At 36.3% G+C, this 144,179-nt stretch overlaps 7 protein-coding genes and 3 non-coding genes across 10 annotated transcripts; 5 read left to right on the forward strand and 5 right to left on the reverse strand.

The window, feature by feature from the left end:
- Positions 1-9,354: 9,354 nt before the first annotated feature.
- On the reverse strand, positions 9,355-9,461 carry LOC141710072 (small nucleolar RNA R71). Its single transcript, XR_012570612.1, has one exon. It is a non-coding gene; the product is annotated as a small nucleolar RNA R71 (small nucleolar RNA).
- A 38,125-nt stretch (positions 9,462-47,586) lies between these two features.
- On the reverse strand, positions 47,587-47,690 carry LOC141709830 (small nucleolar RNA R71). The gene has a single exon (XR_012570387.1). It is a non-coding gene; the product is annotated as a small nucleolar RNA R71 (small nucleolar RNA).
- Positions 47,691-54,593: 6,903 nt separating this feature from the next.
- LOC141707036 (GCN5-related N-acetyltransferase 9) lies at positions 54,594-58,738 on the forward strand. Its single transcript, XM_074510003.1, has 5 exons — positions 54,594-55,003; positions 56,048-56,135; positions 57,509-57,641; positions 57,729-57,767; positions 58,414-58,738. Exons 1-5 carry the CDS (start codon positions 54,754-54,756, stop codon positions 58,492-58,494), a joined length of 591 nt encoding a protein of 196 aa, XP_074366104.1. The 5' UTR covers positions 54,594-54,753; the 3' UTR covers positions 58,495-58,738.
- Positions 58,739-65,769: 7,031 nt separating this feature from the next.
- LOC141707037 (cytochrome b561 and DOMON domain-containing protein At5g47530-like) lies at positions 65,770-67,866 on the forward strand. The gene is made up of 3 exons (XM_074510004.1): positions 65,770-66,624; positions 66,945-67,199; positions 67,290-67,866. Exons 1-3 carry the CDS (start codon positions 66,001-66,003, stop codon positions 67,629-67,631), a joined length of 1,221 nt encoding a protein of 406 aa, XP_074366105.1. The 5' UTR covers positions 65,770-66,000; the 3' UTR covers positions 67,632-67,866.
- Positions 67,867-68,446: 580 nt separating this feature from the next.
- LOC141685866 (exopolygalacturonase clone GBGA483-like) lies at positions 68,447-70,332 on the forward strand. The gene is made up of 4 exons (XM_074490946.1): positions 68,447-68,584; positions 68,698-69,006; positions 69,252-69,767; positions 69,872-70,332. Exons 1-4 carry the CDS (start codon positions 68,447-68,449, stop codon positions 70,106-70,108), a joined length of 1,200 nt encoding a protein of 399 aa, XP_074347047.1. The 3' UTR covers positions 70,109-70,332.
- Positions 70,333-70,461: 129 nt separating this feature from the next.
- Positions 70,462-72,294, reverse strand: LOC141685874 (secreted RxLR effector protein 161-like). The gene is made up of 3 exons (XM_074490953.1): positions 71,795-72,294; positions 70,783-70,945; positions 70,462-70,476 (listed from the first exon to the last, which is right to left on the reverse strand). Exons 1-3 carry the CDS (start codon positions 72,292-72,294, stop codon positions 70,462-70,464), a joined length of 678 nt encoding a protein of 225 aa, XP_074347054.1.
- Positions 72,295-86,767: 14,473 nt separating this feature from the next.
- Positions 86,768-87,994, reverse strand: LOC141685882 (uncharacterized). The gene is made up of 3 exons (XM_074490961.1): positions 87,903-87,994; positions 87,301-87,796; positions 86,768-87,178 (listed from the first exon to the last, which is right to left on the reverse strand). The coding sequence occupies exons 1-3, from the start codon at positions 87,992-87,994 to the stop codon at positions 86,768-86,770; spliced, it is 999 nt and encodes a 332-aa protein (XP_074347062.1).
- Positions 87,995-90,557: 2,563 nt separating this feature from the next.
- Positions 90,558-90,631, forward strand: TRNAI-AAU (transfer RNA isoleucine (anticodon AAU)). Its single transcript has one exon. It is a non-coding gene; the product is annotated as a tRNA-Ile (tRNA).
- A 1,339-nt stretch (positions 90,632-91,970) lies between these two features.
- On the forward strand, positions 91,971-93,472 carry LOC141707038 (fasciclin-like arabinogalactan protein 2). Its single transcript, XM_074510005.1, has one exon. The coding sequence runs from the start codon at positions 92,056-92,058 to the stop codon at positions 93,241-93,243; it is 1,188 nt and encodes a 395-aa protein (XP_074366106.1). The 5' UTR covers positions 91,971-92,055; the 3' UTR covers positions 93,244-93,472.
- Positions 93,473-94,318: 846 nt separating this feature from the next.
- On the reverse strand, positions 94,319-96,535 carry LOC141707039 (thiohydroximate-O-sulfate sulfur/sulfate-lyase (nitrile-forming) NSP5). The gene is made up of 2 exons (XM_074510006.1): positions 96,388-96,535; positions 94,319-95,517 (listed from the first exon to the last, which is right to left on the reverse strand). The coding sequence occupies exons 1-2, from the start codon at positions 96,415-96,417 to the stop codon at positions 94,579-94,581; spliced, it is 969 nt and encodes a 322-aa protein (XP_074366107.1). The 5' UTR covers positions 96,418-96,535; the 3' UTR covers positions 94,319-94,578.
- Between the last annotated feature and the right edge of the window lie 47,644 nt (positions 96,536-144,179).

Consider the following 144,179-nt stretch of genomic DNA (forward strand, 5'->3'; position numbering starts at 1 on the left):
CATTGTTTCCTCCAGGTGGTGGTTGGGGATAATAGTCTAAGTTCTTTTTAGACAGGTCCATGAATTGCCACATAGGAGTACCGTCTCGGGTCTCCTTTCCTTACTCGACCTTCTGTTTCCTTAGTATGAAATGTTTCATCCTTCTCCCATACTTGGAGTTATCTTATACGTTAAAATCCTTGTTTTCCACTTCATTATGTTCTGGGTTCCTTATATCTTAATTGCGACCTTCCTGATTATCACATTCAAGGTTTGCCCCTAATCTTATTCCTCGTGGGGGCATAATGCTTGGAAAAAAAATTTGAGAATCTCTGGATATTTGTCTTACTTACTTTGCTTAAGTCTTTCCCTCGTTCAGTCCTTGCATGATTGCAAATTATGAATTCTCAAGTTCTATAAACTTCATGACATTCTCTTAAGTGTTAATAGTGCAATTAATAATATGAACTTATCACAAACAAACTGATCTGAACTGAAATTAACGAATATATACATAACCATTTGTTCGAGGGTACAACAACTGAACACATTAAAGAGAATTGCATCATTTGATCCGATCACTCCTATCCCAAAAGTACTACCATAGTTAATCATCTAGTCATTAAAACTAATCACTCATAACTTAGGCTAATCCTCCAAAAGCGGTGCTACATGAAACCCTTGTCTGATCGCTCTGGCTCTGCATACTACCATGGATCAAGAAATGCGGGCACGCACGACATCCCTAACCTGCTCCATCAAAGAGGTGATGAGGTCTAAGATAGTTGCAAGTAGAGCTGGATCAACCTGACCCTCAAGATGGCCTCTAGCTGTAATTCGGGGGGTAGCCTCAATCCTTTCCATGCTATAAGCTAGTCCTGCCGGAAGTACCCCGCCCTCAATCCTCGGTGCAGTAAGTCGATCCAACAGATCACTCCTAACATTACGGGCCTCAGACAGGCCACCCAAAGTCATATAATAATCGGCGATAAGAGCCTGAGTGGTAGCATCTAGCAGTCCATGGGGTGTAGGTGGTGCAGGCCCAGGGGATCCAAATGGATAACCAAGCACGGTATCAGGTGACAATGGTGCAGGAGATAAAGGTGGCATTTTCTCAGTAGGTGCTGGGCTCTGTACAGGGGAGGGAACAAGAATTGGTGGAACCTCATGGATGTCTTCAGGAACCTCTGGAAGAGGGTCTGATACTGGTATAATTGGTGTCGTGGAAGGCCCCACCCCTTCTGCCCTCATTAACCTTTGTGCCCTTGGTAACTCTTCATCCTCTAGTGCCACCCTCGCGGCCATTCTTGCTCTGGTAGTCGCCCTGACTGCGGTCATCATTTCCTCAGCGGTCCTCTCTTCATTCTCGTCAGGATCCTCCACGAGATCCTCCCCAGCAACCATCCCTTTTGGGATAACATCCTCGACCGCAACATTCTCAATATGAATCTCATCCGGTCCCTCGTTAGGGTGCTCTATCGGATTCACAATTTGATCTCCAACATGTAATAAAACATCCTCATGTTGATGCTCCTGAACCTCAGGGTTCAGTGCCCCGCTTCCCTATACGATAACGAACTATGCCACTACCACGATATTTATAAGAGTTCCCATAAGGGTTTTAACTGTCAGGTACTACGTTAGGTAGCCCGACTATAAACTTGGAAAGAGTTCATTTTATCTTAGTGAACTTATTATTTTAACATCACATCATCTCTGAGGTTTATAACGCTTAGCTCTGATACCATTTTTGTAACACCCCCAAATCCGGGGTCGGGGATCCGGGTTGTCACGAGTTCCATTTCCCTTAATAACACCCAATCTTAATAAACAATCAACTACTCCGTACTGTGACCCCACAATAAACATACACACCACAAGTTATAGTCTCAGAGATGAATATCCAAAAATAACACGAGTCATTTTATTCCACAATTATAAACCATTTCACCATAAAAAGGGTTTCCGAATAAATTTACATTTCCTTGCCACTATTACAATTCATAGATATACATAAGTCTGGTACAACAAAAGTTGAAAGCCTAGCCTATTGGTAGCTCCTACCTCAGCTACAACGACATCAACGCCTACAGGAAACTGCGGAACATTTCCTAACTACTCGCGAATTGGGAGCTTGATCCTGTTCATCTTGTCTATCTGTTATTGTGTGATGAAAGAAAAAAGCAAGGGTGAGCAACAAGCCCACCGAAATAATATGTATAATAATTAACAATATATGAGCATTCTCATAGTACTCATGAAAGTCTTGGTCAAAAGAAATGAACCAAGTTTGAGATCTTAACGCGACCAATTCGCAAAATATTCAGTATATATGTATATATATATATACTTTTTAAAATCTTGGAAGTCCTCTTCCATGCATAATAAACACAGAGTTCCAGTTTATAATTGTATAAAAATATCGTTGCAAGGTGATCTCATATATCTAACCTTGTCTCAACGTTTTTCTGAAAATCTTTGACATGCATAAGATAATCATTTACTAGATATAAGTTTAAAAGATGAAGTTAAAAGATACTCCAATATACTTATATCTTTTCTGAATACTACTTGAACTACCACCGTTCAAGTTATAATTAGTTTCAAAAGTTCATCACATAGATGAGACTACAAGACAAGATTTGAATAGATTCAATCTTTATAATATCATTCAAAAGAAATGAAGTTACGAGATACTTCATTAAGTCACGATATATATATCCATATATATCTCTCATACATTTCCTGAAAACCTCTGTCATGTAAAGTATGAACAGAGTTTGTAACATCCAATGAATTTTTGGAAAGGAAAAGAATTGTGGCATAAACCCGATATCTTGCTGATCAGGCAAAGATACCAATAAGTAACCTTTTCTACTGTAGATGGATGAATTCCTCGCCGGTCATCACCCTGGCCGCATTCGGACCTCGCGCTAGACCGTTACCCGGCCACTCACGCGTGGATGGACTGTCACCCAGCCTCTTACACCTTCATAGACCATACCCCGGCCTGTCGCTTATGCCGACTCAATCAGATGGACTTACTTCCCGAACATTGGGCAAGTAATCAAATTGTTGTCTCAAAACAGCAACCACATTGCGAATATAAAATACACCACGATGCCGGATCCCTCGGGTTTTGAGCGAGTATTTAAATCCCCTTGAAAGGAAGATCTTAAATATAAAAATGAGTTTTGGGATCCGCTCTAACTTTTAAAAATAATTTTGAAGACTCGAAAACATTTTTAAGAATGTTTGGAGTAATGTCGATTTAATAAAATAAATCAGTCCCAATATATTAGAAAATATCTGAATATTATTATTTAAATAATATTCCCATAAGGATAATCCTTATAAAAATAATTGAAGAAAAAGTTTTAAAACTCATACTTGAAATGGATATTAAATAACCAAAGATATACTTATACGAAAGTATGATCTTTATTTAAATAATCGAAAATAAGTTTGATTATTAAACATTATTCTTTAATAAAATAAAGAATATTATTTAATAAATAAGCGGAGTCATAAGTCCTCAAATGAATATTCAAAATAATATTCATTAAATAAAATAAAGCGAGTCATAAGTCCTCGAATGAATATTCAAATTAATATTCATTAAATAAAATAAACTGAGTCATAAGTCCTCGAATGAATATTCAAAGTAATATTCATTAAATAAAATAAAGTTATCGAATAAACCTTATTCGACTAATAGTTTTGAAAACTATATCAACATATATATATATATTATACTCGGGAACATCGACTCCCGGTTTAGAAAAATGTTCACCTTTGGGTCTCCTATACTAAGGGTATACGCAACTACTGCTTATCTCTAGCATAGGTATTATGCAACTTATAAGCAATTGAATCAACAATTAGATATCAAGATTACGAAACAGACATGCATATATACCATATCACATGCTCCAATATATCGCAAGATTTGCTAATAACAATTATGCACTTATCACAAGATAATGCATATACATATATTTACATCACCACAACAGTATAACGGGTAGAAAACTTGCCTGAGTGCTCCCGGATAGACTTAAGCTTAGAGTGGGTCCGATAACCTATGAACAACAACATAAGTCGGAATTAAACCCCGGTCGCTTAAGAAACTAGACTTTAACCAATTGAACCCTAACGTTCGCTTTAGCGCTTAATGATTCACTTAAGTCGCTCGTGTACCCTCGGCTCCACCATTTTTAATAAATTAACCATTAAGAGTTTTAAGGCGATTCTTTCGCGAGCACCTTACCAACTGCCTAATATACTTTACATAAATGTTTCATACTCCAATTAGTCATTTAAGGGCCTTAACCAAGGTTTCAAACTAAGGAGGGGGGTAATGGTTCGGTCGCGAAACGCCGTTACTTAAAACGGTCGTTTCTCCTAAACCGTACATCGGATTCAAATGAACCACATATCAAAACGAAGCTTGAAACATAACCTATCTAAGCATGGAAGTGCTTAGTTTATAGAAGTGGGTGTTCGGGTCCAACAGTTAATCACAAAATAGTTTATAGAAAATCAGGCATTACGACGGCTATAACCTAACGATTTCCAAAGTTTAAACTATACCAAATCATCACCAATTCAACAAAAATCCAACATCCATCAACATCAAACTAAACCCATTCATCTAAGCACCATTATCATCCAAACAAAAAAAATTAAAACTAAGGGTTCAAGAATTTATACCTTCCTTGGAGAGTGGGTAGTCACTAACAAGCCTCTAGGAACCTTGATCTATGCTTAATCAACCTTAAGCTTTCATGAAAATCAAGAAAATCAAAGTAAGTTACTATTCACTACTATTCATCATCATCTTTGATGAGTGGATTAGCTAAGAAAACCATGGAATCTTGATCTTAAACTCATGGTATAACTAAGTTATGAAATATAGGATCCAAGGAAACAAACCTTGTAATTTTCCATTGCCTAGAACTTGAGTTTTGAAAATCTATTTCTTCATTTCTTGAAAAGGCGGAATGGAAGAAGAAAGAAATGGGGGAGAACTTTTTCTTGCTTGTTTTTCCTTGGGAAATGAGAAAGAAATGCTTGGTGGAGGAGATTTTTGAACAAATATCTTGATAAAGTGATGACATCACTCACAAATGTCATTGCATGCATCATTCCTTTGCCACATGTCCTTCCCTTGTGGTTTGATGATGTCATCCTCCTCTAATCTCTTTGATTAGTGCTTAATTATTTGGTTAATCCTTTGGTTACTTATATAAGCTTGATCATTGGTCGCTTATTTGGTTTACGGTTCGCTTCACTCTCGTTCTCGGTGATCGTTCGAGGGATCATATCCGGGATCTTATTACTTGGGTTCCCTTAATCTTTCTCAATACATTATATTCCTTTTATGATCCACTCTTATAATCCTTGAATTTAAATCCTTTTAATCATGTTACCTTATACTCAATTCTTTCGGTATCTGGTGGATTTTCGGGAAAAATCAAAGTGTTCGGATTTGGATTCTGACGATCTTTACATACACTTATATACCACATAGAGTACTAATAATATCTCAGAAGATCAATAAAAGAACCCCTACATAGTGTGGTATGAAAAGTTTTCTTATTCAGCATAATCAGCAAAAGCACTATTCATAAGGGTTTCAAAAATTCCAAAAATTGGGGTTATTACACTGAACCCCTAGCTCTCGCGCTGGACTGGGGATCCTCGCTACCAACTGGTTCCTTTTTAACTGGAAAAGAACATAAACAACATCGCACAAATGAGCTAACTAGCTCAGCAAGTCACAATGACAAAACTGAGAATAATGATCATCAGATAAATATGGTTATGATATCAAGTGAACAATGGATTATGATTTAGAATTGGATATTATATTCTTATTTTAAAAACCAAGGTTAGGTTGTTGATCAGTCATGCACTAACCCCGAGCAAAGCACATAGCATTGCTCTAACTACTGGATCCAAGGCACACATTGGCCTAACTTGACCATTATATGGTCTGACCACGAATCTGATCCACAATTTTATAAAAAAAACAATACAATTCTAACATAATAACAGAATAAGTAGTAATAAATAATAAACAGAATCATTAACAACATTGGATGTTCAATAATGGAAATGGTTTCAATTTGCATAAAGATCAATATGGCATTTCCAAAGCTTGGCTGTTAGGTAATGAAAGAATTGGATAACAAAGGAATCAGTGTTTCAGGGTTTCAAGGATTTGGCCTTTCAAAGCATAAGATACAATGGTTTGAGTGTGTAAGCAATCTGGTTCAGTGTTTGATAATTAGTTTGTATGTATTTGTGGAGGAGTATCGTATACTTGAGGTTCGTATTTGGGTATCCAATAATCAATGGCTTAGAAAGAATAAGGTTTACGGCTCAAGATCAATAACTGGAATCAGGGTCTATGGTTCAGTGCTTCAAAGCACTTGCAATATCAAACAGGACTATCAATCACTACAACATCTCAAGAAAGTTCAGAACACTTGCCTGGTACTAGCTTACTATACTGCACTTGCTTTCAATCACCACTGTCTTACTCATTGACTACCTGTTTCCCTTTCCTACGCCTTGCCTCTTCTGCTCACTTATTATAAGCATCTATCAATATTTAACTCATACGATTCTATTCAACACATACTTCTATCTACCCTTCGTTTCACCCAAATCCGATTAACGGATTGAAAGTTACGCAATAAACAAGTAAATATCGAATACACAGACCGATAGTCAATCAACAAGTCACATATAACACATAGCACATCACATAATCAATAATATATCATTTATAACTAAGTCTCGGGTCATAAACAAGTTTTCTGGTGTTTAAAATGATTTTTAAAATATTTTTCGGAATTAAAACGGGTCGTTGGATTAAATTTCGGAATAATAAACAGGGTTCGGTTGGCCAATTCTGGCTTCAAAACAATTTCATAATAATTATCGAGCCTTGAAAACAATTTAAAATAATATTTCAAAGCTCGAAACTATTTTTTGGAATTTTTAAATCATTTTTAAATAATTAAATCTAATTAAATAATTAATTAAAATCAATTAATAATTAATTAAATCAATCAATCAATTAATTTTCGAATCAATTGACCAATTAATCAATTAAAAATTAACTGAAATTAATTAACTAATTAATTCAGATTTATTTTTGAATTAAAAATAATTTTTGGAATTAAAATAATAATTTTTGGAATTTTCAGAAATTAAAATCGAATTTTTATAATAAAAATAAATAGGAAATATGATTTTTGAATATTTTTAAAACAGGAATCCAAAATTTGCAAGTTCTGAAAACCTCAGGGACCTAACTGTTTCTTCCCCAAAAGATAAGGTACTAAACTATAATTTTACAGGGGGTCGCCGGAAAACGTTCTGTCTCGCCGGAGAAGACGATCCCGGTGTCCTCACCCCACCAACACCTCCAGATCAAAACTACACAATACCAGGAACTTGTTCATGCAATCAAAACACATCAATCATCCCTGTTCTGGCCGGAAAATGACCAAGAACATCGCCGGTTTCCGGCAAACTTCGGAAATCTTCAAAACACAACTCCCTTCGATTCACTAATCCTCTGTTAACGAGCTATATACCAATCGATTGCAAATTTCATAAGGAACACAACCCACTATAACTCAACTGCTAATAACCCCTAAATCAAAACCCCCCAAATTTCAATTGAAAATATTCATACGGGTTATAAACCCTAATTTCAAAATTCGAAAATTAAACCCACTTTTGAGCATGTTATTGAACTCCAAATCAGACGTATGACATATGAAAATCATCAGGAAAACAAGCTCTACAACATGCAAGCATCAAATCATACAAACAATCATCCGAACAAAAATTCATATTTTTTATAAAAATAATTCGAAAATAAATAAATTTTCAGAAAATAAACCTTGATTTCTGCAGTGATTTGGAACACAGAATCTGATAGAACACCTCAAGACCTTTGGATTGAGTACTCGAGCTTTTCAAACGGACTCCGGTAACACCTCCGATTGTTGGTTTGATTCTCAGAAAGGTTTATGAATATATGAATTTTCTCTGAAAATTTATATAACTACTGACTGCAAATGATTTTTGATACGAAATAAAATACGGTAAAGGCTATTTATAATTATGGAAAATTAGTATCCCGTTGGATCATTCCGGATATAAAACGGTACGTTTATTTATAAAAACTGATCCAAACGGTATCGGTTTTCGGGATAATTATCCAAACCAGTACAATTTGTACTGCGGTCTTGGTCTCATCGCCTGGTTACACGTACTACGAGGTGATAATTGGGATAGTTTAATAAAAAGCTCTCGTTTATCAAAAATACGAGTTTTATTGATTTACCGAAATGAATATTGTATCGAAAATGTTGCGCCGGGACCCTTGCAGGACAAACCGTACACCGAATCGAAAAAGTCGAAACATGGAAAATGCTCGGAATATTGCAATTAGGTTAGGAAGGAGTTCTCGGAAGAGTTTCGGGTTCCAAAAACGTAACAATGGATGACGTCGGTTGGTCCCCGTTTTTATAAAATAGATTTTAAACACCCGAAAAAAGATTTTATAAATTTCATATGATTCTTATAAATTCATAAATCAACATAAAAATAATTAGGAAGATATGACAATTATCTATATTTTATTTTGGATATATAAAAGTTAAAATACTCGATTAATATTATTTTTAAATATCCAACACAGATAACACTTAACAATTAATTCACAGAATAGATACTGAACACAGATAATAATTATTTATTAGCGAAAATAATTACACGATATATCCCGGATATTACATGTAGCGCGTGTTTTCGCCCTAACAAGTTTTTGGCGCCGCTGCCGGGGACTCGGTGTTAATTTTTAGTTTATGTGCTTGTCAACAGTGGTCGTTAAATTTCACTGACTCGGATTCTTTTATTTTCACGGTTTATTTGTTTGTGTTTCAGGTACTTATTACAATGGGGGATCCAGCAGCACAAACGAGAGCCTTAATGGATTTTTCTCAACCCAAGATCAATGACATTCAATCTAGCATTGTCCGGCCAGCTATCACAGCTAATACCTTTGAGATCAAACTTGGCATAATTCAATGGGTGCAGAACTCAATCCAGTTTGGGGGTTCTCCAACGGAAGATCCCAATATGCACATTAGGGATTTCATTGAGATCTGTGACACCTTCAAGTTCCACGGTGTTTCGGAAGATGCTGTGAAGCTGAGACTATTCCCATTCTCTCTGCGGGACAAGGCTAAGAGCTGGTTATACTCTCTACCAGCTGGTTCGATTACTACTTGGGAAGATCTTGCTCATAAATTTCTTACTAAATTCTTCCCTATGGGGAAGACAGCTGCACTCAGGAATGCTATTACTCAATTAGCGCGGTAAATGGGAGAATCTTTATATGAAGCTTGGGAGCGCTACAAGGAGATGCTTAGGAAGTGTCCTCATCATGGCATGCCTAATTGGATGATCATCAATTGTTTTTACAATGGGTTGGGAGCACAGTCCAGACCCATGCTCGATGCAGCATCAGGTGGAGCCTTATGGACTAAGAGCTATGAGGAAGCTTATGATCTAATTGAACTGATGGCTGATAATGAATATCAGTATCCAACCCAGAGATTTCCACAGGGCAAGGTAACAGGAGTTCTTGAAGTGGATACAGCTACGGCTATCACTGCTCAACAGAAGGTGTTGTCTATAAAGATCGATTCTCTGGCTAACTTGGGTGTTAAGTAGATAATTAGTGTTTGTGAGCTGTGTGCAGGTCCACATGCGACAGAGCAATGCACTATATCTAGTGACTCAGCTCAGTTTGTGAGCAACTTTTAGAGATCGCAGCAGCCGGTTACTGCCACTTATTATCCTGACAACTAGAATCATCCTAACTTCAGTTGGAGCAACAATCAGAATGCGACGCAAGAGCCGTTTCAGCAGTTTGGAAATAAGTTATTCAATCCTCCTGGTTTTCAGCAATAATTTGCACCAAGACAAGAACTCCAACTTCAACAACAAACTCATGGTGCATGTCTATCTTTGAATGAAAAATCTGAATTAGAGAAGTTGCGGCTAATATGCCAAAGCTAGACTATTTTTGTCAAGACTCTGGAGAACCAAATAGGGCAAGTTGCTAATGCCTTATTGAGTCGACCACCAGGAACGCTTCCTAGTTATACAGAAATAAATCCAGGTAAGAGGGAAGTTGAAGAACAGGTGAACGCCATCACCTTGAGGTCTGGAAAGCTCGCAAGCCCCCAAATTCAGCAAGACGAAGAGCCTGAAAAATCTCAAGTTTCAGAAAATGCAGATGTGGCTGAAGGAGGTGTGCAGAAGAAAGCAAAGGTGGAACCAAGGAAGACTACTGTGGAACACACTCCTCCTGAGGGTAATAAAGGGGAGAAACATATCTATCCTCCACCTCCTTTTCCTAAGAGGCTGCAGAAGAAAAAGCCGGATAAGCAGTTTGAGAAGTTTTTGGAAGTGTTCAAGAAACTTCATATCAGCATACCTTTCGCTGAAGCTCTTGAACAGATGCCTAGCTATGCGAGGTTTATGAAAGGTATTCTCTCTCGAAAAGTGAAGCTCGATGACTTAGAGACTGTTGCTCTAACGGAGGAATGCAGTGTTGTGCTGCAGTAGAAGTTACCTCCGAAGCTTAAAGATCCTGGAAGCTTCACTATTCCTTGTACCATCGGAAACTTGTCGTTCGACAAGTGTTTATGTGATTTAGGAGCTAGCATCAATCTGATGCCCTTGTCTATCTTCAAGAAGCTTGGTCTACCTGATCCGAAACCAACATACATGTCATTGCAACTAGCTGACCGTTCCATCGCTTATCCATGAGGTATAGTGGAGGATGTCTTGGTCAAGGTGGATAAACTCTTCTTCCCTGCTGACTTTGTAATTCTTGATTTTGAGGAAGATAAGAATATTCCCATCATCTTTGGAAGTCCATTCTTGGCTACAGGGCGAACTATGATCGATGTGCAAAAAGGAGAGCCTTCGATGAAGGTTTACGATCAAAAGGTCACTTTTAATGTGTTCAAGGAAATAAAGTTACCCACAGCTAAAGAGGAGTGCTTTAAAGTAGAGCAACTGCAGGTTTTGAATGCACCTCCGTGGAAGAGGAAGTTGGATATGCCATTCGATTCTCTTGGGTTAACAGAGCTGAAAATTTCTCAGGAGCGTTATGAACCATTTATTCAAGAAGCTCCCATACTTGAGCTCAACCAAAAGCCAGATCACTTGAGTTATTCATTCTTAGGTGCACCCCATGATAAGGGGTTGGGATATATTTTTGATGATGTAGAGAGTGGTTGGACGGATCTTCTAGTGCCTACAGAGGGTTCTTCTCATGTACAGCAGGCAGTTGATAGGACTGGTGTTGGTGATGCGTAGTACAGGCGATTGACTAGGCATATGGAGGCCATGCACGACATTCACTATCATTTTGCTGAAGATTTGACACACGCTTTCGGTACTATTATCCGAGACACCGGTGGCGAGGTTGATTGGCCACCTGATCCTCCACCCAACGAGGGTGATTCTTCCACTAACTAGGTATGTCTGAAATCCTTATTATTGCCTTCAATGAGGACATTGAATATTTTAAGTTTGGGGTGATAATGTAAGGATTAGTTTGTGTGTGTCCATATAGATTCATATAGATTCATATTACATGTTTAGTTGTAGTTTATTCATATTTTTGCATGATTTGTTCATTTAGGACATATTTGTTATTTTTATGTGATTTCTTATAGTTGCATTTGCATGCATATTTAGCATGATCCCTTAAGATGAACTATGATATTTGATAAGTTGATGTTGATTTGAGTGTGGTGATGATGAATAGAGGGATGTTTAAGTCCTAATGAATTGATTTGCATGCTAGAAACTAATATTTTCACAAAGTCTTATAGGGTTGCTTTTGATCTAGATCAGGATTATACTTGTTTGTTATTGAGATTTAATCACTTGGTTATATTTAGAATTTGTGATATTCTCGTAATGACGTAAAAACACTGATTTTTAAACTGGAGAAAAACTTAGATTTCATTGCTAGTTGTTGTAAGGCTAGGCGTCAAATGGCTAGTAGCCGGCTCATATTTTTATGAGTAGTCTAGGGTTGAATGAGATGGAGCGAAAAGCACTCATTCAGAAATTAAAAAAAAAAAAGGAAAAAAAAGAAAAAAAAGTATGTGTTTATGCATAATTGATCAAGAGTGAGCTCTTTAATACTCGAGTTATTAAGTTCTAGGGGACTTTGTGCCTAGTGACTTAAGGCTTTTATAGTCTGGGATCCGCTAACCTAACGCTCGCTACATGGGTATTATTGCATAAGTCTTTTGGGACCTCATTCATTGCACGGCCAAATAAGCATCTTTGTTATGTGTTCAATAATAGTGTGAATCCTTGTATAACTCTAGTAGAAAGGAGGTGTTGTGAGTCATAATGCGTTTATTGTCTATTCTGTTTATAAACTTTTGATTGTTTCGATGATATATAAGTTATGGTTATTGATCTAGTATCGAGAGATATCTGTTAAGCATTCCACACACGCACGATTCTGGTTTGTGAGTTGGTTTGTGGGATTTATTCGAGCTCTGTTTTAAGTCATTGCATTCTTAGAGGTGTTGGCTTATTCATTTGGTTATAGTTATTCTGAGGGGATCAATTGCATTATCATTTAGTTGCATTCACGTAGTTGCATTCATGCATTAGGTTTGTTTTGTAGTTTTGAGTATGTTTATGCTTGAGGACAAGCATCGATTCAAGTTTGGGGGTGTGATAAGTGGACTTTATATCCACTTGGGACGCTTCATTACAAGCTTAAATTGGTGTTTTGGACTCAAGTTGTTGGTATTTTGATGTGTTTTTGTGTTATTACATTTCAGGTATCAATTATATGAAGAAATGAGCTTTTAAAGGAAATATGATAAACAATAATCATATTTGGAAGCCAAGGCCATTTTCAAGTTGTAGAGAATCTCGTTAGCTTCGCGTGGGCAGTTGAATCGCCTAATTCTGACGAGTAGAACTCAAGTTATGGCCAAAACAAGATTCATTAGTTTTTTTTCCAGAAACCTCCTGAGCGCCCGCCCAGAGAGCTGAGCGCCTGCCCAGGAGAGCTGAGCGCCCGCCTAGAGAGCTGAGCCGCCGCCCAAGGCGCGGTTGATCACTGATTTCGCTGAAAAAGCCTTTTTTGAGTGGAATTTGACGATTTTAAGGGTCCAGGTCCACTAGGGGCGTATATATACTTAAAAAAAGGGTTTTCATCATCCGGGAAGATTGGGATAACAAGGAGAAGACCTAGAAGCACAAAACAACTCTGAAAAAGAAGATCTTGTTTTCAACTTACGATTTTTTGAATTAGTCGTAACTTTGGATGCTCATTTTTGTTCTTGTTGAACCTAGATCTCGTTTATTCGTACTTTAATTATTATTCAGTTTATTAAGACCTTGTTTTATACCATGCTTTCATTGGAACCCATGGTGTCGATGAGTTCAATTATGGGCTAACCGTTGTCATGGGGTTCTAGCGGATTTACATATGGGTTTCAATAGTTAATTGTTTTGATATCTTGGTATGTGGTGATTGTATGATATCCTAGTATTGGTTGTGCTTATTCGTCTTATGTGCGTAGCTAACATATAAGATAGCGTGTTAATCTCTTTTGAAGCGACAGTGAATATTGAGATTTAGAACTTGCCATGCTAGCATAGGTTCATGTATGTGTATGCATGATTTGTAGGTAACTCTAACCGTTTTACTTGCCCTATGTAATCATTATGGATAACTTGTGCTTAAACCGTTATGTTGTCAAATTCTATGCATATAGGGTCTCAATATAATTGGTGCCTATTCAGCTTCTATCTCTTTTGTGGATGTCTGGTAGAATGGTACTCGTGCAACGAAAGTTGGCGTTTATCAGTTTCGTGTTATCTGATTAGTGTCATCACCATCACATGCTAAAATTAAGAACAATAAGGCTATTGAATGAAGTAGTAATGAAGTTAGAATCCCATGTTTGTCATATATAGTAATTCAACCTCAATTCTCTTAGTTAATGTTATTTAGTATGATTTCTTAGTTATAATCAAAACCCAAATTGTTATTTGTCTTAGCATTGAGCGATAACCATACATTGTTGCATAGGTGCATAAATTGAACTTAACCTAAACCAGTCTCTGTGGGAACGAATCTGATTTATATCTTATACTACTTGCGAACGCGTATACTTGTGTGTATTTTAGCACGTGTTTTCGCCCTAACAGTGGCTCTAATAAATGTGGAGTCACAACCAAAATCTTTAATAATAGAAGCACCTGAAACACCAAATTCTCCCACACACTCTTGGGATGTTGACATAATAAACACATCACTTCCAAATTCTCCATCTTTAACTCTCTTGGAGAAACCAAAATCTAATGCAAGTGAGCATCATCTTTTAGATGATTTGTTGGCTCACTTGTCATTCCTTTCTGAAACTATTGAGACATCTGTGCCAAAATTCTCATCAATCTGCACAGAGTCCACAATAGTTTCCACTCCAAACTCATTCATTTCTACTCACTTGATGGATATTGTTCATCCGTCGAGTAGTAATTGTATCCCGACGGATAAGCTTAACAGCAGTTATTCGTCGGATAGTCAAACTGCTAACCCGACATATATCCCTTATTTGTCAAGTGTCTCTGCATGGCTTCAAATTTCATCAATTATTACAAGTACAGAAGACTTAGTGGTAGTGCAATCACTCCTAGGATTGAGGGAAGGGAGTGAAATGAGTGAGAGTCTGGGTTGCTCCCAGGAAAAAGGAGAGGAAAAGAGTGAACAAATGCAATCCATTTCTTCAGGATTGGCAAAAGTGAGTGTGAGGAGTCCCACCTTAGATGGTGAAGGTGAGGGTGTGAGGGTGGGGAGCCAAGGTGAGACCTTGATGCAACAAAAGAGAGATCAAGAGAGAAATGCAGGTACAGGTGTGATTAGGATGGAAACCATTACAAGTGAGTCAATGAATATCAATGATGCAGAAAGGGAAAGGCTATTTCAGCAAGAATATCAAGCTATTATAGATTCCATTTCCCTGGATGCTGAGACATTTACTCACCCCGTGACAGCTTACCAAACTCTAGCTGTATAGGGCAATGAGGAGGCTGAACGATTGCTGAACTTGGTGCATACTACACAATCTTTACAAAGAGCAAAGGATGCAATCACTGCTACGCCTTCCAACATTGGCAGTGATTTTGAACTGGATGAAGCTTCTTTTGGGGATGCTGATAGGGATGATGAGGAAGACAGCATGGACATAGGGGGGATGCAGCTGTTCCTGCCTGGATGCTTACAAAAGAATGTTCCTACTCACATCTCCAATCAACTCTATTTAAGCTAATTCATGACACACAAGCAGCCATTCAGGCATCTTCCAATGCTAGCACAAAGAAGCTACTCACAGCACATCTTGAAGCACTCCAGCTGCATAAAATTCAATCCCTCCAACACAGTCAGAGTGTGGATGCAATCAAGCAGGAAATTTCTGAAGTCAAGCAAGATGTTATAGAAAGGATGGATGCTAGACTCCCTGCAACCACCATGACTGAAATTGCTCAAAAGCTAAGGAAGGAGGCTGATCTCAATAGGAAAGTTGAGGCCATGGACTCAAGACTGACTGTTGTAGAGAAGTCAATGTTCAAGATACTCACCAATCAAAAAGCTCAGACTGCACTTCTTCAACAGTTGGTGGCTTCTCAACTCCCTCCCACACAACTTGATGATAACAAAAAGGGGGAGAAAGGCTCAAGTGAGGGGTAGAAACAGCATAACATTCAAGTTAGCAAAGTAATTATGCCCACAATTTTTCACTAGGCCACCAACTAAGGAAAGCATTGATCTGATTAATGAAGCAGTAACCACATTGAGAGCAGCTGAAAAGAAGCAGTTGAGCCCAATCAACTGGGAGAAAATTGATGAGGATATTCAAAAGAGATTTGGGTTAGTAAAGAAGCCAGAAAAATTAGCTATTCATCACTATCAAGTCAGGAAAATCTCTGTGAATGAAATAAGCATGAATAATCTGGAAAAAGGACAACCATCCTGCATCAAATTTCCAAAGGCTACGCTAATTTTGAAGCCAATGGTAAACTATCCAAAATCTTCACTAAAGAACCCCTTTGGACACAGTGAATGAGACACCAAAGCCTGATGAAAAGAAGATGTTGGCCAGGTCTATAGCATTCTACAAGGATCTAGCTGATTCAGCATTGAAAAGAAGAATTGCTAAAGTTTTCAGGAATGGTAAGGAAATTTGTGTGGTGGCTGGACACCCTCAATTTCCTGAAGTAAAGAGAGAAGAAAAGGCAAGATTGAAGTAAGAAAAGAAGCAAGCTGCTCTAGATTCTAAAAAGGTCAAACAAAAGATGGAGTAAGCTGTTATCTTGGACAAGTTGCAAGCTGTGAAACCCACACAACAAATTTCTGAACAACCATCTGAAGTTGTTGAATCTCAAGATCAAGTAATGCAGAATGAAACCTCTACAGACAAAGAAGCCAAGGTATAAGCAAAGAATCAAGAGAAAATTGGATTTCAGTGATGAGGAGATGGAAGGGTACTTTCCTAAAAAGTCTATTTCTACAACAACTCAAACATCCATGCCCTCTGTGGCACATGAAGAATTCAAGATATATCCATTCAAGAATTTTCATGATGAACCTATCATTCCAAAGGATGAGCCAATAGACTGGAATAGTCTACCAATACCTGAACTCAATCTACCTCACTTTATGAAGCCAAAGAAGACAAAGACAAGAGCAGTCAAGAAAATGAAGCCATCAACTCTCAGATCCAAGTCCCTAACCAAAACTCAAACCAAAATCAACAAGGGGGACATCATGTACATCTGTAACATCAAGGAATTCTCAGATTTAAACCTCTATCTAGATGAACTGGAAGAAGTTAGAGGGATTGATGCTTACAGGAATCTACCTGAAAGGTTAGTATTCAAGTACAAGGGAGGAAAAGAGATACAGTGGCCACTTCACAGGATCCTTCAAGAAAGTCAATCTGTGCTGATAAAGGTTTATTCATCCTTCAAGAAGAACTTTCGATTCATTGTGACAGCTAGAAGACTTGTTCTAAAGAAGATTGAAGAACTGAGGAGTATTAGAGCCAAAGAAGCACTCCCAAAGACTCTAATTATTCCTTACACAGGAAGTAGAGTGCATCTGAGGCCCTACTGGATGATGGAATTCATGGATGATAAAGGAGTTAGAAGATTCTTCAGATTAGAAGACCAATTAAGCATATCTAGCAATGAGACTCTTTTGGAAATCCAAGAAATGTTAAATCTCTTAGAATCTGATGAACTGGAATTCCACAGACAGCTCCAAAATCAGATTGAAGAAAACAACAGGAAGCTTGGAAAGAGATCCATATCTTCAAGGAAATAGATTAATCTGCTCAGGCTAGAGGAGCACCTTGCAAATGACTGTAAGCAAATCTTTGTATATTTTGTTAAATGAAGCACTTACAGTTTTATCTACTTCCATTTAAATTTGTATTTTTAGGGTGTTTTGTTATCATCAAGTCTCTCTTAATTTATGGCTACAATTCTGGTAGACATAAATTGGGGGAGATTGTTGGGAATATGTTATGAACTTGATGATTTCATTAACAAAACACCTTAGTAGATTCAACTTAGTGTATTTTGTAGCACTCGACGGATAAGTAAATATAGTCCAGATGGATGACTCAATACAGTCCCGACGGATGTTGATTTGACATCCATCGAGTGAGTAGCTTATGTAATAATAAGTCATGTAGCACAATTCTGCAAACACCTTTGTATAGATTCTGTAGTAGCATATAAGTCATGTTGACTTTAATTAGATATGCAGAATAGGCTGATTAATTATACATAGATGATGTCTTGTAATTCTGCATAAATGAAATGAAGTTAAGTGCCAAATAGCTACCCGACGGATGATCAACAAAGCTACCTGACGGATGATCAACAAGGCTACCCAACGGATGATCAACAAGGTAACCCGACGGATGATCATGTACCCGACGGATAATCAATTCAAACATCTGTTGACAGTGACAACACAGTCACATGCGTCAAGTGTATGCAAAAGGAATGTGGAAGCCTATTCAACTGTGTTTTTGAGAACAAAGAAACATTGCCATTTCCATGCTATTATGAAGATATTCAATGATGCTGGAATAGAGTAATGAAGTAGCATAGTATTAGACTTGATAGGTTTTGTTTTTATTATCTTGTCTTATTACTGTGAAATATTGGTGATATATAAACCAAGAGTAGCAATTAGAACAACAACAAGACTAAGCAATACATTTTCTAAGAGAAACAATTGTAAGCTGTATCCTTAGTATTTCTCTGTAAGTTTAGTTGTTCTTATTGTTGTAAGCAGCTGTGAGCTATTCAAACTTCACAGAGTTCTCTTGATATATATATATATATATATATATATATATATATATATCTGGTGGATACATTCTAATCCACCAGAAAATTTTAAAGACTTGTATTTTTATTACTTTGTGTTTTGATTCATATTTAACTTGTTATTCCGCACTTTGCAAATCAAAACACTGTCATATATATCTTAAGTTAGAACATTTTATAATTCAGAAAAAGTTTCAAGAATTCCATTCAACCCCCCTTCTGTAATTCTTGTTGCATTATTGGGGACTAACAATTGGTATCAACATACCTTTCGCTGAGGCCCTTGAGCAGATGCGTAGTTATGCAAAGTTTATGAAAGGTATTCTATCTCGGAAGGTGAAGCTAGATGATTTAGAGACTGTCGCTCTCACGGAGGAATGCAGTGTTGTACTGCAACAGAAGTTGCCTCCAAAACTTAAAGATCCAGGAAGTTTCACTTTCCATGTACTATTGGAAAAGTGTCTTTTGATAAATGCTTATATGACTTGGGAGCTAGCATCAATCTGATACCTCTGTCGATCTTCAAAAAGTTGAATTTACCTGATCCAAAGCCTACATACATGACCTTGCGGTTGGCCGATCGTTCTATTACATACTCGCGAGGTATTGTGGAGGATGTCTTGGTCAAAGTGGATAAACTCTTCTATCCTGCTGACTTCGTCATTCTTGATTTGGAGGAGGATAAGAAGATTCCCATAATCTTGGGGAGACCTTTCATGGCAACTGGTCAAACTTTGATTGATGTGCAGAAAGGTGAACTTAAAATGCGAGTGATGGATCAGGATGTTACTTTCAATATGTTCAATGCTATGAAATTTCCTACTGGTAATGAGGAGTGCTTCAAAACAGAGTTGGTCGATTCGGTGGTCACATCGGAACTTGATCAATTGCTAAGGTTCGATGTCTTAGAAAAAGCCTTATTGGGGAATTCAGATAGTGAAGATGACGAAGATGAAGAGCAATTACAGTATTTAAATGCTTCTCCCTGGAAAAGGAAGATTGATATGCCTTTTGAATCTCTTGGCAATGAGGAATTGGATAAAGCTCCAAAATGCCTCAAGCCATCTATTCAGGAAGCTCCTACTCTTAAGCTTAAGCATTTACCTGAGCATTTGAGGTATGTGTTTTTAGGTGATGCATCTACTCTGCCCGTTATTATTGCATCTGACCTTTCAGGTAGTGAAGAGGACAAGCTTTTGAGGATTTTGAGAGATTTCAAATCGGCAATTGGATGGACTATAGCAGATATTAACAGAATCAGTCCTTCTTACTGTATACATAAAATTCTGCTAGAGGAAGGTAGCAAGCCTATAGTCGAGCAGCAAAGAAGACTTAATCCTATCATGAAGGAGGTAGTGAAGAAGGAAATTATAAAATGGCTAGATGCAGGGGTCATCTACCCTATTATGAATTAACACGCTATATTATAAGTTCGTGACGCTTATAAGATGAATAAGCACAACCAATACTAGGATATCAAACAATCACCACATACTAAGGCATACAAATACATTAACTAAAGAAATCCATAAGTAAACCCGCTAGAACCCCACGATAACAATTAGCCCATGATCGGACTCATCATCAACGTGGGTTCCAATGAAAACATGATATAGCAAATGTAGTCTTTATATGAATAATTAAAACCAAGTACAAAAAAGAGTATAGGTTCAGCAAAACAAGAAACAAGCATCCAAATTACAACTTAAACAAAGATTCACAAGAATAAACTAGATCGTCTTCGCCTTTGTTGAATTGTGCCAAAAGGTCTCTTGCCTTCTTCTCCTTGCACTCAGGTCCGTCTCTGACTTCTTGTTATTAAAAATGACCTAATACAAGCTTATATAGCAGTCCATGCATCCCAGGAGTCCAGCAAATCGAGTTAGAATAGAATCAGGATTTTAATATCCCGACACGGCGCGGCCGCGCGCTTCAACAGCGCGGCCGCGCGCTTCAACAGCGCGGGCGCGCGCTTCAACAGCGCGGGCGCGCGCTTCAACAGCGCGGGCGCGCCGGCTCCCTGCTTCGTGGCGCGGTCGTGCGCTATCACAGCGTAGCCGCGCCGGCCTTCTGCCAGAAATTCTTATTTTCTTCTCCTTATTCCTTGTATCTTTGAGTCAATTCTTCAAGCCTTTACTTGCACACATCCTAGACACCATATTAGCATTAAAACCATGCTAATTCACCCGATTCACGAAGTAAAGCCTGAAATGCAAAAACACTTGAAACACATTAAAACACAAACAACTTGAGAATAATTACACCAATTCAAAGCTTATTTGGAAATTCTGAAATGGCTAGATGCAGGGATCATCTACCCTATTTCTGATAGTTCTTGGGTAAGCCCGGTTCAATGTGTGCCAAAGAAAGGTGGATTTACTGTGGTGGCAAATAAGAAGAATGAGCTTATCCCTACCAGAACAGTCATGGGGTGGAGAGTTTGCATGGATTTTCGAAAGCTGAACAAAGCCAAGAGGAAGGACCATTTCCCATTGCCTTTTATTGATTAGATGCTCGACAGGTTAGCTGGTCAGGAGTATTACTGTCTTCTGGATGGCTATTCGGGTTACAATCAGATTTGTATCGCTCCAGATCAGGAGAAGACTACTTTCACTTGTCCATTTGGTACTTTCGCCTTCAGACGAGTTTCTTTTGCTCTGTGTGGTGCGCCAGCCACATTTCAGAGATGTATGATGGCCATCTTTTCTGATATGATTGGCCAGAATATGGAGGTGTTCATGGACGACTTCTCAGTCTTCGGCGATTCTTTTGATGAATGCTTGTAAAATTTGGGACACATTCTCAAGAGGTTTGTTGAGACAATTCTGGTTCTCAATTGGGAGAAATGTCATTTTATGGTGCGTCAAGGCATTATTCTCGGGCATAAGATTTCTCATAAAGGTCTAGAGGTGGATAAGGCTAAGGTGGGGGTCATTGAGAATCTTCCTCCACCTATTTCTGTTAAGGGGATCCGCAGTTTTCTTGGTCATGCTGGTTTCTACATGTGTTTCGTTAAGGACTTCTCGAAAATTTCAAAACCTTTGTGCAGTCTGTTAGAGAAAGATGTCCATTTTAAATTCAGCTAATTACGGCACCTGCAATAACTGCACCTGATTGGAATGAGCCTTTTGAGATGATGTGTGATGCAAGTGATTATGCAGTTGGAGCAGTTCTTGGGCAGATAAAGAACAATATATTTCATGTAGTCTACTATGCTAGTAAGACTCTAAATGATGCTCAACTTAATTACACTACTACGGAGAAAAAACTTTTGGCTATCGTCTACAGTTTTGAGAAATTTCGATCTTATCTACTTGGGACTAAGGTGATAGTTTTCACTGATCACGCTTCCATTCGATATCTAGTCTCAAAGAAGGACTCGAATCCTAGATTGATTTGATGGGTTCTTTTGCTCCAAGAATTTGAAATAGAGATCAAGGACAGAAAAGGAACTAAAAATCAAGTTGCTGATCATCTCTCGCGTTTAGAGAATCCTAATACCACTTCGTTGGACAAGACATTAATAAATGAGTCTTTTCCCGATGAGCAGCTGTTTGGAGTGCAAAAAGAAGAACCATGGTTTGCAGACATTGTAAACTATCTGGTGAGTAATATCATGCCTCCCGACTTATCTCCTGCTCAAAGGAAGAAGTTTGTTCATGATGTGAAGTGGTACATGTGGGATGAGCCGTTTCTTTTTCGCCAAGGAGCTGACCAAATCATCAGGAGATGTATTCCTTACAGCGAAACGGGGGGGATCTTGCGAGATTTCCACTCAACGGCTTATGGAGGACATTATGGTGGAGAAAAGACAGCAGCTCGTATTCTTCAAGCAGGTTTCTTTTGACCAACAGTGTTTAAATATGCTCATCAATTCGTTTTAAAATGTGATCGATGTCAACAAGTGAGTAACATGTCTAAAAAGGATGAGATGCCTCTTAATGTGCTTCTCAAAGTTGAGGTCTTCGATGTTTGGGGAATTGACTTCATGGGGCCATTTGTCTCGTCTTGTAATAATCAGTAGATCTTGCTGGCAGTTGATTATGTGTCGAAGTGGGTTAAAGTTAAGGCGTTGCCAACAAACGATGCGTAAGTAGTGCTGAATTTTCTTCACAAGCAAATATTCACAAGGTTTGAAACTCCAAGAGTCATAATCAGTGATGAGGGTCGCATTTTTGCAATCGCAAGTTCACTGCTATGATGAAAAGGTATAATGTGAATCATCGCATTGCTACTACTTATCATCCACAAACGAATGGTCAAGCTGAGGTATCTAACAGGGAGATCAACCGAATTCTGGAGAAAGTGGTATGTCCATCAAGGAAGGATTGGTCTTTAAAGCTGGATGAAGCTGTTTGGGCGTATAGAATAGCATATAAGACTCCATTGGGAATGTCGCCGTATCAGCTGGTGTATGGTAAGGGGTGTCATTTGCCTTTGGAGCTCGAGCATAAGGCATATTGGGCTTTGAAGAAATTGAATCTGGACTTGGATGCAGCTGGAAAGAAGAGAATGCTTCAGTTGAATGAACTTGATGAATTTCGGGTTCAAGCGTATGAGAACAACAAGATGTATAAGGAGAAAGTCAAGAGGTGGCACGATCGGGTCTAGTGCTCAAACAATTTGTGCCAGGGCAACAAGTTCTTTTGTTCAACTCTCATCTCCGTCTTTTTTTCTGGAAAGTTGAAGTCAAGATGGTCAGGGCCCTTCATAAATCATAATCAAAACTGTGTTTCCACATGGAGCGGTGGAAATTTTTGAGAATGATTCGGGCAAAACATTCCAGGTGAATGGTCAATGTTTGAAGCATTACTATGGTGACACGGAAAACCGTGAGGTGGTTAGTGCCGTTTTATTGTCCATTTGATCTCGAGATTCTACATCGAACTAACGACGTAAAAGAAGCACTTCTTGGGAGGCAACCCAAGTTTGTTGTATATTAGTAAGTAAAGAAAGCAAGAAGAAAAAAGAAAATCACAAAAAAAATCAAGAAAATGGAAAAAATCAGGTCTAACTTCAGAAGCCTGGCGCCCCCATGCTGACCTTGTTGGGAACCACGGACTTAGGGTGTTACTACGTTTTACGATAAAGATTACGAAAAGAGGATTACCTTGTTAATGGTTGATTCCACGCTCTTCTATTGTATTCCCAAATTCCCTTGAGCGAAGTGTGGCCTCCGTCTTCTCAAGTTATCCTCTCTTCTTGCTCCTTGGTGGCTACAATATGTTTTCACACAATTGCCAAGCAAGAAGAGAATAAGAATATATATAGGCTACAATAGGGACCATGGATAATTAGGTTGAGCCTTCTAATTACATCTTGAGCCCAGCCCAATGTAATTAAATATTAATTCAATCCACTAAAGAATTAATATTTGCACTACCTTTCCTAATACCGTAATTTAATTAATTCGGTTCCAATATTATTTGCTTATTAAATTCCTCATGTTTAAAATATCATATGTCCATTAATTAAATAAATTACTGATAATTTATTTAATTAATATCTTTTATCCTTAATCATCCACTCAACCTTTATTTAATTATGCCAGAATAAATTCCACCTGCAGGGTTTCACATAATTAAATCTTTTTGAGCTTTCAAGGGGACATCATTAACCCGAATATTATCAGGACATGGATTTTTTCAATAAATAATATCCACCATGTATATAATTCCATCACCCAAAATATAATGATATAATTCAAAAGAATTATTTCATATATAAATCAAAGCATGTAAATAATATACACGTGTCAATTACTATTTCCGGATTAAGAACCTAAGCATTAATAATAACATAGAATCTTAGTTCTCCTTCTTAATCAGTATTAAGGGAACAATTCTAAATTTGATCATGTTCAATATACATAAAGTATACTAGCATTATTTATTAGTCAATATAAACTAATCTAAATAATACTACAGCCATACCAGTGGATTGTCCAACACCACCTGTGTTATGAACCTTATTATATTATATAACCGTATTTAACAATCTAATATTATGTATCCCATTTGATACTAGATTGTTCACAATATATAATATTAGACAACATGTAAACATTCAAATGATTCTCAAATAAACTGGCCAGAAATAAATGTACATACTTCAAATAAATATTTTCAGTATACACTAACAATCTCCCACTTATACTCAAAATATTCTATGTGTACATCAGTGTTTATTTAATCCACTATTACATAAAAATCTATGTGTCCATCCATCTGACTCCTATCGCTTCCACATGCTTGTCAAAAACCTTGGTTGGCAAGCTCTTTGTGAAAGGATCTGCTCGGTTGTCTTCTGATGATATGTGAGCCACAACTATATCCCCTCACTTTACGATTCCTCGTATGAGATGATATTTACGTTCAATATGTTTAGCTGCTTTATGGTCTCGTGGTTCCTTTGAATTTGCCACAGCACCAGTGTTATCACAATACACCGTCAAGCTCCTAGGCAAATTAGGTACCACATCTAAGTCCAAAAGGAAGTTCCTGAACCATACAGCCTCCTTGGCAGCCTCAGAGGCCGCCACGTACTCGGCCTCCATGGTGGAGTCTGCAATGCATTTCTGCTTTACACTCCTCCATAAAACGGCTCCACCTCCCAAAGTAAAAACATATCCCGAGGTTGATTTCCTCTTATCCCTATCTGATTGGAAATCTGAATCAGTATATCCCAAAGGAAATAGATCTGAGGCCTTGTAAATTAACAAATACTCCTTAGTCCTTCTCAGGTACTTGAGTATAGTTTTTACTGCAATCCAATGTTTCTGACCTGGGTTCGACTGATATCTACTAACCATGCCTACAGCAAAGCAGATGTCAGGCCTCGTACATAACATAGCATACATTAAGCTTCCACATGCTGAAGCATAAGGAACTGCTTTCATGCTCTCTATATCCTTAGGTGTCGAAGGACACTGCTTCTTAGATAGAGCAACTCCATGCTTAAAAGGTAAAAAACCTTTCTTGGAGTTCTGCATGTTAAAACGAGCTAATACTTCATCAATGTAGTGGTTTTGAGATAAAGCCAACATCCTTTTCTTGCGATCCCTTATAACTTTGATCCCAAGGATGTATGCCGCTTCACCTAAGTCCTTCATGTCAAATTGTTTGAACAACCATGTATTTACTGATGACAAGATCTCAACATTGTTTCCAATGAGTAAAATATCATCTACATATAGTACTAGAAAAACCACTGCATTACCTTCACTTCTCTTATACACGCACGATTCACTTGGACTTTGATCAAATCCATATGACTGGACTGCCTGATCAAAACGAATATTCCAGTCTCTAGAAGCTTGTTTAAGTCCATAAATAGACCTCTTAAGCTTACATACCAGATGCTCTTGGCCTTCCTTAATGAATCCTTTTGGTTGCTGCATATAGATGGTTTCTTCAAAACTTCCATTAAGAAAAGCTGTCTTGACATCCATTTGCCAAATCTCATAATCCAGATGAGCTGCTATAGATAAAAGAATACGGATTGACTTAAGCATGACTACCGGTAAAAAGGTTTCCTCATAATCGATACCTTCTTTCTGAGTATACCCTTTCGCAACAAGTCTTGCTTTCCAGGCTTTCACCTTTTTATCTAATCCCCTCTTTTTCTTGTAGATCCACTTACATCCAATAGGTTTTATACCTTTGGGTAGTTCCACGAGCTCCCAGACCTGATTAGAATACATTGATTCTATCTCAGATTCCATCACCTTTTGCCAAAGATCTGCATCTTTGTCTTGTACTGCCTCTTCGTATGTACGGGGATCATCATCATGTTCACCAGGGACCAAGTCTGAAGACTCTCCCAAAAACATGAATCTATCAGGCTGTTGAACAACCCTCCCACTACGACGAGGCACTGGTGCGGTATTAGTGACAGGTTGTACATTATATTGTGGTTGTTCTACTTGTACTACAGCTTCATGGGTATTATTTGTCCCTCCCACTAGTTCCTCTAAAACGACACTACTCATGGGTTTGTGATTCATTATATAGTCCTCCTCCAAGAATCTTGCATTGGTGCTAATAATGACATCCCGATTCTTCGGACTATAAAATAAATATCCTTTCGTTCCCATGGGGTAGCCTACAAACAACCTTACTTCTGTACGAGATTCTAACTTAGTCGCGTTCTTGTTCAGCACATGTGCTGGACAACCCCATATTCGAATATGTCTTACACTCGGTTTATCCCCGGTCCACAATTCTAAGGGGGTTTTAGGAACCGACTTAGAAGGTACTAAGTTCAGAAGATAAGCTGCTGTCTCTAAGGCATGTCCCCAAAACGACTTGGGTAAATCCGAATAACTCATCATCGATCTGATCGTAGTGACTTGATACTTTTATTAAGTCGCTTCTCCGTTTTAGCTTTGTACTCTTTGAACTTATCAAAGCACTCAGACTTACGGCGCAACAAATAAACGTACCCATATCTAGAATAATCATCAATGAAAGTGATGAAATATTCATAACCACCTCTTGCTTGGATATTCATGGGTCCACATAAATCAGAGTGAACCAATTCTAACAGTTGTTTGGCTCTATTCCCTTTTGCCTTGAAAGGCCTATTAGTCATTTTACCTTCCAAGCAGGATTCACAAACTGGAAATGGCTCCACTACCAATGAGCTTAAAGGCCCGTCTACTACCAGTCTTTGAATCCTCCTCAAGTTAATATGACCTAATCTCAAGTGCCAAAGATATGTTTGGTTCAAACTAGATGGTTCCTTTCTTTTAGTAGAGTTAGAAGATGTGTTGTTCAATTCCCTAAATTGCAGTTGCAGTGCAGGTTGACTAGGATTAATTATATACAAATTGTCTTGCAATGTACCAGAACATATAATTTGTTTATTCATCATAATAGAAACATTATGATCCAAACAAACATTATAACCATCCAAAGCAAGTTTGTAAACCGAAATTAAATTCCTTCTAAAAGAAGGTACATAAAGACAATTGTTCAAAACCAAAATCCTATCAGAACCAAAAGATAAATGAATAACTCCTACTGCAACTACTGCTACTTTCGTAGCATCTCCCATGAACACGTATATCTCACCATCTCTAAGCATTCTGGATAGTTGGAACCCCTGCATAGAATTACAAATATGATCAGTGGCTCCTGTATCTACACACCAAGTGCTCGTAGATATAGCCGCTATAAATGTTTCTGTAACTAGAGAAAGAGACATACCAGTATTGTTTGTCTTCTTAGGAAGAGGACAATCATGTTTCCAGTGACCTGACTGTTTGCATCTGAAGCACTTTCCCTTAGGCTTTTTCACACCACCCTGAACTCCCACTGCCTTCACAGCTTTCTGTGTCTGAGCCTTTTTCTTCTTCTTAATACCTTTCGGCTTAGAGGAAGAACCTTTCTCAGCCACATTCACTTGAACACTCTGCCGAAATAATCCTTCAGCTGCCTGAAGTTCTGTTAGCAGTTCCGCGAGACTATACTGCCTCTTGTTCATGTTGTAATTCAAGCGGAACTGCTCAAAACTCTTGGACAAGCTCATAAGGATAATGTCAATCTGGGTTTCCCCGTCAAGTTCAGCACCAAGGATCTCTATCTCATTCAGATGTGACATCATCTTGAGAACATGATCCCTTACAGGTGAGCCTTCAGCCATCTGAGTGTTCATTAAAGCCTTCATGGCTACTTGCCTAGCAGCCCTATTCTGATCTCTAAAAAGTTCCTTGAGATTAAAGAGCATATCCGAAGCAGTGGCCATAGAGTGATGCTGATGCTGCAAAACACCCGACATTGCTGCCAGAATATAACATCGCGACATCTCATCAGCCTTAATCCACCGTTTATAATACTCTTTCTCATCTTCAGGAGCATCAGCATCAGGCTGTTCAGGCTTGGGTTCATAAGTGCAAAACTTGTACTCCTCAGCAGTCAACACAATGTCCAAATTTCGTTTCCATTCAATATAGTTAGGTCCGGTAAGTTTGTTATCCTTAAGTATGGTGAATAGTGGATTAAAGCCCATTTTATCCTGAGAATCATGCATAAAAACATCACATAAATAAGGGTGCATTAATTATTAATATCTAAATTATTAAAATTTAATGCACTAACATCTAAACACCATAAGCTTCTGGTACGCCACGATGTGTGACATGTATACCAATTAATTTTGTTTAAATGTTACTTCGGTCCTATTAGTAAACAATATGCCACGTTGGGGTGGACTATATTATTTTTCATAGCTAAGTGTATACCATCATCAAATCTTAAATTATTCGAAATCTATGGAACTTGGTACGCCACGATGGGTGGCGTGTATACCTTCCAATATTCGTAATTTTGCCTTGAATAGAATACTTCGATTCAATATTCATCAATGGTTTGATTTCCAGGTAGTGGAGGAGTCACATCGGTCTCGCTTAAAACCCACAGCCTTACAAGTTCGATGAACCCGTTTTTGACAAAATCGCCCAAAATCAGAAATAAAGAAAATCCGTATTTATTCCTTTCAAAATTTATTAACTTAAGAAGTTTGTTCTAGTAATTTCTATAACATTCTAGACACCATAAATTACATGCCATGATGGGTGACGTATATATAATTTATATTCGTCTTTATGTTAAATTACCTACAACCAATAATGGAGACCATGGGATTTAATTTCATATTAATTCCCTCTCCCACTTAGAATTTTTTTATTAAAATTGAGGAATTTTAAAATTAAATGGGGCCCTATGTTGTTATAATTATGTCTAATCATGCATTCAAAATACACACATAATTTTAGCAACATATAACATTTAATTAAAGCAATAAATAAGATTTATGTCCATGTCGTCCTAATTAAGTTAAACATGCAATTTTAAAAGAATTACACACATAATTAATGACACACATAATCAATAAATTAAAGCAATAATTAAAATTTAATGGAAAAAATTAAAATAAATTTTCCACTATTATGGCCCTTGAAAAAAAATCCAGCTCTCAAAAAAAAAATCTGCCCCAAGCGCGCCCCGACGCCCCCAGCAGCCCCAGCTGCCGCTGCGGCCGCAGCGCGCGCGCCTCTTGCTTTTCTGTGAGTTTTGTTTTGATTTTGTTCGATCCAAACATCAACAGCAGCCCCTTGTAATCGCACAGCGGAACAAAAAACTTCCGGAATTGATTTCTGATCGCACATAACTATTACAAAATACCCGGAACAATTACAAAAAAAATAGGTCTAATACAAAACTAATTTTGTAAAATCTATTCTAACACGATCAACCCTCGTGTAAATTACAACCACGATTAAACCACGTGGAAACCAAAACAAAAATTAACCACGATTAAACCACGTGGGATCCAAACACATAATTAAAATATACATGGTCATAATAGTGGATTAACAACCTGCATCAAAACCAATACAAGCAAAACACTATATACACGCATATATAATTACGACATGGACATTATATCATAAAACATAGAACCCATTACCAGGCTCTGATACCAATTGTTGGGAACCACGGACTTAGGGTGTTACTACGTTTTACGATAAAGATTAGGAAAAGAGGACTACCTTGTTAATGGTTGATTCCACGCTCTTCTATTGTATTCCCAAATTCTCTTGAGCGAAGTGTGGCCTCCGTCTTCTCAAGTTATCCTCTCTTCTTGCTCCTTGGTGGCTACAATATATTTTCACACAATTGCCAAGCAAGAAGAGAATAAGAATATATATAGGCTACAATAGGGACCATGGATAATTAGGTTGGGCCTTCTAATTACATCTTGAGCCTAGCCCAATGTAATTAAATATTAATTCAATCCACTAAAGAATTAATATTTGCACTACCTTTCCTAATATCGTAATTTAATTAATTCGGTTCCAATATTATTTGCTTATTAAATTCCCCATATTTAAAATATCATATGTCCATTAATTAAATAAATTACTGATAATTTATTTAATTAATATCTTTTATCCTTGATCATCCACTCAACCTTTATTTAATTATGCCAGAATAAATTCCACCTGCAGGGTTTCACATAATTAAATCTTTTTGAGCTTTCAAGGGGACATCATTAACCCGAATATTATCAGGACATGGATTCCTTCAATAAATAATATCCACCATGTATATAATTCCATCACCCAAAATATAATGATATAATTCAAAAGAATTATTTCATATATAAATCAAAGCATGTAAATAATATACACGTGTCAATTACTATTTCCGGATTAAGAACCTAAGCATTAATAATAACATAGAATCTTAGTTCTCCTTCTTAATCAGTATTAAGGGAACAATTCTAAATTTGATCATGTTCAATATACACAAAGTATACTAGCATTATTTATTAGTCAATATAAACTAATCTAAATAATACTACGGCCATACCAGTGGATTGTCCAACACCACCTGTGTTGTGAACCTTATTATATTATATAACCGTATTTAACAATCTAATATTCTGTATCCCATTTGATACTAAATTGTTCACAATATATAATATTAGACAACATGTAAACATTCAAATGATTCTCAAATAAACTGGCCAGAAATAAATGTACATACTTCAAATAAATATTTTCAGTATACACTAACAGACCTAGCGCGCGCCCGCGCCGTTTTTACAGAGACCCAGTGCGCCCGCGCTGTTCCTGCGCGCTCCCTCGCCGGTTTGGCAGAAGTACAGCGCGCCCGCGCCATCCCAGCGGGCGACCGCGCCGTACACCAACCTGGAAAAAATATATAAGGCAGTTTTGGGGGGGAAACGGGATATTAAAATCTTGATTCTATTTTAACTCGATTTGCTGGACTCCTGGGATGCATGGACTGCTATATAAGCTTGTATTAGGCCGTTTTTAATAACAAGAAGTCAGAGACGGACCTGAGTACAAGGAGAAGAAGGCAAGAGACCTTTTGGCGCAATTCAACAAAGGCGAAGATGGTCTAGTTTATTCTTGTGAATCTTTGTTTAAGTTGTAATTTGGATGCTTGTTTCTTGTTTTTCTAAACCTATACTCTTGTTTGTACTTGGTTTTAATTATTCGTATAAAGACTACATTTGCGATATCATGTTTTCATCGGAACCCATGTTGATGATGAGTCCGATCATGGGCTAATCGTTATCGTGGGGTTCTAGCGGATTTACTTATGAATTTCTTTAGTTAATTTATTTGTATGCCTTAGTATGTGGTGATTGTTTGATATCCTAGTATTGGTTGTTGATAGGGATAAATAAATCCTGATTGTGTAAATTAAATATTATATTTGGGCTGCTAGGCCCAATAAGAAGATGTATGACATTCATACCAAAAAAGGTAATACATTGATCAGGCCTGATGGACCAGATCAGGCATGATGGAACAAAGAAGGCCCAAAAACCCTGAATATTAATTAATTTCATAATTAATTAATAATGGAAAAATCAGCTATTGAGAAGAGTCCCGATAAGGACATAAATCCGTGCAGATTAGCCTCTAAGGGACCTAGAAGGATAAGGAATCAGTTTCCTACTATTCAGGACTCCAAAGTCCATTCTAATTCTGACACTTGGCTACCAAGTCCAATTCAAGGACCACCAACATCTCTATAAGGGGCCTCACCCCACAAATCAGAACTACATTTTTTGGCTTGATTCTCTAATTCACAGAGATACGTAGGCATCTCGTAAAGGCAGAGTTAAGCTACGAAATACGAGAGTAGCCATTAAAGGCCTTGAGCTCCCGAACCTTAGTAATAAATACAGAAAATAATAACCTTAGTTTTTTATCCATAACATTTGGTGTCGTCTGTGGGAAAGCACAACAACAACCATAGCGAAAACACGGAGAACAGTTAGAGCCCTTGAAGGAGGAACACCAACGGGGACAACCCAAGTGATTTCGTTAACTGTGGAGGTAACTCCTCATTCAACCTATCCAACCACGCAAGGAGAAGCCCAGATAGGGGCAACTGAACCTCAGCCACAAGGGACGATTCCCTCGGCTACTCAAGGTACGAATTCCCAAGTTCAACAACTACATGCACCTGTGAATTCTCGACCCATCAGGTACGAATATTCAACTGTTGTGACTACTAACCCCCCTTATGGGATGCCCCTTTATCCCGAGGTTGAAGGAAGTGGACATGCTGGACAAAGTAAAGCACGGGGGCGATCTCCCCCCTACATACGAGGTTTGGCTCCTATCCCTGAGGATGGGGAATTTTCTGGTCCTTACACTGAGAGAGACTCCGAATCTTCGGATGATGAAGTAGCCCCAAGAAGGAGACGTGCTGGCAAAGAGCCGATGGCTGATGGTAGCCAATGTCCTAAGAGCACCCAAGGGACGAATCCCCAAGAAGTGCAGGAAAGGATCAGGGCTCACGAGGCTGAGATTCAAAGGCTGAGGCGCGACTTGGAGGCGCACCAGTCCACCAGACCCCCATTACCTCCTGGGGGAGAAATCCTCCTCCTGTCATAGACCTGGATGGTCCGGTACAGAGAAGGGTTGTTGTCCCAAGGGCTGATCCAAGCAATCTTCTTCCCCTTGGAGATCCTGATGATCCTACTCCGCCCTTCACTGAAGAAATAATGAATGCCCATATCTCAAGGAAGTTCAAGATGCCAACTATAAAGCTTATGATGGCACGGGAGATCCCGCTAATCATGTTAGGACATTCTCTAATGCACTGCTGTTACAGCCCGTGAATGATGCTATTAAGTGTCGGGCCTTTCCTCATACCCTGTCGGGTATGGCTCAAAGGTGGTATAGTCGTTTGCCCCCAAACTCTATTGGGTCATTCAGAGAATTAAGTCAGGCTTTCATTAAACAGTTTATCAGTGGGAGAGTGCATGAGAAAATTTCAGCATCCCTCATGAGCATTGTACAGGGAGCAAAGGAATCCTTGAGAGAATACCTGAATCATTTCACAAAGGAGGCTTTGAAAGTCCTGGACCTTGATGACAAGGTAGCCATGATAGCACTGCAACAGGGAACTAAGGATGAATTCTTCAAGATGTCTTTGGCGAAACGCCCCCTGAAAGCATGTTGCAGCTCCAAGATAGAGCCGAGAAGTACATCAAGGTGGAAGAGAGCATGAGGAAGACCGTAGTGAGTAATAAGCCCAGTGGAGGCAAGACGCGGAAAACTGACCTGGAATATATCGCTAAGGACAAGTATCCTAGAACCGAGCCAAACCCTTATTCAACCCCTAAGAAGGGAGGACCTGGGCAAAAGTTCACTGAATACGCTAAGCTGAATGCTCCTAGAAGCCAGATCTTGATGGAAATCGAGAAAGATCGAGATATTCATTGGCCTAAGCCCTTGAAGGCTGATCCCACCAAGCTAGATAAGAGCAAGTATTGCAGATTTCACAAAGATGTCGGTCATGACACCGATGAGTGTAGACAACTGAAAGATGAAATTGAGTTCCTCATTCGAAAAGGAAGATTGAACAAATACACTGGAGATGGAGGGGATAGGAATAACATTGGAAGAAAGAACTTTGAAGATCGTAGGAGGGACCAAGACGATCAGGGGTGGAATCCCCAGCCTAGGGGACCGGTGATAAATACAATCTTCGGAGGACCACGACCCTGAGGGCCTGTGATAAACACAATCTTTGGAGGACCAACTGATGCTGGATTATCCAAGAACTCCAGGAAAGCGTATGCCCGAGAAGTTATGCATATTGTTGGGGAAGCCCTGAAGAGGGCCAGGACAGGAGTAACAATGTCTTTTGATGATTCTGATCTGGAGGGTGTGAAATTTCCCCATGACGACCCGTTGGTTATAACCCCGATAATAGGGAACAACCCAGTGAGAAGGGTCCTTGTGGATAATGGTGCTTCAGTGGATATCTTGCTCCATGACACCTTTTTGAGGATGGGATATAATGATTCCCAATTGACCCCAACCGACATGTCAATATATGGGTTTGCGGGAGTGGAGTGCCCCGTAGAAGGGATAATCAAGTTGCCAACAACCATAGGACAGGAACTAAGGCAAGCAACTCAGATGTTGGACTTCGTGGTGGTGAAGGCTAGTTTGACTTACAACGCTATCATGGGAAGAACAGGGATACACGCCTTTAAGGCAGTCCCTTCTTCCTACCATTCAGTTATGAAGTTTCCTACCCGGGATGGGATCGGAGAAGAGAGAGGAGACCAAAAATTGGCTAGAAGCTGTTATGTGGCCTCTTTGAGGGAAGATGGAGTTGGGGGGTAGGTTCTTCCTATTGAAGATCTGGATATCCGAGAGAATGATGAAAAAAGAGGAAAGCCAGCAGAAGACTTGGTTTCAATTCCTTTAGCCCTCAAAGATCCTGAGAATGTGACTTTTATTGGAGCAACGCTCGAGGAGCCCCTTAAAGGGAAGTTGGTGAAATTTTTGCAAGAAAATAGTGACGTATTTGCATGGTCAGCAGCTGATATGCCAGGCATAGACCCGGAAATGATTACTCACAAGCTGAATGTGGACCCAAATCGGAAGACAGTGAAACAAAAGAAAAGAAGTTTTGCTCCAGAAAGGCAAGAAGCTATAAAACAGGAAGTGGAGAAGCTCTTAGAGGCTGGTTTCATTGAGGAGATTTAATTTCCAGAATGGTTAGCAAACCCTGTAATGGTGAAGAAGGCCAATGGAAAATGGAGAATGTGTGTGGACTTCACTGATCTAAATGATGCCTGTCCCAAGGACTGTTTCCCGTTACCATGGATCGATACTTTGATAGACGCCACTGCTGGGCATGAAATGCTGAGCTTCATGGATGGATTTAGTGGATACAAGCAGATTAAGATGCACAAGGATGACATTCCAAAGGTATCATTCATCACTGACTTTGGTGTTTATTGTTATCTTGTTATGGCATTTGGTCTTAAGAATGCAGGAGCCACCTATCAAAGGTTGGTAAATAAAATTTTTAAGGATCTTATTGGCAAGACTATGGAAGTCTATGTTGATGACATGTTAGTCAAGAGTTTAGTAAAGACTGATCATATAACCCATTTGAGGGAAGCTTTGAGGTCCTGAGGTACCACAAGATGATGTTAAATCCTACAAAGTGTGCTTTCGGAGTAGGATCTGGAAAATTTTTTGGGATTGATGGTCTCCAGGAGAGGGATCGAGGCTAACCCCGATAAAATAAAGACAATCCTGGACATGGAACCACCAAAAACTGTCAAGGATGTTCAGAAGCTCACAGGAAGGGTTGCTGCGCTGGGACGATTCATCTCCAAGTCAGGAGACAAGTGCTTGTCATTCTTCAAGTCACTAAAAAACATTAAGGACTTTGTATGGAGTGAGGAAAACCAGAAGGCTTTCGAGGAGTTAAAGAAATATATGACCCAGGCCCCGTTGTTGGCCAAACCAGCTTTGAATGAAGTTTTATACTTGTACTTGGTCGTTTCAGAGAGTGCTTTGAGCGCTGTGTTGGTTAAGGAGGAACTGAAAATCCAGAAACCCGTATACTATGTCAGCAAAATTCTGCATGGAACTGAGTTGAATTACTCAACTATTGAGAAATTTGCTCTAGCCTTGGTAATGGCTTTAAGAAAGTTACGTCCTTACTTTCAGGCTCATCACATTGAGGTGCTAACAAATCAGCCCCTGAGAAATATCATTCATAGTCCCAAGGCTAGTGGGAGGTTGATCAAGTGGGCAATAGAGCTGGGAGAATTCGACATCAAGTATAAGCCACGAACGGCAATAAAGGCCCAGGCATTAGCTGACTTCATGGTGGAATGTACCATACCCAACAAAGAAGTCGGGGGGCAGGAAGATAGCATACCTCAAGACAAGGAAGTTGATAAGGGGGACAAAGAAAAGAATGATAAGGAGAAAGAATATTGGGTTCTCTATTTTGATGGAGCATCAAAAACAAATTCAAGTGGAGCAGGTTTGGTTTTACAAAGCCCTGATGGGTTCTTAATTGAGTATGCCATGAAGTTAGACTTCCCAACCACAAACAATGAGATAGAATATGAAGCTCTGATAGCTGGCCTCGGCCTACCAGGAACACTTAGAGTCAAGAACTTAAAAGTCCATGGAGACTCGAAGTTGATCATATCCCAGGTAAAGGGAGAGTTTGAGGCAAGGGATGATATGATGGCTAAGTATGTCCGTCTGGTAAGGTCTGTGATGACCCAATTCGATGAATGCCATGTTGACACATTCCAAGGGAGGAAAATGCTAAGGTAGATGCATTATCAAAGTTTGCTTCATCTGAGATAGAAGAAAGTTCAGAAAGTGTATACTTCCGCGTTTTGAAGACACGGAGCATCGATATTAAGCTTGTAGCTCCTATAGGCCTGGGGACGTCATGGATGAATCCCATTAAGGCCCACATTCAAACTGGTTGGTTGCCAAACGATCCTACTAAAGCACGGAAGCTAGCTGTTCGAGCACTAAGGTACTCTTTGATAGATGGGATTCTGTATAAAAGATCTTTCGTGGTTCCTTACTTAAGGTGTCTCAGGCTCGATGAGGCACGCTTGGCTCTTGAAGAAGTACATGAAGGTATTTGTGGGCAACACTTGGGGGGCAGGGCCTTAGCTCATAAGATAACCCGTTTAGGCTTCTATTGGCCAGAAATGATGGCTGATGCCAAAGAATATGTGAAAATGTGTGACCGCTGCCAGAAGCATGCACCGGTCGTTAGATAACCCCCCGAGATGCTGACCTCCATCAACTCGCCCATCCCCTTTGCTATGTGGGGAATGGATATACTGGGACCTTTCTCCATGGCCACAGCACAAAGGAAGTTCCTGATTCTAGCCATTGATTATTTTACTAAGTGGATTGAAGCCAAGCCTTTGGCCAAAATCAGAACTAAAGAAGTTGCACAATTCCTGTGGGAAAATATAATGTGCTGATATGGAATTCCCCGCATCCTAGTCACTGACAATGAAACACAATTCAACAATGAAGAATTCAAAAAGTATTGTGAGGAGAATGAAATTGAGTTACGGTTCACCTATGTGGCTCACCCGCAAGCCAATGGGCAAGCGGAAGTGGCGAATCGAATAATCTTGGATGGACTAAAGAAGAGGATCGAGAAGTCAAGAAATAATTGGGTGGATGAAATACTCCCAATACTATGGTCCTATAGGACTACCTGTAGAGTCACGATTGGAGCAACTCCCTTCATGTTAGCATATGGTGCAGAAGCAGTTGTTCCTGTAGAGATATCACATTCCTCCCCCAGGATTCAAGCTTTCAATGCTGAGGAAAATGAAGAAGGGCAAAGGTTAGCCCTGGATCTAATTGATGAAGTACGAGATGAGGCACATGCGAAGATAGTGGAATATCAGAAAAAAGCTTCATTCTACTACAACCTAAGGGTTAACTTGAGGAAAGTGGAAGCTTCTGGCATAGGGAAGAAAGGGAAACTTGCCCCAAATTGGGAAGGGCCATACAAAGTCAAGAGCGTTCAGGGTAGAGGAACCTACAAGCTGGAGACTATGGATGGTTTTGAAGTCCCAAGAACTTGGCATGCCCAAAACCTGAAGGTTTATTATGTGTAGAACAGTTAAAGTACGATTCTCACTTGTCAGAGTGACAAGTAGGTTTAAAAGCACCTTGAAGCTTTGCTTGCTTAGGATTTTTTATATAGAAGATATGTTTTAGATTTTATCAGGGTTGAACCCATTTTATGAAAGGTATCAAGAATACCAAGTTATAATAAAAAGTGTTCGACTTAATCTTAGCCTATTAGATTGATGCATTGTGAAGGATAAAACCAAGTTATAAACTTGAGTTTGAAAAATCGGAAAAATACGATGATGTTTGGGCAAATACAACTGAAAATAATAAAAGTCAATTACAAAGTTCAAATATTGTCTAAAAAAGAAGAAATACATAAAACTTAGGCCTTGGAAGGCTCAGATTCTTCGGAACCACTATCCGAAGTCTCATCGGATGTCTCTCCAGTCGATCCCTCGAATGTCTCTTCGGAAGTCTCCGCAGAGGTTCCCTCGGAACTATCCTCGGATGCCTTGGAGGCCGCAGAAGACGCTGGTTTAGGAGACGCTGGCTTTGGAGGCTCTTCTACCCTGGCCTTCTTTATAACGGACTCAGGCTCCTCCTCGGAAGAAGATTCCTCCTCTTCAGAGCTGGATTCAAGCTCCTTCCTGTTTTGGCCTTGGCCTTGACTCCCCGATGGGTCGTCCTTAATCAAATCGGCGAGCTTATCTGCAACGCCCCCAAGTGCTGGGACTTTCACAGGGCAGGGGAAAGAGATTGTTCAAGAACCTCAGGAAATTCTTCCTAGATAGTCTCCACAGCAGCGTCCCAGCCTTCCTTATAGCTGACTGGATGTAGGAGGGCGTCATGCTCCACCATTAAATCCTTAAATTCTTGAGTATCCATCCAGCCGTCAAAAGCTTTGTCTTTTTGAGCTTTGAGGATAACATTCTCAGCCCGGGCCGTTTCAAGGTCAGAAGTTGATGAGGCGAGTTGGGCTTCAAGAGCCTCTATCCTCTGGTTGACCTCCTCGAGCTTCTTGTTTGCATCCTCTAGGCCAACTTTCCAAGCCTTGGCTTGGTGATTAGCCCCTTGAAAATGGACGTTCGCCTACAAGATACAAAGCAAAAGTGAGAAATGAGAAAAATTACAGCAAAGAACTATGAATGTCAAAGGAAAAAGACGTACCGTCGCCAAAGCCTGAGCTTCGAAAAGCTCGTTAGCCTCCAAGTCCTGTTGAAGGACAAAGTCTTGATAGTCAACCAGGGAAATGGAATGCATAGACCATTCCTTGGCAAGCGTTGTGTTGCCAACAATCGAATCCTTGCCCCGGATTCCCCAAGCGGGTTGGAAGAAAGCCCCTGGTTTTTGTTTAGTACGGAAAATTTGGTTGGGGCCTTCCTCGCCTCGTTCCTTCGCTGAAGTAGGAACTCCGAGAAATGATCCCCGAGGCGCGGGTCTTTGAAGACCTTTCCAGCACGCTTCATCCTGGTCGTTTCCAGGTCTTTAGGCTTTGTAGCCTCCGCAATCTTCTCAGCCACTGCAATAAATAAGATAAGTGAGTTGAGAAATTAGCAAAGTAAAAGGTGGAAGAAACGAAGACAACTAGAGAAGAAAGGAAACATACTCTTTTTAGGAACGGGAGAAAGGCCACGTTCTACAGGAACGGTCTCCCTGATAAGATCCCAAGAGTGGGAAGTCCCATTATCTTGAGTAAGGAGGTTGAAAGCTCTGGTCTCCTCCTCAGACAAAACTATATCATTAGGGCTCCCATCTACGGCTAGCCCAAAAGACGAACGAAATAGGGTGCCCCAATCGCCACCCTCCCAAAGGACGTACAGAAAATCTTTCTTCCACCCCAAATTGTTGTCAGGGATAGACTTCCCGTTCACTATGTGGGGAACGGTTGGGCGCTGGTTCAAAGAAACCCACCCCGGATTCTTGTCAGGACTGTTCTTGAACTGAAAAATCTTTCTAAAAACAGCAATCGAGGTAGGGACATTGTGCTTGGCACATTGCGACAGGTAGCACATAATCAACCTCCAAGAGTTAGGAGGGAGTTGGCAAGGGCTGATACCCATATCAGCTAGCAAAACAGGGATAAAGGGGTAAAAAGGGAGTCTGATACCTGCCCTTAGAGTGTCCCTGTAGACGCATAGTGCATCCTTCCTCCACTGACAGGCCCTGTCGGCCGAACCCGCAAGAACTAGCTTGAAAGGTTCCTTGATTTTGAAACAACCACTCAACTTGTCCAGCTCTTTTGGATCCCGCAAGGCACTGATATGGTCGTACGCGTCTAAATGCGCATCAGACGGGTACTCGTCCACTCGGGTGTTGATCATATCAATCAAGGAAGTGTACCTTGATCGAATGGGGAATTTATTGGACTTTCTGGCCACGTTCATCTAGGCCAAACGAGTCATTTTCTTATCAGCCATCTGAAAAAAGGGCACATAAGAAGATAATTTTAAACACAAACTATGCAAAAGTGAGCACAATAAGAAAAAGTGAAAAGTGTTTACCTGAAGTAATGATGCTAAAAGAGGCTGGCTTGCTAAATGGAGGCTTCGGGGCTCAAAATACTCCGACCTACAGTTATTTCTTTGAGATACTTAACAGAAGAAAAAAGAAGGAGAATTTAGAAATGAGAAAGTGAGGAGCAATAGACTCTACTCACTCCTTTATATAGGAGAAAAAGTGAAGTCGAATGGACAAAAAAAGCCCAGTAAGATTAAAGGCCCAAAGAAGAAAGCCCAGAAATGGAACGTTCCAGAATATTCCAAGGAATTCCAAAGAAAATAAATGAAAATTCTCAAGAATTCTAGAGAATTCTAAAGAAGGTGTTTTAATATATTAAAGTTTAGATTAATATGGAAGAGGCCCAATAGGAGGCCCAAATCCAATTAGGATTTGGAAAAATAGAAGGCCCAAATCCAATTAGGATTTGGAAAAATAGAAGGCCCAAATCAAAGCCCTAAAAAGAGAAGGCCCAAACAAGGCCCAATCCAAATTGAATTAGGAGGAAGCCCAATACAGACCAGGATTGAGGTCGAATTCCAGGTCGTTAGTTCTATTCGAATTCTTTCGAACAGGTTCCCAAAAATCATGAGAAAAAAAGACCAAGATTGAGGTCAAATTCCAGGTCGTGAGTTCTACTCGAATTCTTTCGAACAGGTGCCCAAAAATCATGAGAAAAAAAGACCGGGATTAAGGTCGAATTTCAGGTCGTTAATTCTATTCGAATTCTTTCGAACAGACACCCGAAAATTATGGGTAAAAAAGAACAGGATTGAGGTCGAAAATCCAGGTAAATAAGGCCAGGATTGGGTCGAATTTCTGAATCAAGCACAGAAACCTCGACTAATATCCAGGTCGAATATTCGACTAGGATCCTGGTCGAAATCCAGGTCGTGAATCCTAGTCGAAACCTTTCGACCAGGAAATAAATAAGCATAGAAATCTCGACTAAGATCCAGGTCAAAGGTTCGACCAGGATCCTAGTCGAGATCCAGGTCGAAACCTTACAACCAGGAAGCAAAGAAAGACACTAGTTTCGACCAAAATCCAGGTCGAAGATTCGACTAGGATCCTGGTCGAAATCCAGGTCGTTGATCCTAGTCTCAATCCTTCGACCAGGATTGAAAGGCTGGCCCAAAATTTGACTAGGATCCAGGTTGAAATTTCGACTAGGATCCTGGTCGAAAAAGGGCTGAAAATTGAAAAATGTTTGTGAAAAATTGCAGAAAATTTGGAAAAATCTCGGAAATAAAGGGAAAATTCCTGAAAAATACCAGAAAATTCCTAAAATTAGGGAAAGGTAAGAATATAAAAAGGAAGTTTTTAAACGATCCTAAAGCCACGTACAAGGCGAATCGTTGTAAACGTGTAGGTCGCTCCACACTTTACGCAATACGATACCCTGTAAGGGAATGAATGAACTTAACTTTTGCGAAATCCTATACGGTTTCCCAAAAGTTGGGGGACAAATGATAGGGATGTTGGGTCACACATACTGTAGAGGAGTGAATACAGTGTAAAATACAATCAAATCGAACTTTTAATATTTCAAGTAACAGAAAACAAATTTTATTGAAACAATAAACTCTGTTATAGTATGGAACTGTTATCTCTCAGTGATGAACAAATATCACGAGAGCTGTTAGGGTTACAATGAATAATCTTCTCGAATATGATAACACTTCTAGTGTAAACCCTATGTCTGTGTTTATATACTACACAGTTATAAAATAATCGCTAATTGATATGGAATATAATTCTGCTTCCTAAAATATATCAATCAGATATCTTTTCTTCCAAGTATTCCATTCTTCACGGAACTCCTTCTTCATGCATATCTCTTCTTATGTTTATCTCGATCTTCTTTCCTTTAATCAACTACTATCCTTATCTGAACATACTTCAGTACTTAAGTTCTGATATCCATCTTCTGATGATTATCTCCTGATAATATAAGTACTGATATCCTTAAGTCCTGACTTCCAGTAAGTACTGATTTATCCTATTTAAGTAAGATCTGAAAACTAAACATAAATTATATTAGCCATGACATTATCAAATATATTTAACAAGGGATAAATAAATCCTGATTGTGTAAATTAAATATTATATTTGGGCTGCTAGGCCTAATAAGAAGATGTATGATATTCAGACCAAAAAAGGTAACACATTGATCAGGCCTGATGGACCAGATCAGGCCTGATGGAACAAAGAAGGCCCAAAAACCCTGAATATTAATTAATTTCATAATTAATTAATAAGGGAAAAATCAGCTATTGAGAAGAGTCCCAATAAGGACATAAATCCTTGCAGATTAGCCTCTAAGGGACCTAGAAGGATAAGGAATCAGTTTTCTACTATTTAGGACTCCAAAGTCCATTCTAATTCTGAGACTTGGCTACCAAGTCTCCTATACCAAGTCCAATTCAAGGACCACCAACATCTATATAAGGGGCCTCACCCCATAAATCAGAACTACATTTTTTGGCTTGATTCTCTAATTCACAGAGATACGTAGGCATCTCGTAAAGGTAGAGTTAAGCTATGAAACACGAGAGCAGCCATTAAAGGCCTTGAGCTCCCGAACCTTAGTAATAAATACAACAAATAATAACCTTAGTTTTTTATCCATAATAGTTGTGCTTATTCGTCTTATGAGCGTCGCGAACTTATAAGATAGCGTGTTAATTCTTAATGAAGCGAAAGTTAATTTAAGGGTTTAGAACTTGCCATGCTAGCATAGGTTCATGTAGGTAATTTTAACCATCTTACTTGCCCTGTGTAATCAAGATAGATAACTTGTGCTTAAACCGTTATGTTGTCAAATTCTATAGACATGTAGGGTCTCAATAGAATTGGTGCCTATTCAGCTTCTATCTCTTTTGTGGATGTCTGGTAGAATGGTACTCGTGCAACGAAAGTTGGCGTTTATCAGTTTCATGTTATCTGATTAGTGTCATCACCATTGCATGCTAAGGTTAAGAATAATAATGCTATTGAATGAAGTATTTAATAAAGTTAGAATCCCATATTTGTCATATATATCAATTAAGTCAATCTTAATCTCGTAGTTATAATTGTTAGTATAATTCTTAGTTATAATTAAACTCAATTTGTTATCGTCTTAGCATTGGATAATAACTATACATTGTTGCTTATGTGCCTAAATTAAATAGTTAACCATATACAGTCTTTGTGGAAATGAACTAGAAAAGATTTTATACTATTTGTGACACTCAAAAAATTATGTTTGAGTCCATCCATTAGAGCAACTTCTTCAATGATGACATTGTCTTTAGAAATCAAGCCATATCCTACAGTATACCTTTTGCTGTCATCTCCAAAAGTAATTCTTGGGCCAACTCTTTCCTTAAACTCAGTGAGCAGGGTAGAATCTCCAGTCATGTGCCTTGAGCAATCACTATCCAGATACCAAAGGTTTCTACTGTTTCCCTTCACACATCAAAATCAAATCAAGTTGATTTTGGTACCCAAGTTTCCTTGGGTTCTACCTTGTTAGCCTTTTTTTGGTTTCTTAGGCTTGTCCTCATTTGAATTAGGTGATTGAGATTCAACCTTGGTCATTAGAGTAGGGCTTTGTAAACCATTCATAATTGCAAAATTATCATGCACGGGTTGTTTAACATGAGATGGCATATTATGTGCAAATATGTTATTCCATTATGGCATGCTAAATGGCATTTGAGGCATACTGAATGCAGCATAGTGAGGATTTTGTACAAATGGCATACTAGCAAATTGTGCATTCAAATTTTGTGCAAGCATAACATTCATAGGCATTATGGGCATGTTGGGAAATGAGGGAGGTGAAGACATGAGTGCATGCATAACAGATATGCAATTAATAGACAAATGATTAACACTAACACACTTAACACAAATTTTTCTAGGTGCATATTTATCAGGTGTGTAGTTGTTATTTTGTTAATTTCTACTTTCCCATTCCTTTTATTTTTCTTTTTGAACTCTGCCTTAACCTCAATTTTCTCCAATCTGTCATTCAGTTGCTTCACTGACAGATGCCCACATTAACTCTTTTGTTCTCCTTGACTTGACTTGTTTCTTCTGTAATAAAGTTCTTGGAAACGGATCCATATTTATCATTGAGTTTAGCTAGCTTGAATTTGCTAATTGGTTTCCTTTCAATTAACGGATGTGGTTCCTTGTCTTTCGACAGATAATCTGTTTTATCTTTCAACGGATAATTTTCATTATTTGTTGAATCCAAATCCGTTGAAAATCCTTCTACCATAGCAGGATCCAGTTTCTCCTTGCTCTTTCTCCAGGCTTCTTCACAGAATGATTCTATACCTTGAACTTTGGCAATTTGGTTGTGTACATCTCTTGATGACTTTCAAGCTTTCATTACCTCTTGCTCTCGTTCAAAATGCTTTCTCAAAATCTCCTTTTTCTTCAAAGATTCAGTCAGTTCCTCTTTAGAAATTCTACACTTTATCTTCAGTTTCTCAAACTCAACAAATTGAGTTTCTAGCACAGTATTTCTCTCACTTAAAAATAGATTTTTTTTAAAATTTTGTGTTTTCTTTAGTGAGAGATTTAAGTGTAACATGCAAGTGATAACATTCTGTTGATAGCATCATTACACTCATCTTTAGAAAGGTGTGCTATATTAGTAGTGATTACATGATTGCTTGAAGAACTAACCTCTGTTTCATCTGAGTTGGCCATTAGAGCTAGATTGACATAGCCTGTTTCTTCATCTTCATCTACCCCATCAGCTGCCCAGTCATTTTTTTGAGTTAGGAAATCCCTTTCCATTTGTTTAAGCAGTTCAAAGTACTTATTTTTGTAATCCACATACTCAAACTTCTTTTTCTCAGAATCAGGCTTTCTCCATTCATTGGAAAAATGACCACTCAAGCCACATTTGAAACATTTGAAATTGGAATTATCCACCATATTTCTATTTGGCTTGGCTGCTCCAAAATTCTTTTTGAATTTGAGCTTGGCAAACCTTCTTGATAGGAAAGATAGATGTTCATCTATATCCTCCATTTCATCCTTCTGCATTCACTTGCAAAATAATCACTCAAGCCACATTTGGAACATTTGAATTTGGACCTATCCAACATGTTTCTATTTGGCTTGGCAGCTGATAAGTGGCATTTTATACCACTTAGAACGTCTTATAATAGCTTAAATGGGTGTCTTGAAATCAAGTATTTTGTGTATTTGATGCATTTTTCTAGTGTTTGTGCATTTCATGGTATTAGTTGCATTTCGGGAGAGAATTCATCAATAATAAGCCTTGGCATGTGTTCAGCATTGCAAGTGGGAAGATAGGAGCAGATTGCAGTGAAGAAACGGAGCAAAACAGATCATGAGCGGCCGCGCAGGGTCGTAATTTCAGAATAAATATTTTAGACTCCTATTTCTGTTTGGCTTCCAACTTCTAAGTTATTTGGGTTTTATGGGACTCCTATATAAGTAGATTTCAGAGATGTTTCACAAAGGTTGGATCGTAGTATTAATCAAGGAGCGAAGGAGATAAGGAACAAGACCGTTTTAGCACACCGCGACGAAGAGGAAGCATATTTTCTTGTGATCCTTTATTTCGTTGTAACGTTGGATGCTAGTTTTCTTACTTTGAACCTATTTACTCTTGTGACGTACTCTGGTTTAATATAAGTAGTTTTAGTTATTATTCTCTTGTGTTTATTTATCATGTTTTCATATGAACCCATGATGACGATGAGTGCTATCATGGGCTAATCGTGATCATGGGGTCGTAACGGATTTACTATGGAATTCTTTAGTTAGTTGTTTAATACCTTAGTGTGTGATGATTGTATGATATCTAGTATTGGTTGTGCGTATTCGTCTTATGTGTGTCGCGAACATATAAGATAGGGTGTTAATCTCTTGTGAAGCGACGGTGGATCTTGAGATTTAGAACTTGCCATGCTAGCGTAGGTTCATGTACGAGTATGCATGATTAGTGGGTAACTCTAACCGTTTTATTCACCCTGTGTAATCAAAAGGAATAACTTGTGCTTAAATCGTTATGTTGTCAATTTCTGTAGACATATAGGGACTCAACATAATTGATGCCTATTCAACTTCTATCTTAATTGTGGATGTTTGGTAGAATGGTATTGGTACAATGAAAGTTGGCTTTTATCAGTTTCATGTTATTCGATTAATATCATCATCGTTGCATGCTAAGGGTAATAACCATGACTATTGAAGGAAGTAGTAATGAAGTTGTGATCTCATGAGTGTTTTAATATTGTTAATTTAAGTGTTAATTAAGTGGGTAATTATAGTAGTTAATTGTAGTTAATAATTAGTTAATCAATTCTAAGTGTTATTGTCTTAACATTGAGAAGTAATCATACATTGGTGAGTGAGTTTAATTGAACATAATTAGTCTGAGTCTCCGTGGGAACAAACTAGAAAGTATTCTATATTACTTGCAAACGAGTATACTTGTGTGTGTTATTAGCGCGTGTTTTCGCCCTAACAAGTTTTTGGCGCCGCTGCCGGGGACTCGGTGTATTTGTTTAGTTTATGTACTTACCATCATTGGTCATTAGGACTCAGTGATTAAGACGTGTGTACTTATTGTTTCCGGTTGTGTTTCAGGTAATTTAGCGAGCGTTTATGCAAACTCGTTCTCGTACTCGCAAGAGGACTTTAGATACAGCTGAGGAGATAGACGAAGTTCTTGATATTCCGGAGAAGATAGATTTTGAAGATTCGGATTCAGGAAGTGACCAGAAAGAACCTTTAATCATGGGTGATCGTATTGTTCCGGCAGATCCAGCTCTTATGGACTTTTCTCGGCCTAAAATTGATGACATTCAGTCAAGCATTCTTCATCCGGCTATTCAGGCTAACACCTTTGAAATCAAGCCGGGAACTATCCAGATGGTGCAGAATTCTGTTTCTTTCGGAGGTGCTGCGACTGAAGACCCCAACATGCACATAAGGAATTTTGTCAGATCTATAGTACTTTCAAATATAATGGTGTGACTGATGAGGCTATCAAGCTAAGGCTTTTCCCATTCTCTCTGAGGGATAAAGCTAAGGACTGGTTACATTCTGAACCAGATGGGTCCATCACTATTTGGCAAGATCTTGCGCAAAAGTTTCTGGTGAAGTTTTATCCAATGGCGAAGACTGCGGCTATGCGGAGTGCTCTTACTCAATTTGTGCAGCAACCTACAGAATCTATGTGCGAAGCTTGGGAGCGCTACAAGGAAATGTTGAGAAAGTGTCCACATCATGGAATGCCTGATTGGATGGTGATCACTGGTTTCTATAATGGTTTGGGGGCCCAATCTCGTCTCATGCTCGATGCAGCAGCTGGAGGTGCCTTGTGGGCCAAAAGCTATACTGAGGCTTATAATCTTATTGAGACTATGGCTGCAAATGAGCATCAAAACCTAACTCAAAGGATGATGCCTGGGAAGGTAGCAGGTATTCTAGAAGTCGATGCAGCCACAGCTATTGCAGCGCAGCTCCAAGCACTGTCTATGAAGGTCGATTCTCTAGCCACCTATGGGGTCAATCAGATAGCTATGGTCTGTGAGCTTTGTGCAGGTTCTCATGCTACGGATCAGTGTTATCTTGTTAACGAATCTGTTCAGTACGTGAACAATGATGGATTTTAAACGCAGCGGGGGCATGGCAAAACACTTTTACACATACAAAATCCAAATAAAAGCATATAAATCGTGAATAAAAATTCGAGGGATCGAATCTAACCTTTTAAAATTAATTCGGAGACAACGATCAGAGATCCTTAGCAGTTGCTCCTCAAGTGTGAAGCACTCCACCGGTATCCACCAAGAAAACGACTTTTAGGAGGAGGAGGAGGTGGAGAGAATTTGGTTTTCTAAAACTTTTGGGTTTCTGGGGTTAGAATAAAATAGGGTCTATAATAGTGTATTTATAGGCAAAATTTTCAGCTGAAATTTTCCCATAAATATTATTATTATTATCCCATTTATTATTCTCATTAATAATTAAAACACCTTTTAATTATTAATCCTTTTTCTAAACACTTTAGAAATAATTCTCTCTCTTGATTTAATTTCCAAAAATTAAATTCTTAATTAATAATATTAAGAACTTTTCTTAATTAATTTATAATCAATTAAATCTCATTTAATCAATTATTAAATTTGCCAATTAATTATTTATTTCACAAATAAATAATTATTAGCCATCATTAATTAATTCCTCCACCATAAAATCATTCTCTTTTTATGGTGTGACCCTGTAGGTTCAATATTAAGCCGGTAGTAGAAATAAATAATAATAAAACTATTTTATCATTATTTATATAAATTCTGTAATTTATTAAATATGATTAATTAATTAATCACATTTATTCTACATCGTGAGGGATACTTCTCAGCATATCGCGACTATCCGGATAATATGAATTCACTGCTTAGAATACCAAGAACCTGTCAGTGAATAGTTACCGTACAATAAACTCCTTCTACCCTACAATGTCCCGATTAAATACAAGGCACGGATCTCGTGTCAAGCCTATCTAATTCAATCACTTGCTTACCATTTACTATGCGTAGTTCTATGCAAATTAGAAACTCCTTTCTAATTTTATTTACTCTGGCCAGAGATTCCTGAACTAGCATAAGTGGATCAGCCTTGAACATTCGCTTCCTTCACTGGAAGGGGTAGATCCTTTATTGATCATACACTATCTTCGTGTACAAATTCCTATACCCAGAAGAGCCCTAATAATTGTTCCTGGAGACTAAGAACTAAACCAAAGCATAGTTCAGTGTACACAAGATGACTATGATGACCTCAAGTCTAAGGATACTTGTACAACTATCACTAAGTGAACAACTGCTGACACGTGAGTGAACTCCATCAGTTGTTCAGCTGTGCGAGTCATGTTCAGTGAACTTATTCTATAATAAGCACCTACATACTAGCTATAGTGTCACCACACAAATGTCTATGAGAACAGACATCCTTCATAATGAAGCAAGCATAGTATGTACCGATCTTTGCAGATTATTAATTACCAGTTAGTAATCCTATGACCAGGAACTATTTAAGTTTAGAGTTATCATCTTTTAGGTCTCACTATTATGATCTCATCATAATCCATAAAAAGCTTTACTCTAAACTATGGTATATCTTATTTAAACACTTAAATAGATAAAGCCCGTAATAAAAACAAAACAAGTCTTTTATTAATATCAATGAAATCAAAATAGATTACATAAAACTTATTCCTAAATCCTAATACATGATTGGACTTAGGACATATTCCTTTCAATCTCCCACTTGTACTAAAGCCAATCACTCTGGTATCTAATACCCATCTCATCTTTATGACGATCAAAGTGACTTTCAAAAAGTATCTTTGTGAGTGGGTCTGCTATGTTGTTGTGTGTGTCAACTCTAATTCAATACAATACAAGAAATGTTACCGCGCTCCCACTAACCCTTTTGTAGACGCATGGTTCATCTGCGTTTTTGATAAAATCAAACTCTTTGATTGTCTCATCAAAACGAATGTTCCATCTTTCGAGAAGCTTGCTTTAAACCACATATGGTTCACAGCAGCTTACACACTAAGTTTTCATTTCCCTTGGAAAGAAAACCATCTGGCTATATGCCAGATCACATAGTCGTAGTAAGCAGCAATCGCAAGCAAAATTCGAACTGATTTTAATAGGGCTACAGGTAAAAGGTTTCATCAAAGTCAATCCATTGCCTTTGTTTGAATCCTTTTTCCAAAAGCCTGGCCTTAAAGGTCTCCACCTGGCCATCTGCTCTAATCATTCTTACGTATACTGTATACATAGATTCCATTCCGGATTTCATGGCACTATGCCATTTCTCTGAGTCAACACTACTCATAGCCTCATTATAGGTCACAGGGTCGTCATCATCAATGATCGACAACTCATTGTCATTCTCAATGACAAGGCCATATTACCTCTCAGGTTGGCGAGACACTCTCCCTGACCTACGAATGGGTTGTTCCACAAAAGTTTGTTCAGTCAGAACAGGTGTTTCCACTTGATCCGTAGTAGTTTGTGCTTCTTGAACTTCATCAAGTTCAATTTTGCTCCCACTGTTTCCTTCAAGGATAAACTCCTTTTCCAAGAAGGTAGCATGTCTGGAGTCAAACACCCGATGATCGGTGCAAAAGTAATACCCTAAAGTCTCTTTAGGATATCCCACAAAATTACATTTTACGGATCGATATTCCAGCTTATCTGGGTCAACTTTCTTGACATAAGCTGGACATCCCCAAATCTTAACGTGTTTAAGACTTGGTTTCCTTTCTTTCCATATCTCATACGAAGTTTGAGGAACAGATTTTGGAAGGCACCTTATTCAGTAAATATGCCGAGGTTTCCAATGCATAACCCCATAGGAATACTGGAAGATTTGCATAGCTCATCATGGACCGAACTATGTCTAACAAAGTTCGATTTCTCCTTTCAGACACCAATCTGGAGGAGTCCACTGGGAGACTATACCATTTACTTTGAGATGATCTAGAAACACTCCATTAAAGTATTCACCACCTCGATCTAATCGAAGAATTATAATACTATGTTTGGTTTGTTTCTCCACTTCATACTTATACTCTTTGAACTTTTCAAATGCCTCAGACTTGTGTTTCATCAAACACATATCCGAATCTAGATCTATCATCTATGAAAGTAATGAAGTATGAAAATCCACCCATGGCTTGCTTAAACATTGGTTCACATACATCTGTGTGTACCATTCCTAGCAAATTTGCAGTCCTCTCTCCATGTCTACTAAATGGAGACTGCAGTGCCACTATAAAGTGAGATTTTCATCATCCCTTTTCTTTTATTAGTTTGTTCAATCTGAAGTAAATTATGTCACACTTATACAAACCATTATTTAAAGTACCCCGTCCATAAAGAATATTATCTCTAAGAATAGAACATTCATTATTCTCAATAATAAATGAAAATCCAGCCAAGTCTAACTTGGGAATAATATTCCTCACAATCGAGGGAACAAAATAACAATTATTTTAAAACAATAGTCTTGCCCGTAGGCTTATGTAAACGAAATGATTCTACATCTTCAGCAACAACTCTTGCTCCATTTCCATCAGTAGAATCACCTCCTCTTCCTCAAGAGTCCTACTTCTCCTTGGTCCCTGCAACAAATTGCAGATTTGAGAACCACAGGCGGTATCTAATACCCAAGTAGAAATTTGATTTAATGACGTATTCACTTCTATCATGAACATACCTGAATCAGAAGCGGTAGTCTCACTACCCTTCTTCTTCAATTCTGCAAGGTAAACCTTGCAGTTCCTCTTCCAGTGCCCCACCTTGTTACAGTGAAAGCAAACAACTTTGCTCTTGGGGTCTTCAGCTTTTGGTGGAACCGGTATTTTCTCACCTACTTTCTTCTTCTTGGAAGAGTTCCTCTTCATTTTCTTAGGATTGGAACCTTCACCAATTAGAAGAACAGAACTCTTCTTAGGGGGGAAATTCGATTCCGCAGTCTTCAACATGTTGTGGAGTTCAGGCAGGCTGACATCCAACTTATTCATGTGAAAGTTCACAACAAACTGCGAGAACGAACTCGGAAGCGATTGCAAGACCATGTCTTGACTCAGCTCCCCATCCATGGCAAAACCAAGTTGTCCAAGACGTTCAATCAAATTGATCATCTTAAGTACATGGTCATTCACAGATGATCCCTCAGACATCCTACAACCGAACAGCTCCTTCGATATCTCATATCGAGCTGTCCTCCCCGCCACATCATACAACTCTTGTAGATGCATGAGGATAGTGTGAGCATCCATATGCTCATGTTGCTTCTGTAGCTCAATGTTCATGGAAGCTAGCATGATGCATTGAGCAACATTTGCATCATCTATCCACTTACGATACACAGCATGTTCATCATTATGTGCATCACTAGCAGGTTCAGTAGGCTTAGGTGAGTCAATCACGTATTCCAGCTTCTCAATCCTGAGAACAATTCTCAAGTTTCGAAGCCAGTCAGCATAATTAGGACCAGTCAATTTGTGAGCATCCAGTATGCTCCTGAGTGATAGTGCAGAAGACATAATGTATATTGTAAATCCGTAAATGACAAACACATAACAACACCTAGCAAATATTCGATTTCATTTTAAAATACTATATGAATCGGGTCTTTATTCATAAGTGGCTCTCACTAGTTTTCCTAATTTATTCAACCCCCTACGTGAAAAATTAAGCATTCATAATGCTAGTGGGAATAGGGATCCTACATTCCATTACACAACCCCGGCTGTGGCACGAAACGTCATGTAATGTTCAATAGGAAGACAACTCTTGTCAATTACATCTAATGTTATTCCCTAATCAAACTTTAGTCTCTTGAATAATTGAGTCACGGCTGTGGCACGACAAACTCAATATCAAATGAGTGCTTGTAGCTGATGTTGACGCTTCTTAATTTTGCTTCTGGGTTTCAATTATTATTCCTGTGGGGTTGTGTTTTGTAAGTGTGCTATGCGCATTAACGTATATAGTGATATGCATGTACTGGGTTGATCTCGTAAATAGACCAGTAATTGATGAAGTTCGTGGCATACGTTATATGTAAGGAGATATCCAAGGAGGAAGAAATTAGTTGCAGAATAAATTCATTAAAATGTTTTGAATGAATATGTTGTTTTTGGCCGATCTCGAAATATTTTTAACTATTAAATTTTGTACATATATAATACTTTTTTGTTATCGTCGTGAAATTGTTTTACTTGAAATATTGTATATTCGCTCAATATTGTGTAATTGTTTAAGCTTCACTTCATTTCATGTGTTTTTACAGGGCTTTGAATATTATTTAATGACAATCATTTTTAAAATTTAAATTATTAAGAGTGACTTGATTACCAATTGCTTTACGGATTATGTAACACATTTGAGTGATTACTTGGCTGGGATGTCCTGATTTGTTATCTTTTTAACAATAAAATACAACTTAAAAATACGTTTTTATTCTTTTTTAATTAATATTTTTTATTTTTATACATTTTAATTGGATTTTTAAATTAGATTTTAAAATTTTAAGCATGGGCCCTAATTTAACAATTTTTAACATTTTAGAATTTATCAATCCGTTTTTAGGTTTAAAAATATTAAAAAAATAAATTAATAAAAGTTATATCGATTTAGGGTTTAGGATTTAGGATAGGGAGGAGATAATCTTTGAGCTAAGTCTTTCACTTGAGTAACTTCTTTTATTGTTCAATGTCTTGGATGGTAACATTAATATCTTTGATCTCATCCAAGATTAGCATGTAGGATGTAAAACATATATATAATCAAGGCTGACTTTATAGATTTGGGTGTCACTATGCGAGATTTGAAAATGATTCCCCATGTTTTTTAAACCTAATTTTTTTATACATATATAATTAAAATTGTTATATAAATTCTATGTGAAACAACATATTAGAACTGCCCGATGTTTTATTTATCAAGTTCTAATTTTATGAACATTGTAACTTTGATTAAATACATTGCATAGAACGATTCATTATACAATCATCCATCATTTACAATTTAAACCCATTCTTTGTCATATGTAACAGGGAATCAATATAAGAAATTAGTAACGCACTTAAACACTCACTTGTACTTAAGTATTTCCTTTCATGTCTTAGTCGATACATTCATATAAGTCAATACATTCATACAATACAAGTCTTACTCACTTTTAAATATATACATATATTATAAATAGAATAAATCACTTCTGTAACTTCGAATTTAATCGATTATGGGTGATATCATAATGCTAATAGTAATAAATACTTCGAATATTGGTCAAAACTATAATTATAAAAGGTTTCCCTCACTTTAATTTCAGACACGACCTTACGAAAATGAACTAAAAATATGTTTACGCCATTCCCATTAGAAAAATATGTTATGCCGATGATAGGTCTAGTACTATAATTACAAAAAAACAACTTATAAAATTAGAAATTTACACCAATATAAATATATATTTTTAGAAAATGTTGATGCCCCTCTATCCTAGACGGTCTTTTAATCGTCTTAACCAAGAATCGGGCCTATATAATCCCATAATAATATTCCCCATGGGGGTTGTTATTATGGTCAATATTGCCCGGGCCAGGAGCAGTGAAGTCCGATAACCCGCAAGTTAGACTGTTAGACTGTGCTACAACTAATTTTGGGTTAACGGGCTGCTTAAATAATCCCTAGTGTAGTGGACCCACGAAAACAAGACAATCAAAACACAAGAAGAAAACACACAAAAACACACAAAGGGAGACAATGGATGTGAGTTTAGAAGCAGAAGAGAAAGTAATACTGGTACCATACATGAAACAACATGTCCCGAAGTACCACAAATGGATGCAAGACCCGACCCTTTTATCTGCTACTGGGTCGGAGCCTCTCACTCTTGTCCAAGAATATGAGATGCACCAGTCTTGGACTCATGACCCTTCTAAGCATACTTTCATTATTTTAGATAAAGATTTGATCTTGACACCATTTACTCATGGACAGCCTTATATTGAAGGTTCATTTCATTATTTCATAAGCTCTTTTAGTTAAAGTCTGTATTTTTATGCTTTTGTGTTGTTTAAATGCTAGGTTTTCTTGTTATGATGTTGTGGGCTAGTTTGTTTATATGATTGTTGTGTTTGTTTGCTTCTGTGTTTATGATTTTGTGTATAAAGATTTGATCTTGACTCAATTTAGTCATGGACAGCCCCATCTTGAAGGTTCATTTACCTATTTTAAGCTTTCTTTACCCTAAAGTTTGTATTTTTTATGCTATTGTGTTGATAAAGTAAAATACTGGGTTTTCTTGTTATGAAGTTGTGGTTTAGTTTGTTTATATGATTTATATGTTTGTTTGCCTCTGTGTATGGTTAGGGTATGTGTACAAGTATGATTTTGTGTATAAAGATTGGTTTTTTAGTAATGGGCAATTACGTCTATGTATCCAAGACTCGACCTTTTGTTACCAACAGAATTAGGTATCCACTATGCTAAATTAGGTTACTTGTAAATTTGTTAGTATTTTTGAATGATGAGAAATTGAGGGGTGTTTGTTATTATAACAATAGTAGGGCTGAAATGAATTGTAATTTGCGGAGAATTAGGTTATTGGGGAAATATAGGTTGTTCTCCAAGCTTGATATCTTGCTATTGGTATTAACTATTAAGTAACTATTGGACCCAATGTTGTGAAGTTTAGAGGAAGAAGGGGTTTAATAGTCGGGAATGAGAAAAGGGGGTGAAATGAATAATTTTCTTGACTTTTTAAAGATGGTTTGTGGGATAAAAATGAGTTTGAAGGAGTGGAAACCTTGACCTTTGAAGTTATAAATAATGGAAACATTGGTTAAATAAACCAACAATAGTTCAGAAAGGTACCTGTGCAATATGTTTTACAAACAGGACATTTAATTTGAACGGAATCCATTCCTTGTAGTAGCTGTGTACTCGCCTCTTTTTTAACTATTTTAACTAGAACAATATCCTCATGTTTGTATTCATGATTTATATATTGTTCTACCGCTTATTTTCTGAATTTCAATGCAACGTTTAATTACAGCTATGGTTGGTGATGTTAATATCTACATGAATGACTTGGAGGATTCTCATATAGCAGAGATAGAAATAATGATTGCTGAACCCAAAAGGTATTTGTTCACTGTCGTTGCAAACCTTCCCTGGTTGCTCTTATCTTCATTTGGTGTCCAATCTATAAATTTGATGCTATAGTATTTGCTTCTTCTGAGTATTTTTTTCCAACTGTTATTTTGCATTATTTGTTTGCCAAGGACAACAGTGATCATGTTGAAGATGTAGATATTTGTTCACGTAGATGTTGTATATATGATTATGTTACAACTGTTTTTCGCTTAACTGGTAGAGTTAGTTGAAATTAGTTTATTTCTACGGGTACTCTAAGACAGGGGCGGACCCAGGATGTTTCATTGCCTTTCACTTAACTGGTAGAGTTAGTCGAAATTAGTTTATTTCTACAGGTACTCTAAGTCTAAGATGCAAGAAAAAACTGCTGTGAATACAAGAGAAACAAGATTCCAGACTGTAGGATAAATCACATGCAGGACCTTTAGTCCTCTATTCCTTGAGTTAAGTTCACATATGAGGAAGGAGATTGATAAGCTTTTGGCATATTTCTTACCACAAGTCCTGTGTGTCAAGTATATGTTCTGTCAATTTCATGTCCAAAATATGCAGCTCCAAGGGCCACTTACACCTTCGGGTAGTCTTTTGGATGCAGTTAAAACCCTTGATAGTATTGATATTACATGTCACATCAAGTCTTTTTAAGTCTTAGGAAGGTGGATAAAGAATATTGCAATGCTTTTCTTTTTTAGATACAAATTTTATGCAGTTAAAAAAATTCAAGGGATTAATTGCATGTCCTGGACTTATTTCAAATGGCTAATGGCTTTCAATCTGATTTTTATGTACCTCATAAACCTCAGGCGCACCTTTGTAATTTTACAGCAAATTTGCTTAACATAGCAAGGGAACTGGAACTTGTATTATTTTGGTGAAGGTGAACTTATTATTAGTTGGCTCATACTCTTAAAAATGCAGGCAATAATTAATATCAATATGTAATACTGTATATATATGTATATATTATTCACAATTATTAGTATTATATTTAAAATGCGTGGAGCTGTGGACTCGTCAGATTCGGCGCAAAATCCACTTTCCCTACCTGCATTATAAGTTTTATGTTTATTTTAGGTCTATATTAACTGAATTACTATAGAAGCTCTGAATTGTGGATAAACTTTTCTAGAGTCTAGACTTTTTAAATTGATTTATAAGCCTGCCTTTCTTCTTCTGATTTAGTCTTCAATAATATGTAGAACATTCTTTACTTGGCTGCACTTTGTGCAACTGTGACATTGCAACTCTCTACATTATTTCTGGCAACTTCTGATGTGCTTCTTGTCTTTTGGAAATTGTATACTTGTTTGATGTGCACTGCTTCTTAAATGTCTTATCATAGTTATTCTTAATAACATAGTCGTGGCAAAGGACTTGGGAAGAAATCGGTTATGATGATGATGGTGTTTGCGGTGGAGAAATTTTGCATTCAAAGTTTTCGTGTTAAAATTGGAGAATCAAATGAAGCTTCCCTCAGCCTATTTCGAAAATTGGTAATCTCTCTCGACAAGTATCGAACTCATACAAAAGCAGAACTTTACTCACATTTCTGACCAAATGTTTTAATTGTATGTGTGTAGGGATTTGTGTATGCTTCTTATAGCAAAATTTTTCAAGAGGTACGCGAAACATATATCACATATTAGGTGTCTGATTGAGTTGCAGCATCTTATGATGTGTAGTAGTTCTTGTCAAAGAGTTATCTGCTCTAACATGTTCCCTTACCCACATGCATATTATTATTATATAGACATATGTATTTGAGAAATAACCTTGAGGTCAGGGACGGAGGCAAGGGGTGGCCGGCGGGTGCGGCCGCCATCCCAAACTCTGTTATAATCATAAAATTAGTATTAAAATTTATGATATATATATATATATATATTTGTATATTTAGTAATAATTTTTTTTATTTTCAATTTTCACCCCCTCAAAAATATATAAATTTATGAATTTAGTATTAATATTAATGATGTTTACAATAGTTATGAATTTAGATACACGAATTCAAGATATTTTGTACATTGAAATTGTTAAAAATAATATTTATAAATTTATTTAATATATAATAAATTAAAAATATATATTAGTTACTCCAAGAAAAAATTCGCCACCCCAAACTCCAGTTTCTGGCCCTGGCTCTGTCCCTGCTTGAGGTCACTGATTTTATTCGTTGTCTGGGCGTCAAAACTCACATATTGAAAAGTAAAAGGAACGAGTATTAATTGCCAGTAATTTTTTTTCCTTAAATATTTTTTTGTACAGGTTACATTAGAGTTACAGATAACAAAGCTAAAGATGGAGGAGCTGCAGCAGCTAGCTGGTAAATTTATTGAACATTCTTAATCAATTAAATATGTTTATCCCGTAGATCTCAATTACAAGAACCAAAGCCTTCTTGAATTAACTTTTGTAACATGAAGATGTGTGCTTTATTGCACCTCTTAAGAAATGTTTGCTTGGGTAAATTTTTCAGTTTAGATAAGAACATCTCGCAAGATAATACCTGGCATTCTGGTATTGTTATATAATGTAACTTGTACATTATAATGTCATTTAAAACCTCTATCTATCTGAGCGAGGAACATATAGAAAATATGGTGTGGATGATCATCAGTTGCATAGCTGATATTGTTTATGTTATGGGCGAACATCAAATTTTTTCTGTTCCTGAAGAGCCAAAAGGATACGTCCAGAAGACAACATAATATGCTGCATCAACCTTCAAAAAGGACTTCTACTTTTATATCCAATTGCTACCATGTCTAAAATTCAAGATCCCAAATATGTCTAAGATCTGATGCCTGATGGGGATATTGCAAATATGTGAGGAACACATTGTAGAATTTCAGTGGCAAGATCCCCAAAAGACATCGTCAGAATCCATTTTTTACGTGAGTTATGTTAACAAGTCGGCCGAGAACAAGAAAATTATCATTTAATTTTTAATACATTCTGCTGAGATGCTTGAAACCTGAAATTGAAGGGTTGTAGTCTTTGTAGTATTAGTGCAGGGTATGCATTCATACTTCCTTTACTAGTTTACTATGATGACAAGCCAAGAGTGTTTGTGCTCCATCCATACCTGTTTAAGCGGGTTAATGGCCAATGCAAACCCCTTAAGCTTGTGTTGTTCCGTATGCCACTGCAACTTCTTTTGTTCCTCTTGCTATGTTGTGTGCCTCTTAAAAGTCCAGGTTAGCAACGCTGAGAATAGATATTTCAGCCAAGCTTCCTTTGTTTTGTCGGTGTTTTAGCTGCATTTTTCATGAGAGAAACGTTAACTTGCTACTTTGAATTTACTAAAGAAAAAGAAAAACTTGCTACTTGAATTTCAGTTCAGTGGTGCTTCCTGAGCTGTGTACTCAAATATTCAACCATGGCCAGTGGTGACTTGAGACCAAGTCTTGCATTACTGTTTTGTGGGTCAAATTGTTAACTTGTTGCAACCGGGAAGACTCGATTTTTATTTATAATCTTTTTACTATTTTATAGTAACAAAAGAAATTCAGCATTTACTTAGTCAACTAGTTTTGTCGTTCTTTGAACCTTAGTTTAGATGTTTCTCAAGTTTATTTTTAGAAAATATTAGACCAGAAATTTCTTTATTCTTTAATTTTATATTGAGTCTTGCGTGTTTTTTGGATTAAATGACCCCGCCTGCACGTTTTTTGGAAGCACAGAACTTGTAAAAGGTACTCAAAGACTCGAGGGTCTTTGGTGTTCACATACTTGTAACGTTCGGATGACGTGGCGAAATGAATCTGACTCGAATTTTTATAGTAATTTTTCGAAAATCATTCAAAATTAGGGTCATGTTTAATTTTATCGTAGAGCATTATTTGCTTCGATTTTAAATTATATTCTGGGTCGATTTTCATCGTTTTCGGTTGATCTATACTAATTGGTCCTTTATTCTGATGAAGACCGTCAAGAAATGGATTGGAAATTTAAAATAAAACAAGATTGATTAATATTAAAAGTTGGGATAATATAAATAATTTTGTTCTGAGAAAATCCGAGGCTCTGGAATTAAAAGTTCACAAAAATTGAAGTCAATGAATTTGTACTGGAAATCCTAATCAGACACGGAACTGCAGTGATGTAAGGGATGTTACAGTAGTTGCGACTGGGTAAGTTTTGGGGTTGGTAAATAAACTTTGTCATTTTTCTTTAACTAATCACACGCGAACATGTAATGAGTCGAACTCTTAAACCCCTTCTTTTGCTGAACATGTCAATTGTCAATTGTGAAGTACTCCCTCCGTCCCAAAATGTTATTTCTCTTTTAACTTTTTGTACTGTTCATGGTAAACGATTAGGTAAACGATTGACTACTAATTTACGTTTAATCTGTAATATCATTGTCTTTATTGAATTCGTATTTATAATGAAATTTTTATATTTAATAGTAATATAAAATTAAAAATATTAAAAATTAAAAGTGTACATTAATAAACGTGTACAACATAAATATGAAATATTTTTAGGAACGGAGGGATTATATCCGCAGGCTGCAGCACTAGTTCTTTGTAGTTGACCAAACCCAACCCCACCAGGGGTCTAGAAGCTGACCGGGACCTATCCCCCTCCGGCTACACGTTATTTTACAGTAAGAAGTACTCAATTATTGTGTAATGACTCTTGTATTAGCAGCTATCACATAAGTACTTAACTAACCCCCCATTTTCCTCCATTCTTATTTGCCCAGCTGCTTCTACACGTTTTTTCTTTCTATTGTTTATCACAAATATCGGCTACACCGTGGCAATATATATCGGCTAACAATTATTGGAATCTCGAGTTTATGTATAAGTGCTTGTATTAATAAATTTATTACTTATCACCAAAAATAAGGAATTTTTTCAAAAATAACCATATTACAAAAAGTATTTTCAAAAATACAATCAGTAACGTTTGCAACCTCGTATACAAGTTCGAACAACTTTCTCTATAACATTTACAATCTCGTATGCAACTTTTTCTACACCCTTATATGCAACATTGATCATATTTTAATAAATAAATTAAAAAATATGAATATTAATAAATTCTTTAAAATAATGTTTAGTAATAAATATATTTTATCAAATACTGTTAACTGAAATCATTAACCCATAACACCTAGAACTAAATATATAAACAATTTATTTGTATTATTTGATGAAAAATAAGAAACGGCTTGACAGCTTGTCGTATTGCGTGAGTGAGTCGAGATATTATGGGTGGTGATCCATGGAGGGTTCTATTAAATAGAGGTCCGTAAAGAACCACTATTTTAAAAAAATATAAATAAATAATTTATTTCATTTTTTATCATATATACTTACAAATTTTAATACCAAATTTAAAAAGAAGTTGCACAATTTTTTTATTTAAAAAATCATTGAAATTTGATGAAATAGTTTAAAGTAGTTTTGTAGTAGAATCACAGTAAATTAACAATTATCCAAAATTATTTCACAATATAATCAAATTTAAAATCATTTTTTTTTAAATTTCAGTTGTTAAACATTTTATTATATTTAAATATAATTATTATTATACATTAGCAACGAATTTGATAAAATTTTATAATAAAATTAAGGGTTTTCTATAGTTCTATATATAAGAGGTATCTATCTTGAAAAAAAGACCTATATAAATATATGAATACAAACAATTATTTTTCAAGTAATATAGCTGATGTAACAATATATAATATCTTTAATATTTTGATCGGAGTTGTTGTCGTGAATATGTATTCTATTTTTACGGTACTGCAACAAATCAGATTTTATCGCAATTTTTGTACACTTTGGCGAAGAGTTTGTGAACCTACATTTGTACTACTAAATTTTTGACAAACCATTTGTACTACATTTGTACTAGTATCTATTCGCTGGCATCGTGCTGTTAAATTTTTAGATAATAAAAAGATTAGAATTGACGAGCATATTTGGGAGCCCATGCAAATAATATGATTCCACCTGCTACGTAGTGAGACATTATAATTAACTATAAGCCCTAACGAAAATATATTTTATATTCGGGGGCCATGATTTGGACAAGTTTTAGGAACATTGTTAGAACCAACAAATCCTATTTTTTTAATTAAGAAATTCAGATTATAGACGTAGAGAATATTTACATGTGAAAAGTATAAGATAGTTCGGTTCAAATGAGAAAAAGCAATTTCTCCTCGTGATGTTAGGATTGTGTAATACACACGTACAAATATTTGTTTGACTGTCTCTTTTTCTTTAACTTGGATGACCAATTCTTCTCTCTCCTTTTTATTCTGCAAATTCAACGGCTTGCAGAAATAGCATCTTTCGTTTATATCCCCAGAATGACGTTTCTGAGATACATTTATCTTAGATATTTCGGTAATTGTGTGTATATATTTAGTTAAATAATTATTCACTTTTCATTATTATTATGCATTAAAATATTCTCTTTATTTAGCATATATCTATAAGAAGTGTCATCCTATTATTGATTTTTTAGTAAATTTTGTGAGTTAATTTTATAATTTTTATACTCTTATCTGGAACTTATGAATTGAACACACTCAGTGATGGTAATTTTTACCGCAACAATAGATATTCAATCAGTAACGACTCGATTGGATTTTACAGAACACGAATATTTCGAATTTGCATTCGGGTTTGATTTAATATTTAAATTGAACTATTTTCAGGTCGAATTTAAGTTTAAGGCATACATTTGCGGATAGAACTTGAAAAATCCGAAATCCATTATGTTCCAACCCGAACCAAATAAAATAATCTGTGTTAATATATAAACAATATTTTATCTGAGTAATATTACCAAAATTGTTCTCAAAATAACTGCCAAAATAATATATGAATATTTATGATATATGGACGCATATTAATACATGATGGACCCATCATTTTATAAAAATTATTACCAATAAAATTTTGCCACTTGTCATTTGATATCTATTATGGGATTGATTTCGGGAACCTGTATTATTTCTTATTTTATATATACGTATCAATATAATATATAACATACTTTGTTACAAATATTAGTATTAAAAAGAATTATACTTTGCACAAATTATTACACTAGAGACTGCTTGAATCAAATTCTAATAATTCTTCCCTATATTTTGTGAGAATAAAGATGCAATTTAGTAGAAATATTTTAACCCCAACTCGACTTGAACAAAATCTGACGGATTCGGATTTGATGATTTGATTTTTATAAGTTCAGGTTTGAATTCAATTTTGACAATAAAAAATTAGGTACCAGTATAGTTTTGCTAAATCCGTTTCGATTAATCCCGGTGCCACCCCTAACATACCAAGCAATCATTTCTCAAAGAGCGGTACAATAATTTGAAAGCAAGGAATCGTTCGACTATATATAGAGGTATACATAAACATGAATAAGGCTGTAACTAACATGAAAGAAAAAAATTGCAAACAAAAAGAATTTTTAAAAAATAATTATTTTTCAATTTTTACGATATACAAAAAATTCACTTATGATATTGTCGGACAGTAAAATTTCGGGACGTTAAACTTGACTCAATTTTGGAAAAATTAGCAAACTCAGAATACTATTAAAGGTACCAAAATGGTGGACAAAATTGATCACTAAGAGTCGGTTCACTGCAATGCTAAAAGTGTTGTATCTTTATAATTTGAAATCAAATATTAAAAACTTCAGCTATAAATGAGTTTTATTCTTTAATGTAAGTATGCATAAATATATCATTAATTTTAAGTTTAACTCAAGGATGTATTTATGTATTAAGATCATATCATCAAGTAATCACAAATAAAATGCATAGTGGTGAATTTTATATAAAATTTAGGAGAAAGAGATAAAAAATTAATTAAATTAGAAATTATTTGAATACAAGATGCAACTAGTATTGAAATTGAAATTTTATTTTAATAACAAAAAACTTTTTTGATACCAAATTATAACAATAATTATAGTTATTTTGTATCTTATATTGAACTTGTTCCAATATCATGTATCATGCACTGATTAGTTATAAATTAAAATAATAATAATAATGAACCCTTTGTATTTATATAAATTTTATCAATAATATTATTTAAAATTGTTAAATCAGTAATGAAACGTCGTTTTGATCAAGTTTTATTACCTGCAGCTCAATCCCGAATAACCGATTTAAATTTGTTAAGTTTATAAGCATAGTTCTGTTCATTGTACAGGAGGAAAAATAACACACTCGCATATCAGCAAATAAAATTTCTGCTCAAATTAAAATCCTAAAAATGACTCAGAAGCTACAAGCTAGTGTATTCTTAGGCCTTAGCAATGTTAGTAAAAAATTCGGTTGGGTATTAAATCGGTAGTCGGAGATTAATTAAAATTATTAATTCAATCATTAATTGGTAATATTTAAATATTATTTCATATATTACTTAATTGTAATATTAAAAATATATATTTTATATAAGTACAGTATAAATACCCTTGTTTTAGTAGTATATCAAATATAATAGGTAAATGTTCCGATTCATATATTAGCTTTATTTTTTAATTAAAAAATTGTAACATATAATTTTATCTTATATTGACCATTTTTAGTTTTGATCAATTAATCCCGATTAATTTCACTTACTTACTGGTCCATTGATACTCCATTGATACTGATTTTGATCACTTAGACCATTTTTCTGTCTATTTTGACCGGTTTTTAAGAAAAATCATCTAATTTAGTTCAAATATATTTTGCTACATTTAACACCTAGGGACAGTCTAGGCGGCTGGCTAAATCGATTTCTAGAACATTAACTGTCTAGGAGTTTAAATGAAGAACTTTTGATTCATTAAAAAGTTTCTAAATTTTTTATTGGATGAAAGTTAAAATTTGGGATCCGAGACTAAAATATCAGAGAACCGAGTATGTGTCCTATTTTTTTTTTCAAAAAAATAATAAACAAGTTTATTGCCGTGATCAATATATTCTCTATAAAACACATGATCTTCAAGTGAATAAATATTATCTTGACGCGTGTTTAGCATTAACTTTCCATTATGCCCTTAAATTAAAGTAAAAATTCCTATCTTACTTGATGGGTTGATGGTTGAAGCTGAGCTGATTCCTGAAGATAGATATGTTACTAGAGAAGAGTTGTTGTGAAATGGAAGACTAATCAGAAAACAGGGACATTTTCATACGTAATTTGTACACATTATATATGTTCATACTTTTTCTTTACATATTAAACAAATTTCATGGACTTTCCAGGCTGCTTCTATAACCATACTACTACCAAACTATTCCTTTGTTTTTACTCTTTAAACTATTCATCCACGGGCACAATGTTCGGATCCGTAACAAATAATTGTTATAATATAATTTTATCGACCTATAAATGTAATAAAATAAAAGTTTTTAACTTCGCATTATACATGGCAAGAATGAATAGACACTTTATTTTTCACTTTAAAAAAATTAGGAAAAATAATAAAATATTAATAATATAATATGTTGCTAGACGAGGATCAGAGGTACCATGTACATGCAGCAAGTTTCTACGGAAGAATAGGTCAGTCAACAACCCTCCAACTCTATACCAATAATCAAATCTCAGAAAATTACTCAACTTGTCTTCCTTTCCACCTTCCTTGTATAACCTGTCTCTATAAAAGTCTACTAACCCTTCTCTCTCATTGATAATTTCAACCTCTCCATTTCTTACAAAACCAAAGACTTGCCTTGCAAAATCAACTTGGGTAGTTGTGTATCAATATTGACAGGCCAAATACTCAGAATCTGCAAGTCTACAAATCTTGGTTGGTCTATTTAAATTTAGTAGCTTGATCTTTCTTTAGCTAAATCTCAAGTTGAGATCAATGGACAGGTTACAAAAAACATTGCTGTTTTCTTGTGTCCTGTTTTATGCATTTGCATCAACTTTAGCTCAAGATTGTAAAAACTATGCATTCTCAAGTAACACAAAATTCAGCACTTGTAGTAGCCTGCCTGTACAAAATTCATTCTTGCATTGGACTTATGATCCCACAAACCACACTGCTGATATAGCGTTTCGACACGGTGGTGTCTCAACCTCACGTTGGGTGGCTTGGGCACTAAATATTGATAAATCAGGGATGACTGGTGCTCAAAGCTTGGTGGCTTTCCAGAACTCAAGTGGCCAAATGAGCGCTTACACTTCACCTGTAGCGTCCACTGGTATTAGTACTTTGACTGCAGGGAAACTGAGCTTTGAGGTTCCAATGATCAGAGCAGAGTTTTTGAGTAGTAACAGTGAGATCATTATATATGCTACCTTGAAACTTCCAACAGGGCGCACAAGTTTTAATCAAGTGTGGCAAGAAGGGCCTGTTTCTAGTGATAATCCAGGTGCACATGCACTAGCTTCAGCTAATACCAATTCTGTTGGAACTGTGGACTTCAGTTCAGGTCAAACTAGTGCTGGTGGTGGTGTTGGGAACTCCAAGAGACGAAAAAGAAATGTAAGTCAATCAATCTTTTGATTTTATTCCTATTTTCAAATTTTCTGCCTAGACTAATTAATTTTGCGGTATGAGTATCATATATGATTTTATTCACCTATTAGTAAATTTTGGTTTCTTCAACCGGTTTAAGTGGTTATTAGTTTGTTTGAGGATCCGATTAGTTGGTTTGGTTCATGATCCTAGGTCTTTGTTGATGAAGAGTCTAATGTTGGGGACAATTTTCATATGTGATGTACCGATGTTCTTTGAGAAAATTAGCAATCTATTTAAAGATAAGGCATGATCGGTACTGGATTCTGATTCTGATGATTTTACAGGTTCATGGTGTGCTGAACACAGTGGCCTGGGGAATTTTATTGCCTTTGGGGGCATTGACAGCTAGGTACTTGAAGGTATTTAAATCAGCTGATCCAGCCTGGTTTTACCTTCACGCCTTTTGCCAATCCTCAGCCTACATCGTCGGTGTTGCTGGATGGGGTACTGGCCTCAAACTCGGCAGTGATTCCCCTGGAATTACATATGACAAGCACAGAAATATTGGTATAACTTTGTTCTGCCTCGGAACTCTTCAGGTACTTGATTATTGGTATTTATGCAATGCATATTTTAATATCTGCACTAAAGTAGAGGCTAAAATTTATGTTACTGTGTCCTAATTTCAGGTATTTGCCCTGCTCTTGAGGCCAAAGAAGGATCACAAATACAGATTGTACTGGAACATATACCACCACGCCATCGGATATGCAGTCATAGCTCTGAGCATAGCCAACATTTTTGAAGGATTCGACATCTTGGACCCGGCTAAGAAATGGAAAAGAGCATACATTGGTGTTATTATCTTTCTGGCTGCTGTTGCAGCAATTTTAGAGGCCTTGACATGGTTTATTGTTCTAAAGAGGAAAGATGATGAATCAGACAAATACCCACAGGGTGTTAATGGAAATGGAAATGGAAATGGAGTTAATGGATATGGACATGGTGGTTATAGGCCACAAGCAGCTTAGATTGTGTGCTAAAACAGATTGTACTTTGTTACATATTTATTTATCTTTAGGTTGATATGTTCTCTTTATGAGAACTTTTTGGGCCCTCTATATATTTGTGGGAGAGTAGTATTTACCATTTCATGTTTGTAGCATATTTTTTTTCAGTCGTGGCCTCTTTCTTTCTGTGGGTTGCTCTACGAGCATTGTATGATAGTATTCTTTTTCTTGATATATACAGTATTGTTTTACATGAGTTTCCTCTGCTTTATCATGGTACCAGCCATTCAGGCTATGTAACCAATGCCAGAAGAAACTAAACATGAATTGATGCTGAAAACTAAAAAGTATGCTCAACTGGACTCAACTCAAACTCGATTTTAAGATAGCTAAATTAGTATGATATTGTCCGATCTGAGTCGAGCCCTCATACTAATAGAGATAACTGGCTGCTTATATGCTAGCAAACTGCCCATCCCACAAACGATGTGAAACAACTCCTAACACCTATCTGAACTCCCAAAGCTGCACGGTGAATACTTTCTTCACATTCAAACCTTTTAATCATCACTCTCCCTCTTACACAACCGGGCCAGGATCAAAACCACAGTGCTAGTTGCTAGATGTTTAACGCAGAAATTGAAATTGATGTAATGTTGCACAGGATACAATACAACAATGTGCAAAATTAGATATGACTAGGAAGATAACTAAAATTCTTAGATTCTTTATTACAGCCATTCATATTTTGTGGCTTTCAGCATTTTCTTAAAAAGACTACATGTTTTGTCTCTCACCAAATTTAATCCCAACATCTTCATATAGAATTCAAGGTCATGACTATAGGATCAACTCAATCTGGAATTTTGTGGTTTTTACTTGTATTGATATCATTAATCAACAAAAGCCATGGCACCTATGTCGACATTAAGGATCTTGGCGCCAAGGCAGATGGTTGTTTTGACAATAGCAAGGTAATCAAGAAACTGTAAAAAAAATGAAAGTATCTCCTGACATTATCGAGTAGCAAACATGCAAATTATTTATGAAGTTAATGGTGCATTTTTCGATCATATATCTGATGAAGGTTCTTATGGATGCATGGAAAAAAGCATGCAGTTCTGCAGAACCAAGCACGGTTGTAATCAGGAGAGGAACATATATGGTTGGACCAGTTATGTTTCAGGGTCCCTGTAAAGCTCCCATTTCAGTTCGGTCTCAAGGAACATTTATAGCTCCCGTTGACATTAACAAGCTTAAGTCCCAGGATGGTTGGATAATTTTCCAATCCATTGATGACTTTACGCTCTCTGGAGGTACATTCGACGGCCAAGGATCAGAGGCCTGGTCCAAAAATGATTGCGCAAAAACTGGAAAATGCAGTTCCCTTCCCATCGTAATTAACTCATGCTATAATATGTTTGCATTTGATAATACCTTATGCAAAAAAAATTCACTTGATGCTAAATCCATGTTGAATATTGAAACAAAAAATTCTCAAGGACAACCTCAACATTACCTGTAACTTACGATCCCCGATGTTCATAAATTCAGTTACAAAAATCACTAATGATTATTCCAGTTATATATATTAAGGTTCAGAAAATTTCACATTGGTCTTTTGTTGTGAAAATTGAGCAGAACATTAGATTCAACAGCCTAAGGAATTCCATCATTCAACACGTGACCTCCCGCGATAGCAAGTTGTTTCATATGAATGTACTAAGTTGTCAGAACTTGACTCTTCGTCGTTTAACCATCGTTGCACCTGAGAACAGTTTGAACACTGATGGAATTCACATTGGGCGGTCGAATGGAGTGACAATCAGGGACTCTAACATCAAGACTGGTGATGATTGTGTATCGTTAGGAGATGGCAGTCAACAGGTGTTAGTGGAGAAGGTGACATGTGGACCAGGGCACGGAATGAGTGTAGGGAGCTTAGGGAAGTATCATGATGAACAACCTGTAACTGGAGTAACGATCAGAGACTGCAATTTCGTCAACACTATGTTTGGGGTGAGGATTAAGACATGGCCAGCTTCGCCAAATGGCCTTGCTAGAGACCTGCATTTTGAGAATTTAGAAATGAAAAATGTCGGTACTCCAATTATGGTGAATCAAGAATATTGTCCCTATAATAATTGCGAGAACCAGGTATATGCCCGAGTCTTTTACTACAGCAGCTGAGTTACTTGCATCACCCTGGGGAACTACTGAAGTTCGTATATTTACTCTCTTTTTTTCATAATTTTGTTTAGGCACCCTCGCGAGTAAAGATCAGTGATGTTCGCTTTAAAGGGATACGAGGAACATCGTCAACAAAACTAGCAGTGCAGATAGTATGCAGCAGAGGGATACCGTGCCAGAATGTGGAGATGACAAACATAAATTTGGTGTACACAGGAAAGGATGGACCTGCTTTTTCTCAGTGTGCTAACGTTTCGCCTAGACTTTCTGGGCATCTCTTGCCTCCTGCTTGTACTGCAAAATCATAGGATTATCTCTTGTTCCTTGTTCTTTGTTTAAAATTACTCATTATAGTTAGATGTGTATATATAGTGCTAATGCTTCCATACATGTAAATTGGAAGTCCAATTATTTATATAGAGCAACAGATCAAGACACAGAGGCCATGTTTGTTTCATGGATTATAATCTTGGGATAATAATCCGGGGATAACTAATCCCATCAAAATTAGTCCAATGGTCATATCATAAGTTTGTTTGGAAGGATTAACTGTAGTATTGAAATATAATCCTTTTAAATTATATTATATGTTTGTTTTGACGGATATTACTTGGTATTGGAATATAGGATAATTTAAACAATTATAATCCTTGAATAACCATTAAACAAACATGACCTAATTTTTTACAAAACAAATATGGGATTGAAAAAATTTAAAAGATTATAAATCTATCCCCGCTTAATACCATTAAACAAACATGGTATTAGTGAGTTTGCCAATAGACTAGAAGGCTCATAAAACAATTAATTTCGTCTGAAGGAACAAGCAGATAACATCCAGTAGCCTCCCACAACATACATATTTAGAAGCTGAGTTGCACCTTGGACATATGTCATCTTCAAATTCAATCATGTGTCTACGCTTTAGAATCCCCCTTACAGGAAGAGTCCCAGAGCATGCTCTCCATAAAAGATAGCGTACCTTCGGAGATACATCCAAGCCCCAGATATCAACCCAAACTTGATGAAGCTGATCAAAGTTACAAGATTTCCCCAACATATAAGCACTCTTTACACTATATTGTCCATCTTTTGCGAAAGCCCAGATTAAAGCATCTTTTGGTTTCCTCTCGCTAATGGGCATACTGAAATGCATTTATCACGGTCATTGAAACTCGCATCCACGATTTCTTGATTCCAGATTTTGTCCCTGATTAAAAATAAAAATAAGTATATGTTATAAACTTGAATTCAAAATATTAGTTATGTTTAATGTAGAGGAAGTATAGGAGAATAGAAGATGGAGAGAAAAATTATGTTTTATTTCATTAGCTAAATGAGCTATTTATAGTAGTTGGTTTACAAGCCTTACTAAGTAAGCTATTCAAATCTTCTTTATTAAGTATTACAAAACTTCCTCAATAAGTTTTACAAGACTTCCTTGATAAACTTTACAAGTCTTCCTCGATAAGATTTGAGAGACTTTCTCGATACACTTTAACAATCACTTTATATTTATTCAAATATTTTAACACTCCCCCTTGATTGTCAAATGCGAGTTATTGCAAAGATTGACTGCCTCGTTAAAACCTTGCAAGGAAAAATCCAGTGGGATAAAAACCTTGACGAAGGAAAAAGAGTACAGCCTCCCCCTGAATAAAATGTCTCACATTCTGACATTTTGATGTAGCAAACTTTTTAACCTCCGCATACCCATATTATTTCTCAGCTTCTCAAATGTTGATGTAGGTAGTGACTTTGTAAGTATATCCGCCAGATTATCGCATGAGCGAACTTGTTGAACATCAATATCACCATTTTCTTGAAGTTCATGAGTGTAGAAGAATTTTGGCAATATGTGTTTTGTTCGGTCCCCTTTAATATATCCTTCCTTAAGTTGTTTGATGCAGGCCGAGTTATCCTCGAATAGAACAGTAGGACAGTCTGAAATACTTGATAATCCACCTGATTCTCGAATATGTTGAATGACCGACCTTAGCCAAATACATTCTCTGCTTGCTTCATGAATTGCTAGTAATTCTGCGTGGTTTGATGAAGTTGCAGCCATAGTCTGTTTTGTAGACTTCCAAGAGATAGAAGTATCACAATATGTAAATAGGTAACCTGTTTGTGATCGCCCAAAATGAGGATCTGACATGTATCCAGCATCTGCGTATCCAACTAGCCGTGATCTTGAATTGTTTGGGAAGAATAGTCCAAGATCGATTGTCCCTCGAAGATATCTGAATATATGTTTTATTCCATCCCAATGCCTTTTAGTAGGGTCAGAACTAAATCTTGCCAACAGGTTCACTGCAAATGCAATATCAGGCCGTGTGTTGTTTGCAAGATACATGAGAGCGCCAATTGCACTGAGATATGGAACTCCAGGTCCAAGAGTCTCATCATCTTGTTTTCTAGGACGGAAAGGATCCTTTTCAACCTCGAGTGATCGAACAACCATTGGTGTGGTTAGTGGATGAGCTTTGTCCATGTAGAACCGATCAAGAATCTTTTCAGTGTAGTTTGATTGATGAACAAATATTCCTGAAGATAAGTGATCCACCTGTATACCTAAACAAAATCTTGTCCATCCAAGATCTTTCATTTCAAACTCATTTTTCAAATAGTTAGCAGCATTAGTAATATCTTCAGTAGTACCGATAATATTCAAATCATCCACATATACAACAATAATAACAAAACCAGTTGATGATCGTTTAATAAAAATGCAAGGACACACTTGATTATTAACATATCCATTATTCAATAAGTATTCACTAAGCCTGTTGTACCACATACGACCATATTATTTCAAACCATACAATGATCGTTGTAATTTAACAGAATACAAATGTCGAGGCTTAGTGTCCTCAATATTTAACCCTTCAGGAATTTTCATATAAATATCACTATCAAGTGATCCATATAGGTATGCTGTCACAACGTCCATCAAACGTGTTTCCAGTTTTTACATACAAGCCATGCCCATTAGAAAACGAAAAGTAACTTCATCCATCACAGGAGAGTATATTTCCTGGTAATCAAAACCAGGTCTTTGAGAGAATCCCTGGGCTACTAGCCGGGCCTTATATCTCACAATTTTATTTCTCTCATTTCATTTTCGTACAAACACCCATCTATTCCCGACAGGGACTACACCAGCTGGTGTTTGGACTGCAGGTCCAAATACATTTCTCTTGCACAAGGATTGCAATTCTTCTTGAATCGCAATTTTCCAATTTGGCCAATCATCTCGGTGTCGACACTCTTCCACACTTTGTGGTTCAGGATCGGAGTTCATAATAATATCAGATGCCACGGAAAAAACATATACATCATCAACCTCAATACTTCCACGATACAGTAATTTCGCGTTATGGACATAATTCATTGAGATCTCATAATTTTCAGGTACCTTTTGTGACGCCCTCCAAACCCGGGGTCTAGATTTGGGGGTCACTCGCCAATAAACTAAAATAAAATAATCACAGCGGAATAATATAATAAATACGACCCCTTTACCTGCACTGGACCGATCACAGGTTATAGTATGGAACAGGCACTACTACAAATCAAGTGTTATTACAAACCATAAGTCTAACTAGTTTTACAGATTATTCAAATTTTATTACAAACCTCTAGACTATCCAAGCGTCCCAAAACAGTCTACCTGGAATACCCACCACTATTTACAAACACTCGACTTCTGACCAAACCTGGATCTCAAGCTGGCTCTGGCTTAGCTGAAAGATTAGATTGATAAACAAGTATGAGCGAAAGAAATGCTCAGCAAGCAGTATAAAGTTTGTAAATGAACAACAATAACAATATCTGAGTAAAATCAGAAGCTGATATAAACTTTAAAGTTTAAGCGACAGTTTAATAAAACACAATTATGCACTATGCTGTTCCTGATGATCAGTCATGAAACAACACCGGTATCCCGCAGCCATACCGTAAATATAGGTATCGATATCCCGCAGCCATACCGTACCTATTGGATATCCATGAAGAAGGCATATATTCGCCTAGCAAGATATTACACTTTCGTATAATAACTCACGCTGGACCGGTGCCTCGGTCTCTTGTGCTAACCAAGAATCAATTCACAAAACAATTTTGATTAAAGGAGTCGGATCAATGACATCCTTATCTATTCAACTCCCCATGTCATATGGTCCGGAGTTATCTCAATAACTGATGGCGAAATAACTAGAATAATTAGTTATTTGCTAATCTCAATTCAATGTTCCACTGTATAGAGTGATTTATAGCGAAATACATAAAACGTTTAACTATTCTGAACTTAGAATAGTATGGGAATCGAAAGAATAAAGTTCGGAGTCAATATCAATTGAATGATAAATGAAAATAAAGGTACTTGCATAATATAATTCAAAATAAACGTCACCTGAACAATAAGTGAAGTTAGGGGTACTTGCCTGGTATGCTCAATAATCTCTTACTTTAACTCTGCTTCTAACTGCTGGCTACTATCTCCGTCTAACACTTGACGGCGCTCCTTGCTACTCGATTCTATAAACAAAAGGACTATCTTAATTGACAGAACTAAACTCAATCGACGTAACTATACGTCTTGACATCTACCCGATCGTTTATAACTAGCATGGCATTTTAAAATTATAACAGATAGCATGTATATCACGTAACACGTAATCATGGCATTTATATAACACGTACTCACATATTTTATGTAACACATAAGTCAAATCATTAAGGGGTACGTCTCAGTGCGTTCAGAATGAAAATCAGTTCAATATTAGCATTTACCAATCAAATATCGACTCAAACTGATGCATAAATCAAATGACATTGCAATATAAAAGAAATTAGGTCTCAAAAGTATTTTTATTGGAAACACAATATTTTTCTGAGTCTGTACGCGTTCGTTTCGTATTAAACGGACGAACGGTTTAATTGTTATGAATAAAATAAGAAATAAATAGATTTAAATCAATTAATAATAATATTAATTGATTTTTAAATACCAAAATATAATTTTTAAAACCTAAAAATAATTTTTTTAGGAATTATTTGAATTAATTATAAATAATTTACATTTATTTAACTATTTATAAATAAAATTAATTGATTAATTGATTTTTAATCAATTAATTAAATTCATAAATAATTAACTAAAATAAATTATAAATAATTAAATCAAATTGTATTTTTGAAAATAATAAAATGAATTTTGAAATAAAAAAAAATTAAATCAGAAACAGGTTTTCAGTCTGGGTTTCTGGAAATAACAGATCAAATGCGGGTCGGATCCAAAAGCTAAACGGGTCACCAAGAACGACCCGCCGGAGTTCTTATGAACCCAGAATCCGGCGGTTGATTCCGGCAACCCGGAAAATTCCGGCGGTTTAAACAACACTCATTTTCCCTTCGATTCAGTCCGGTTTTCAGCGTAACGAGTTTTAATTTCATTCCTAATTACGATTCAAGCATCAATCAACACCAACAACAAGCAACTCGTCGATTCCGACGAGTTTCATCACCGGAAACCGGCGAAAATCCGGTGAACATCAATTATGCTCAAAACTCAACAAAACTTATGAATTCGGTATCAAACCAAAGCTAAATTCACACCCAGACTATCAATAATCTTATAAACATCAAAGGATCAATAACAAATATAAAACTTTGATTTCAAAAACAGGGCATAATTCGAGTTTCATCAATTCCTAACCAAAACTATACAATCCTTATACCAAAATCATCCTTATAATCTCTACTACAACATACAATCATTAAAACAATCGAAAATTCATGAAATAAAGAAGTCCGATTCTCGTCGATTCCGACGAACACGGAACGAGAAAGATACGGGACCTTGGTTCGTGTTCTTGGTATCAAATCGATCGGGGAATCACAATCTATATTTCGAAATCAAAATCACTAGAAACGGGTGGCTGAATCGTCTGCTTGGATTGATTCTTTGAAACCAAAGCTTCGAGATTTTTACAGTATAAGAAGAAACTGATAAGCTTTATCTGTTAATTTTTTTATTTTTATAAAACTGTACAGATAAACATGTAAGCTTTTTATATACGTAACAATATTCCCGATAAATCATAACTCGGTACCTTTTTATTTCGTAATCTGAAATTATACGCCCAAAATAATACTTTACAGGGAAATGTTTTTTAAAATATAACATATATATAATTACAATTTTTTTTTTTATCAAAATTTCCCAAAAATTGCGAATAGTTCAAAAATGCAAAAATACCGGGTATTTGAAATACGAATAATTCTATAAAAATACAACACACATATTTTGCGGGGTTTGATGTCCCGGTGGGGTCCCGGTCCACTGATTTTTGAAATACAGAAACGATCCCTAAATTACTAGAAAACCCCGAAAACACGTAAAATGCATTCAAACGCGCATAAAATCAAATAAAACAGGTATCTTAATAAAGACGCTAATAAATACGCGTCTCGATTGCAGATAAGTTCATATAATTGCAATTTAAACATATTTTAATCAACCGAAAAATTTTCTGGCCCGCACAGAAACACACATAACAGCTATAACATCTAATATCATGGCAATAATCACTTTAAATTTATAAAACACATAATATTTATTTATTTAACATATAATATTTACATAATTTTCCCGGTTATTACATCCTTCCCCCCTTAACAGGATTCTGTCCTCAGAATCAACCTAGGAAAATAAATGAGGATACTTGGTTTGCATTTCGCTTTCTAACTCCCAAGTCGACTCTTCAACCTTGGGATTCCTCCACAAGACTCGCACTAAAGATACAGACTTATTCCTAAGCACTCTTTCTTTCTTATCTAAAATTTGCACTGGTTGCTCTACAAAAGACAAATCTGGCTGGATCTCTATTGGCTCGTATTCTATCACATGATTCGAATCAGGCAAATAACGCTTCAACATTGACACGTGGAACACGTTGTGAATATGCTGCATGTGAGGTGGTAACGCTAATTCGTAAGCAACCTTTCCCACACGCTTCAAAATCTCAAAAGGGCCAACATAATGCGGACTCAGCTTTCCTTTCTTCCCAAATCTTGATAAACCTTTCCAAGGTGAGACCTTTAATAACACTGCTTCACCAACTTCAAATTCCATATCTTTTCTGGTAGGATCAGCATATTTGCGTTGACGATCTTGAGCTGTTGTTAGTCTTTTCCGAATGAGTTCGATTTTCTCCTTCGTCTGTTGAATCAATTCTGGACCCAAAATCTTTCTTTCACCAACTTCTTCCCAACATATTGGAGATCTGCATCTTCTACCGTACAAAGCTTCGTAAGGCGGCATTCCAATACTGGTATGATAACTGTTGTTGTAGGAGAATTCAACTAATGGCAAATGCTCGTCCCAACTACCTTCAAAATCTAGTGTACATACCCTTAGCATATCTTCAATAGTCTGAATCGTCCTTTCACTTTGACCGTCTGTCTGCGGATGATACGCGGTACTCATGTTCAGCTTCGTTCCGAGACAATCTTGAAAACTTCTCCAAAATCTTGAGTTAAATCGAGGATCTCTGTCTGAAACTATGGATACTGGAACTCCGTGTCTTGTCACAATTTCTTTAAGATATAACCGTACCAATTTATCCATTGAGAATCTCTCGTTGATAGGAAGAAAATGCGCTGACTTCGTCAATCTGTCGATAATAACCCAAATAGCATCATGATTCGCCCTGGTCCTCGGTAATCCAACTACGAAATCCATCGCTATATGTTCCCATTTCCATTCTGGAATGTCCAATGGCTGTATCAGTCCACTGGGCCTTTGATGTTCCGCTTTGACCCGCTGGCAAGTGTAACATTTACTTACCCATTCTGCAATTTCTTTCTTCATGCTTGGCCACCAAAAGTTTTCTCTTAAGTCTCTATACATCTTCGTACTTCCGGGATGAATTGAGTATCTGGAGTTGTGAGCGTCTCGAAGAATTTCATCTTTCAGCTCGGCTATGTTGGGTATCCATATTCTGGAAGAAAATCTTAATATCCCTTTATCATCCTTTTGACTCCCTATTTCTTCCCCCGTCAAACTGTCTCGTTCATGGCTCATAACTTCCTCCTGACATCTTCTTATCTTCTCTAATAATTCTGGTTGAAAAGACATTACACACAATACCTCTGTAGACATACTTGGAATGCTGACCTCTATTTCTAGCTTCTCAAATTCCCTGATCAATTCCTCTGATGAAATTATCATGTTTAACCTTTCTTTTCTGCTCAGAGCGTCGGCCACCACATTTGCTTTGCCTGGATGATAGTTAATAGTACAGTCGTAATCCTTGATTAGTTCTAGCCATCTCCTCTGCCTCATGTTCAATTCCTTCTGGGTAAAGATATACTTCAAACTCTTGTGGTCCGTGTAGATCTCGCACTTTTCCCCATAAAGATAATGCCTCCAAATCTTCAATGCAAATACTATAGCTGCCAATTCCAGATCATGCGTTGGATACTTCTCTTCGTGTGGTTTCAACTGTCTTGAAGCGTAGGCTATCACCTTGTCATGCTGCATCAAAACACATCCCAGTCCTTTGTACGATGCGTCACTATAAATTACAAAATTTCCTTGATCATCTGGCAAAATTAACACTGGAGAAGATACTAATCTATTCTTTAATTCCTGGAAACTTTCTTCGCACTTCTCATCCCATTCAAATTTCTGGTTCTTCCTGGTGAGCTTTGTCAATGGCGTAGCTATCTTCGCAAAATTTTGCACGAATCTTCTATAGTAACCTGCCAATCCCATGAAACTTCTTACTTCCGTTGGTGTTTTTGGACTCTCCCAGTTGATTATGGCTTCAATCTTTGCTGGATCCACTTCCACTCCTTTATTGCTAATCACGTGCCCAAGAAATCGTACTTCTTTTAACCAAAATTCACACTTGGAAAACTTTGTGTATAACTTCTCATGTCGCAGTATCTCCAGAACTATCCTCAAATGCTCTACATGCTCTTCTTCTGTTTTAGAATAGATCAAGATGTCGTCTATAAACACGATCACGAATTTATCCAAATACTTCTTAAATACTCGATTCATTAGATCCATGAAAGCTGCTGGTGCGTTGGTTAATCCAAATGCCATCACTAGAAACTCATAATGCCCATATCTGGTTCTAAATGCGGTCTTCGGAATGTCTTCAGGCTTGATCTTTAATTGATGATATCCGGATCTTAAATCAATCTTAGAAAACCATACAGCGCCTCTCAATTGGTCAAACAAATCATCGATCCTTGGTAACGGATACTTGTTCTTAATGGTTAGCTTATTCAGTTCTCGATAGTCGATACACAACCGCATACTTCCGTCCTTCTTCTTGACAAACAGTACTGGTGCGCCCCATGGGGATACACTGGGTCTTATAACTCCTTTTTCCAAAAGATCTTGCAGCTGAGATGCCAATTCTTTCATTTCCACTGGTGCCATCCGGTACGGGGCTTTAGAAACTGGTTCTGTTCCGGGTGCTAGATCAATCGCAAATTCAATTTCTCTGTCGGGAGGTAATCCTGGTAGATCATCTGGGAAAACATCTGAAAATTCGTTGACAACTGGAATCGCTTCTAGTGCTGGAACTTCTTTACTGGTGTCTACCACATGGGCCAAATATGCTTCACAATTCTGACGCAATAACTTTTTCACTTGAGCGATCGCTAAGAACTTCTTCTCTTGCCTATTTCCTCGAAATATTATCTTCTTCTTACTATCCAAAGTTTGAAGTCTTAATTTCCTATTCTTACAATCAATCTGAGCATTATTTTCTGACAACCAATCCATTCCTAAAATAACATCAAATTCTCCCAACTTAAAAGGTATTAAGTCGGCATAGAAATGATGTCCTCCTATCTCAACATCGCACCTCGGGCACACTCGATCGACAAAAACTTGGTCCTTATTAGCTAACTCTATCGTTAACGCTGGTTCTAACAATTTAACTTCACAATGCAGTTTATCGACAAAACTTTGAGAAATAAATGACCTTGTAGCTCCAGAATCAAATAGAACTTTAACATCGACGGAGTTTACTGGAAGCGTACCTGCAACCACGTCAGAACTCTGAACAGCATCCTGCATAGTCATATTGAATGTTCTGGCTTTTGGCTGGTTCTTGACTGGTGGTCCTTCAATCCTTGGCATACCTTGAGATGATGGTCCTGCAATCCTTGGAACATTTACACTTTGTACTTGCTCTTTGCAGTTGTTGGCATAATGTCCTGTCTTCCCACATCGGAAACACGTAACTTCTTGTATTTGATTGCGGCACTCATGGGCATGATGTCCCTTCATATTACACTTGTAGCACACAGAATTAGCTTTACAAATCCCAGAATGTTTCCTGCCACAAAACTTGCAATCTGGCATTGGTGGACGATTGGACCTCTGCTGATTTGAATTCTGAAAACGGTTGACACCATTTCCTGATTGTGGTCTCTTGAATCCCACATTCCTATTACCCTGAAATCCTGGCCTTTTGTTGAAACGGACCTGAAAATTACTTGACTGCTGACCTCCCTCTGAGGTTTCCATTTTCCTTTTCTTCCCATCCTTTCCTTTCTGTGACATATCACTCCTACTCTCAATCACCATTGCCTTCTGAACCACTGCCACATATGAAGTCAACTCAAACATGGCCACTCTGTTCTGAATCCAAAACTTCAATCCCTGTTCGAATCTTCTTGCTTTCTTTTCATCTGTATCAACCTGGTCTGGCACGAACCTTGCTAACTCAGTAAACTTAGCCTCGTACTCAGCCACGGTAAGATCACCCTGGGTCAGATTCAAGAACTTAATCTCCATTTGATTCTTCATATACCTCGGGAAATACTTCTCCAGGAACAACTCTGTGAATCTCTCCCAAGTTATAAACTCACCTCCTTCCAATGCTCGCGTGGATTCCCACCAATAGTTCGCCTCGCCCTTCAAAAAGTAGCTTGCAAACTTGGTCTTCTGTTCCGTTCCTGCTCCGACTAATTCAAAAGCCTTTTCCATTTCCTTGAGCCATGCATTGGCTTCCACAGGATCAACACTTCCCTTGAACTCAGGTGGCTTCACTGCTTGAAACTGCTTAAAAGTCACTGCAGGTGGTGCTGTTGCTTGCTGCTGTTGTTGCTGCTGCGTAAGATGTAACATCTGCTGCTGCATCAGTCCCAACATTTGGATAATCGCTGGATCTGTACGGCTCTCGGTACTACCCTCTCCTGAATTATTCCTTCTCTTTGGAGCCATTATTCTGGTAAGAGAACAAGCAACATATATAATAATATGTCAAGCATTGTGTCAAATATGTAGCAATTCTTTAGCATATTAAAGTTCGCAAACACTATCTCTTCTCCAAAATATCATAAACTTGCTACCATATTAACACAAGCGACATGATTATCACATAATCCTGCTTATTATCTCGAGAATAATAACATAAAGAAAATTTACTCCGAATTATCCAAACCTTTTAAATCCTTGCTCGAAATCTTAACTAACCAAACAAAATAGAAGGGCAATGACACAAGGCCTAAAGCTAACCGCAAAACAGGAAACCTAAACAACTTAACTATAACCCAGCCCAATATCCTAAATTTAATCCTATAAAAGCTAAATATACGCGCCTATCTTATGTGATCTTCCTATGACTCATCTATGACAATCCTACGCCTGTTTCAGTGACCATAACCTGTAGCTCTGATACCAACCTGTGACGCCCTCCAAACCCGGGGTCTAGATTTGGGGGTCACTCGCCAATAAACTAAAATAAAATAATCACAGCGGAATAATATAATAAATACGACCCCTTTACCTGCACTGGACCGATCACAGGTTATAGTATGGAACAGGCACTACTACAAATCAAGTGTTATTACAAACCATAAGTCTAATTAGTTTTACAGATTATTCAAATTTTATTACAAACCTCTAGACTATCCAAGCGTCCCAAAACAGTCTACCTGGAATACCCACCACTATTTACAAACACTCGACTTCTGACCAAACCTGGATCTCAAGCTGGCTCTGGCTTAGCTGAAAGATTAGATTGATAAACAAGTATGAGCGAAAGAAATGCTCAGCAAGCAGTATAAAGTTTGTAAATGAACAACAATAACAATATCTGAGTAAAATCAGAAGCTGATATAAACTTTAAAGTTTAAGCGACAGTTTAATAAAACACAATTATGCACTATGCTGTTCCTGATGATCAGTCATGAAACAACACCGGTATCCCGCAGCCATACCGTAAATATAGGTATCGATATCCCGCAGCCATACCGTACCTATTGGATATCCATGAAGAAGGCATATATTCGCCTAGCAAGATATTACACTTTCGTATAATAACTCACGCTGGACCGGTGCCTCGGTCTCTTGTGCTAACCAAGAATCAATTCACAAAACAATTTTGATTAAAGGAGTCGGATCAATGACATCCTTATCTATTCAACTCCCCATGTCATATGGTCCGGAGTTATCTCAATAACTGATGGCGAAATAACTAGAATAATTAGTTATTTGCTAATCTCAATTCAATGTTCCACTGTATAGAGTGATTTATAGCGAAATACATAAAACGTTTAACTATTCTGAACTTAGAATAGTATGGGAATCGAAAGAATAAAGTTCGGAGTCAATATCAATTGAATGATAAATGAAAATAAAGGTACTTGCATAATATAATTCAAAATAAACGTCACCTGAACAATAAGTGAAGTTAGGGGTACTTGCCTGGTATGCTCAATAATCTCTTACTTTAACTCTGCTTCTAACTGCTGGCTACTATCTCCGTCTAACACTTGACGGCGCTCCTTGCTACTCGATTCTATAAACAAAAGGACTATCTTAATTGACAGAACTAAACTCAATCGACGTAACTATACGTCTTGACATCTACCCGATCGTTTATAACTAGCATGGCATTTTAAAATTATAACAGATAGCATGTATATCACGTAACACGTAATCATGGCATTTATATAACACGTACTCACATATTTTATGTAACACATAAGTCAAATCATTAAGGGGTACGTCTCAGTGCGTTCAGAATGAAAATCAGTTCAATATTAGCATTTACCAATCAAATATCGACTCAAACTGATGCATAAATCAAATGATATTGCAATATAAAAGAAATTAGGTCTCAAAAGTATTTTTATTGGAAACACAATATTTTTCTGAGTCTGTACGCGTTCGTTTCGTATTAAACGGACGAACGGTTTAATTGTTATGAATAAAATAAGAAATAAATAGATTTAAATCAATTAATAATAATATTAATTGATTTTTAAATACCAAAATATAATTTTTAAAACCTAAAAATAATTTTTTTAGGAATTATTTGAATTAATTATAAATAATTTACATTTATTTAACTATTTATAAATAAAATTAATTGATTAATTGATTTTTAATCAATTAATTAAATTCATAAATAATTAACTAAAATAAATTATAAATAATTAAATCAAATTTTATTTTTGAAAATAATAAAATGAATTTTGAAATAAAAAAAAAATTAAATCAGAACAGGTTTTCAGTCTGGGTTTCTGGAAATAACAGATCAAATGCGGGTCGGATCCAAAAGCTAAACGGGTCACCAAGAACGACCCGCCGGAGTTCTTATGAACCCAGAATCCGGCGGTTGATTCCGGCAACCCGGAAAATTCCGGCGGTTTAAACAACACTCCTTTTCCCTTCGATTCAGTCCGGTTTTCAGCGTAACGAGTTTTAATTTCATTCCTAATTACGATTCAAGCATCAATCAACACCAACAACAAGCAACTCGTCGATTCCGACGAGTTTCATCACCGGAAACCGGCGAAAATCCGGTGAACATCAATTATGCTCAAAACTCAACAAAACTTATGAATTCGGTATCAAACCAAAGCTAAATTCACACCCAGACTATCAATAATCTTATAAACATCAAAGGATCAATAACAAATATAAAACTTTGATTTCAAAAACAGGGCATAATTCGAGTTTCATCAATTCCTAACCAAAACTATACAATCCTTATACCAAAATCATCCTTATAATCTCTACTACAACATACAATCATTAAAACAATCGAAAATTCATGAAATAAAGAAGTCTGATTCTCGTCGATTCCGACGAACACGGAACGAGAAAGATACGGGACCTTGGTTCGTGTTCTTGGTATCAAATCGATCGGGGAATCACAATCTATATTTCGAAATCAAAATCACTAGAAACGGGTGGCTGAATCGTCTGCTTGGATTGATTCTTTGAAACCAAAGCTTCGAGATTTTTACAGTATAAGAAGAAACTGATAAGCTTTATCTGTTAATTTTTTTATTTTTATAAAACTGTACAGATAAACATGTAAGCTTTTTATATACGTAACAATATTCCCGATAAATCATAACTCGGTACCTTTTTATTTCGTAATCTGAAATTATACGCCCAAAATAATACTTTACAGGGAAATGTTTTTTAAAATATAACATATATATAATTACAATTTTTTTTTTTATCAAAATTTCCCAAAAATTGCGAATAGTTCAAAAATGCAAAAATACCGGGTATTTGAAATACGAATAATTCTATAAAAATACAACACACATATTTTGCGGGGTTTGATGTCCCGGTGGGGTCCCGGTCCACTGATTTTTGAAATACAGAAACGATCCCTAAATTACTAGAAAAACCCGAAAACACGTAAAATACATTCAAACGCGCATAAAATCAAATAAAACAGGTATCTTAATAAAGACGCTAATAAATACGCGTCTCGATTGCAGATAAGTTCATATAATTGCAATTTAAACATATTTTAATCAACCGAAAAATTTTCTGGCCCGCACAGAAACACACATAACAGCTATAACATCTAATATCATGGCAATAATCACTTTAAATTTATAAAACACATAATATTTATTTATTTAACATATAATATTTACATAATTTTCCCGGTTATTACACCTTTGCTTCTGTGGAAGCATTTGCCACTTCTGGGACATGTGCCACTTCTGGGGCATGTGCCACTTCTGGGGCAACATTCTCTTCTTGAGGGAATCCCATGTCTGGGAGTTTTGTTACAGCCACTTCAGGGGCTTGAACCTCTTCAGGAGGCAATACCACTTCTGGGGTATTTTCAGAAACTTTTTCCACTTCTGGGGCAATTTCAATCAATTTTCGTTTTCGTGGTACAATATCTTTTGCACCAATAGGTCTACCACGCTTCTGGCGTGGCTTTGAATCACCAATCAATTCTTCAGGAGTTGATTTCTTAGTAGGGATTTCAATTCGTGTCGGAGCATTAATAGCAGGTATATGTGACCTTATAATATGTCTAGAGTCACTAAAGGCATTCGGCATTTGATTAGCAATATTTTGCATATGAATAATTCTTTGAACTTCAGATTCACATTGATTAGTACGTGAATCAATAGAATTTAATCCTGACGCATTCCATGATATTTCGGAATTTAATTTATGCAAATCATTATCTTCCCCTAATTTAGGGAACATGGATTCATCAAAATGACAATCAGCATAGCGAGCAGTAAAAACATCACCAGTTAATGGTTCCAGATACCTTATAATAGACGGAGAATCAAAACCAACATATATATCAATTCTTCTTTGAGGTCCCATTTTATTTCTTTGTGGTGGTGATATAGGAACATACACAGCACAACCAAATACTTTTAAATGAGATATATTAGGTACTTGACCAAGAACTAATTCTTGAGGGGATTGTTTGTGGTAAGCAGAAGGCCTTATTCTAATTATATTTGCAGCATGAAGTATTGCATGACCCCAAACAGATATAGGTAACTTTGCCCTTAGTAGTAAAGGACGGACAATAAGTTGAAGTCTTTTAATTAAGGATTCCGCTAAACCATTTTGTGTATGTACGTGAGTCACCGAGTGTTCGACTGAGATTCCTACTAACATACAATAATCATTAAAAGTTGCAGATGTGAATTCAGCAGCATTATCTAGTCGGATTGATTTAATGGGATGGTTAGGAAATTGAGCTCGGAGTTTAATTATTTGGGCAAGTAATTTGGCAAAGGCTGCATTTCGGGTTGTAAGTAGACATACATGAGACCATCTAGTTGACGCATCAATTAAAACCATAAAGTACCTAAATGGGCCAGAAGATGGATGAATAGGACCACAAATGTCACCTTGAATTCTTTTTAAGAATTTCGGGGACTCGGTTTGAAGCTTAACTGGGGATGGTCGGGCAATCAGTTTTCCTAAGGAACATGCTGAATAATGAAGTTCATCTTAAGATATTATCTTATGAGTTTTAAGAGGATGTCCCACAGAATTTTCAACGATACGACGCATCATAGATACTCCTGGATGACCGAGTCTTTCGTGCCAAAGGGAAAGTAGTTTTGGGTTTATGACTTTGGGGATGTTGACAATATGAGATTCAAGAAGTCGTATACTCGTAACATATAATTCTGAAGAAACCGAGTGGAATTTTTCTAGGACCCTTTTATTGTCAACGGTGTTTGAGGTGATGAGAAGGTATTCTTTTTCATTCTCATTAGTAGTTTCAACGTGAAACCCGTTAAGACGGATATCTTTAAAACTCAGTAGGTTTCTAGTTGACTTGCTAGAGTATAGAGCCTCTTGTATGAGTATGTGTGTCTTGTTTGGTAGAAGAAAACTAGCTTTCCCAAAACCTTCTATTATATTTGATGTACCCGATACCGTCCAGACATGTGAGTTGGTTTTAGTTAATTGTGAGAAGTATTTTTGACTCTGTAAAATAGTGTGTGTGGTTGCGCAGTCAACAATGCATATATCTTCCATCTCTATCATATATAAACGAAAAACATCTTTATTAAAAACACACCGAGTACATAGAACAACAACATGAAACAAGTACATAAAATGAGTACATAATGAAAATAAGTAAAACATAAAGGAAATAAGTAACGCAAGACAATACATATGAAGTCTAGTCATCTAAACCATAATAAAGATTAGCACCAGTGTCTATTTCATTTGAGGCCTTATTGACTGGTTCATTAACTAGATTATAATTAGCGAAGTTGGTTTCCACTCTCTTTCCATTATTCCTTTTGGATGACTCGTAGAGATCAATAAGATGTTTGGGTGTGTGACAAGTACGTTGCCAGTGCCCCTCAGATCCGCACCTATGACAGATGCCTCGGTTCTCTCCTTCTTGGGGTGCCTTTCTTTTATTTGGCACTTCACGTTGCCATTTCTGGTGGCCAGAGTTATAACCATCACGTTGCCACTTCAGGTGGCCATAATGATATTGATTGTGAAACCGACCACGGAAATTTCCACGTCCACGGTTTCGTCCATAACCCCGTCCTCCTCTATGCCCTTTCCCACGTTCATTCTTCAGGAATGACGTGTTATGTACTTCAGGTATTAGGGCAGAGCATGTGGGACGTATCTGATGATTTTTCAGTAGTAACTCATTATTCTTTTCAGCCACAAGAAGGAGAGATATCAGCTCGCCATATTTCTGAAATTACGCTCCCTATATTGTTGAGCCAGGATCATAGTGTTGGGGTGAAAGGTTGAAAATGTCTTTTCAATCATTTCAGCATCAGTAATATTTTCACCACATAAAATTAATTTTGAGCTTATCTTGAAAAGAGCAGAATTATATTCAGCTACAGATTTGAAATCTTGTAACCTCAAATTAATCCAGTCATATCGGGCAGATGGCAAGTGAACAAGTTTCTGGTGATCAAATCTATCCTTGAGATTATTCCAAAGGGTGAGTGGATTTTTGATAGTGAGGTATTCAGATTTTAGATCTTCGTGGATGTGATGCCTAAGAAAGATAATCGCTTTTGCATTTTGTTCAACAGTTGGGATTTTTTCCGGGTCAATAGTATCTTTTAGGCCATTAGCACTAAGGTGTAATTCTGCATCAAGGACCCATGACAAATAATTATTCCCCGAAATATCCAAGGCAACAAACTCTAATTTTGCAAGATTCGCCATTCTGAATAGATTTTAAATAAGATATAATATGTCACATAATATTTAAACAAGCAAGTTGAAATAATAACTTTATACAAAAGTTACGACGGCATAGCCGGCCAGAAAACTTTTGATTATTACTTGACGGCAGCGCCATCTTTATAGTAGTATTACTTGACGGCAGAGCCATCTTTATAGTATTATTTGACGGCATAGCCATCTTTATAGATTTCAATCAGTAACATAAATATGTAGTGATATTTAGAATAAAATGAGGAAAAGAAAACGTACCTCTTTTATGAAATTGTTTTAGTTGATAGGGACTCGTTGGTCAGAATAAGTCGTAGCTCTTTCGAGAATAAAACTTTAGTTGGCAGAGACTCGTACTGATAACGTGTTATAAACCTTGAATTCAAAATATTAGTCATGTTTAATGTAGAGGAAGTATAGGAGAATAGAAGATGGAGTGAAAAATTATGTTTCATTTTATTAGCTAAATGAGTTATTTATAGTAGTTGGTTTACAAGGCTTACTAAGTAAGCTATTCAAATCTTTTTTATTAAGTATTACAAAACTTCCTCAATAAGCTTTACAAGTCTTCCTTGATAAGCTTTACAAGTCTTCCTCGATAAGATTTGAGAGACCTCCTAGATACACTTTGACAATCACTTTATATTTATTCAAATATTTTAACAGTATAATAATTTTATCACGTTTACTAGTACTGTATATATGTACCAGTAATTTTGCCCCTACACTTAGCGTTTAATTTTTTAATAATTTTTTTACATTTAATTATGTATAAATGTGACGCATCCTATTCCATTCCTTGATCAGAATTTGTTGGGATTTAATCTAAAACTTATTTTAGATAATAATATTTGTATTTTGTTTATTAATTTAGAGTTGAATAAATAAGTTGTAACAGACGTGTTAGTTGTTGCAGTTGCAGTAAGAATAGGTCTAGAGATTTAGTTTTATTAAAGATAGAAATGGAGATAAATCAGGTAGTGGCTCCTGGTTTTTAGACACCACTTTAGGTGATAAGTTTGTTTAAATATTCTACATATACGTAGTGTAGTTTTTTAACTTCCAAATTTATGTATCCATTTGAGTAAATAAACAAAAGCTTGTGATGTATCCTGGTGTTTGTAAGTATTTTATTTTACAACCTACACTTGGTATCAGAGCACATAGGTCCTGGTCATGTGATTGAGTCAGGGAGTTAGACTATCTTGTTGTCCTGTGATGCGTGGTGTTTGTGTGAAGAAAGATGCCGACTGTTGGACAATGAGTTTGTGCTGGAATAATGACCATCCTAGAAGAGGATGTTCATGTCTCTGATGAAGTATACAAAAATGGAGATGTAATTCTACATCACAAGGAAACCCACGTGCTTCAGGCGGCCCTAGTAGTGGTGTAACATGTGACTCTACTGGTGTTGCAGCGGTACCCACATGTGAGTCTGGAAGTGGTGCCAGATGATAAAATAGGAGAATGGTGGAGCTGATGGATCTATGTAAATCCATTTGCATATGTTGCAGGTGAAGTTCAGGTTGGGAGTAGTCAAAATAGCTATCATTGCGCTAGGGTAGAGCTACAAGTGTTGGTGGGTACATCAGAGGTAGTTATGGTAACTCAAGATACGGATCTGAGAAAATAATGGGCGAAAAAGTTACGTACTCAACTATGCCAGATGGGCAATACGACATGCCATACGGGAAAATAAGAAATGTCATACGGGCAAAGAAGCAATGTGTCAGACGGGCAAAGAAGCAATGTGTCAGACGGGAAAACAAACGGCCAGACGGGCTAAGTATTAAAAGCCATGCGGGCTAAATTGCAGTGTGTCAGACGGGCTAAGTATTAAAAGCCATACAAGCTAAGTATTAAAAGCCATACGGGCTAAATTCCAGTGCCAAACGGGCAGAGAAGTTGAAAGCCAAACGAGTTTAGATACAAGCCATACGGGCTGATGAAGAAGTAGCCAAATGGGCAAAATGATCTGGTCAGATGAACAAGGTAACAGAGTTTCATTGATCAAATAGAATAGTTTTAGATTAAGGGGGAGATTGTTGGGATTTAATCTAAAACTTATTTTAGATAATAATATTTGTATTTTGTTTATTTATTTAGAGTTAAATAAATAAGCTTTAACAAACGTGTTAGTTGTTGCAGTTGCAGTAATAGGTCTAGAGATTTAGTTTTATTAAAGATAGAAGTGGAGATAAATCAGGTAGTGGCTCCTGGTTTTTAGACACCACTTTAGGTGATAAGTTTGTTTAAATATTCTACATATACGTAGTGTAGTTTTTTAACTTCCAAATGTATGTATCCATTTGAGTAAATAAACAAAAGCTTGTGATGTAGTATCCTGGTGTTTGTAAGTATTTTGTTTTACAACCTACAGAATTACAGTCCGACCAGAAACTGCCAAGGCAAAGTACGTACATATACGTATAGCCGTGTTTGAAAAATCAGTTAATTCTGCCGAGTAATCGTTGTTGACCCCTAGTCTGATCGTTCCGAGTAATCGGATATAAAATCGAGTTTATAAATTATCGGTCAAAACTTGATTAACGTATTCAGAGTCAAACTAGGTTTTAATAAAATTAGGTTTCGAAGTTTAGACCTGGGATTCAGTATTCTTAGCCAATGCCAAATTTTGAAAGTAATGTTTTCAATCTTTTGGTGTGATTTTACCGTCGTGTTCGCGCTTTATTTATAGCTTAAGGCATGTAATATAAGAAATTAATACCAAGATGATCATTTTCTAATCATCTGGCCTATTAGCTCAGCTGGTTAGAGCGTCGTGCTAATAACGCGAAGGTCGCAGGTTCGAGACCTGCATGGGCCATATATCAGTTTTTTAAGCTTAAATCAATTTCCATCCTTATGGCTAAGCACATTTTTTGTTTCAAATTTATAGCAGTTCCCGTCCTTATTCGTAAGTAACTTATACAGAACCATTCAAAGCGACTAATTTGGCATATTAACTCACCATTCAAACGTAAACATGCATTTGTTTACCATACTCACAAAACTAGTTTAAACCATGATTAAAATCTTTTTGCGACTTCAGGTGTGGGTGGTTCGAGACGAGGCCAAGAGAGCTTTTAGCGCTAATTCTGATCTTTGTCGACTTGCCGAGATTACACCGGGATCTCAGTACATTGAACCCAAAATTTCTAGTGCTTTTTGTTGATGATAACTAGAGAATTATGAATGTTTTGTCGGGTTTCAACTCTTTGACAATTTTATTATTAAAAATTATCATAGCTTTAATCACTTTATAAATTTAAGTTTAATATAACTAATCCAAAATTTCTCCAGGCTTTCTGTTGCATATGATGCAATACCTAGAGAACTATGAACGTTTTGTCCAGACCTAACTCTTTGACAATTTTACTATTGAAAATTAATATAGCTTTAATTATTTTATAAATTTAATTTCTAAATTCATTAATATTAGTCCTCCCCTTTTATGTAAATTTTTGAATATTGTAATATTAGTCCTCCCATATTTTGTAATTATTAAAATCATTATCCATTAATTGTGTTGGTGAGACATCGTTATTTTTCTACTCACAAGAAACCAAAAACAACTTAGACTCAGACAGACTGTACATATGGCTTCCATGAATATAAAAATCAAAGGGAGAGGACCTACTGATGCACTGACAATATAAATCTACTCCTCAAAAAATAATTATTAAAATATCATTGCTGTTGCCGCTATTACTTTAATTGTATTTTTATGGATAATTAATTTCAAAGCTGATTTTGATATCTCATCCCCCTTATGAACAACAAAATGGAATATCATTTTTCATTATTATTCATACAGGTTATCATTTCTTAATCATACACTTAACCACTTAATCAGTGTGTTAGCCTATGAAGACACCGACAGTCAAGGTGCCGACAATATTTAAAGGTAAAAAATCAACCAGATTTTTCCTATAATGTTATGATTAAAGTAGCCATATCTTCTTAAAAAAAACACTTAAAAGCAACTTAAACATCTTAATAAGTTAAACAAGATAAGTTGAAAGTGCTTTAAAAATTTAATTATCCAGCAGTAATTTAAAGTTGAATCATAAAGTTCCTGTTATATTGGGTCATTTTCTATCTATCTATTAGCATTTAGCAATAATGCATGAATAAAGTGTAACCCTATAAATTATTAACAAATCTTCCAACAAGATATAAACACAAGTACCTTAAGCTCTAGAGGCTAAAAAGCCTTGTCTTCCCCTGAAATTTTTCATACTTCACAATATGAAGTTCCTTTCAGGGATCACACTCTCTCTTCTACTCACCCTTTTCTTTGCCACCACAATCACCACCCATGCTCATAACATCACACGCATACTCGCCAAGCACCCGGAATTCTCAACCTTCAACCATTATCTAACCATCACACATCTTGCAGCTGAGATAAATCGTCGTCTGACCATCACTGTTTGCGCTGTAGATAATGCAGGTATGTCTGATCTCCTCTCCAAACACCTCTCCATCTTCACCATCAAGAATGTCCTCGCCCTTCATGTATTTTCCGACTACTTTGGCAGCAAGAAGCTTCACCAAATCACACACCGTTCCACCCTTACTGCCACCATGTTTCAAGCCACTGGCAAGGCAGAAGGAATATCTGGCTATGTTAACATTACTGATGTTAAAGGTGGGCGTGTGGGATTTGCACAGGAAGACAACGCTGCCAAATTTGAATCCTTCTTTGTGAAAACTATTTTAGAAAAGCCTTACAACATATCCGTGATACAAATAAGTCAGATTCTAACATCCCCTGAAGCTGAAGCTCCTGTAGCTGCACCATCAGTGAATATAACTGATATCATGAAAGCTAAAGGATGCAAAGCATTTTCAGACTTGTTAACTTCTGAAGGCGCTATGGACACTTTTGTTCAGACTGTTGATGGAGGACTGACGATTTTTTGTCCGAGTGATGATGTTCTCAAAGCTTTTATGCCCAAGTACAAGAATTTGACAGAGGAAGGAAAAATGTTGATACTGTTATATCATGGTGTGGCAGAGTACAATTCTATGGGGACTTTAAGGTCACATAATGGTGTGATGAATACCCTGGCACTTGAGGGGGTCAATAGTTATAATTTTACAGTACAAAATGACGACGAGGGCGTGGCATTAAAGACTAAAGTGGTAACAGCAAGTATAAAAGCAACATTGGTAGATGATGAGCCACTGGCTGTTTACAAGATCGACAAAGTTTTGTTACCTAGGGAGCTGTTCAACACAGATGCTCCAAAGAGTAAGAAAGGTTCAACGAGTGACGATGACAAGGAAGCAGAGGCGCCAGGGCCTGCAGATGATGAAGATTCAGCAGATGATACAGCCAGTGATGAAAACAGTTCTACAAGTATTGCGGGTGTCAGAATTATGGTGACAGCACTTTTGGGACTGTCGATAGGTGTACTAGTTTCTCTTTGAGTTTCAAAGATTTTCGATAATTACAGACAGGGTGAGCTGGTGACACATGAGGAATAATAATAGATATAAAATGATTGTTATATGTCCTCTCTTTTTTTTACAGAATTTATTGGCAAGGCTGCTTTCTTCGGTATTGATTGTAATTATTTCCAGGTCTGAATTGTGTGCTAGTGATCCCTATTGGTGCTCCTCTGTATGATTTGTGAATGAATTTAATCCTCTTCTTTTATTTTGCTTTGAATATGATACAGGGACCAAAATTTAACTCTGACATAGTGTCGGTGTTTTATTAGCTTTAAAAAGATCTTAACTGTCTCACCTTACAACTTTTATGGCAGTGTATCATTCTAGATTTGTTACAAGAATGTGAGGACTAGCAGTCTTTAGCTGATTCACTCATATACAGCTCCACTTAAAACACACATGGGTCCTATACAAGCTGGTTTTCAGCAATTTAGATATTAAACACATAACTTCTCCATTCCGACAAAAGAGGAGGCATCAAGCAATAAGCAAATATTCTTTCCTACTTTGGCACTTGTGTGGTCCATTGGTAGTTGGCAAGAAAAAGAACTTGGGTGTGGGAGATAATTTTTTGTCTTCTTAATTTTCCAGCCCTAAATAAATTTAATGTTCTAATAATCTAGGCAACAAGCAAATAATATTTAATGTTCTAAGAAACTAGGCAACAAGCATCAACGCGGAACTCGGGAACCAGATTGATTGAGGACTAAGGTAAGGCCTATTAAATTAAAAAGATTAAAGACCAGTACTTAAGTAAGAACTTGTACAGTTATATTTACATCTCTGATCTCACAATGACAGAGAACATTACTAATTTGCTTATGAATACTAATGTATCATCAAATTTAAGAAAAATAGATAAATAAAGATTTCTAATCCACCTAGAGATAAGACATCCACCTAAAGGGCACAATATATTTTTCATAGCTCTGTTGCTGTGGGTCTAGCACAGGAACCCGCATGTCTCCTCCTAGGCACCTGACTAGCTCGTCCACAACACTTACTATTCAACACCAACTTGACTATATCCGCAGTTTAGGGAAGATGGTCCTTGTTTAGTTAAAACTAAAAAGCGACTTGGTATATTTTGATATTTCATCAAACATCAAAAGTTACATTGAACAGTACAGAAATTCCCACATTATGTTTGATTGGAATATGGTAGATCAAGTTACTATACAACCAAACAGTGCATATTCTTTTATTGCTCACACGAGTAAAAACATGTCCCACATAATCAAACCTACTAAACATCATTAATAGTAATATGCATTGCAAACCTTCACAGATTAATTTCCCATCTGCATCCAATCAAGGAGTGAAAAAGTAAATATCACCTAGGCGATCGTTGCTGTCTGAATTGCCACCATACACCAATAATCCCTCTTTGTTGTCTAGCTGACCAGCTGCATAGGCGCACCATCCACGAGGACCAGGGTGATCACTGGAATTCGATCCATCCTCCAAGCGCTTCCACTCCAATGCTTCTGTGTCTAATGCAAAGAACTCAGAAGAAAATTTCCCTGCACCTAAGTGGCCTAAATCGCTTGGGTCCACTTCCCCACCATATATGAATATAAACTTCCCAATCCCAACTGTTGAAAATACAGAACGAGCTGTAGGCTTCTCGCCACTTGTCTCTAGTTGGACCCACTTCTTGTTAGCTGGATCAAACGAATGCACGTCATCAAGCTCCACACCTGAGAAACCATATACAACCCAGATCTTCCCTTGGGCTACAGCCAGCCCAGGCCCACCTCTGCCTTTGCAATTCTCCCCAGGTAAGGGAAAATTTAACCATTTTTTATCAACAGTATCATAAGCCCATAGATCATTAAGACGACCATTATTGCCACACCCACCAAATACATAAACATGGCGATCATCTGAGGTTATTGAGTGATAGCTTCGATGAGGTGGACCAGCATCCCCACTAGAAAGTAAGGTCCACTTGCTTGTGGATGTGTCGAAAGAGTAAAGCTCATTAAGCTCCTTGTGAGTAGAGTCCCTACCACCAAAAACATAGATAGTGTCGCCAATAGATGCCATGGTTACACCAACTCGTGGAGGAGGGATATCACCAGTCACACTTACCACCGACCATGTCAGCTCATTGAGATCGAACACATACAAGTTGCTATCAACTGGGACACGTGGCTTGAACTCACCACCAAAGGCATAGGCCTTTTGTCCTACCATGGTAATTGCATGTGAACTTCTTGCTCCAGGACCAGTTCCTTTCTGATCCAGCTGCATAGGATGAAGATACCATTGTTAAACAGTTAAGCTAACAACAGGGAATCCTTCATCATTTTACGCAATTTTTCTTAGGCTATTATCCCACATATGATGCTACTATGCTACCAATATAAATAAACCAGGGGCACATTCATATAAAATAGTTATAACTACCAAATTCACTATACAACTATGTGACGGAGACGAAAAATTCAGATGCATTGTTAAAGGGAACATCATCCTTGTCCAATTACTAAATTACTTATAAATCTCAGGCTTGAGATTGGTCATGTACTCGAATAAAGTCTTAGTATATTCCATCTAAACTTGCGGAATCATTAATTTTCTTTCAAACTTGATTCTGCTAAACAGATGAACTTTGGCATGGTCAAGGATTCTAAAAGTAGTGATTTTCCTCCATTCTCGATTTTCATTTCATGAACTTCAGTAAAATTGATCCCAACTTTCTAGTTATTATAAACCATGCTCCACGCAATTACAACTCTAGATATCAGAATATTAATATAAGATCCCGATAACACTTGCTCCGTAATCAGACATTGGTATAACATACAACCAGGCATATTACTAGAAAGTAACAACTCAAAGTAATCTAATTTTTTCAAAGTTGGGAGGGTCTGTTGAAAAAATTACTATGGTGTTTCTTTAATTTATTTTAAATAAATACTCCCTCCCTTCCGAAACAATTTTAACTTGTTTGACTTTTGACGGTAAAATTTATCTAACTTTGACCACAAATCAGGCAGATATAGTACAAAGAGCAAAAAGACTTTGGTATTCAATTAGTCAGAAACGGTAAAACAAGAATTACATAAAACTGATAAATAATTTTTTTTTTTTAAAAAAGAAGCAAGAAATAACCTTAACCCATTTTCCCTGAGCCACCACCATTGCCGGAAATCGTTGCTTAACCTGCCGGAGATGCTGACGCTGATCACTGACTACTCAAATGGCTTTGAATCTTCACTGACCCCTCCCACCAGATCGTTTTATATTACGGGTGTAAATGGCCCTATGTCACCCTAGTACATTTTTACCCTCGTGCTTTGCTTAAATTACCGGCAAATTATGGTGGTATTCTTGTAAATATGTGGTTTTAAAATGGTAAATTTATGATTTATGCTAAATGGCATAATCTGTGCCTTATTCAGTGTACGATGTATAGTATTTTAATTCAAAGGATATTTTTAAATATTACTTGTTGATATTAATAATTCATAATAAGGGATTATTTAAAAGATACAACTATTTTAATTCAAAAAATATTACTTGTTGATATTAATAATTCGAGATTATTTAAACAGACGACTAATAAAAAAAATAACTTTTATATGTTTGGTATCTATGCTGTTTACACATTCAGATTTAAACTTATAATTCCTTAAAATTTAAATCTGGATTTACTTTCCAACTAGTCGAGTATAAGTTGGAATGCATCGTCAGATGCAACTCGTAATACATGAGTGCGCCTGTTTGAATTATAATAATATATAACATATAAATAACGGTCTTTCTAATGTGTGCCCAATGGCACAAATTAGTCACTAACTCCAATAAAAATGGGCACTTTTTATTGGTGGAATTGATGTGAATGCAGGGGGCCATTAACATTTATTATTCAACCACCAATAAGAAGAGCCCATTTATATCGGAGATAGTGACTATTGTATACCTTGGGCACACTATAGAAAATCCCTCCAAATAAACCCCCGCCTTGAAATGTTCTAGTCAAAAACTGATTAATATGTAAGTTATTCATGTGGCCAGGAGTTAGGGGATGAAATAAACCTTAATTACGTCATTAATGTTGCATTAATTACATCTAAGACTGCAAGGCCCATTAAAGAAGGTCATGTGTATGATATTGATCAGACCCAAGAAGGTTAACGGATTGATCAGGCATGATGGAACAAAGAAGGCCCAATAGTCCTGAATATTTATTAATCTCGTAATTAATAAATAGGGAGGATTAACAGCTCATTAAATGAGTCCAATCAGTAATATAACTCTATGGAAGATAGCCTATAGGGCACCTAAACCAACAAGAAGTCTGATTCCTTCATTTTAGGACTTTAAAGTCTATCCAAAGTTTGAGACTTATTCAACAACTCTCCTAACCCTATTCCAATTCAAGGACTCCCAACATCTATATAAGGGGTCTCACCCCTCCTCTCAAAACTATATTTTTTGGTTTGATTCTCTAATTCACAGAAATACGTAGACATCTCGTAAAGGCAGAGTTAAGCTACGAAACACGAGAGAAACCATTAAAGGCCTTGAGCTCCCAAGCCTTAGTAATAAATACGGCAGTTAATACTCCCTAAGTTTTTATCCATAACATTTGGCCCCGTCTGTGGGAAAGTATAACAACAACCATGGCGAGAACACGGAGTGGAAACAGCTCCCCTGAAGGAACACCAGCAGGAACAACTCAAACGATTTCGTCAACGGTGGAGATACCCCCACACTCATCCTACGTCTCTACCCATGGAGGAGCCCCAATAGGGGCAACCGAGCCTCAACCACAAGGGACGAATCCCCTGGCCCTGCAAGGGACGAATCCCCCGGCTCCTCAAGGGACGAATTTCCAATTTCAGCAGCTACATGTACCTATGAATCCTCGACCCGTTGGGTATGAGTATTCCACTATTGTGACCACTAACCCCCTTATGGGATTCCCCTGTACCCCCGAGGTTGGAGGAAGTGGACATGCAAATCGGAGTGAAGCGAAAGGGCAGACGCCCCCTACATACGCGGTTTGACTCCTATTCTGGAGGATCAAGAATTCTCTAGGCCTTACACTGAGAGAGACTCCGAATCTTCGGATGATGATGTGGCTCCAAGAAGGAGGCGCACTGGTAAAGAGCCGATGCCTGATGGTAATCAGCGTCCTAGGAGCACCCGAAGGACGAACCCCCAAGAAGTGCAGGAGAGAATCAAGGCTCACGAGGCTGAGATCCAAAGGCTGAAGCGTGACCTGGAGGCGCACCTGACCCCAAGACCCCCACTACCTCCGGGGAGGAGAAACCCCCCTCCAATCATAGACCTGGATGGTCCGCTGCAAAGAAGGGTTGTTGTTCCAAGGGTTGATCCAATTGATCTTTTGTCCTTAGGAGATCCTGATGATCCCACTCCACCATTCACTGAAGAGATGATGAATGCCCATATCTCAAGGAAGTTTAAGATGCCTACCATCAAAGCTTATGACGGCACTGGAGATCCCGCTAATCATGTCAGGGCATTTTCTAATGCACTGTTGCTGCCGCTCGTGAACGACGCTATTAAGTGTAGGGTCTTTCCTCAAACCCTGTCGGGAATGGCTCAAAGATGATATAGTCGTTTGCCTCCGAATTCTATTGGGTCCTTTAGAGATCTAAGTCAAGCTTTTATCAATCAATTCATCAGTGGGAGAGTGCATAAGAAAAGTTTAGCATCCCTCATGAGCAATGTGCAGGGAGCCAAAGAGTCCTTGAGGGACTATCTGAACCGTTTCACCAAGGAAGCCTTGAAAGTCCCGGACCTTGATAACAAGATAGCTATGATAGCACTGTAGCAGGGAACTAGGGATGAGTTCTTCTAGATGTCATTAGCCAAGCGCCCCCCTGAAAGCATGTTACAGCTCCAAGACAGGGCTGAGAAGTACATCAAAGTGGAGGAAAGCATGAGGAAACCGGTAGTGAATAACGAGTCTGCTGGTGGCAAGAAGCGAAAGACTGAACTGGAATATATTGCTAAGGATAAGTATCCTAGAACTGAGCAAAATACTGATTCAACCCCGAAAAAGGAGGACCTGGATAAAAGTTCACTGAATATGCTAAGTTGAACGCTTCCAGAAGCCAGATCTTGATGGAAATCGAGAAAGATAGAGGTGTTCGTTGGCCTAAGCCCCTGAAGGCTGATCCTGCCAAGCTAGATAAGAGCAAAAATTGCAGATTTCACAAGGATGCCGGTCATGATACGGATGAGTATAGACAATTGAAGGATGAAATAGAGTTCCTCATTCGAAAAGGAAGGCTGAGCAAGTATACTGGAGATGGAGGAGATAAGAATAACAATGGTAGAAAGAATTTTGATGAACGTAGGAGGGATTAATACTTTGATTTTGCATTTCTGAATGTTCTATTCAGAGAAGATTTTGTTCTTGTGCAAGGAAATGATGTAAAAGAATAAGTTGAGGATGCTGAAGAATTGATTGTCTCCAGATAGAAGAAATCAACCGCTGACATTGCTTAAGTTGATGTAACTAATGCAAATGTGTCTCTTGAAGCAGACACAAATCCTGAGAAAAAGGCAGATCCTGATGCTATGAATCTGAAAGCTGACTTTGATACTGATGAGAAGGTGATCAAAGTATTGAATGAATCAGTTCTTAATACAACAGTTGTTTCCCATAATTCAGAGGTTGATGAACAAGAAAGAACTGACAGAAGGAGAGCTGATCAAGCATGTAATATCTATGTGCAAAGAATTCTAAATTCAAGGAGAGAGCTATGGCAGAAATCAGAAGGGAAGATTCATGATTTATCTACGGGGTATGCTCCTCTCAGTAAGAAGGATAAAAGATGGAAATATATCTATTCATTCAGTTATCCTAGAGGATTCAAGCATATTGAATTTGTGTCAGCAGGACTTAGGGATTCTATTTCAGAATATGAGGATATTGATAAGTCCATCAAGAAACCTTCTTGGGTGGAACATAATGAAAAGTTAAAGCTTATCAAAACTCATACTAGATGAGGTATTGGCCATTCTAGAATGGAGACTCTGAGATCTAATTTACTTGACACAGATACTCCGATTGACAATCTTGGTGAGAGAATTACTCCTTCACATCTTGAGAAAGTTGAAGCTGTGAAGATTGTATATAGAAAGATAAATGATAATGATATCAGAGAGGAGATTTTGTACTTCTTGAGAAATGGTAAGGTGAAAAGCTTTACATTGCAGCAACTCTTGATGAAGACCGTGACAGAGTGAAATATATTCACTATCTTCTCAGAGTTGAGGAAAAAGTCACCAGAAACTGGTCTTTTATGATACTTGAGAGTATCAGAAGAAGAGTCATGAGCAAAGAAGACAAATACAATGGTGAGTATGTTCTTATGTACAGAACTTACACTGGTCAAGAAATGAAGATGGAAAAGGGAGCTGCCATTCTGAAAGGTTAAACAAATTTCTGGAAATAACTGTCAGTTATCTTAGGATACTGAAGTAAACCTTATTCCTTGTACATTTTGTAAATTGGTTTTGGTATCATTGAGAATGAAATTTGTGCTTCATTACATTAAGCATAAATTGAGGGAGATTGTTACGTGCTGATTCTCAATGATCAGGAGAAGTTCAGGATTTGGCTATTTTGGATGTCATCAGGATTTGATGTGCCATCAGGATTTGATGCTCATCAGTATCTGCAGAACATCAGTAATTGAAGACAGTCTGTTGTGAAGATTAAGTATGTTCCTTATTTGAGGGATGGATGTTAGATATATTTGTGATGTCATGTCTAATAATGATTTGTGTTTAGTTTTCAGATCTTGACTAACAGGACAAATCAGGACTTAACTGGAAATCAGTACTTATACTGAAGTCAGAACTTAAGATATCAAAACTTAAGTTATCAGAACTTAAGATATCAGAAGATATTCATCAGGAGATAATATCAGGACTTAAGAAGACTTTCAGATAAGGAAGGAGGCTGATTGAAGGAAAGAAGATTAAGACAAACACAAGAAGAGATATGCATGGAGAAGAATTCTATGAAGAATATAAGACTTGGAGGAAAAGATAACTAATTGATATATTTTAGGATGCAGACTTATATTCGATATCAATTAGAAGATTATCTTGTAACTGTGTGTCTATATAAACACAACATAGGGTTTATACTATAAGTGTTATCTTAATCGAGAATATTATTCATTGTAACCCTAGCAACTCTCGTGATATTTATTCTTCACTGAGAGAGAACGGTTCCATTGTAATACTGTTTTATTAATAAGATTATTCTGTGTTTCATACTTGTGTTTTTAATTTAATTTGATTGTAGTATACACTGTATTCAACCCCCTTCTACAGTGTGTGTGACCTAACAAGTGGTATCAGAGCTATCTGTTAACACATATACAGTAAAGATCCAAAACAATCATGTCTGAAGAAGAACAAACTCCAACCAAGCCCACCAAAACTGAAGAAACTCCAAAAACTCAAATTCATAATCGATATGAGACTATTAGGGTTCCCATACTGAAACCTTCTGAGTATCCCATATGGAAAGTGAGGATGACTATGTTTATGGAAGCTACAGATCCAGAATAACTTGACAGAATTAATGAAGGACCACATAAGCCAACCAAGTTCTCTGTTGTAGTTGCAGATCAGCCAGCAATGACTGTACCTAATGAGAAAAGTGAATATACAGCTGAAGATATCTCATCTATTGCCAAGGATGCAAAGGTAAGGCATTTGCTGCAGAGTGCCATTGATAATGTCATGTCAAACATGGTAATAAACTGCAAGACTGCAAAGGAGATATGGGATGCCTTGGAAACAAGATGTCAGGGAGCTGATGCAATTAAGAAGAACATGAGGACTATACTCACTCAAGAGTGTGCGCACTTTGACTCAAAACCTGATGAGTTATTAACTGGTTTATATGACAGATTTGTCAAACTCTTGAATGATCTGTCACTGGTGGATAAGGAATATGATCTTGAAGATACTAATCTTAAATTCCTTTTAGCTCTTTCTGAAAGTTGGGATTTAAAGGCAACTACTATAAGAGATGTAATAACCCCAAAATTTTGGACTTTTTGTAACCCTTATGAATAGTGATTTTGCTGATTATGCTGAATAAGAAAATTTTTCATACCACACTTTGTAGGGGTTCTTTTATTGTTATTCTGAGATCTTATTAGTACTCTATATGGTATATAAGTGTATGTAAAGATCGTCAGAATCCAAATTCGAATACTTTGATTTTTCCCGAAAATCCACCAGATACCGAAAGAATTGAGTATAAGATAACAGGATAAAAAGGATTTAAATTCAAGGATTATAAGAGAGGATCATAAAAGGAATATAATGTATTGAGAAAGGTTAAGGGAACCCAAGTAATAAGATCCCGGGTATGATCCCTCAAATGATAAACGAAAACGAAAGTTAAGCGAACCGTATAACAGATCAGCGATCATTAGCCAAGTAATTAGCCAAGTAATTAGGAGTTAATCAAAGAGGTTAGTGATGATGATGTCATCACACCAACAAGAAGAAGACAAGTGTGGGAAGATGACATAAGAGGATGACATAAGCATGACACAATGGGAAGGAATTGTTGGTTGATTATAAGCCACACAAATTTTACCATGGTAAAAGGTTAATTAACAACAAAAACAAAGCAACCAAGCAAACACATTCATTTCTCTTCCCCCCATCTCCTTGCTCACGGTTTTTTGAAGAAAAACAAGAAGAAAAATTTCCAAACCCAAGCTCCACTCAATCATAATTCAAGAGGTTTGTTCCTTTGGATCCTATATTTCATAACTAAGAAGAGCAAGTAGTTTGAGTGCTTGAATCAAAGGTTTTCTATCTCAAACAAATCATTTTAGATTAGGGTGAATAGTAACTTTCAAGAACAAATTTTTGATTCTTTATTTTATTTGTAAGGTCAAGGTAGCTTAAGCATAGATAAAGGCTTCCATGGGCATTCCAAGGATCTTTCATAGATTAAAAGCTTCAAGGAAGGTATAAAACTTCAAACCCTAGTTTTAATTTGAATATTTAGGAGTGGTTTTGATTAATATAGTTCATGAGAAGCATGATGCTTGTGTGTTTAAAGTTTGGTTGGGTTTGTAGCGATTTGCATGATTGAATCTTGTTTATAGTTAATGAAACTTAAGTATAAGCTTTTAGTTCATGATTGAGAGTAGTATAAATTGGAAATCTTGAGATGTTGGGGCTGTTGTAGTAGAGCATGGATGGATTTTGGTTGTAGTAATGATTGTGGGATTGATTGTGGATTGATTTGGAGTTGTACAAATTTGGTAATCGCGTAAACATAGCCGTCGTAATGCCCGATTTACCTTAGACTGCTTTTGTTCTTAACATCAGGACCTGTGAACTCACTGTTAGGTTTTGACCATTGCCATGATTATATAGTTCATGTTACGAGCTTCGTTTTGATATGTGGTTCGCTTAAATCCGATGTACGGTTTAGGAGAAACAACCGTTTTAAGTAACGGCATTTCGTGACGGAACCATTACCCTTTGCCTTACTTTAAAACCTTGGTTAAGGCCCTTAAATGACTAATTGGAATATGAAACAATTATGTAAAGTGGATTAGGCAGTTGGTAGGGTACTCGCGAAAGAATCGTCTTAAAATTCCTAATGGTTAATTTATTAAAAATGGTGGAGCCGAGGGTACTCGAGCGACTTAAGTGAATCGTTAAGCGCGAAAGCGAACTTTGGGTCTAATTGGTTAAAGTATAGATTCTTAAGCGACTTTGGTTTAATTCCAACTTATATGTTGTTTATAGGTTACCAGACTCATCCCAGGACTTTTACCACCCCCAGTAGCTCAGGCAAGTTTTCTACCCGTTATACTGTTGTTGTGATGTATATATGTATATGCATTATCTTGTGATAGATGCATGATGGTTATTAGCAAATCTTGCGATATATTGGAGCATGTGATATGGTATATATGCATGTCTGTTTCGTAATCTTGATATCTAATTGTTGATTCAATTGCTTATAAGTTGCGTAATACATATGCTAGAGATAAGCAGTAGTTGCGTATACCCTTAGTATAGGGGACCCAAAGGTGAACATATTGCTAAACCGGGAGTCGATGTTCCCGAGTATAATATATATATATATAGTTTTCAAAACTATTAATCGAATAAGGTTTATTCGATAACTTTATTTTAATTAATGAATATTATTTTGAATATTCATTCAAGGACTTATGACTCTGTTTATTTTATTTAATGAATATTATTTTGAATATTCATTCGAGGACTCATGACTCTGTTTATTTTATTTAATGAATATTATTTTGAATATTCATTCGAGGACTTATGACTCCGTTTATTTTATTTAATGAATATTATTTTGAATATTCATTCGAGGACTTATGACTCCGTTTATTTTATTTAATGAATATTATTTTGAATATTCATTCGAGGACTTATGACTCCGCTTATTTATTAAATAATATTCTTTATTTTATTAAAGAATAATGTTTCGATAATCAAACTTATTTTCGATTATTCAAATAAAGATCGTACTTTCGTATAAGTATATCTTTGATTATTTATTATTAATTTCAAGTATGAGTTTTAAAACTTCTACCTCAATTATTTTTATAAGGATTATCCTTATGGGAATATTATTTAAATAATAATATTCAGGTATTTTCTAACATATCGGGACTGATTTATTTTATTAAATCAGTATTACTCCAAACATTCTTAAAAATGTTTTCGAGTCTTCAAAATGATTTTAAAAGTTAGAGCGGATCCCAAAACTCATTTTTATATTTAAGATCTTCCTTTCAAAGGGGATTTAAATACTCGCTCAAAACCTGAGGGATCCGGCTCTGTGGTGTATTTTATATTTGCAACGAGGTTGCTGTTTTGATAAATGAATTGATTACTTACCCAACGTTCGGGAAGTAAGTCCATCTATTGAGTCGGCATAAGCAAGATGGGCTCAGTGGGCGTCCATGAAAGTGTAAGTGGCTCAGTGGGAGTCCATCAAATGCGTAAGTGGCTGAGTGGCAGTCCAGCATAAGGTCCTATTGCGGCCAGGGTGGGGAACTCGTCCATCTACTAGTAGAAAAGGTTACTTATTGGTATCTTTGCCTGATCAGCAAGATATCAGGTTTATGCCAAAATTCTTTTCTTTCCAAAATTCATTGGATATTGCAACTCTGTTCATACTTTACATGACAGAGGTTTTCAGGAAATGTGTGAGAGATATATATATGGATATATATATATCGGGACTTAATGAAGTATCTCGTAACTTCATTTCATTCAATAATATTTCAAAGATTGAATCTATTCAAGTCTTATCTTGTAGTCTCATCTGGGTGATGAACTTTTGAAACTAAGTATAACTTGAACGGTGGTAGTTCAAGTAGTATTCGGAAAAGATATAAGTATATTGGAGTGTCTTGTAACTTCATCTTTTCAACTTATATCTAGTAAATGATTATCTTATGCATGACAAAGATTTTCAGAAAAACGTTGAGACACGGTTAGATATATGAGATCACCTTGCAACAATATTTTTATACAGTTATAAACTGGAACTCTGTGTATATTATACATGTCAGAGGATTTCAAAGATTGTGAAAAGTATATATGTATATATATACTGCATATTTTTCGACTTGGTCGCGTTAAGATATCAGCTTGGTTCATTTCTTCTTGACCAAGACTTTCATGAGTACTATGAGAATGCTCATATATTGTTAATTATTATACATATTATTTCGGTGGGCTTGTTGCTCACCCTTGCTTTCTTCTTTCATCACACAACAACAGATAGACATGATGAACAGGACCAAGCTCCCAATTCGTGAGCGGATAGGAAACGTTCCGCAGTTTCCTGTAGGCGTTGATGCCGTTGTAGCTGAGGTAGGAACTACCAATAGGCTAGGCTTTCAACTTTTGTTGTACCAGACTTATGTACATTTATGAATTGTAATGATGGCAAATAATATGTAAATTTATTCAGAAACCCTTTTGAGGTGTAATGACTTATAATTGTGGAATAAAATGACTTGTGTTATTTTTGGTATTCATCTCTGAGACTATAACTTGTGGTGTGTGTGTATATTGTGGGGTCACAGTACGCAGTAGATGATTGTTTATTAAGAATTAGGTGTTATTAAGGGAAATGGAACTCGTGACAACCCGGATCCCCGACCCCGGATTTGGGGGTGTTATAAGAGACAACTATGCTCTTGATGAAACTACTCTTGATGAAATTTATGGTATGCTCAAAACTCATGAACTTGAGATGGATCAAAGAAGCAAGAGGCATGGGAGAAAGTCAAGAACAGTTGCTCTTAAGGCTGAGGAGGAATCCCCCAAAGTGGATGTCTCAAAGAAAGTCAAAGGAAAGGCTCTCATCACAAAGTCTGATACCGAGTCATCAAGTTCTGATAATGATGAAGATTCAGAAACTGAAAGTCTATCTGAGATGGATGCTGATGAAGAGAAGATGAGATTGTGTGCTCTTATGGTGAAGGGCATCACAAAGATAGCCTACAGGAAATTTAGAAAGGGAAGGAAGTTTTCCAAGAAAAGTGGAAGTTCTGATAAGAAGAGATTCAGAAAATCTGAAGGCAAAGCAGGAAAGTCTGACAGAGGAGATTACTCAAATGTTAAATGCTACAATTGTGGTGAGAAAGGCCACATATCTCCTGATTGCAAGAAAGGAAAAGGTGACAAAGGCAAGGCACTTGTCACAAAGAAGAAAAGCTGGACAGACACTTCAGATTCTGAACATGAGGTGAACTATGCCTTGATGGCAAATGTTAATAGCAGTTTTGAAGCTGCTGAGTTAAAGGTACCTCAAACAACTTATAATTTTCATACTGATGATATTACTGAGTTGAGATCTTATCTTAAAACCATATTCATTAGCTATAGAGATCATACTTTAACATGTGATAGGTTAACTTCTGAAAATCTGGCTTTTAAGAAAAAGAATGACTATTTAGAAAAGGAGTTAGTTATGTTCCATCAAACTCAGAAAGAAAGAGATGATGCTTTTTATGTTAGAGATGAAGTGTTAAAATTGAATCTATCTCTAAAAACTGAGTTAGAAAAGGAAAGAGGGATAATCAGGACTTGGACTAACTCTGGCAGAACAACTCAGAATTTACTAAGTAGTGGAAACTGGAAAGAGGGCTTAGGTTATGGAGATGATAAAAGTAAAACAGGAACTGAACAAATTAAGCCAATTACTATTTAACAGACTAATAAGCCAAAGGTAAATCCTGTTAAGTTTGTAGCTAAAAATGTAAAGTCTGATTCTGAAAAGATGAAAGATAATGATACAGAAGTTAAGGCAGAGTCAACTTCTAATAAATTAAAATAGAATAAACCAACTGAAGTTAACATAGGCCTAATGACGAAGAAGCAGCTTAAGTATAAGCTGAAAGAGATTAAGATTGTAAACAAGGTAAAGCCACCTAGGAAAAATAGGAATGGAAAGGAAGGTGTGAATAAAAGCAATAATTATATGGCTATTCCTAATGCTCCTCGAAAGAAATGCTATAACTGTGGAAATTCTAACCATCTGGCTTCTTTTTGCATGAAGAATAAAAATATAAACACCTTACCTTCTAAGTCAGGAGTTAAGAGTCAGTCTGTTAGGTTTAAGCCATAAAATCCTTGTTTTTATTGTGGTAGTCTATGGCATTCCATTTATACTTGTAAGGAATATCATAGTTTGTATTATGATTATTATCAAATAAAACCTTCTTTAAAGAAAGTTAACATTATTCCTTCTAGTGTAAGTTCTGATGCAAAGTCTGATACTGTAAATTTTGATAAGAAAAATGTTGACATAAACTCTAATGTTAAATCCGCTGTAAATGTTAACAAACTTAATAAGGCCAAAGGATCCAAGCAAGTCTGGCTCCTTAAAACTAATCATTAGTGGTCTTTGTGATTGCAGGGCAACAGGAAGAACATCCTAGTTCTTGATAGTGGATGTTCAGGACATATGACTGGAAATAAAGCCCTACTATCAGACTTTATGGAGAAAGCTGGCCCATGAGTTTCTTATGGAGATGGCAACATGGGAAAGATATGGCAATAATAATCTTGGGAATGTCATCATTGAAAAAGTAGCTCTAGTCTAAGGACTTAAACATAATCTGCTGAGTGTTAGTTAAATCTGTGACAGAGGTTATCATGTGGATTTGTTTGAAGAACACTGTGAAGTTGTAAGCAAATTTACAGGCAAAGTTGTTCTAAAGAGATACAGGCTTGGTAACATTTATGAAGCCAAGCTTTCAACAAGTTCTGATGGTTCTGCAATCTGTCTGTTAAGTAGAGCATCAATTGAAGAAAGCTGGGATTGGCCCAAGAAACTCTCTCATTTAAATTTCAACAATATAAATGAACTAGTCAAGAAAGATCTTGTGAGAGGTCTGCCAAAATCAGTATTTGCTCTTGATGGCCTTTGTGATTCATGTCAAAAGGCAAAACAAAGAAAATCTTCATTCAAGAGCAAGACTGGATCTTCAATTCTTGAGCATTATAACCTACTACATGTTGATCTATTTGGTCCAGTGAATGTCATGTCTATTGCAAAGAAGAAATATGCTATGGTCATAGTAGATGAGTTTACCAGATACACATGGGTGTATTTCTTGCACACAAAAAGTGAAACTGCATCTATCTTGATTGACCATGTCAAACAACTGGATAAATTGGTCAAAGACTCTGTGAAAATCATAAGAAGTGATAATGGCACTGAGTTCAAGAATATGATTATGGAAGAGTTCTGCAAAGACCATGGAATAAAGCAGGAATTCTCTGCACCTGGAACTCCACAGCAAAATGGAGTTGTTGAAAGAAAGAATAGAACTCTTATTGAAGCTGCACGAACTATGCTTGATGAAGCAAAGTTACCAACCTACTTTTGGGCTGAAGCTGTGCAAACTGCTTGTTTTACTCAGAATGCAACACTTATCAACAAGCATGGAAAGACACCATATGAGATGGTGAAGAAAAAGAAGCCAAATCTGAAGTACTTTCATGTATTTGGATGTAAGTGTTTTGTTCTTAAGTCTCATCCTGAACAACTATCCAAATTTGATCTAAAAGCTGATGAAGGAAATTTTGTTGGATATCCACTTTCCACAAAAGCCTTCAGAGTCTACAATTTAAGAACAAAGGTTGTCATGGAATCTATCAATTTCTCTTTTGATTATAAGAAGATTACTGGACTTGAAGATTTCAATGATCATGATCAGCTGAGATTTGAGAATGAAGCTTTAAATTCTGATAGTCTAAATCCTGATACTGCAAACTCTGATGGGTTAAACTATAATATTATTGAAACTGTGGTGACTACGCCAAAGAAAAATGCACCTGTGCAGGGGGGCATATTGAAGATCCAGCCACATCTCAAGAAGCATCAGAACCTAGAACAGGCTCTTCAAGTTCTAATTCATCAAGTTCTGATGGGCCAAGTTCTGATAATTCTGGAAACTCAAATTCTGAAGGATCCAACTCAGAGAGCATAATTTCAGGGGGAGCATTAGAAAATGTTGATGGAGACAGCATGGATCATGGGGGATCATCCAGTTCTAGAGATAACCTTTCATCTGCAAGGAAGTGGACTAAATCACATACACCTGACTTGATTATTGGAGATCCTGAAGCAGGTATTAGAACTAGAACAACAACATCAAATGAATGTCTTTATCATTCTTTTCTTTCTCAGGCTGAACCAAAGAAAGTGGAAGAAGCTCTTCAAGATGCTGATTTGGTGCAAGCAATGCAGGAAGAGTTAAATGAAGTTGAAAGAAATAAAGTCTGGACCCTAGTGCCAAGACCAAAGAACAGATCAGTTGTAGGTACAAAGTGGGTGTTCAGAAACAAAACTTATAGTGATGGCATAATTATAAGAAATAAAGCAAGGCTGGTTGCAAAAGGATACTCTCAACAAGAGGGAATTGATTATGATGAAACATTTGCACCAGTTGCTAGATTGGAAGCCATAATAATATTTTTGGCTTATGTTGCTCATAAAAAGTTTACAGTCTTTCAAATGGATGTAAAAAATGCTTTTCTTAATGGAGAATTGGAAGAAGAAGTATATGTTGAACAACCTCCAGATTTTGTAGATTCAAAATTTCCTAATCATGTCTACAGACTTGATAAAGCACTTTATGGCCTTAAACAAGCTCCAAGAGCATGGTATGAGATATTAGCTCAATTTCTTCTGGAAAGTGGATTTAACAGAGGGACTATTGATAAAACCTTATTCTATCTCAACCACGGAAAGGACTTACTTTTGGTGCAGATATATGTTGATGATATCATTTTTGTATCTACAAATGACAGACTTTGTAAAAGGTTTGCCAAGCTAATGCAGTCAAGATATCAAATGAGTATGATGGGAGAACTTAGCTATTTTCTGGGCCTTTAAGTCAAGCAGAATGAAGAAGGAACTTTTATTTGTCAATCTAAGTACACCAAAAATTTGTTGAAGAAATTTGGAATGCAAGACTATTCAAGTGCATCCACTCCTATGGCCACTGCAACAAAATTGGATAAGGATACTGGTACATCAGTAGATATTACTGATTACAGAGGTATAATTGGCTCACTACTCTATCTAACTGCAAGTAGACCTGATATTATATATGCTACCTGTCTTTGTGCAAGATTTCAAGCAGATCCAAGAGAACCTCACTTAACAGCTGTGAAAAGAATTTTCAAGTACCTTAAGGGTACAGCTGATATGACATTGTGGTATCCTAGGGAATCAGATTTTTAGCTAATAGGTTACTCAGATGCAGATTTTGCAGGGTGCAAAATTGACAGGAAAAGCACAAGTGGAAGCTGCCAATTTCTTGGAGGCTAATTAGTTTCTTGGTTTAGCAAGAAACAAAAGTCAATTTTCACATCAACTGCAGAGGCAGAGTACATTGATGCAGGAAGTTGTTATGCACAAATTCTTTGGATGAAGAATAAGTTACTGGATTATGGGTTAGAATTTTCTAAAATTCCTGTATACTGTAATAATCAAAGTGCTATTGCTATGACAGGTAATCCAGTTCAACACTCAATGACAAAGCACATCAGCATTAGGTACCACTTCATAAGGGAACGTGTGATGGAAGGTACAGTGGAATTGCATTTTGTTCGAACAGATCAACAACTAGCAGATATCTTCACAAAACCACTATGTGAAGCTACTTTTACAAGACTTGTAAATGAACTTGGAATGGTTTCAGGTTCTTTATCTAATTCTACTTAGTTTATGTTCTGATACATCAGACTTTATGATCAGTATTTATAGATATTACTATCTTTATGTAATCTGTGCTTAAATTGAAATTTACTAAGTGCTGATTATTGTCTGATGTGAATTTCTAAAATCTGATAGTGATATGAATGTTTCTGTGACTATTCAATCCAATGAGGATACCTGTGTTAGATGCTGACCTATTAGTCTCTAATATACTAAAGATCCCATGTTTGAAGTAATTGTTTATGTGGAAATCTTTTGACACAACCAAATTCTGATATTGAGCTTAGTTAGGTTTACTTTGTGTATCTTATTACTAAGTCACAAACTAGAATAATGCTTCTTATCTGTTAAGTTCTGATGTTGGTAAATCTTATGGATGTACTAAGTGTTGATAAGCCTCACTTATCAAAAGGAAAAGAAAAGAAAAGAAATAAATATCAGGTACTCCTTTGAGATCTAGAGAAACATGTATGTGGAAGGAAGACCCAAGTGCATTGCTGGTATTAAGTAATATGCATTAGAAAAGCAAAATAAAATTTTCTTGGTGACTTTTCACATTCTCTGATTATTGGAGAAATACTCTGATAACAGCATAAATTCTGATAAGTAGTCGTGACTCACTTACACTGAGAAGCCACTGTAAAAAGGAATCTTAAAAGATGCATAAAATGAGCACAAAACAGTTGAGGTGGACTCATGCATGAACTCATTCTATAGTAGACTTCAGACTAATGATAGATTTTGAGCAAAGCTCTTAGTTATGCCTTATTTCTAAGATGTACTGAAGTGAATCAGACTTTACTCTTTGTCTCATATTTAGCTTAAAGCACACACTTACACTCCATATGAATGATAAAAATTACTGTGGTGATCAATGTTATTTTAGATGAACAGTTGTTAGATATGAATACAACACAGGGGGGGTGAATATGTTTTGGCTTAAATGTTTACTTTTTGATCGACTTTGGGTTTAGCAGTTGGTGGTTATCAATGATTTTGTAGAATAGATGTTAAACATAAATAACAATGCAAATATGTAAAACAAAGATCTTCAAAACTCACTTAATTTTATATTAAAAATCAAGCAGTGTTTTGCTACAAAATCTCTAAGTTCTTGGTTTAGAACTTATCTTCTTTCTTGAGAGAGAATACAATTTCTAATCTATTCAGTCCTCTCTTAAACAAAGGACCTCAGTTAACTTTATATGATAGTTAACTTTAGTTTACACAGTGAACAATAAGAAGTGCTAATCGCTTTTCTAACCTGTCACTAATCACTTCTATTTAAGGGAAAAGTGAGATTTCCATATCTAGATTAGCATATCTTCATCCACTGTGTATTGGTTGATCCTCCTTTTTCAGTTAATGTTCACCATTAATCTTGCACATCTCTCAAACTGCTTTTTGTAGACTTGTCAAACCAGCTGTGTGAATTGTTTGTTGATTTGCAACCTTAGATATTGAACTGTTCTGCAATTCTGTACTTAGAGAAATTTCTTCACTAGGAGATCTCCAGTTAAGCTGTAGAGAACTCGACATCTTGATAGGCATGTTGGCTTGTCGATATCTCTGAAACTTCATTGTTGACTTGACTTATCGACAACTCCGAGTTCTCTAGTGAATTTTGGTTTATCGATAACTCAGAGTTCTCTAATGGACTTTGGCTTATCGATAACTCAGAGTTCTCTAATGAATGTATACTTGTCGATATCTCTGAGTTCTCGAATGGGTATCTGACTTATCGATATCTCCAATAGCATTTCCTGAGTTCTCGATAGACAATTCCTAAGTTCTCAATAGGTCTTTCTGAGTTCTCGAATGACTTCTCTATAACACTAATTATGTGACTTGTAGAGATCTTGACTTAGAATGTTTTTCACCAAACAGAATTATTCAACTCCAAGCTTCTTCATAATTCTTCTGAGGCATGACCTTCTTGATCTTCTTCCAGATAGAATTCTTAGGCTTGACACTGTTTAGGGAAAAATGCTCCAGTCTGCTCCATTTACATTTTACAGACATTAAGTGTTACAAGTATAAATTACAGATTAAGGTTACAATACAACTAATCTTAGGGTTGTCAATATGACTTAGTCTTGTTATGATACAGGCATGTCTTGCACAACAATTTCCCCCAATTTGTGAGAAGATTGCTTATCACAAATTCATGCCTGTTAACAAGACTAACCCCAAGTTAAAGAATGAAAATAAAACAATACAAAAGCTGATACAACACTTTTACATTGAACATTTGGCAGTTTACAATAATTAAGTAAAGATTGAGCTTTCTGATCCTTTCTCAATTATGTTCTTAATCAGTACAAGTATTTCTAATTCTTCTAAGATGGGGGTGTCAGTTAGAGCCTCTATTAGTTTCAGCAAATCTGGATTAGGATAATAAGCTAACATCCCTATCCTGTATCTTGACAAAGAGCCAGCTTTTACATTCAGAAATCTTCCATCCTTTGATATTCTGCTCTTGCCTGCTGCCTTCAACTCTTCTGATCTTCTAATATACTCATCAATGTCATGCTCATACTTTCTCCTCTTTTCAGCTAGCAAAGCTCTATGCTCATCTCTCATCTCCTCTCTGTTAACCACAAACACTGCCAATACTGTTGTCCATGCCTTAGTGGCTGAATCTTTACCATTCATCAAGCTTAGCACCCTTTTCAGTTCAACAATTGAGAGAGAATCCATTAGTCTATTTCCAAGTTGTTCAAAGGACCCATCACTGTAGTAGATTCTAACTTCTTTGATGTTAACAACCCAAACTCTGACCATTCTTTCAGCTAGCTGTTGGAAGTAGTCTTCATCTGAATCAACAACATTTAGAGGTTGGAAATCATCTTGATCATATCTGTTCCAGATGGCCTTTTCACCAAATCCATGATCATTGAGAAATTCAGCTATCAGTTGTCTTCTTCTTTGTCTTTTTTGTCTTCTGAATCTTCTCTTGACCTTGGCTTCTTTTGGACCTATTCCAACTGTTTTGAAGTGTGTTTTATGAGGTGGCTTGAATGAAGGTACAGTTTTGAGTCTTTTCAGAGAAGTATGGCTGTGAGTGATTTGAGTTTTGATGAGAGAGTTTGCAGTGAGCATGTAGAAATATTTAGACTTAGAGGTTTGAGGTTGAGCAGTTTTTGATGAGGTTGAATGTGAAGGTTTAGCAGTTGGTATTTGGATATTTAGGGTTTGGAGGGGTTGTGAGGTATCATTCTTTTATCTTTGTCTCCTTCCACCCCTCCTTTGAGTCTCAGATCCACTTTTCTTCTCCTTCTTTTTCTCACTATCACTTTTTCCACCAATTGCCTTGCTAGATTGACTTGAGTTTGAGCCAGAAGGGTTTTGATCATCTTTCTTCTGCTCATCATCACCCAAGTCATCTTTGTTGATTTGAGTTTTAGGCAAATTGGCTTCAGGGTTATCAATGTATCTCCTCAGAATCTTGATCATAGCTTCATCTTCACTAGTCTTCAATTTCTTACTTTTCAGCCCAGACTCAAGCACCATTATCAGTCTTCTATTGGCCATTACACAGTTTTTAGGTACTTGGAAATATTCCAGTTGCTTGGTTGTAGAGCAAATATAGTGCACCCCTTTGCTTGGATGTAGATAGGCTTCTGGGAATGCAGCTTCATGAGCCTTCTTCAACTCTTCTAGTAGCATTTTCTCTTCATTGGTGATTATCCTGACCTTGTTAATCAAAATATCCACCTCAGATGCTCTTCTAGAAATTAGATAATTGATATTGACTTGCATACATCTGTCTACACCAGAATCATTAAGATTGATCACTATCCTTTTCTTCAAAAACTGGTCCTTGACTGGGATCTGCAGCACCCTGATGTAATTGCTAGTCTTTTCCAAGGTCTTTTTGTAAGTGAAGAAGTTGTTGTTGAGAGAGTTCCGTAGTCCAGTGAGCAAATTGTCAAACTCTTGTGTCATTCCTGGACCTTGGGCAGCCATAAGGAGCCTCTCTTGTTCTAGACCTTGTACTTGACTTTTGAGTTTTGATTGTGCTATCCTTGCATCTATCTCCCCCTTAGTCTTGGTGACAGGCATGAGTAGGGGAGTAGGAATCTCAGGTCTTACAGCTTCAGGTAATGCTGGCAGTGGTATGTTGAGTTTTCCCATAATGGCTCCCGAAGCAACTGTATTCTGCATTTGTAAATGCTTATGGGACTCCACTAGGGCCTGAATATCATGTTATTGACTCTTAACCAATGTGGTTAGAGCTCTGACTTGTGAAGATAAATCTGAGTTGGAAACTTGAAGTGAAGAAATTTGAACTTGAAGTTCTTTTATTTGAGGAGTAGAGGTAGTGGAGACTGTTGTAGCTGAGAAGGACCCAAAGTGTTCATCAACAGCTTTTCTGACACCCTCCATGAGAAGAAATGAAGGCTCATACCTAGCAGTATGCATTTGATTTAGATTGACCCTGGTATCATTTGAATTTGTGATATGAGCTTGAACTTGTTCACACGGGGCCTTGAAAGAACTCTTCATTTTTGACACTTCCTTCTCCATGGAGGCCAGATTCATCCTTGATATTTGCTCAGTGAAAGACTGGAATTTATTCTTGATGTCCTTTTGAGAAGGCACAATGTCATCCATCTTTTCCTTGATCAGCTTCCTGATTTTATCTTCATGTCCAGTCAATTTTACTTCAAGGGCCTTTTCAAAGAGATGGAAAGCCTTGAGTTGAGATTTGTGCACATCCATGATGGCATCATAGACTTCAGGAGGAGTGAGAGATTTAGCATTGCTTCCCAAGATAGTTATGTACTCCCTCCTGAATCTAGCTAAAACTTCATCCATTTCTGCCACATGGTCATCAGACAACCAGGCATCTACATTGCCATCCTCTTCAGCCTCATCTACTATCTTCTCCTTCTGTTGTTCAACCTCTTCATTGAAGCATAGCAGTATAGCTTGATAGTCCTGGTTCCCCATGTCTGAAGTGAGCAATTGCTGAGAGAGATTAGCCAAGCCTGAGATTTGATCTACCAACATGTCATCAACTGTAGAAGGCTGAGCTTCTATATCTTGTAGCCATTGAGCCATGACATTTGGTTGGCTGGATTGAGATGTGGATGGCTGTTGAGAAATGTCCAGATTACCACATGTGACTGAAGTCACAGTTTGACTCACAGATAAATCTGTGGTTTTGAGAGTTTGTTGTTCACCACATGTAGTGGGAACCTCCATTGGAATTGGAGAGGATTTGAATGGGTTACTGTCATATACACCAACCTCAAACCTTTGTGCACCTTGCAGAGCACTGTCACATAAATGTGATGAACTTGCCTCTCCCATAACAGGGTCATTGGCAATTGTGCTCCTAGCTGAAATTGTCCTAGCTTCAACTGCCAAGGCAATTTCAGCTAGGGTTTTGAGGGGAGCTGTTCCTTCTAGAGGAACCTCCAATTGAATTGGAGAGGATTTAGATAGCTCTCCCTCAAGAGTACTACCCTCAAACCTATTCATTTGTGAAGATGATTGTGCACATGAAGGTGCAAGAGTGACCATGGGGTCTTCAGTAAAAACTGATGAAACCCCCATATTTTTAATGGTGTCATCAAAGTCTACCCCAGCTAGTAGCCTCTCACCATCTAGATGTTGGTTCTGGGTGGTGATCACAGCTTCATGAACCATGTCACTTGAGTGTTGGTGCACTTGAGAATCAGATTCAAGTGCTCTATATGATGAAGAAATTTGAGAGATTAGAGAAGTTTGCTCAGTTGTGAGTGTTGGCAGCTCCCCCTGAATGGATGAGGGAGCTTCGAATGATGTGCCCTCAATGTGTGCGCCATCCTTATTTCTTCTACCATACACTCTAGGTGCAGGTTGTGCTGACTCAGTACAGGGTGCATTAGGGTGAATGCTCTTTTCAATAGATACACCATGTTGAGAGGATGTATCTAGTAACTGTTTACTCCCCATTTATTCAACTGTGCCCTTTTGGGAGGACACAGAGGTGTTTTGAGTGGTCAACTCAGGTATCTTACTCTTCTTTGGTCTCTTGACCAAGGGTGACTCTGGTTCAGTTTGAACTGTTTCACTCTCATTTATAACAGCAATGGTTGGTTCCTTTCTCTTCTTTTTACTCACTTTAGTCTTTTGAGAGACTAAAGTGGTTGGTTTGCTAACATCTAGTGGTTTAGAAGAAGGGGCTGCAGCTTTGGAAGGTCCCTGTTGGTATGCCTATGTTTGTACTTCCACAGGCTCAGGAACCATAGCTGAACTAGCAAATTGAAGAGCCCTCATGTCTGGCATAGGGTAAGGATTAATCCTGAATCTCTCCAACATAAATGGAGTGATTCTAAGACTTACACTCACCTTATTCTTTGTAGTAAGTTAGCCAAATATTATTTTGGACACTTGCTTACAATTGCCAATTCTACTACTATCAATACCAGCTAACAAATGTATGTCATTTACTTTTTAAGCTAAAGTAGACATAATAAACCTTGGCAAAAAGATTTCTTTACCTTTATTCTTCAAAGGCATAGTAAGCCTGGTAGCCAGCTCCTCCAGAATTAGAGCCCCAACATTCAGATGCATGTTGTGAGCTATTGAGAACACCAGCTTCTGCACCACACTTGAGATATTGTCAAAGCCAGTTTTTCTGCAGGTGAAGGCCCTCACTACAGAATCAAACACAAAGGACCATTCCTTCCTAAGGTTTGTCCTGTTCAGGCTTGCCAAGTTGATTGAGCCACTGTAGTTGATGAAGTCCATGAATTCACTCAGCTCATCTGCAGTTGGCATCTCTCCATAGTTCTCAGTTGGCAATCCCAGGGCTGTATTCACATTAGCAGCTGAAAACTCAATTTCTTGGCCTCCAATTGTGCAGGTGACCACCATAGAAGTGACATTCTCTAGAACAATTGTCCTAGTTGTAGCTGATATCCAAAATTCATGAAGAACGTCCAAATACAGCATAGGACTTGCAGTTAAAGCACCTGCAATATAGGATTCAGAAAGAAACTTCACAAACCCCTTGAAACTATCAGGGGCTTGGTTAGCATCAAGAAAAGCAATAAAGTTGGTTCCTTTCTCTGGAATGATAGCTTTAACAATGTTTTGTGCCATTTTAGTGTTTAGAAGTAGTGGGTAAGAAAAAGTTTTGAGAAAGGAGCAAAAACGAGAGAGAAGTCGCCTTTTGTCTGAAAGCTAGGTCACTTGAGATCTCGAAAAAGTTTAAGTACAGTGTATGTATCGAGAAGTCTGGGTATTTATAGAAAAAGTAAAATACTTATCGAGAAGTCAAATAAACGTTTGATATTAAACTTATCGAGAAGTAATTTTGTATTTGAAAAAAGTACATTCGATAAGTCATTTTATTAATTCTTTTCGAGAACTAAGAAATGATTTATCGAGAACTCTGATAAATGCCCAGTTTGTCCGAAAATGGACTAAAAATGATTCTAATTTATTTGAATTGAATCAAATTGAAATCAAAATAAATTTTCCAAAAGTATTTGTCTAAAATAATTCATTGAATTAAATTATTTTAGTTCTGAGTTATTGATAAGTCTCAAAATATCCTTGTCGAGAACTCTGTGAATTAACACTATTAGAGAACTCTACATGGTCTTATCGATAAGTCATAATAGAGCTTATCGAGAAGTCATTCGAGAAGTCTATAAATAGACTTATCGAGGACTCACTCGAGAACTCTAAAATGATTTGTCGATAAGTCATTTTGACTTATCGAGAACTCAGTTCTCTATACCTTTGAGTACTGTTATTCTGCCTTGTGTTAATTTTACACATTTAAGATATAAATTAACAACTACGCAGTTTGCTTAGAATTTGAAATATTCTAAGTTAATTTTTGAGTTTTTTTTTAAAAATAAATATACAGAGATTCTGAAATATTTATAATTCATATTACAGTTAATTTCCAATTAAATCAAACTAGGTTGATTTATTAAAAATTAATCTGCTGCAACACATTAGCTGAGTTCTTGCCTTAGAATGAAGAATTGAGCATTCCAATTTCACTCACAAATCTAGTGAAGGTTGCTTCATCCAAAGGTTTAGTAAAAATGTCAGCTAATTGTTTCTCTGTTGGAACAAAAATAAGCTCAATGGTACCATTTGCAGCATGTTCCCTGATAAAATGGTACCTAACATCAATGTGCTTTGTTCTAGAATGATTAACTGGATTAGCTACTATAGATATGGCACTAGTATTGTCACACATAATAGGAATTTTGTGTAATACTAGACCATAGTCCATTAGCTGATTTCTAATCCAAAGCACCTGAGCACAACAACTTTCAGCAGCTATATATTCAGCCTCAATTGTGGAAGTTGACACAGATTGTTGTTTCTTACTATACCAGGATACAAGTCTTTGACCAAGAAATTGACAGCTTCCACTAGTACTTTTCCTATCAACCCTGCATCCAGCAAAATCTGCATCTGTGTATCCAACAGCTTCAAAACCAGTTCCCTTAGGATACCATAATCCCAAGTTTGGAGTTCCCTTTAAGTATCTGAAAATCCTTTTCACAGCCATCAAATGTGATTCCTTTGGATTGGCTTGAAATCTAGCACATAGACAAGTAGCAAACATGATGTCTGGTCTACTAGCAGTCAAATAAAGCAATGATCCAATCATCCCTCTGTAGCTTGAAATATCCACACTCTTGCCTTTCTTGTCTTCATCCAACTTGGTTGCAATAGACATTGGTGTAGATGCAGGTGAGCTATCCACTATACCAAATTTCTTCAATAAGTCATTCACATATTTGGTTTGGCTGATGAAAATACCATCACTTCTTTGACTAACTTGAAGGCCAAGGAAGTAACTCAATTCTCCTATCATGCTCATTTCATACTCACTCTGCATTAGCCTAGAGAATCTTTGACAAAGCTTTTCATTTGTAGATCCAAAGATGATATCATCCACATAGATTTGAACTAAGATCATATCTTCACCATGCTTCTTGTAGAAGGGAGTCTTATCAATAGTACATCTGGTAAAACCATGTTTGAGTAGAAATTCTGACAGTGTGTCATACCAGGCTCTAGGTGCCTGTTTCAATCCATATAGAGCCTTGAGTAAGTTGTAAACAAAGTTAGGAAATTCTGGATCTTCAAAGCCAGGTGACTGTTGCACATAAACTTCTTCTTCTAGTTCACCATTAAGAAAAGCACTCTTGACATCCATTTGATACACCTTGAAATTTGAGTGTGCAGCAAATGCCAGAAAAATTCTTATTGCTTCTAGTCTTGCAACAGGAGCAAAAGTCTCATCATAGTCAATTCCCTCTTCTTGTGAGTAGCCTTTAGCAACCAGCCTTGCTTTATTTCTAGTAACAATTCCATTTTCATCCATTTTGTTCCTGTACACCCACTTAGTTCCAATTATGCTTCTGTTCTTTGGTGCAGGGACTAATTTCCAAACTTTTTTTCTCTAAAACTGATTCAGCTCCTCTTGCATAGCACATATCCAATCAGGATCCAATAGGGCTTCTTCAGTTTTCTTGGGCTCTACTTGAGATAGAAAACATGCATGTAGACATTCATTAGCAGTTGCACTTCTAGTTCTCACACCAGCTGAGGGATCACCAATAATAGCTTCTACTGCATGACTCATATCCCACTTTCTAGTGTGTGTCTGTTGACTAGTGCCTTCATCATTTTCTTCAGTATTATCATGACTATCATTTCCATTCTCTCCTTCTCCCCCTGAGTTTGTGCCATCAAATTTAGGTGTCTGAAGAGAGCTTTCATTCCCATGATTTTGTTTAGAGGTCTCTTCATTTGTCATTTGTTGTGCCACAACTTCATCTTCCTCATCAGAATCACTATCAATGGTTAGATTCTCAAATGCAAGGGCTTCAACATCATTTACATCAAGGCATTCCAAGCCTGGACACTTGTCATCATCAAAAGTCACATCTGTGCTTTCCATAATTTTCTTTTGATCAATCACATAAACTTTGTAGGCTGTTCTTTCCAATGAATATCCCAGAAAAATTGCTTCAAAAATTTTAGAGTCAAATTTTCCCACATATTCAGAGTTGTCTTTAAGAATATAACACTTGCTTCCAAACACATGTAGATGCTTCACTGTAGGCTTCCTGTTAGACATGATTGAGTAAGGTGATTTGCCATGAGCTTTGTTGATGAGATATCTGTTTTGAGTGTAGCATGCAGTATTAACAGCCTCTTCCCAAAAACTAGTTGGCAACTGAGCATCTTGTAGCAAGGTTCTAGCAGCTTCAACCAATGTTCTATTTTTTCTCTCAACTACTCCATTCTGTTGAGGTGTTCTAGCTGCTGAAAATTCTTGAACAATGCCTTTGCTTTTGCAGAATTCACTTAATGTTGAGTTTCTGAATTCTGTTCCATTATCACTCCTCAATCTTTTTACACTAACTTTTCCTTCAGCTTGCTTCTCAATTTTCTTGATGTGCTCAATTATAATGTTTGGAGTTTCATCTTTAGAGTAAATGAACTCAACCCAAGTGTATCTTGAAAAATCATCAACCATGACAAGGGCATATTTGTTCCTTGAAATGATCAAGACATTTACTGGCCCAAACAAGTCCATGTGAATAAGTTGTAGATGTGCACTTATAGAATTCACAGATTTTGACTTGTGACTTGATCTTTTCATTTTTCCTTTCTCACAAGCTTCAAAAACTTCCAGTTGAGCAAATTCCAGACCGGGCATGTCTCTCACAAGCTCCTTCTTGACTAAGGTGTTGATTGCTTTGAAATTCAAGTGAGATAGCTTCTTATGCCATAATTTGCTTTGCTCTTCTAATGCCTTGGTGTAGAAACAACACACTCCATCCTTATTTGTTGAGTCTAAGTCTGCAATAAACAAGCTTCCCTTTCTTACTCCTTTAAGAGCAATTTCACCAGTCTTTTTGCTAATAAAAGCACAATCTTCTTTGTTGAAGACAACTTGAAAACCTCTGTCTGCAAATTGACTAACACTTAGAAGATTTACTTCTAATCCAGCAACTAGTGCTACATCTTCAATGATAATATTTCCAGAAACAATCTTGCCATATCCTATTGTGAATCCTTTGTTGTTGTCTCCAAAGGTCACCAAAGGGCCAGCCATCTCCTCAAATTGTGATAGCAGATCAAAGGCAGAAGAAACAGATCAACAGATGGTGCTGCCAGTTACTTAAAATCTGATATTCAATGGCAGAAGAAACTTTACTCTGTAAAGTCTGACATGCCATACTATCCTATGTACAGAGCTCACAATGGTGATATAGTTGAGATGAAGCCTAATACCGCCAAAATCACTACATTTATTGGTATTAAGGGTCTTGAATTCAATCTAGAGTCTGATAAAGCCTATGTCATCAGACTGGATCAGGATATAAGGAAAGCAAAAATAAATGATCTCAGGGCTGCTATCTTTTAGACAGGAGAAGATACAATTGAACTTAAAGATGCAAAAAGGAGGATGCAGAATGAACTTGAATATGCTGAGAGGAGTTTGCTAAAGAACTATCTCAGAACAACTCCTGACATTAAAGAGATCACACACTGAAGCCAAGTCAAGATCTACATCTGATAAATTTTAAAGGATATACAGGCTAAAGCTGATATCAGACTTTAAGGATGGTAAAAGCTACAAGGACTATAAGTTGTAGTTGTTTAGTCAAATTCTTATATGCATTTGTACTTAATGTTTTTGACATCATCAAATATCTATTGAACTTGTATATTATGCTAATTTACAAGTTGGGGGAGATTGTTAGATATATTTTTGATGTCATGTCTAATAATGATTTGTGTTTAGTTTTCAGATCTTGACTAACAGGACAAATCAGGACTTAACTGGAAATCAGTACTTATACTGAAGTCAGAACTTAAGATATCAGAACTTAAGTTATCAGAACTTAAGATATCAGAAGATATTCATCAGGAGATAATATCAGGACTTAAGATGACTTTCAGATAAGGAAGACGGCTGATTGAAGGAAAGAAGATTAAGACAAACACAAGAAGAGATATGCATTGAGAAGAATTCTATGAAGAATAGAAGACTTGGAGGAAAAGATAACTAATTGATATATTTTAGGATGCAGACTTATATTCAATATCAATTAGAAGATTATCTTGTAACTGTGTGTCTATATAAACACAACATAGGGTTTACACTATAAGTGTTATCTTAATCGAGAATATTATTCATTGTAACCCTAGCAGCTCTCGTGATATTTGTTCATCACTGAGAGAAAATGGTTCCATTATAATATTGTTTTATTAATAAGATTATTATGTGTTTCATACTTGTGTTCTTAATTCGATTTGATTGTAGTATACACTGTATTCAACCCCCTTCTACAGTGTGTGTGACCTAACAATGGATATCTGTTCGTTTTGAGTGATAGGACTTTGTATATTCAGTTAGAGATATGTATCATTTTCTGTTAGTAATTGATAATGCATATCCTAGACTGATTTGTAGCAGCTAGGGGTGTACGCGGTTCGGATCGGATCGGTTTTGGGGTAAAAGTCGAACCAAACCGCGAAGAGCGGTTTTAGAAAATTATCATCCGCGACCGCATTTGCGGTTGCGGTTAACCGCGTCAATTGCGGTTGCGAATTTGCGGTTATTGCGGATCGGTTTGCGGTTCAACCACTTATTTTAAAATAATTAATAATTTATAAAAAATAAATTCGGAATATTAATAAATTCAAGTTTAAGTTACGTGATAAATTTACATTCAAAAATAAAATACAAACTAATGCTCCGTGTGAAGCAAGAATATTAAAAACATACAAAAATACGGAGGCGAGAGAAAAGAAAAAAGAAAAGGATAAAAAAATTACATGTTGATTACATTTTCCATTTGTTTGGTTATATATATATCTTATAATGATTGTGAATCTTATGAACGAGTCTTAACATTAACCTAAGATTAGTTAAAATATGTGTATACTTATTAATTTATATGATATCAACTACATTTTTGGAAATATATTTTATTATAAATATATGTTGCGAGTTGCGGTTGCGATTTTGCGATTTTCAAAAATTTAAAACCGCATCCAAACCGCGAATGTGCGGTTTTTAAAATTTAAATCCACAACCAACCCGCGTTTCGCGATTATCCGCATTTGCGGTTCGGTTGCGAGCGGTTGAGCGGTTGGATGCGGTTGAGCGGTTCATCTGTACACCCCTCTAGCAGCTGTGTATTATATAAACACGGTTTAGGTCATCACATAGTGATTAACTCGAGTATTGTACGACCTAGCAGTTCTCAAGAACATCAGTATTTCTTGAGAGAGTTTGTAAAAGTTTTTATCAGAAATATAAAGAACTTTTATATTTTATACTTGTTCGAAACATTTATACATTTGTATCCAACCCCCTTTAACAAATTGTATCTTTACTGGGCAACAAGGGGAGGCTATGAAAAAGCAAGGAAAATAGCATAAATAAACCCCGAATGGTAATAAGTTCCAAGTACAATAAGTTTATACACAGAAAGCCACGACGGGCCAATAAGAAGAGGAAACTAATCTAGATCCTTAAACAAATCGTCATCATCATTTCCCATCAGTAGCAGTAGGAGGGGGAACAGGCTCGTTTTCCATTGGAGTAGCATCCCGAGGAGGAGAAGCTGTGGCCTCAACGGAAGTAGTCAGAATGGGAGAAAGAGGAATATCCTTAACAAGAGGTCCTGACCCAGGAACAGGAACATGAGGCACTGGATAGGCTGCAAGGGTCACCTCCATAATCTTCTTCCCAATCTCCTCCACTATCTTCTCCCAGCAACTGGCGAAGGTCTCGGGAAAGTTAGCGCCATACTCGACATTCAGGACTTTCTGAAAGTCCATAGATGCTTTGTAGTCAGCTATCACTTCAGCTCGAGCCCTCTGAGCATCTAGTTCCAGCTTACGAACCTTCTCCTTTTCTTCAGCCAATTCCTTCTCCACCTCACGAAAGTGAGTGAAGTTAGCCTCTGAGGCCTTAAGATACCTGTCCCTATCCCTTTCGACGATAGTCAGGCTAGTCCTCACCTCCTTCAGGTTACAAAGGGCAGCCTGAAGGTAGGTGTTCATCTGCAAACAATATGTTTAAGCACGATAAGTGGTATGCATAGAACAGTAAAAAGTATAAATGTTTAAGAAAGGGAAGAAGCATACCGAGGCCACTGCCTGAGAACCAAGACGCTCAATCTGAAGGTCGTCGGAAGGCTCCATAATCTCAGCCCGGTCTCACGGCGTCACCACGCTCTCTGACCATATAGCGGCCACCTCAGAGCTCCCCACAACTGTGTCACTCCTCTGCAGGCCCCGTGTCACGGTAAAGGGGGATGTATCCTCATCAAGGCTAAGGGGCCTCTCAGATATAAAGGTAGGGACAGTCTCTTGGACTGTGACCGAAGGGCCGTCACCAATCCTGACCCGTTTGTCGCGGTAAGTCTCAAATGCAGAGCCCTTAGCAGCACGGGCCTCCCTTTTCTTGAAGATCGCGTCCAAAGCCGCCTTAGCTGCAAAAATATACAGATATATAAGAAAGAATGGAAGAAATATGAAGATAAATATTGAAGTAAAAAGGGGAAAGAAATACCCTCAGGACCCATGTCACTTAGACCTAAATTTTGCAAATTGCCCTCTGAAAGGATGAGAGCGCAATGATGCAAGTTATCAGTTGTGATGGTCTTAATGGCCGCATCCTATTCCCAATTTTAGGTCTCTTAAAGAGCCGTCTATACATTTTGAGAAATTGAGCCTAAAAAAATGGTCCCAACCCTCCTCGGAATCCAAATACACATAAAACCACTCGCTCTTCCAAGTTGGATACGAGTCGGGGTTGGTGCCAGAAATAAAACAAGAACGGACCAAGGATCTATGAACTATTTTGACCCATCCTCGGTCCACAGAAGCATTTACAAATTTAAACAAGTAACGAAATTTACAAACGTTGGGCTCAAAACCGTGTTTACGAGATTGGGCCATGTAACAATGAATGAAACGCCAATAGTTGGGCGTGAGTTGAGTTGGACAGACACGGGCCTCAGCTAAAAGGCGGAAAATAAAGGGGTGTGGAGGAAGCCAGAAACTGGCATAAAAGGTTTCTTTATATATACGAATAGCCCCGGGTTTAGGGTAACAAGCCCTGTCATTTGGTCCAGGAGCCTCGGCCCTATAGGGAGAAGATATACCAAACAAACGAGCTATAGTGCCTACTTTTTCAGATTCAAATCTAGAGGGATAAATATATGCATCTAAGTGTAACATGTTAGGAAAGGCTTCCCCAAACTCGGTTAAAAGATCCCTAAGAGAAATAACTGAAGAGTAAACTAGAGATTTTTTACCTCGGTTGGCTCTAGAAGGACGGGAAACAGCAATAGGAGGCTGGGAGTGGAGGAGTCGGAATCCGCCATGAAATTCTTGAGAAAAGCTTGAAAAACCCAGAAAAATCCTTGAAGGTGGATGAAGGAGATGAAGATTCAAACGGAATCTTCAAATGAGCCCAGAAAGCGGTGGAAACCACGACAGTGTAGGAAGCCGGAAATCGCCTTTGTGGTGGAGATATTTGAGAGAAGAGTTGCAGAGAAAAAAGTAGAGAGCAATTTTTTTTGTGAAAGTAAAGTGTGGTAAATGAACTCACACTCCACTCTTTATATAGCCCTCCATAAGAAAGCTCAACCATTGTTGGGCCAAAGGAAATGGGCCTAACAGGGCGGGAAGCCCATAAAATTTGAATATTAAAGAATCCTACTAAATTCGAGAAGGATCCAGAATGTTCTTTTTCCAAAAACCTGAATTTTGTGAAAAAAATCACAAACGAAATATGAAAGGATCAAACCATGTCTAGGAGACATCATTCCCAGGCGTGATTAAAATCATGTCTCCTAGGCGGGGGTCACCCACGCCTAGGATATATTGAAGAATAAAGGGGGTCAAACCACGTCTAGGAGACATCATTCCTAGGCGTGGTTAAAACCAAGTCTCCTAGGAGGGGGTCATCCTCGTCTAGGATATATTGAAGGATAAAGTCAAGGGTCAAACCACGTCTAGGAGACATCATTCCTAGACTTGGTTAAAACCATGTCTCCTAGGCGGGGCTTACCCACGCCTAGGATATATTAAAGGAATGAAGGTCCAAACCACGCCTAGGAAGCATAATTCCTAGGCGTGGTTCAAAATTTGCTTCCTAGGCGGGGTGACCCACGCCTAGGATTTATTGAGGCATGAAAACCAACCACGCCTAGGAGACATAATTCTTTGGCGTGGTACAATGGTTGCTTCCTATGCGGGGGTAACCCACGCCTAGGATTTATGGAGGGTGAAACCCAACCACGCCTAGGAGACACAATTCATAGGCGTGGTACGCAAGCTGTCTCCTAGGCGGGGGTGACCCACGCCTAGGGAGTAAGGGGAAGAAGCCAACAGCGCCTAGGAGACAATGTTCCTGGGCGTTGTTGGTAACATGTCTCCTAGGCGGGGGTGACCCACGCCTAGGATGCATAACACCATAAAGAGCCTATTTTCTGATTATTTAATTAATCAGAAAATGGGCAAAAATTAGAAAAATTGCTAAAAATTCCCAAAAAATAGGGGACAATAAGCAAAAAAATCCCAAAAATTCAGGAAAATTAGAAAATAATTTTCAAAAATTATTTTTCATAAAATTTTCTAGAAAAACTAAAGAAAAAATACATGTGAGTATCATAATATTCCTGTAAATTAGGAAAAAAATCTCAGAAATTAGGGAAAATTCCTGAAAAATACCAGAAAATTCCTGTAAAATACCAGAAAATTTCTAAAAAGAAGGAATAAGGTAAGCAAAGTAACATGGAGGTTCTAAAACAACCCCGAAGCCATGTATAAGGCAAATCATTGTAAATGTGTAGGTCGCTCCATACTTTACGCAAAAACGATACCCTATAAGAGAACAAATGAACTTAAATTCTGCGAAGTCTTTTACGGTTTCCCAGAAGTTGGGGGGCAAAAGTTGGGGGATGAAATAAACCTTGATTACGTCATTAATGTTGGATAAATTACATTTAAGACTGCAAGGCCCGTTAAAGAAGGCCATATGTATGACATTGATCAGACCCAAGAAGGTTAACACATTGATCAGACCTGATGGAACAAAGAAAGCCCAATAGTTTTGAATATTTATTAATTTCATAATTAATAAATATGGAGGATTAACAACTCATTAAATGAGTCCAATTAGTAATATAACTCTATGGAAGATAGCCTAGAGGGCACCTAAACCAACAAGAAGTCTGATTCCTTCATTCTAGGACTTTAAAGTCTATCCAAAATTTGAGACTTGTTCAAACAAGTCTATTAACTCTAGTACAATTCAAGGACTCCCAATATTTATATAAGGGGTCTCACCCCTCTTCTCAGAATTATGTTTTTTTGGCTTGATTCTCTAATTCACAGATACGTAGGCATCTCGTAAATGCAGAGTTTAGTTACGAAACACGTGAGCAGTCATTAAAGACTTTGAACTCCCGAACCTTAGTAATAAATACGACAGTTAATACATCCTATGTTTTTATCTATCTTTTGAGCTCCCAAACTTTAGTAATAAATACGGCGGTTAATACATCCTAAGTTTTTATCCATAACACTGGGCATTCAATCTTTGACGTTTTAGTACTTATCTGCCTTGGACTGACTTTTAGCAGAATATTCACACGCATCTTTGGTCATTTACAAGTACGAAGGATTTGCAAGAGACTCCCTGGAAATTGAAGGATGTTTTGTTACCTGAGAAACTAAATAACACGCAAGGTTTTGTTACCTCCAAAATTTATAACAAAAGGAACAAAATGCATTGAGGCTAGGAGATATGTAACTTATGTTATGACATGCGCAAAGCATGATTGAGCTACTTAATAGAATATCTAAAGTAAGATCTCATAATAAAGATGGAGAATGTCTCTCAGACCACGATATTACTAACAAATTATATGGTCTAGAAAGCAATATTTCATAAAAAGGAGTTTTGCAACTCCGGAGAAATCTCATACATAGTGACAGTCAAGTCACACCATTCGGAATCAATAAACAATAGAATATGCACATTATAAACACGACGATCCTCACCTTTGAAAATAGTGTCATGTCCGACATTTAAAAGAACTAGTTGGTAACCGTAGGTACGAATCCGAAATTAAAAATAATAATATCATATTATTATTTGTATAAAATCGAAACTCATAATTCGTGAAAAAAATATATATTTAAATATAATATATAAAATGTTGTTAAAATATGTAGTTAAAAAAGTCAAAATTAAATGTAACTCTAAAATTTCAACGTATAGTTTTAGTTATGCATGTACGTAATTATTTATTTATATAAATCTGACATGTTAACTTACTAATACAATTATTTTAAAGTAAACTGATTACAGAGAGTAAAAATTAAATTTTGTCCGTTGAGATTTTATTACATAAAATTTTAAAAATAATTGTATAATTTTCTAGTGAGTACCAAGGTTTAGGACCTAAAAATGGTTTACTTATCAATATAGATAGTTTGATAACCCTGCGACACACACGCCTGAGACTAAAAATATCGAACTAATATTTGTAGAAAATTATGCATAATCTGTGCAAAACACGAATTAAAATTAATATATTAATATTAATATTAAATTGGTACTTGCAAAAAATAGTTATGTGGTTAAAAAGAATCGAATCAGTTATAAAATTTTCCACTATAATTCTAATTTTGCATTGTTTTACTTGACATGAAAATCTAACATATTAGTTTTATTTTTGTGAAACGAATTGTATCTCTATCTTATGAACCAAATATATGTTCTTTAGATAATTTAATATTAATTAAAATAATTTGATAATTATCTTATAATTAGATTTTTCAATATAGTTTATTTAATATTACTTAATTATCGATAAAAATTAATTTACAAATTAAAAGTAAATAGATGTTATTAAACTTAATTAATATTACTTAATATAATCTAAATACAACCCATAAATTTGTTACTGTTAAAATATATATTTTTAATTTAAAGTAAATAAACGTTGTGATGGACAGTAACAAATACAATCGTTAAATCAATAATTTTCGGTGTAAAAGTTAATAAATGTTAATAAAATTATTTGCTATTACTTAATTATTTTTAAAATTAATACTATAGAAAATAAAGTTTACAGAGGTTAGAAGTCAATTCGTGTAAATAGTTTACTTTGTAGTTAGTAGTTTTTCAAAATAAAAGTAAATATATGTTATTTTACCTAATTTAACGTAACTTAATAAATTTTTAATATAATTTATAAATAAATAAAGTTTACAGAGAATATAAGTCAATTCGTATTAGTAATTTACTTAGTAGTTTGTAATTTTTCTAAAATTAAAAATAAATATAAGTTATTTTACTTAACTTAACGTAACTTAATAAATTTTTAATATAATTTACAAATCATTAAAAAAATATTATTATTTTATAAAGTAAATAGACGATTGAATGAATACTAATTAAAAAGAAAATAAAATTTATAAAAATTATATGTCGATGTGTGTTAAAAAAAAGTTTATTAAAAATAGAAGTCAACTTATATCAGTATCAAATTTGGTACTTTGGTACATTATTTCGCTTATTAATAAACAGTATAGATTCCCGAAAATATTACAATTAACTTTAACTTTTTTTTTCAAGAATACAGATTTTGCTGATTTATGTACGAGTATGTAGTTCAAGAAAGCAGAGGACGAAAGAGAGTTAAAACCATGTTATTTAGGGAAACATCGGTAATTGTGTTAAATGGCAGTAAGCAAGTTAATGGTGATTGGTGAGAGCAGATCATAAAACGGCGGTATCTTAACTGAAGTAGTAAATCGTACTCCCACCCTCTCATTTTGTTTTTCCTCTTTTGATTTTTGGTACTGTTCAGGTAAGCGATTGACTACTAATTTACGTCTAATTTATAATATCAAACATAGTCATGAGTGATCTCGTTGGATTCGTATTTATAAGTAATTTAATACAGTGAAATTTTTATATTTAATATTAATACGAATTTAAAGATATTAACAATCAAAAGTGTGCATTGACAAACGTGTCCAACACAAATAAGAAACATTTTTAGGGACAGAGGGAGTAATAAAAGGAACGTGGCTTTTCTAAGTTGATCAACTTTGCTAAGCAAGTTGAAATGATATACGGGGGAAGAAATTGAACATTATTGTAATCATAGGGGCTGGAATAATAGCTTTAATCATGTAAAGGATTGACACTGCCTCTTCAGGAAACCGCGTTCTGTAATGTGGGTTGAGAGTTTTGGAAGACACCTTATCTCCCTTGGCCTAGGAGAGGGGTATATTAAACTAGGATTAAAAAAAAAAATTCATTTATGTAATTTATTTGTATTCTGGGATTTTAAAAAATGTATTGAACTAGGATTTTAAATTATGCTAGAAATTTTAAATTATCCTTAAAAATTTGAAGGTATTCAACTGAGATAAATTATATCCATTAACATCTGATGGTATTAACATGCTGATGGATTTTTTTGAACTTCATAAAATGATGGATTTTGTGGCATTATTCAATGTATTTTATGGTTTTTGAAATCCCACCATAATTGATGAGATTTTTGAAATACTGTGTTTAAATTCTAAAGATTTTTCATCAAATTTACGACATTTTATCTAGAATGTAAAATCAAAATATGATATAATCAATTAAACTTCATGGATTATATATAATACATTAAAATCCTATTTCAATACACCCCCTAAGATATTCTCTCCGTCTTATATATATATATATATATATATTATATTTTGACTTTTATGTAGTCAAATTAATTAGTTTTGAATTGATAATTAAAAAAAGTTATATATTATTTTAAAAAATTTGAAAAATATATTTTAAAGAGGATTAGATATGTTTTTTTTAATAAATAAAGTCTTTAAATTTATTTAATAATAAATTAAATATAATTTATTATTAAAATATGATATAATTATTTATAAAATAGTTAAAACTAAACATATGATATGAGATGGAATGGAGGGAGTAATGACAATCAGCTCGGGTTAATAAATTCAAAAGTTAGATGACCATGATTTATCCTAATATTAATTGAAATGGATGCCACATAATGGTTTGTGGAAGTTTCCCTCAAAAAATTGGCTCAGCAACACCCAAGCATTACAAAAAGTGCAGTCAATGTGACAATAAATGTATGTAGTGAGTGTTTGAGTTAAAAGCCTATTTGAGCTTCTAAGCTTTTAATCAAAATATAAAGAACATGTAAAAAAATTAAATTCCAACAAGTTTTTAATGGCTCTTACAAATTTCAAGAGCCTTGTGTTTCACCTCTATTTTAAGAGTCACTAAAAACTCTTAACTTATTTTTATTTATAAAACATTCATGTTTCATTTCAAATATTTGTTATGTACAATTTAAAATATGACTAAAATATAATTTATTAGGCAAAATAAAGAGAATTGTTGGAGTTAATACTGAAATTTATATCTTAAATTATTAAGGATCGTATTATTTATATTATATTTAAAAGCCTAATAAGAGACCGTAGGAGATGTTTTCAGGTACCTGACTTCTATGGACTTGTACAAGTCATTATATACTCCTAATTCACCAAGGCCATACTCATACAACGAGTAGTATACACCGAAAAATTATATACATAGCATAGAGTGCTACAATTGTATTATCTATGCCGCAAAATCTAGAGATCAAACAAATATGTTTCAATGCTTCAACATTGCGGTATTCTCGTTAATATGAAATTTCGTTGATATTAGAACATTTCAAGAGTGACCTAAAAATTTAAGAGGCATTTTGGACAAAAGAATCCTCCAACAATGTTCTAGTGGTATCTTAAAACAATAGAACATTCATCATGTACCACATTTTTAAGAGTAAGTCCAATGCAATGCTATAAGTGATGCCATTTCCATAATTTAAAACCAAATGCTAAAAATTTCAACTCTAAAGAAGTTCTTTTTTAGATACAAATATGCATATATGCATCCTTGGTTGTAAATTTGAAATCAAGGATGCATTTGTGCATCCATACCATATCATCAAATAATCATAAATGACATGCATATTGGTAAACTTTAATTAAAATATAGGAGGGAAAGACAAAAATGAGTTAAATTTGGAATTATTTGGTTTCAAAATACAACTATCATTGAAGTTAAAGTTCTATTATAGCACCAAAAAATACCTTTTAATGCCAAATTATAACAATTACTATAGTCATTTTGCATCTAGTATTGAAATTGCTCTGAGGCACCACTAAGTATACTCTATCTTATTTATTTCAATTAAAAAATTACTTCTATTCCTTTTTACACATCTCTCTCCTATTATTATTGACTTTCCTTCCTCATTATAATTCAAATATATTACTCCCTCCGTCCCTCCCAAATGTTTACATTTAGGTGGGGCGCGGAGTTTAAGAAAAATACTAAAATAGTGGAGAAAAGTTAAAAAAATGAGTAAAGTAGTGGGACCGATTAATATTATATGTATAAAATGGGTATAGTGGAGAGAAATAGTGAATGTAGTTATTTTAAAAATTATAAAAACCTTACCATTTTTGGAAAGTTTTGAAATATAAACAATTGGAAGAGATATCCAAAAAAGGAAAGTGTAAACAAATGGGAGGGACAGAGGGAGTATTACTTTAGTAATAAGGCACAAATATAAAACATATTGTTGAAGTTGATGTACAACAAATTTGTCTTAAATCACTAGAACATAATATTTTATAATATTTACAAGACATTTAGTAGGATATTGTTGAACTTGCTCTTCTATGCTAAAATGCAAACTGTGATTAGAACTTGACCCCCAGACCAAGTAACTCAGCAACCGAGAACAAATATCGTAAAACACAATGAGGACTTAAATGTCTCGATATCTCGATACATGACCTTTAACGTGCACAAAATATTGCTAGCACGGAGTAGTTATAAGGAAAAGGATGCACGCGTTAACGTTCACTAAGGATTTTCGAAGTACAAATACACGGAAAGGGAAGGCAGGATTTGATGGTACGAGTGTTTACCACCTCAGCATCCACTGGCAGTACTTAAAGGTCAAGTATACATGATGAGTCATGGTTTGATACACAAGCAGGTGGGAGAAGAAAAAAAGGTGATAGTTTCTCCATCTGAGCTCAGCCGGAAAATTAGGTTCGTAAAGAGGACGATGATATTTGCCTTATTGGCGGGTCATTATGCCAGAACATTAGAACTGGGATATCAAGAAAGTGTTTTATGTTGACATCCTGACTCTCGGGTCAGAGAGGCCTGTTTAGGGGCAAAGCAGTGGCGGATCCAGAGAAATGGTGTGTCAGGTATCAAAAATTATTTATGGATAACTTTTTTTACTATTCTCAAATATTTTATATATTTATTAAGTTATGTTTGAATAATTTTTAATTAAATTCATCAAATTTTGACCTTAATTTTTCAATTTTATAGTTATTAAGTAAAATATCAAATAAAAATATGAAATTATCTTTAACATGTTATCATTTCCAAGTTTAAGTTTTCAATATTAATAAATATTTATCTATCATCGTCAAAATTTGCCTAATTTAAATAAAACTTAGTCAAAGAAATTATTAGTTAAGAACTTAAAAAGTATAATATTATTAAAAAGGAAAAATGTGCCTAAGAGCATCTCCAAGGGCAATAGTCAAAACTGTTAGCTAAAATATGATTAACTAAAATTTTATTAAACATGTAAGGGTTTATACTCTAGTGGTATTAGGTATATTCATTAGCTATATTTAAAATATTTTTTTTATTAATTGTAAATATATATTACTCCCTCCGTCCCTCCCAGATGTTTACATTTGGGTGAGGCGCATAGTTTAAGAAAAATGATAAAGTAGTGGAGAAAAGTTGAAAAAATGAGTAAAGTAGTGGGACCGATTAATATTATATGTATAAAGTGGGTATAGTGGAGGAAAATAGTGGATATAGTTAATTTAAAAATTATAAAAACTTTACTATTTTTGGAAATTTTTGAAATGTAAACAATTGGAAGGGACTTCCCAAAAAGGAAAGTGTAAATAAATGGGAGGGACAGAGGGAGTAGTGAAAGTAAATTAATTAACATTATTATATTTATGTCAATATTTTAAAATAAACATTATAAAATAAGAATAAAAAATTATTATGATTGGTTGAAAATATATTAAAACACTTAAAAATAAATAAAAAATATCTTAATATTATTATATTAGAATTTTTTAGATTTAGCTAAAAATATAGGAATTTTTTTATACTTAATATTACATAACATTAATATTTTATAAATAAAATAAAAATAGTACATCAATCATATAATAATAATGACATATATATAATATTCATAATCATAATTAAGTATTTGAAAAGTACCTTAAATATTGAAAAAAATAATTTAAAATAGCATGTTATATATATTATTAATAAAAAAACTAACAAATATAATTAGGGTTACATTACATATAAGAATTTAAGTGGTAGATGACGTGGATTAATATAGATGATGTCATATGATGTAGCGTGCTAGTTTCTCCTTATCTAAACTTATACTTAACAAATTGACAAAGCTTACATATTATGTATAATAGAGTGACAATTAATATTATATCTAACAAGTGACTGGTTCTCTAGCTCTAGGTACATATTTAGAGCTTGTGAGTTATATGAGTAGGATGTATATTTTTAATGGCGGAGCTCTAAAATTGTAATCAAATTATGTAAAAACTCCTGAATTCACATTAAAAATCTCTTAATACTCACTCTGAGCACGTACTTGGGACTATTGATATTAAAATATCATTACTCTAAATTATTAAAATCTCCTACTTTTAATTATGAAATACAACAAATTAGAAGAATAATTGCTTTCAGAAAATGAACATAACGAGTCTAGGAACATATAAAATATTAAATTTAAGTATGCTTATTAAAAAAAATAAAATCTTCCCACAAATAACGGTGTGTCACTTGATCACCATGTCAATATATGTACATCAGCCACCGGGGGCAAGCTACTTAAATGAGCCCATGCAAGGAAGCTGTATTTGGCTGTCCATGGTTGAGAATTTGGATTTTACTTTGGCTAGGGTTGAGTTTTATGAGTTGTACCCTATTGTCCTTGAAGGTTGGAATGTTGGACAGAGAAATCAACTTTTAGAAGTTTTTTTCCTTCTTTGCTTGTAAACTATAATATTCTACTTTGTTTCTTAATGAAATAAAGACAGGGTGAGCACAGTTAGAAAACTCCTCTGTCGTTCCATATTCTTGGTTAGATCTCGCTCATCCGGAGAATGTAAAAAAAAAATGCACCTCACTGATGTCATCTCAAACAATTTCTAGGATCTCAATTTTTTATTAACTCTAATAGCATGATTCAAATTTTGATCCAAATTATCTTTTACATATAATAATATGCAAATATCAAATTAAACTTTTTATTCTTAAATTTTATACTTAAACATGAATAACTATTTATATTATAATTATTAAATTAATTAAATAAAAAATAAATTATTTTACTACACTTAAAATATATTAAAATTAGAGACTAAATTAGCTAAAAATGTATTAGTTTCATTATTTAACATCTAAAATATTATTAACATTTAGGCTTCAAATCGCACTCAAAAATAGGTCAACTATACCTCTACAGCTTAGCTTAGCCCTCATGGTTTTAATATCAGCTTTCAGAACCTTATCGTCAACACCTGAATCATTTTACCTGTGGCTTATTTATGCAAAACGTTTCTAACATAGAAGAATTTTCATCTCCCGATTGATAAACCTAGGTTGACAAAGATAAAATTAATCATGCACATATTATTGTTATACCCATATTTGGTATAAACATTATTCAGGTCAAAAAAGGGTCAATTGGATAAAATTAGAGCATTACTGCTAAGATTAAGAAAAAATAAGGTAAGCCCACTTTTTTTAGGGATATAGCGCGCCTTCTATAAGGAATGGATTGGGGACGCTTGACGTCTTCAGGCGTGCCCTGAAGGATTGTACAACTAGATGGCTTGGACCAAGAGAGCGCGCCCAATGCATGCATCGCGCGCCCTCTATTGGGAAAACCTTGACACATGAAAGTGTTAGAGCGCGCCTACATGAGGTAACAAGGCCTAGAAGTAGATTTTGACATGTTACTTAATTGAGTGCTTTGGATGATTCAAGGAGGAAAAAGACAATGATTACTAACATATTTGCTGCACGTACACTATATATTGAAGAACTCCTTTCTGTAATGTAACCACATAAATGCGGTGTCCGGGGTCAGAGACCTCCAGGGGTATGCCTGGACGGAAGGTCTCCTCCTATAGTTAATGGGTGTCCTCATTGGGGATGCGGGGTAAATTCTGGTGTGTGCTTTGGGAGTTCTGTCTCTCTAGTCAACGAGTGTTCTCGTTGGGAGACTTCGGAGTATCCTGCACTTTGCACCCAAAAACTTGGGATCACTTGTCCTACAATCTGGTAGGGGCTCCTTATCCGGGGGACAAGGATGCGTACAATATTAATTTATGATGTAGAATAAATATGATTAATTTATTAATTAAGCATATTTAATGAATTAGAGAATTTATATAAATAATGATAAAATAGTTTTATTATTATTTATTTCTACTATCGGCTTAATATTGAACCTACAGGGTCACGCAATAAAAGAGAATGATTTAATGGTGGAGGAATTAATTAATAATGGCTGGTCAAATAAATAATTAATTAGCAGATTTAATAATTGATTAAATGAGATTTAATTAATTCTTAATATTATTAATTAAGAATTTAATTTTGGAAATTAAATCAAGTGAGAGAATTATTTTTCTAAAGTGTTTAGAAAAGGAATTAATGATTAAAAGGTGTTTTAATTATTAGTTAATTGGTTAATAAGAATAATCAATTAAAGGGTTAATAATAATAATATTTTATGGAAAATTTTCAGCTGAAAATTTTGCCTATAAATATACTATTATAAACCCTATTTGCCTCAACCCAAATAATTAACCCTAATTCTAAAGTAGAATAAGAGGGAGGCAACTAATTCTCACAACCTCTTCCTCCTCCATCACATTGTACTCTTGGTGGATACCGGTGAAGTGCTTCACACTTGAGGAGCAGCTGCTAGGGATTTACGTTCATCATTCTTGGATCGCTATTAAAGACCTCCATCTTTCCATTAACGTAAAGTTTCTTAAGGTAAACATACTGAACTACGAATTAAATATTATTTTTCGCATGGATCCTGCGGAGGGTTTCGGTTTTTTTTAAAGATTTAAATTTACGTTTTCGTTGCGTTTATGTGCTAAAAACCCTTCAATGGCATCAGAGCTACTTGCGAAAAGTTTTTAATTCGTTTATGTGTTTAACTGTTTTTGATATATGAGCATGTACGTGATTCGCCATGATTTGATGTTGATATAATATGCTTATATATGTATGGTTTTGAATATATGATATTCATGTGAGTTGTATAATCATAAGATGATTATGTAATATGTATATATACTGATATATACATGATTTATGTTTGTTCTAATTATGAGAATCATTTTAGATACGGATTCTGAATTGGCTGCTGCAGATTTGCTGAAATCTGGGTCTGGTGTCCGATTTACGCAAAAGAATACCCTATTCTATAGGTAAACGAGCGTCTGAACAAAACTGATAGATAAAGCTATCAACGACTCGTCTGTAAGGCGTTTGACGTCGTTTACTGCCCGTAAACTGTGATTCTTGTTTTTCTGATTTGATTCTGATTTTTCTGATTTTTGTCATATTTTTTTTATGATTAGATCATTGATAATATGATATGTTAAGATCAGATTAAGTGTTTTAACATGCTTTTATGTGTTGTATGAGCATGATGGATGGTTATGGCCTTTCGACCTTAGTGTAATGGTTTTGGTTTTGGTTTTAAATACGACTTGCATGTCGTTAATCTTTGTAATCATAAATCTCGAATGTAACTCGAGTTATTCTTGTAAGTTCATTAGATTAGTTTTACTTTCAATCTATGTAATGTAATTGAAGACTCAAGAAGGCTATCCAATGGAGGTGATACAAAGAAGAAGACGAGACATACAAGAAGTCTAAATAAAGAAGAAGACTTATGTAATAAGTAGTTGTATTTATTTCCATCACCATATTAGATTGACCTTGATCTTGATCATGAGCTTGATAAAGATCACACAGGATGGGGCCATAACCATACACATTTACTTTATTGCACATTACATTTACTTGTTTATTTAATTTTATATATGAGATATATGCCTATGTTTACCATGCGATGATAGATTTAGGTGAACTTAAATCAATATAAGGCGTGCTCTAGAAAATCTAGAATAGGAATCGTTTCTTGCCTTAACAATAATATTATGAATACAATCATGAGATTCTTGTGTTTATGAAACACGTAATTAAATATGAATTTTCAATATTGAGAGAAAAGATGATTCTGTCAAAAGCAGATTTCTATCTGTAAGAAAGGGGTATTAAGTGACGCCTCTTGACAATGTTTCCCCCGATCTGGGAGTCATCTGATTATCGATTATTGATTTAAAATATTTAATTTAAAAAGAAGAATCTCTTTATAATATGATTATGATTGTAACATAATATAATCCCTCTAAAATTAAATAATATCAAGTAGTATTTGGCCAATGACACAACGGGCTTGTGTCGGTCATAGCCTTCCAACATGGTAGAAAGTGGTTCTTATTTTTAAATCATTGTCGTTTCGTGCTACAGCCGAGGGCTTTGATTTCGAAATAAGAAATACTTGTTTACTACATAAGATGTGTACATTGAATTAGAATCTAAAGGTCGTTACGTGCTACAGCCGTGGGTCGTTGGAGACGGATTCAATTGTACAAAATGTTGGGTTAGACTTGACTTAGAATATTGAGTTTGTCGTGCTACATCCGTGACTCAATTATTCAAGAGGCTAAAGTTTTATTAGGGAATAACATAAGATGTAATTGACAAGAGTTGTCTGCCTATTGAACATCACATGACGTTTCGTGCTACAGCCGAGGTTGTGTGATGGAATGTAGGATTCCTATTCCCACTAGCATTATGAATGCTTAATTTTCACTTAGGGGTTGTATAAATTAGATAAACTAGTGGGAGCCACTTATGAATAAAGACCCGATTCATATAGTGTCTTGAAATAAAATTGAATATTTGCTAAGTGTTGTTATGTGTTCATCATTTACAGATTTACTATATTCGTCATGTCTTTTGCACTATCACTCCGGAGTATACTAGATGCTCACAAGTTGACTGGTCCTAATTTTGCTGACTGGCTTCGAAACTTGAGAATTGTTCTCAGGGTTGAGAAGCTGGAATATGTGCTTGACTCACCTAAGCCTACTGAACCTGCTAGCGATGCACATAATGATGCACATGTCGTGTATCGTAAGTGGATAGATGATTCAAATGTTGCTCAATGCATCATGCTAGCTTCCATGAACATTGAGCTATAGAAGCAATATGAGCATATGGATGCTCACACTATCCTTATGCATCTACAAGAGTTATATGATATAGCAGGGAGGACAGCTCGATATGAGATATCGAAGGAACTGTTCCGTTGTAGGATGTCTGAGGGATCATTTGTGAATGACCATGTACTTAAGATGATCAATTTGATTGAACGTCTTGGATAACTTGGTTTTGCCATGGATGGGGAGCTGAGCCAAGGCTTGGTCTTGCAATCACTTCCGAGTTCGTTCTCGCTGTGAACTTTCACATGAATAAGCTGGATGTCAGCCTGCCTGAACTCCACAACATGTTGAAGACTGCGGAATCGAATTTTCCCCTTAAGAAGAGTTCTGTTCTTCTAATTGGTGAAGGTTCCAATCCTAAGAAAAGGAAGAAGAACCCTTCCAAGAAGAAGAAAGTAGGTGAGAAAAAGCCGGTTCCACCAAAAGCTGAAGACCCCAAGAGCAAAGCTGTTTGCTTTCACTGAAACAAGGTGGGGCACTGGAAGAGGAACTGTAAGGTTTACCTTGCAGAATTGAAGAAGAAGAAGGGTAGTGAGACTACCGCTTCTGATTCAGGTAAGTTCATGATCGAAGTTAATATGTTACTAAGTCAAATTTCTACTTGGGTATTAGATACCGTCTGTGGTTCTCATATTTGCAATTCATTGCAGGGACTAAGGAGAAGTAGGACTCTTGGCAAAAGGATTCAAACAAAGGCAAGGGATTGACTTTGATGAAACTTTTTCGCCTGTAGCCCTGTTAAAATCAATTCGGATTTTGCTTGCGATTGCTGCTTACTATGACTATGAGATCTGGCAAATGGACGTGAAAACAGCCTTCCTCAATGGGAAACTTGAAGAGGAAGTGTATATGACACAGCCAGAGGGTTTTCTTTCCAAGGGAAATGAACACCTAGTGTGTAAGCTGCTGCGAACCATAATATGGTTTAAAGCAATCTTCTCGTAGATGGAACATCCGTTTTAATGAGACAATCAAAGAGTTTGGCTTTATCAAAAACATAGATGAACCATGTGTCTACAAAAAGGTTAGTGGGAGCGTGGTAACATTTCTTAAATTGTATTGAAAGAGGAGACGTCAAGAGAGTTGACACACATAACAACGTAGCAGACCCACTCACAAAGCCACTTTCTCAAAGTCACTTTGATCGTCATAAAGACAAGATGGGTATTAGATACCAGAGTGATTGGCTTTAGTACAAGTGGGAGATTGAAAGAGATGTGTCCTAAGTCCAATCATATATGATGATTTAGGAATAACTTTTATGTAATCTGTTTTGATTTCATTGATATTAAAAAAAGACTTGTTTTGGTTTTATTGCGGGCTTTATCTATTTAAGTGTTTAAATAAGATATACCATAGTTTAGAGTAAAGCTTTTTATGGATTATGATGAGATCATAATAATGAGACCTAAAAGATGATAACTCTAAACTTAAATATTTCCTGGTCGTAGGATTACTAACTGGTAATTAGTAATCCGCAAAGATCGGTACATACTATGCTTGCTTCATTATGAAGGATGTCTGTTCTCATAGACATTTATGTGGTGACACTATAGCTAGTATGTAGGTGCTTATTATAGAATAAGTTCACTGAACATGACTCACACAGCTGAACAACTGATGAAGTTCACTCACGTGTCAGCAGTTGTTCACATAGTGATAGTTGTACAAGTATCCATAGACTTGAGGTCATCATAGTCATCTTGTGTACACTGAACTATGCTTTGGTTTAGTTCTTAGTCTCCAGGGACAATTATAAGGGCTCTACCAGGTATAGGAATTTGTACACGAAGATTGTGTATGATCAATAAAGGATCTACCCCTTCCAGTGAAGGAAGAGAATGTTCAATGCTAATCCACTTATGCTAGTTCAGGAATCTCTGGCCAGATTGAATGAAATTAGAAAGGAGTTTCTAATTTACATTAAATAGAACTAAGCATAGTGAATGGGAAAGCAAATGATTAAATAAGATAGACTTGACACAAGTTCCATGCCTTGTATTTAATCGTGACATTGCAGGGTAGAAGGAATTGATTATACGGTAACTACTCACTGAATAGGTTCTTGGTATTCTAAGCAGTGAATTCGTATTATCCGGATAGTCACGATATGCTGAGAAGTATCCCTTACGATGTAGAATAAATATGATTAATTTATTGATTAATCATATTTAATGAATTAGAGAATTTATATAAATAATGATATAATAGTTTTGTTATTATTTATTTCTACTACCGGCTTAATATTGAACCTACAGGGTCACACCATAAAAGAGAATGATTTAATGGTGGAGGAATTAATTAATAATGGCTGGTAATTATTTATTTGTGAAATAAATAATTAATTAGCAGATTTAATAATTAATTAAATGAGATTTAATTAATTTTTAATATTATTAATTAAGAATTTAATTTTGGAAATTAAATCAAGTGAGAGAATTATTTTTCTAAAGTGTTTAGAAAAGGGATTAATGATTAAAAGGTGTTTTAATTATTAGTTAATTGGTTAATAATAATAATCAATTAAAGGGTTAATAATAATAATATTTTATGGAAAATTTTCAGCTGAAAATTTTGCCTATGAATATACTATTATAAACCCTATTTGCCTCAACCCAAATAATTAACCCTAATTTTAAAGTAGAACAAAAGGGAGGCAAGTAATTCTCTCAACCTCTTCCTCCTCCATCACATTGTACTCTTGGTGGATATCGGTGGAGTGCTTCACACTTGAGGAGCAGCTGCTAGGGATTTCCGTTCATCGTTCTTGGATCGCTATTAAATACCTCCATCTTTTCATTAACGTAAAGCTTCTTAAGGTAAACATACTGAACTACGAATTAAATATTATTTTTCACATGGATCCTGCAAAGGGTTTCAGTTTTTTTTAAGATTTAAATTTACGATTTCGTTGCGTTTATGTGCTAAAAACCCTTCATGGACGAGCCTTGGGCCTCATCGGCGGACATTCCTAAAACTCGTAGAAGACAGTTTTCAGTAGGTTTCCTACTGGGCCTCGGGACAAGAGATCTATGCCCATTAGGTTTCTTGTTCCCCAAGAACTACGTTGGCTTGATTCCCTATAAATAGGAATATATAGGCAAATTGTAAGGGG

Source organism: Apium graveolens, chromosome 2 (assembly GCF_009905375.1).
Source record: "Apium graveolens cultivar Ventura chromosome 2, ASM990537v1, whole genome shotgun sequence".
Classification (NCBI taxonomy): Eukaryota; Viridiplantae; Streptophyta; class Magnoliopsida; order Apiales; family Apiaceae; genus Apium; species Apium graveolens.

Coding starts and splice junctions, on each gene's coding strand:
- LOC141707038 (XM_074510005.1), top strand. CDS start 92,056: ATGAAGTTCCTTTCAGGGATCACACTCTCTCTTCTACTCACCCTTTTC.
- LOC141685874 (XM_074490953.1), bottom strand. CDS start 72,294: ATGGACAAAGCTCATCCACTAACCACACCAATGGTTGTTCGATCACTC. Junction 70,946..71,794: donor AGAGAATGTATTTGGCTAAG/GTCGGTCATTCA, acceptor AATGCATTTCAG/TATGCCCATTAGCGAGAGGA.
- LOC141685866 (XM_074490946.1), top strand. CDS start 68,447: ATGACTATAGGATCAACTCAATCTGGAATTTTGTGGTTTTTACTTGTA. Junction 69,007..69,251: donor AATGCAGTTCCCTTCCCATC/GTAATTAACTCA, acceptor AAAATTGAGCAG/AACATTAGATTCAACAGCCT. Junction 69,768..69,871: donor ATAATAATTGCGAGAACCAG/GTATATGCCCGA, acceptor AATTTTGTTTAG/GCACCCTCGCGAGTAAAGAT.
- LOC141707039 (XM_074510006.1), bottom strand. CDS start 96,417: ATGGTGGTGGCTCAGGGAAAATGGGTTAAG. Junction 95,518..96,387: donor CTCAGGGAAAATGGGTTAAG/GTTATTTCTTGC, acceptor CATCCTATGCAG/CTGGATCAGAAAGGAACTGG.
- LOC141707037 (XM_074510004.1), top strand. CDS start 66,001: ATGGACAGGTTACAAAAAACATTGCTGTTTTCTTGTGTCCTGTTTTAT. Junction 66,625..66,944: donor CCAAGAGACGAAAAAGAAAT/GTAAGTCAATCA, acceptor ATGATTTTACAG/GTTCATGGTGTGCTGAACAC. Junction 67,200..67,289: donor TCTGCCTCGGAACTCTTCAG/GTACTTGATTAT, acceptor TCCTAATTTCAG/GTATTTGCCCTGCTCTTGAG.
- LOC141685882 (XM_074490961.1), bottom strand. CDS start 87,994: ATGGCTATGCCGTCAAATAATACTATAAAGATGGCTCTGCCGTCAAGT. Junction 87,797..87,902: donor CCGTCAAGTAATAATCAAAA/GTTTTCTGGCCG, acceptor AAATCTATTCAG/AATGGCGAATCTTGCAAAAT. Junction 87,179..87,300: donor AGCGTAATTTCAGAAATATG/GCGAGCTGATAT, acceptor TCATTCCTGAAG/AATGAACGTGGGAAAGGGCA.
- LOC141707036 (XM_074510003.1), top strand. CDS start 54,754: ATGGATGTGAGTTTAGAAGCAGAAGAGAAAGTAATACTGGTACCATAC. Junction 56,136..57,508: donor ATGATTGCTGAACCCAAAAG/GTATTTGTTCAC, acceptor TTAATAACATAG/TCGTGGCAAAGGACTTGGGA. Junction 57,642..57,728: donor TCAGCCTATTTCGAAAATTG/GTAATCTCTCTC, acceptor GTATGTGTGTAG/GGATTTGTGTATGCTTCTTA.